The following is a 144,179-nucleotide window of genomic DNA, read 5'->3' as shown; positions in this document are numbered from 1 at the left end:
ATTTCTGCCATCTGATCCAATCTGTCCCCTTGAGATGGAAGATTTGTTAGGATGTTTAAAAACAACCCAAGGATCAAGTCTGCCATGAACAAGAAACTGCTGAAACATCACTGTTTCTGTCCACAGGGAACTAAGTTTTACGCCCCCATGGACTCAGACAGCACCAACAAAGAAATAACACCCTGCTCTAAAATATATATGTGGCCACAATAATAAGACAAATCTTTGCAGGACTTAAGGTGAGAAAACACTGTACCAGCTGTAAAGCTGTAAAGCAAAGGTAGTGACACCATCATGATGTGGTGCTGTTTTGGTCTTTGGAGATCTGGAGCATGGCACAAGGTTAGATGTAATAATGAAGGAGGACTACCTCCAAATCCTTTGCCGTCATCTCAGGTCAACAGAGAGAAGATTGCATTTGGACACTTGTTTCTGTTAGACAATGGTGCTGAAAACATAAGAGTACTTGTTTCGGAAGTCACAAAAGAAGATAACATTATGCTTTTGGAAACCCATGATCTGAACTACACTAAAAATTACAAATTTCATTAGAAAATCAGAGTGACCAAATATTCAGACAGAATTATAGCAGAAGCTTGTTGATTGCTAGAAAAAGCATGAGGCCATATATTAAGGAGGGTGTTTGTATATACTGTATTACAGCTTGTAGTATAATTTTGACTCTGTGTGGACGAGAGAAAATCTGTCATAAAATCAAACTTGTTCCCTCACGTTTTGTTTTAAAACCTCATTACAGTTTAATGTTGTAAAATCTTTCTACTCTGGAAAAAAAAGGTTCAAATAAATCATTCAAAATGAACAGAACAATGATGTCTTTGGGCAATCTACTGTACCTCAGAAGGGCTGGTCAGCATTTGGAGTTATTGACATGGCTTTACATAAGATAAACATGCTTTGTTCCATCAACAGGGAGATGCATTAATATATTTTAAAATGCCTGTTATCAATCAAAGCTGAGGGATTACAATGATTTAGGTTAAGCTTTAATTTCCATATGCGAGACTTGAATACAGTTCCTGTTTGTTATTTTTTGTTTCTTTACCTTGTGCTGAAGAGAGATGTGCTTCTGAAGGACATTAGGAGGCCGTGCTTTTAGCTGTGCATTAAACATACAGTTGTTGGTGGTGTGTGGTTGTTGCTCAGCTATAGGGGGGAAATGCGGGCAGGAGTTCAGGGAAGATTGATTGGAACTTGGTTTCTAATCAGTGTCTCTATCTTTATGTTCGGTTTTGTCCCGGGGGCTTAGAGTACAACACATCTGGAGCTGTTTCAGGACTCATCTGCTCGGACAGTCATCTTGTGGGTCACGGGTCTGTCTGGTAATAGTGAAAACATTAATCATTGTATTTCTGCATTGCAAACATGTTATGGGTCTGCTGTGCTAAAGGAAAAATCCTTGAAGTTGGTGAAGCTTGCCTGAAACTGGTGCCTGAACATTCACCTTAAGGCAGATGCTGCAACAACCAGACATAGTTACAACATTTTTCACCAATAACTGCTCATCAACTCACAACATGATGGTTATTCACATTAAAAACTGTCTGGTTATTAATCTGCTAACAGTAATAACAGGTCTTTTTGATTCATTTGCAGTTTTTTAACAAATCTAGTAATTTATCTGAACTATACTTTATATTTAATATTGTTATTAAAAATTAAAAATGCATATGTGTACAAATCTGAAAACAGTATTAAAGAAATATTCATCATTTATAAAGATTCAGTGTTCAATTCCTTTAACTTCTAGTCCATCTGGAAATGTGCCGACATATGTCTTTTTTTATATCTTGATGTTGTTGGGCATTTTCTAATCAAAGTGGGAGAGAAATCAACTCATTAATAAGAGAAAGACCGGACTTTGTCTTTATAAGTTTATTCACAGGCATTTCAGCGTTTGAAGACTGTCAATGAGCTTAGTCAGTGAAGCAGAGCCACAAACAGAAGTCACACACAGTATTTATACCAGAATGAGGGTGTTCTCTCAACTTGAAAAAGTTTAGAAATATGGCCCCTAGACCCCACCCCGGGTCAGAGGTAACCAGGTTATTTATGAGAGCACACATCTACCACAACAATGCACAGAAATTTGACTCAAATAGGCATCTCTTCTTCATGGCAACAGCCGAGAAGAAGACCAAGAAAATAATGTTGCTTGCATAAAAAAAGAAGGTGCCTTTGACCCAGGACCTTTCTTTGGTCACTGAACAGTCGTTCTCCTCTGATTATTCCATTCATAGTAGTGTTCCAGGACTGCCAGTTTAGCTACCTATGAAAACTCCAGGTAAATTGCCAGTGGTCTAAACCATAGGAGTGGGACTTACTCTCTAACATCTATACTTCTGCAGTTTTATTGCCATTTTAAAAGAAGTGGAGTAACAAAAAAAGTTATCGGAATCTAATGTCAGTTAAATTTTGGGGGTTTACTTTTTCTTGATGCTCTTTAAACAACCAATTGTTTGCATTTATATTGTCCAGTGAAATATATGGCTTGAGTGCCAGAATCCAGTGAGAATTAATCACTGAAAGATTGACAGTAAATATTGAATAGTTGTGTTTGTTTTCTCTTGCTTACAGCAAAAGTATTCCCATCCACTGTACTTTTCCACATTTTCCCGTTATGCCTCCATTTCTTAATCATGCACATACAGTTAAAATAAAAATACCCTACAGCGAAGTTTGTGATTCTAACAAGACAAAATGTGAAGAAATCATGGGGTATGAAAGCATCAAAATTTGTTTTTCAGATTCAATCAGAAAATATAACAAATGAGAATATTAAATTTGCATTAGAGTCTTTCTGTGTACTGATTTTCCCCTTGAGAATCTTGAGCTACTAAAATGCCTAACAGAAATGGCACAATTTGAGTCGGTTAATTTCATTTAAGATTTCTTTCTGCTGGAAAGCGTTTCTCTAAGTCATGGCCATCTAATTTCTTGGAATAATGTGAGGAAATGTCATCCAGCTCTCTCATTTTTAAAGTTACAAATAGATTAATCAAACAGACTACAGGACATGTCAATCTTAATACCTCTGGCAAAGCCTGATGTGTGAATTAATTTTGAGTAAATTGGGAAAAAAATGTTTTATTGACTGAGTGAAGAATTTCCCCTTTATAGTCATTGCAACTGGCTAATGAGGGCAAGAAATCTTTTTATCCTTCTTGATCTGATTCTCCTGTTAGGTATGATATTTTCCCTTCTATTCATAGCACATATCTGTCAAGCTCTCAGTGTGAAGGCTTCTTTTCTTTAGAGCTGCTCATTGATCATTGCTAAGACTGTGTGCATTGCATGCCTCTGTAACTCTGATGTTCATCTTTCCTGAATTTTCATGGATACAGTCTTGATCCTCATCAACAGAATTTTGCCAGTTTTAAATAAAATTAAAGCTGCAAGCAGCATTGGGAGGCCTTTGGAGCCGAGTGCTGCTTGGTTTGTGTCGCGACCACGGGAGTCGTTCACCGCCGCCGCCGCCGCCGCCACACCTCCAGCAAGCCCTCCACTTGATTGCACACATCACCACTAGTTTTGCGCTGGTGAGAAGTGTTCAAAATTTGGCCAAAATCCGACCTTTCTAATGAAAGCTGTGGTCACATTCTGTTTAGTGGTGAAGGATTAATTAAGACTTCCTGTTGTGTTTTGAAAATGTTATCTAAAATTTAATTCTTTGGCGAGTAGACAATGTTTGAGGTCTAGCCACGTCTAGCCACGCCTCCTAGACATGCTCAAAAATCACGGTTTTGATAACTTTTAATCCTCCGCACTTTAAGGGAATACTGGCCAAATTGGATGCCAATAACTCAAAATCCCTGGGAGGAGTTCGTTAAATTCGACATGTATGAAATGTCCAAAATTGTCATTTGACCCAAAATGTCAATACATTGACACAATACACCCAAGGGTTTTATTTTCTTGTTTTGGAGGGTTCTATCTGTGTACCAAATTTCAAATCTTTACGATATACCAGTTAGCCTGTTTTAGCTTAGAGGGAGCTGTTGAGCCATTTGATATACTAGGGGGACAATTTTGTGCAAAGTTGGTGAGTTTTCGTATATGTCTAAGCCTCCAAAAAGTCACTTTATTTTTGAGAATAATAAGAAACATTCGAATTACAATATGCCTTCCCAGCTCTTTGCTGCTTGAACCTCAATTCAATACAGAAATGTGGGCATACTCTGAAATATGTGCTTGTATTGTATAGTATATGCACTCAATGCTATGTCAGGATTTATTTTGCTTGAATTCCCATATTAATGCAGTGTGGCATGGTGGCAATCAGTCTCTGGCTCTTATCTGACACACTTTTTCTTTCCAATCAACTTTCCACAAATAGGCTTGGATGTAGTACACCTGTCAACATCCAGCTTCAGTAACAGTGACCCTTATTAAACTATTTTTAATTACTCGTAGGTAATGTCATTGTAAAAAGTTAAGTAATTCTGCAATTCTGAATTCTTTTGGAGAAGCTGAACTTTGGGCTTTCATTAGATGTAAGCCATAATCATTAAAATGGCCAGAAATAAACTTGTACTTTCAAGTATCTTAGGGTCTTGTTCATGAGTGATTGGAGAGTGGAGCAGGAGATCGACAGACGGATCGATCTCGACAGCTGCCACGATACCGGGGACGCTGTGCTGGTCCGTTGTGGTGATGAGAGAGCTGAGCCAAAAATGGAAGCTCGCAATTTACCATTCGGTTAACATTCCTACCCTCACCTATGGCAATGAACTTTGGGTCATGATCGAAAGAATGAGATCCCGGATACAAGCGGCTCAAACGAGCTTCCTCCGTAGGGTGGCCGGGCACTCCCTTAGAGATACGGTGAGGCTCGGAGGGGCTTGGAGTAGAGCCGCTGCTCCTCCACATCAAAAAGAGCTAGTTGAGGTGGCTCGGGTATCTATACTGGATGCCTCCTAGACGCGTCCCTTGGGAGATGTTCCAGGCACGTCCTACTGGGAGGAGGCCCAGGGGACGGCCCAGGACACGCTGGAGGAACTGTGTCTCTCGGCTGGCCTGGGAACACCTTGGGCTCCCCCGGGAGGAGCTGGAGGAGGTGTCTGGGGAGAAGGATATCTGGGCGTCTCTACTGAGTCTGCTGCCCCCGCGACCCAGTCCCGGATAAAGTGGAAGACGACGAGGACAAGAAATAAAGATATAATTATATTGCTGTCTGTAATGAATCTTTACAGTGTATAAGTTTCACTTATGTCCGAGCTACCGCACCCTGTTGGCGGTCAGGCGCCTCGGAGATCCTCCGGTACTTGAACCCCAGAAGCGATCACACACTATATCTAACACTGACTCTTAAAGGAACGACTCTCAAACAGTTTCTAACTTTTAGCTCCTTTAATCTAAATTAAGGCAGAGGAATGATTACAGAGATCAGCGCTGAGGCTCCCGTCTTGGACCGTCGCAGGCTGTTAGAGCATGACGAAGAGCCTCAATAGACGGTCACATGTAGTTTTATATCTATACCGGCTGCTCCACTATCTACCCCAGTGCCCCAGTCACAGGTCATTTATGACAAACCTTGGGCCCTTTATCCTTGTACTGTGTGTCAATGAGCATTCTTATCATATTCTAACAAAAGGGAAACATTAGAACTTATACTTTATTTCACTACGGTATAAATGGGAAAAACAGCTGTGAGTCATATTAATAAAGGTTATTCCTAACAACCCCCCTAATGAGGTGTCATTTAAAGGCACCTCACTAATTTAGACCAGTTAACTCCCTAGGCACTGGGTAGTGGACCACCTGCAACTGGGTACCCACCCCCCGAAACAATCATTCAACCCTGTATGTGTGTGTTAAACCTATATATGACCAGGGAATCTCCTTCCAGATGTCACGTGGTACCCCTGAGCGATATTGCGATATCCCCAAGCATCTTTTGGCAGGTTCAGCTACCTGAAAAGGTTAGTCTTAAAATGGAATATAAAATCATATGTTCATACTGGGCAGATTACGCCCAATGGTAGGTAATTATCAACTACTATTATCATTATCATTAAAGCAGGCCACATAGTGGCTTAATCAAATGAATCCTTGTCAAAAATAATTCATCATAATCAGAAACAATGTACCTGTTTAGCACAATTAGAAACCTTTTCACTTTAAAGCAGCCTCTATTTATTACTTAACACATGTCCTAAAAAAATCAACCTATGGAGAGGTGAACACATAACTAAAAATAACCTGCGAGGTCCTATTTATACTTTCATTCATGACATGTGCTTAACTAATTTCATTTAATCAATCTGTCATTAACTTATATGATACAGCATTCATACCCTTAAATAAAATATTCTGATTCCTTTAATATCAACTTTATTCATTAAGTCACAGAAATCACTGTAAAGGATATCGGGTCAGACAACGGCCCCCCTTTTCACTTATGGGTTATCCTCTGTCAATCCAGTGAGCCTGATCACTGCCCCCTCTTTTTTACACCCTTGATTTGAGGGGCCCGACCCCTTAAACATCGGCATCTGACAGGCGGTTGTCACTCTCGGACCCCTGAGTCCATGAAGCCCATGGTTGTAGTCATGCACTTAAGGATGAGAGCCTAAAGGGTGTCATCCTCTTGTATCAGTTTATCTTTGACTATGTGTTGCATCTTTTGTGATATCAACAGTTATTCTGTGTAACCTGTTGAAGTGAGCGGTGCGGCAGATAAGCAACAAAGGCAGATATATTTAATTAAAGCAGAAAAGAGATAATTAGAAAAGGCCACAGAATCATACATCCATAACAATTCCCCTGTTGAGGTGGGAAAAATCCGCCTCACATCAATCAATGTGTCTGGTGCATATGGACCTAAGCTAGAATATGGGAGGCAGTTCCTTCCGTCCGTCACGTAACTCCGACCCCCCAAACGGAGTGCCATCTCTCCAGCAACTGCCTGCAGCCCTCAGTGTGTGCTCCCCCTCTGTTTCCCATAGGACAGACCTGTGATTTGTATCTGAAATTTAAATGATTAAAACATCGCAAATAGATAATAATGCCCTGTTGAAAAATTTAAAACAACAAAAATAATAAAAAGCTAGAAGCACAGCGGAAATGAGCAGCACAATGTGTATCAGTATATTGTAGATCCTGAATCGTAAACCCTGTTCAGTTATCTATTGCAGTCGTCTGGTCCTCCTCCTAGCACAGTATCATAATTTCTCCAGCACTTTGGTTTGGTTCCATGAGATCCACATCATCACTTGTGCTTAAATATTCAGTGGACAACATCAGTGTGCTCTGGCACCACATCCATTTGATATTCTGGTAATCTCAAACCTCCTGTATCACTGGAACCAATTGCACGATCAATACCCCTGAGGATGAGAGCTCGAATACACGTTGCACAACAACATACATAAACTGCGATCACCACAACAGTCAATGAAGTGAATATACTCACCAGTAGGTTTCCCCATTTTCTAAACCACGTCTCAAACATTTTTGTGAATTGTTCATTGATTTCTGAGTGCAATTTTAATTCAATGGATAATTATTGCAATTCTTTTAGGGCCTTTGTTAGAGATCCATCAAGTGCTGTAATTGTTGAGAATAAAATAACAATAAACCTCTCCACAAACACCACACAACCTTCTTTTGCTAGGATCATATCCACAGCAATTCTAATTTGAAAAGAAATAATTTCAACATCCTGTTTACACAGCCTTCAGCTGTCTCTCCTGTTTTGCCGTGGTGTCATTTTAAAGATTAGAATCGGTTCTAACAGGAAGCAGTTTGTATTCTAGCAGACATAACAAATTCAAAAACACATTTTCTGAAACGTTCCCTCTGACGAAGTGGGCCAGTCGGTGTCAGGACATCCTGGATGGAGAGGAAAACCAGGGCACAGCTTTCCTGTCCAGTCAATCGCAATTATTATTCATTATTAAAGCAATTATTCCCCATAAATCAGTTCTGTTCAGCAGCAAGTAAAGGTTCAAGGCTTTGTATCAAGTTAATTTACAATCTAAGTTGCAAACAAAATCATCCATAAATAACTCAGAAGCACATAGGAAGTTATCATTTCTATTCAGGAAGTTATTTGAACTGATTAAATAGTTGAACACTCCTTTAACCCTTCATGCAAATTATTTCACAATTTTCCACATTCACAGAAGTAAACTTTTTTTTATTTTTTTTTCATTATTCACATAGTTTTACTTTAGAAATCCTTCTCACCTGTGATTTTTGATTTTGTGACCTTATTTCAAATTTACCAGGACATACTCTTTCAAGCTTTAACTCAACAAATATAATTTTTATTGTTTAATCTTCATCACGTTCCCTCTGTTGCAGTAACCCAGCCCACTCAAAATTTATGAAACAGGTTCCACATAATTGTATTTTGTTAGTTGAAATCAAAAAGATGAGTTAATCTTACCTTATGACGTTACGGATACTGGAATAAATTAATTTAGTTTCACAAGCACATTTATGATGTGTTAGCTGGAAATGAAATGTTAAGTCAAAAGATATCCAATCGAACCTATTCGTATGTTCTTCCTCAGGTGCTTTCTGATTTCTCTGAGGTTTCCTTCGGAGGACGTCTCTCCCTTCCTGCTATATGATCTGCTTACCATAGTTTTGCCCTCATCCAGAGTTTGTTTCTCCCGTTGGTTTTTTGGTTAGAGCCTCCTGTGTGTTATGAGACAAAAACTTTACAGCAGATTAGAATCGTTGAACATGTCAGTTGCTCTCTCTGTGAATCCAGACTGGGTTCACACACCGACTGAAGAGAGGAGGTGAAAGGTCAGAGTTTGATTCTTCCTGCCAGCAGCTGAGGGAGAATTAAACCCATGAGCTCAGTGGGTGATGATCTGATGTAAAACATCACCAAGGGCAGTGCATCCAGCCACTTCATTTTTGTATCAGCACAAACTTTAGCCAAATGTTCTTTGATTGTGTGATCATCTCTCTAGCCGACCTGGTGAAAGTGTAAAGCACATCTCTACATCCTTTCACTCTGTTGTCAGTACCCATTAAATTAATAACAGTTTCCTTTAGGGCTTGTTGGGAACAGGAAATGCTCCAATACCTGTTTTCATGAAAATCTTATATGTAGATAATATAACAGAGTCATCTTCTCACCTTTAACCAAAAATCATATTTATATTGTAACCCAGTTAGTTACTACTTTATTGTCCGTTAACTAGTAGCCAATGTTAGATTTGTTCAAACCGTTATTTTCCATAAACATTTTAAAATCCTCCCCAGAACAAAGTATTTATATCATTTACCATGAAGGTGTCCAGTGTTTTGGACAACCTACTTTTCAAATGCATTGATAATTTGATTATATCTACCTAAATTAGACCTTTGGGGTCCTTCCCTGTAACCTCTACCCCCAATACTAGATAAAATTAATTAGCATATTCTGTACAACCTTAATCATACCATTATTTAGTTATTTATTCCTGTTAAATATGTGATCACTATAACCAGTCATTTTTTCCCAATATATCCATTTCCATTTTTCCATCCTATGATTATTATTTATTTTTGTTTTCTCTGAAGTCTAAAGGTTAGTCAGACAAACATTGAAACAGAAATTTAGACAAACACTTAAGACACACAACACATGCCAGCTTCAGCATCCCCTCTTAAGGAAGTTTGGGCAGCCAAATCGTTTACCATCAAATTTTTCAACCAGACACCTATGGCAGAATGACAGGTTCTATTTGGTTCTGTTCCCATCCCAAAGAGAATTTAGATCCAATTTCACCTCACGAAAATTCATGAGAAATTTAAGTTTTCACACTCTGAAACTAAAACCCAGAAAATTGTTTCAACTTGCGAGCATCTGAACACATATATGGAATACCAACATTAGAGAAAAACTAATGAAAAACAAAACTTGGTGCGCTCTAAAACGTTCATTAGTTGTCCGAACACAACTATGAATCAAAACCCAAAACAAAAATGAGCTCACAGAAACTATAACATAGCATTTGATCCATGAACCTTTCAGTCATGTGGCCCACATCATTCATCATTCATACCTTGGGCCTTCATTCATTCCTGTCACACTCTTCTCAACCACACGTTTTCAACCCTCAAACACAATCTTTAGATTCCTATTGTTCCTGAACCCCAGAGATCTTATGTTCTAAGTAATAATGTGTCAATGGACCCATTTGTCAGGCTGGTCCCAGCCACCTTTTCAGGCCTTCTTCACCGAGGAGAAAAATAAATGTTTAGGGTTATCTCTCACATCATCAGGCAATATAGTGGGACGACTCTTCATCAACCGTCCCAGAGAAATCATAAGTATTGTGACCAGCAATGACTGAAAATAAACAGTTTGATCATACAGCCATCCCAATACAACAAATCAACACAAACAAGAAATCACAAACTTGGGTAGTGAAAACAACATTTTTCTTTCTTTTGCCATCTTCATTTCACAACACATAATCATATGTTTGGTTCCACACAGTGGCGATTGCTCTGAGACTGCAAGGGAAGCTCAGCTTCCCCTAAAATGTCAAAAAATAAGTGATCAAATATATACTGTTGTGTGTACATGTCATTGACTATGGGCTACAACGCGCTCAAGTTTTGTTCAGAATCAGCTTCTCACCACTGGTTACGACACGGCTTTCCTCTCACTCATTCCCGCAGCTTCACAGGGCTTTAAACAGTGAGTTCAATAGCGACGCAAAAATGCTGGGCTTTGTCCCGCCCATTGGACGCTCAGCATCTCTGGGGGTCTATGGGGCAGTGGGCTGGCCTGGACGCTCAGCTTCTGCATGATGATTGGATGAACAGTGAAATGAGCAAATCAGCGATCCTGAAATTGAGCTTCCCCTCCTTGAAAGACCAGCATCCGCCACTGGTTCCACAGTAATTCACTCAGTGGGACAACCTGGTAAAACGTCTGCTTTGACATTTGAATGCATAACCATAACAAATTGAGTTAGTTGGTCTCCAAACATTTATGTGAATAAGTATTGAGTAACTGAAAAATACTGTGTCTTTTCAGGCACGTTTACATAGACACCCTTTACATGGCTTGGTCTACTAATCTGTCTCTGAATGAGCAGAAGCAAGTGTGTTTGCTCAGGTACGCACTGAGGCACTAACCATTTAACTTCTTCTGATTCGCATCAGATTCACCCTGTACAAAATCAACAAGAATAATCAAAATTCTAATTCCTTTTCATGTTTTATTATCCTATTTATGAACAGGAATGAAAGATGTTTTTCTTTTACTCAGGAATAGGAAATAATGTCTTTAGTCAAACAGAACTTAACACAGTGGATTTTGTATAAATATCTGAAACATGTTAAACAAAAAGGTTCTCATTATGTGCACCAGATGTTAGATGCCTGTGTAATTTATTCTTCACCAGAAATCGAATAAATTTTATAGAATGATTTTAAATTTTTTTTATTTTATTTTATTTTTTAAATAGAGGCCTTTTTTTTCAAAGTAGATAAACAAGAAATAGGGTGGATAGAAGGGGAAGACATGCAGCATTGGTCTCTGGGTCAGGATTCGAACCCAGGACACCATGTCACACACCACCCCTTATGAAAAAAACTGTCATATTGCTTTAATGGATTTGACCCACATGCAGAAAGCAATTCAGGAGACAGAGTTTTACGGTAAAGTGTTTATTTACAGTGCAGTGACGTGGGCAGGGAAACTGGAACTGGGAAATCAACTGTAAAAACAAACAGGCTGGTAAGCAGGGAATACTCAGGGTCAAAACTAAAGAATAATAATTCAGCCTTACTGGGTAGAAGGAAGGATCCGCCAGAGGGTGAGGAGCGGAGAGACCAAATAGTTGTTTACCCGTGAGACAGATGAAGGTGGATAATAGAGTGCCAGGATGATAAGATGATCCAGGGTTTTTCAGAAGTAGGTGCAGTGGAAGGAGGAGGGTGGACAGGGTTCTTGAATGGTATCCAAGGAGCGAAGAATTCAGGAGGCTGCCAACCAGTGAGGTCCAAGAGGTTTGAGTCTTTGTTCATGGAGCTAGATAGCTTCTTTCCAGAAGTGGTAAATCCAGGCAGAGATTCATACAAAAAGACAAGGTCAGGTTCTGGTAATCCTGCAAGGTAACAAATACAAATTACGAAGAGTCAAGGCAAGGAACAAGACAAGGTAATGTGGCTTGAACTGTACCACTAATGGACAACACTCTGGCAGTGAGTTGCTGGCAGCCTCCTCCTAATATACTCCTCACCAGATAATCAAGGGAATGATGAACACCTGTCACTTCTCCTCCAGGTTCCACGCCATCTAGGGGCTAAGCACAGTAAAAGCACCAAACAAACAGACAAAGCACATATCCTGACAAAAACATTAAATTTTGATTTTATTGTTGATTATTATTTGAATTATTTTTGTCCATATCCATATTTCTAATTATGTTACATAAATATTTTCCAACATATTCCTATTTGTTATTGTGGATTTAAAAATGAAATTTTTCTAATAACATTCATTATGTAAATGTGCATTTCTTGCATTTCTCTGAAAGTGTAGACTCTGTCCTTGGGTAGGAAAAATATCTCTACCTGTATCTGTATTTTACAAAATAAGCTACAAAGGTACAAAAAACTAGTCCATGCATTTGTTACTTCAAGGCTGGACTATTGTAATTCTTTACTATCAGGATGTCCACAAAATGCAGTTAAAAGCCTTCAGCTGATTCAAAATGCTGCAGCAAGAATTCTGATGAAAATTAAAAAGAGAGATCATATTTCTCCTATTTTAGCTTCCCTTCATTGGCTCCCTGTTAAATCCAGAATAGAATTTAAAATTCTCCTCCTCACATATAAAGCCCTTAATGATCTAGCTCCATCATACATCAGAGATCTCATTGTTCCATATGTTCCTAACAGAGCACTTTGTTCTCAGACTGCAGGTTTACTGGTGGTTCCTAGAGTCTCTAGAAGTAGAATGGGAGGCAGATCCTTTAGTTATCGAGCTCCTCTCCTGTGGAACCAGCTGCCAGTTTTAGTTCATGAGGCACACACCCTGTCTACTTTTAAGGCTAGGCTTAAAACTTTCCTTTTTGATAAACCTTATAGTTAGAGTGGCTTAGGCTATCTTCCGCCTTCCTCCCTCCCTGTTGGATGGAGTAAGGGGGAGTCAGGTTTGGACTAAACCAGCTCAGTTATGGTTGAGGTGCAAACACACCCTCCATTTCTGCTACCTGTATGACCCCTTCTCTTTTCCAATGGTTATAATCAGTCTGACAGAGAGAGGTATCCCAATCCTTGTGGTTTTTAGTATAACAATGGCCATCAGTGGGCTCTAGATAGACAAACTTTATCAGTTTATTATTTTACTTTGTGCCCCTACACGTGGCCCGTTCTGAGGTGGCCAGGCTCTGGCACTCGGTGGTTTGGTCTGGCCTCCCCAGCGGCCCTGTGCCATTCCAGACCCTTTGTGGGGTGCCTTGAGACAACATTGTTGTCTCAAGGCACCCCACCAGTAGTTAATCCAAGGTATCAACTTGTTGCATGCAATACTGATTGAAGTGTTTTATGCTGAGCTGTGTTTTGATTTGCTGTGCAAGGGCTACTGAATCGTGCGTAGTTAATGTTTTGTCCAGCTGATCCCAAATCAGCCAGGAATTAGAAGTTGGACTTTAAACGTTTTTCATTCAAAGCAACTGTGGTCTGGGCCTTGACCGACCACTCTTTTGTTCTAGTTTTATTACTGGAGTTTTTCCACTGAGTTCCCACCTCAGAGGTTTATGACTCTTTGTTCGAGATTTGGGGCAATCAGCTGGTTTTGGCTAAAGGGGCGTGGCCTCACCGTTTATCAGCTGATTGCTGCAATTGAGACATCAACACCCCAGGAGGACTTCTCTTTCCATTTAACCCAAATTACACATTTTGTCCATAAAACTGTTGGTTTGATCTTCATAGACACTAAATGCGCATATATTTTTCTTTTATTATTATTGTTAGCTAGTCATTTTTGTGTAGAATAGTGCTTGTTAGTTAGGTGAATATTTTTGGACCAAAATAATGGTATATCAGGATTATTTGGCTTCAATAAATCTTCATATATATAATTAAGAGAAGCGTTTGTGTTTATTTCGTGCAAGAGTGATTTATCTGTCAAAACAAGGTCGAAGATCCTCCACCTTCGGTGAAGTGGTTGAATAAACAGTGACAGTTTGTGGTTTTGGTTAATAGTTTGTAAATATTAAAGAGCTTTGAGCCCATAATCACAACACCAGAGGACATCTCTGATTTCTATTCGTAAGTAATGATTTTTGGTTAAGAAATAAAAAAAAGTTTTTACAAATTGTGATTTTAAATTATAATTCTTGATAAATATAAATCAATGAATAATCATAATTCTTACAACCATAAAAGACACAAAAAACCTAAAATGTAGTTCCTCACACAAATAGAGTCTCTGCAGATGTGTAATATGATGATACATTAATTAGGTTTGATGGATGTTGGTACCACAGCCATGGTTACAATGTGAAAGGCCAGTACAGATTTTTCTGGAACTTTCAAAATAAATTGCATTAACCTACTTCTGGCACAGCCAGGCAACGGGGTAACTGCGGACTTCCTGTGACGTCACTGTCCAAATAAAAGCACTGCTCTTGCTACATCCTGTCTCTTCCACGCCGGTGACGACCGGGACAGGAGAGACAGCGCGCTAATGCCTTTTCGTTTTTGTTTGTGAAACTCTGCAATCTTAGTGCTAGCAGGCTATCTGCAGCACACGTGCTCAGTTTTGTGTTCTGTGTTTGTATGTTTTGAAAGTTAAGAAAAACTTTATTTAAAGGGTGATTTTAAACGCAGAAGATTGATCATAACGCGCCGTCCATGTTTTCAATCCAGTAAATAATATTTCACTAAGCATTATTTTGCTAGACTTGATAACTAAGTAACACAATTAAGCCCCATTTCTCCAGAAAGATTTGGCTCTTTTCCAAAATATTTCCTTGAATATTTTACCACTTCCTTAATAATATTTATTTGAATATTATTTTAATAAGTAAAGGCAGGTAATGAGACACCGTTGAGAATTAGTCATAAAGAAGGTTGGTTTTATTCAGCAGATCATTCTTTAAAACAGTATTTTATTAAAATAATATTTTATCTGATCTTGCATTGTGAATGGTTGTCTAAACGTTTGCTGATTATTGCCTAAGTTGGTTCCAAGACTAACTTAACTTCACTTCCAGATTCTTCAAGATAATCCTTGGTTCTCAAACATAAACATTGCATGGTAATGTTGCATCACTCTTTTTGGTCATGGTTTTCAACCATCTTTGAACAACTTGTTTATATTGTACATAGCCCATTAGTCTTCCTTATTCTTTAATTCTGCTTGGTAGTTAGTTGGATTGTCACTCTTTTCAATTTTGTCCTAATACCACCACCTTACTGGGCTGGTAATCACAGGACAACCCTTAACAGACCGAAATATTACTTTATGAAATATTAAGATATTAATATAAAATATTGAATAATATATTCAAATTCATAGTCACAGCATGGATAATGTCCTGTCCCTGTCTGAGAGCCTTCAGACTTATTAGTTCATCACACTGTGGAGCATCAAATTAAGCCCAACTTTGTGCAGGATGGCAGAGGCCAAAATTATGTTGCACACTTTCTCCAGCTGATCCAAGTCAACCCAGTGCAGGGCTCTCTCCACACTGGTCCATGCCTAACTGCACGCTTCCCAGATCTACAGCGGAAATGTTCCGCTGTCCAAAAAGTACTATAGATGTTCAGTCCATTAAGATGTTTACCTGTTTGGAAGACAAATAGACTCAATATTTACTGATCACTAAGAAATCTGTGTGATCTAAGAAAACCTTGCTCCTATGGGCAAAGATGAGAGTTGTGTTTAAATCTCCTTGCAAGCTGGTCATGATCTTGTGGTAAGTCTATAAAATATTCTGCACAAATGATCAGTAGTTCGTCATACACACAGTCCAGAAATATAACAGCAACCCTTCTAAGAAATTCTGAGCTCCCATTTTAGAAGCTACACCTAAAATTTAATTGATGAAGAAAAATCATTACTCAAATACAGTATAGCTTGCAATAAACATACTCTCTTGTGTGCTACTAAACATTATTTTCACCTAGTAAGGTCTGTGAAATGTCCAACCTAGCTTGATTTCTCATACCGCACTGCAAGTCCAATGTAAACTTGCACATACAATGTAAAACCTGTGGGGTTTGTGCATATTCTATGCTCAAGTCAAAACTAAGAAATCCCAAAATGAGCGTGAAAATCATCCATTTTGTCCCTGCACATTCGTTTGAAACGTGAGGCCGTCTGAGTCTGGTTTGTTCCAAAACCCCAAATCCAGCATGTTTATCTTTAAAAAACGGTCTAACAGACTTTTTTGTTGAAATATGGTATTAGACTGTCTTAAAACCTGAAAGAAAATCACCAAGTTAAGCCTGGGCAACGTTGCCATTGGAATGTTTAAAATGAATGTTGAACAGCATGATAGTTTTACCCTCCACCTTTCTCTTAGGCCAGTATGCAAATTTCAAAGGGTCCAGTGTCTTTTCAGTTTCTCTTGAGCTCTCAGCCCTGACTAGAATTACCAGAAATGTAATTATAACTAATGTTAAAGAAACTGAACTAAAATAATTTAAGGTTTTAGCGCAGATAGACTTCCAGACAAATACAGTAGCAGCTTCTTTCTAAAATCTGGGAGGATGTTGAAACAGTAGAAACTTGTTAAAGTTAGAATGCAGGACTCAGTTCATACACACAGGACGTTTGTGAACAACCATAACTTTTATTTTTATGTGATTTTTTTTTTCTATGAAAGACTTAAAAAATACAAGTGTCTAGAAGGCACTAAGCTGTTAACCAGTCTTCTCCTCTGTTTTTAAACTGCCAAATTTCCATATTACCAGTAAGTAACAAGTTGGTTTTGCCCTGCTGAGAGATAATGTAACTCTAATTAACTGAAACAGTACATTAAGAAACCACTTAGAGTGCAATGCAATTTCCAGAACAATAATTTCACAGGATTGTTTGAATAACATAACATATCCCATCTGTACTTTTGATTGGGTGACATGGGTGAGTGCTTGATGCAAGGCAGAATGGAAGATCAGCTCCTGTTGAGACAAAGTTGTCCTCCGGGATAAAGACACGGGGAAGCAGTAATTAGAAACAATTTCTGCACAACACACCTTAAAATGTCAAGGACATCTGTGTGAATTAGCTATATTAAATTTTTCTTTCCATGTCTTCGAGCCATCCAAGCAATAAATGACACGGGAACACAGCCTGTCAAGACTAATTTGGGATTTACAGCCATACCGATGGTTTGTAAGACTCTTTCACTTATAAAATGTCTAGTTCTCAAATGGAATAATAGTTATACCAATATTCATCCACTGGATTTAAGTATATTTCTCAGGATTAAGACTTATTGAGAATCAACACAAAATCACCACTTTAAAGATTATAAGAATAATTAACCAGAACTTAGAAAAAATAATTACATGTATTATTAATCAGCCAATATTTACTCACTAATGATTATATAAGGAACGAGAAACACACCAATAACATAAAATCACTGGCAAAGAAAGACGAGCAACACTAATTAATCTACAAACTACTACTGAATCGTAATATTTTATGACTAGGTAATAAATGTTTAAGCCTAAAATTTATCAAAGTTTGTCAGTCTCTCAAAAGCCTAGCAATGTATTCTGTTTCTATTCTCTGATATTAAACTAAGGAGAGAGGGGGAAAGGGTACAAGTTGTATCATGATTACCTCAACCATCTGGATCTTGGTATATGGGCAATTCTGAACCCCCTTCAACTCTCGGGTTGGCTGATAGGGAAATTTTGGCACAAACAACTTTTTGGAAGAACCAGAAGGTCACTCTGAGGAAAGTGGTAGGGCAGTCGGTACTGGCATAGGCCCGATGGCTGACCAGTTCACATTTTTGGATCAAAAAAATATTTACCAGTCCTCCCTGACCAGACAAGCTTCCTTTTTGGATTCTAAAGTTGGGTTTGAGCTGTGAAAAGGCACCCCTAGGGTAGGAGTCATTACAAGGTGCTGATCAACCAATCAGAAATGGGCAATGGGCAATTTAAAGAGACCAATTAACCTTAGAATCATATTCTTTGACTGTGTGAGGAGGCTGGAGTAACCGGAGAGAACTCACATGTGCGTGCACATGGAGAACATGCATACTCCATGCAGAAAGACCCCAGGCTGAGATTCAAACCCAGGAGGTTCTTGCTGCAGAGATAATGTTATATAGCCGATGAAAGTACTTTCTATTATTTTTTACCAATCTGTCAATTTAGGCATTATAACTATGTTATGTATGTGGCTGTTTTCCAATTTCAACCATTTAGAAATGTAATCATTCTGCAAAATAAAAGACACGTTTAGGTTCAAAGTTTGACATTTACAGTTGTTTCTGGTTTATTATAATGCTTTCTGATTTCCACATGAAACAAATTTGCATTATCAATGTTAACTGATTTCATTATGTTCATAAGACACCTAAAGAGGTGATAAATAACATGACCATGACAACATAACAAGGTCATATGCTTCTCTTATTTTGTAGATCCTATGCCATCAACTGCATCAATAAGAATTTGTTTTGACTAGACATATGATTCTACCAGCATATTTGAAAGCAACCTGGCCAAAGCAGTCAATGCAGGTTAAACTAGTTCACATCTAAGGAAGGCAGACCTTGCTACACCAGCAGCTCCAACAATGAATAAATAAAAGTACATAAACAAACACAATATGGTTACCACATTGTGCTACAATACAAATATGTGAAAAAGCAGATAAAGCTATCTATTGATCCCAAAATCTATACTGCAGAAATTCTCCATCTGAATGCAGCAAACATTAACATAACTGGGTCATCTAATTAAACTATGAAAAAGCTTAATGTGGTTAAGTGACTTGGGAATATAGTAAGGATGTGATTCAACTTTTAACCAGTCAATCTCAACTCACAGGAGCTATAATCAATAAGTTATATTCCATAGATTTAAAAAAAATATATTTCCCACCAGGGGCAAAATGCAAAAACAACATGTTTGCACAAAAGTAATGCCTATAATTTTTTCTGCACACAAACTGTGTTTAAACAGGCAGAATGTGGGAAGATGATATGTGTGCCTCAGTCTTTAAACCATCTGGAATTACATACTGAAACTGTAGATCGAAACAAACAGGGGACAGATTTAAGCAAGACTAACTTAATAGTTCTCAAAAGATGTAGCCTATTTTCAAAAATGTTGTCGGTTTGCACAAAAAGAACACAATTCTATAGAAAACATGGCTTTCTGACAAAACATCATTGGGTTATTAAACATGAACTCTTAAAGGCCGTTTAGCTACCCTGTTATAGTTAACTATAAATAATTTGTGTCCAAATTGGGCAAACCAGGACATGACATGAGTGCTGATTTGAGTCTTGACCTTTTGTTTTGATTAAAACTCATCTGTGGATGACATCAAATTATATGTATTACCCCAAGTGAGCTGTGTCTAAAATCATGGGGAAAACAAAATTATTGGATTGTAATTTTGAAACACATTGTGGACAAAGAAAGGAAGAGACCACAGAACATGCAATTCACAGCTAAAAATGTTTAAAACAAAAATGGAGAAATAAGTCAGGGTTTGTGAACAAACTGAACAATTTATGTAAATAATATGTGATTTATGTACATAAAACTCCAAGATGGATCATCAGTGGCACCAAGACAAAACAAAACAGTGTTTTTTAGAAGAACAAAGTGGTTTTGGACTTTTATCAAAGATAAGATATTTAGTCAGAAATTACCAATCTGATTTAGAAAAACAAATTATGTTGAAGCTTTTTTGGTGCAGATCCAATGACATGGATAATGACAATCACACTTAAGCAGCCACTGATGTCCCTGAAGATCGGGAGAGATGTCAGTTGTTGCCTCAAGTTGAAATTTCAGGATTTTGACATTTTGTAAACTTTATTTATTTATCAATAGGGATACACATGATTGTAGTGCATCTTAATAGAAACAAAGAGCATTAAAACTTTTCTCCACAATACAAAAATTAACTCAATGGCATGGTCAGCAAACGCTCTGCAGCTCAGAAATGAATCTTGGTGATTAAAGACACAATACATGATAAGGCTGTGGTCTCTTCTGCAGATCTGATTGTCTTATGATAAATAAGTAAGTCAGAATGTGACTAAGAGTCTTTTTTAACAGAAAAATAAAATATTTAAGTTGCAATGAACACTCCAGGAACTTCCTGTGATTTTATTTTATCTTGGTTCATAATTACACAAGGTAGCATGGTGTGCAGTGGTAATAGCTACTGCCTGACAGCTAAAAAGGTCCCTAATTTGAATTTTAGCTGCACAACACATTTGAATTTGGTTTTTCATAATATCTGCACAAAAAGGTTCATTACTGCAGAAGTGATGAGTGTAAATTTGCCATAGGGGTAACTTCTAAACTTCTATATGCTTGGCTGTCTGTCGTGTTGTTTTTGTTGATATGGGCCTGTGACCTGTCTACAGTAAAGCAAATTTCTTCTCCATTTTTGACCCTGAGGAAAGGAGGTAAATGAAATGGATATATAAGAGGATAATAATTTTTCTACATGATGAATGATTTAGAATCTTTTCGTCCTGCATCACTTCAAAAATGACTCAGTAATAACTGACATTTCATTCTTTTTATCAATATACATTTACAAAATCAGGAAGTTAAGGTTGATTGATAAAATATTGAAATAAAATAAAATAGAATCTTCACTGACAGCAAAGTGTACCCAAGTGTACCAACTTTGTCACTGCAAGTGACAAAGTTGGTACATAAAGCTGATTCTGACTCTAAAATTGTATTTGTTAAATTTATTTATTTCGTTTTTGACAATAGGGGGTCAGACATTCCTGAGATAAAGGAATTAAAAATTAAGACAAATGTGCAGTAACATCAGACCAACCATGCTTATAGCAATGATGCACAGTTGCAGAGAAATACAAAACTGTTTACAAATTAATGAATAAGAAAAGAACAATAATCGAACATGAAAATGATTATTCCAGTAAAATATTTTAAATACTTTTTCATTTCCAGTAAAGTACTGTTAGACTTGATCCAAGTTTGTGGACAAAAAGCACAGTATCTAATGATTTTCTGTGTATAAGGTTGTCCCAAGTCTTTGTGCTTTTAGCTTAAAAGTACTGAAGACTCTGGATACAAACATTAAAGAATGTTTCTTAGTACATCATTGAAAGCTAAGAGCCATGAACAACAGCACAGCAGAACAACAGGACAAAACCAAAAAAAGCTTTTCAAACAATAGGAACAACCAGGGCAAATTTCTGAATGCAGTATGTATAGACCCCTCCATATTTATTGGTACCTCTGGTCAAAACTTTAAAAAAGTTCATATTTTATTGGAGGAGCATAATCTTACACTAAAAAAATTTGTTTGCACAAAAACCTGTTAGTCTGAGATGGTGTACAGACTGGTTTCTTGAGAGGGGGAACCGAACTGGTCTGACCCCGGTCGCAGTCGAACAAACGAGTTTTTTGTTTTTTAGGTGGATCTGGATGCAGTTGGGTATTATTGAACTGATCAGTGACCCAATTGCAAGTGTGTTTTTTCGACAGCCGATGAAAGAAAGAGACTGGGACACAATATCAACTGCAAACCGACTTAAAAAAAAAAAAAAAAAGCCTGCCTCGATGGGTCCCTGAGCAAGACCCTTAGCCCTTGTATGCTCCCCAGGCATGGCACAATGGCAGCCCACTGCTCCCTAAGGGATGGGTTAAAGGCAGAGGATAATTTCTCCAAAGTCTTAATTTATTTATTTATTTATTTAACCAACATTATGAAAATAAAAGCAAAACAGCACTGAGCATAATATCAACCATCACATAACTAAATACAACTGGTGATAAAAAATAACAACAACAGAAATATCGTTGGTCTCAAATACTGTAAATAATAAAGGGCCTTATTAAAATAAATAGTTTCCATATTAGGGCTGCAGAGTGGTGCAGTTGGTAGCACCGTTGCCTTGCAGCAAGAAGGTCTGGGGTTTGACTCTTGGCTGGGGGAGTCCATGCAAACTCCATGGACTTTCTGCATGGAGTTTGCAGTAAGGTCCAAAAACATGACTTAGGTTAATTGGTCTCTCTAAATTGCCCTTAGGTGTGAATGAGTGTGTGCATGGTTGTGTGTCCTGTATGTTTCTGTGTTGCCCTGCAATGGATTGGTAACCTGTCCAGGGTGTACCCTGCCTCTTGCCCATAGACTACTAGAGATAGGCACCAGCTTCCCGTAATCCTGTATGAAATAAGCAGTATAGAAGATGAATGCATGAACCATATTACAAACAAAGGTAATTGGACTTAATTTAACAAAGTGACATTTCTACATTACAGCCAAGATTGACATTCATTCTAAAACCCACAAACAAGCACAGATACACTTTCTTTTCAACATGAATCAGAATCAGAATCAGAATCAGCTTTATTGCCAAGTTTGTACATACAAACAAGGAATTTGCCTCCGTTACACTTTGCTCTTTTGTTCTGTTTTTGCATTACAGGATATACAAATTTACAATTTACAATGTACAATATACACATATCTAATACAAAAGGTGCATTTGGAACATCTGTATGCTGTTGTTTTGTACTTTATTGAATGTTCATCAGAGAAACAGCCTGGGGGAAGAAACTGTCTCTGTGGCGGCTGGTTTTAGTAAACAGTGCTCTGTAGCGGCGGCCTGAAGGTAAAGCTCTGAACAGTTTATGTGCAGGGTGTGTGGGGTCTGCAGAGATTTTGGCAGCTCTTTTCTTGACCCTAGACCTGTATAAGTCCTGGATGGAGGGAAGGTCAGCTCTGATTATTCTCTCTGCATTCCTGATTATTCATTGCAGTCTGGACCTGTCCTGTTTTGTGGATGAGCCAAACCACACTGAGATGGATGAAGACAGGACAGATTGAATGATGGCAGTGTTGAAGATGACCAGTAGCTCTTGTGGAAAGTTGAACTTCTTGAGTTGCCTCAGGAAGTACAGTCTCTGCTGGGCCTTCTTTTGAACAGTGTCTATGTGTGAAGACCATCTTAGGTCCTCAAAGATGGTGGTTCCTAAGAACCTGAAGTGGTCCACAGCCGGCACGTTGTTGTTGAGGATGGTGAGGGGGGTTTATGGGGGTGGTGTTCTCCAAAGGTCCACCACCATTTCCACAGTCTTGAGTGGGTTCAGTTCAAGGTAGTTCTGACCGCACCAGTGTACCAGCCGATCCACCTGCTGTCTGTATGCAGACTCATCACCGTCCTGGATCAGTCCAGTGACAGCGGTGTCGTCTGCAAACTTCAGGAGTTTCACGGACGAGTCCGATGAGGTGCAGTCATTTGTGTACAGAGAGAAGAGGAGTGGGGATAGAACACACCCCTGGGGGGCACCAGTACGTATTGATCTGGATCGGGAGAAGATGCTCCCCAGTCTCACCTGCTGCTGTCGGTCTATCAGGAAGCTGTTGATCCACTGACAGGTGAAGGCTGGAACGTTGAGCTGTGTGAGCTTCTGGTGGAGGATGTCTTCTGGTGGTATGATGGTGTTGAAGGCCGAGCTGAAGTCTACAAACAGGATCCTGGCGTACGTCCCTGGACGGTCGAGGTGTTGCAGGATGAAGTGTAGACCTAAGTTAACAGCATCAACAAAGAATAAAGTCAACCTTATCCAAATAATATTCTCTTGCTGGTTAAACCTTTGTTTCAACCTATGGGGGGAGGGAAATATAGCTCGTCAGATTTCTGAGAATATCTTCTATCACTGCCCCCTGCTGTTTTTTTTGTTCCCTCAGCAGGATCTGATCCCCTTGTTAGTTGTGAAACAAAATCCAGTTTGTTAGTGTGAACACCAAATCTTTTCAAAATCTGTGATGACCATGAAAGTCGCTTAGTGTGTTCTCTGCTTTATGGCTGCCAATCAGTGCATATACAGTGCATTTAAATATCTGGTTTCAACTCTATCTGAACAAAGAAAAGAAAGAATAGGGGCAGGAAATTTACTAGCATCCCTGCCAATAAAATTGGGACCTTGCCAGTTTGAATTTTACTCTGGTGACCCAGAAACAAAAACATAAAAAGACATCTGTGAGGTGTGTCAGTGTTTGGTCAGCTTGAAATCTGTTTATTCTTCTAATACATTAGCAGAATCATAATCTAGCTCCAGTTATAGTTGGTTCTATTCCTTGTAGCTAATTTGACAAGACATGCCCAATCAGACATACTAACAAGGCTGCCGTAATTGGAAGAGCTTTCACCTGTTTGCCCAGTTGAGTGTGGTGATGCATAAACAAGCAGCACCTTGTATATTTCATGTGCACTGAGAGAAACAATCTTTGCATATTTGTCATTTTTTTAGCATTTGCTGGTAAACTCAGAAGTCCTGAAAGTGGCAATGGAACAGCACATTCGGTTTGTGGTGAAATCAAAGTGTTAAGATACAGTGAACACTATTGCTCCTGTTACACAGCCACAGCTCACAGTCTGGCTTGTCTCAAAAGCATCTTTCTTTGACTGTCTGTATTCCCCTTCATCACCTGCTTTTAAAAAGATGGAACAACAAATATGGAAGCTATCACCTCTTGTCAGTGACAGAGACAAAATACCCTTATTGTAGAGGTTTTATGTAATATCTCGCAATAACAAACCTGGAGCATCAAATGAAAGAAAGGGATAATGCCTCATTTACTACACAAATGAAAAAAAGATATCTTTAAACAATATGGTTGGGAGTTGTTTTATCAATCAATTTCAAAACATGCTCCATCTTCTTGTAAGATTTAGACTTTTTTTTGTTTGTTTTTTACCATGCCTCTCAGTTATTTGAGGCAGTGTTGTTAGATTTAGAGTGACTGCATTATGAAAAAAAACAAATCCACTCAGGTGTATTTGGATGTAGACAGTTTTACAGGGACAAGAGGTACTAACAAAACTTTTGAAAACCATGTAAGTTTCCTCTGCTGTAAATGCTGTACATTTGGTAAGTCAGAAATCTTAGCAATATTATAACCTTGTTTTTATAATTGGTGCAAGATGCATATCCAGTTTGGGTATAATCATCTGTTTCTCACAATTTTTCTGAGCGTCCTGTGGTTTTTGATTGTAAGGAGTTGAAGACAGCAATTTTAAATTGCTCTATTTTGAAAAAAAAAGTCCATCTTTTTTTTTTAAAACATCAATAAATTGCTATGCCATACACTATCATTATGTTTGTTATGTGGAATATGACCACTGTCTGAACTCAAAGAGAATTTTACATGTTTCACTGCAAGTGACAACCAGTCAAACATGACTAGATAAAACTACAAAATAAAATAGACGGCAAAAAATGACACCGCAAAGGATGGTTGCCAATTTTTGGGACATTAATGTATCTAAAGAAGTAATTTTCCATTGCATATTTTAACGCACATAATGAAACCATCTAGTTGAAATTAGTTTCTATAAGCCCTCTGTTGTTCCAGGTGCAAAATCCCCCAGTGAAATAAAAGTTAACCCACCACACAGTATAGTTGTTAAAAAAAAGGAAAGAGGAAAATCCAATAGAATAATGGTACCAAAAGTGTTTGCTTTTCTCAACAGATAATCAAGAAATTCTGTCTTCTGCTGTGCTGCCATATTTGTACACATTTAATCCCAATGTTCCTGTCTTTTTAATCCCTCTGCCATCCACTACTGTAGCAACTCTTATGTGTTTATTGTGTCTTGAAAAGATAATTAATACTAAAAATGTATTCCTGCAGTGTTTAATCAAGACAATATGTCTAAGAAAGTATTTGCCATCAGGAAACAAGACATAAAACCAAAGCAAACATACCACCCATATGATATATCATTAGTTCCCGTTGTTAGGGGAATTTCTGTAAAAATTAAGTTTAGGGTGTCCTACATCCTTAAAGTAAATAGGTAATTACATTCTCTGCAGTAGATAACTATTCAAACCTTTTCACCCTGGTAGAAATGAGGTTATTTTGCTTTCTGATTTACTTGAAAGTTGAAATTTCAAAGTTCCACTTAGTAAAAAGTCATTTGGAATGCCCCTGAAGTTGGAATCAACAGACCAACCCAGACTTTAAATCCAATCTTGCTTTAGAGCAATGTTCCAGTCACCCACAGCATCTCAAAGAGATTAAGATCTGGGCTTTGTCTTAGGTGAGGACTTTCCATTTCTTAATTTTCTATTTTGGGTCAATGTGTCAATGTCATGTTGCAGAACAAAGTTTGTTACAGTCAAATCAAGTCAAGTTTATTTATATAGCCCTTTTCAGCAACAAGGCACTCAAGGCGCTGTACACACAGAAAAACATTACAATGATACAGAAAATCAAACAGAGGTAATTTAAAATAAATAATAAAAATAAAATAAAGTGAATAGAATGACTGCACGGTGGCGCAGTTGGTAGCATTGTTGCCTTGCAGCAAAAAGGTCCTGGGTTCAATTCCTGACCGGGGGTCTTTCTGCATGGAGTTTGCATGTTCTCCCCGTGCATGTGTGGGTTCTCACCAGGTACTCCGGCTTCCTCCCACAGTCCAAAGACATGCCTGTCAGGTTAATTGGTCACTCTAAATTGCCCTTAGGTGTATGAATGAGTGTGTGCATGGTTGTTTGTGTGTTGCCCTGCGATGGACTGGCAACCTGTTCAGGGTGTACCCTGCCTCTCGCCCATAGACTGCTGGAGATAGGCACCAGCTCCCACTATGGAATAAGCGGTAGAAAATGACTGACTGAATAGAATGATGGATAAGAAAATGAAAGGAAAATTGGACTGAAAATGTAACTAATAATGTTTAGATGGCACAGTCAAAGGCCACTCTAAACAAATAGGTTTTTAATCTTTATTTAAAGCAAGTTAGGGTTTTGGCGCTTTTACAGTTTTCTGGGAGTTTATTCCAGATTAGTGGAGCATAAGAACTAAAAGCTGCTTCTCCATGTTTGGTTCTGGTTCTGGGTATGCAGAGTAGATTTGAGCCAGAAGACCTGAGAGGTCAGGGTGGTTGATACACTGACAACAAGTCTGTATTGTATTTTGGTGCTAAGCCATTCAGTGATTTATAGACTAAGAGAAGTATTTTAAAGTCTATTCTCTGAGCTACAGGGAGCCAGTGTAGGGACTTTAGAACCAGGGTGATGTGCGCCACTTTCTTGGTTCTGGTGAGGACGCGGGCAGCAGTGTTCTGGATCAACTGCAGCTGTCTGATCGACTTTTTAGGCAGATCTGTGAAGACACCATTGCAGTAATCAATTCTACTAAAGATGAACACATGAATTAGTTTTTCAAGGTCCTGCTGAGACATTAGTCCTTTAATCCTAGAGATGTTCTTTAGGTGATAGAAGGCCAACCTTGTTACTGTCTTTATGTGCCTCTGAAGGTTCATGTCTGAGTCCATCACTACACCCAGGTTTCTAGCCAGATTGGTGGTTTCTAGCTGTATTAACTGAAGCTGTGTGCTAACTTTTAAACGCTCTTCCTTTGGTCCAAAGATTATTACTTCAGTTTTGTTTTGATTCAGCTGAAGAAAATGTTGTCCCATCCATGCATTGATTTCTTCTAAGCATTTACCCAGCACTTGAATGGGTTCATAGTCACCTGGTGACATTGTAATGTATAGCTGTGTGTCGTCTGCATAGTTATGATAACTATTTTGTTGTTTATTAAAATCTGAGTTAGGGGGAGCATGTAGATATTGAATAGAAGGGGCCCTAAGATGGACCCTTGGGGAACGCCACATGTGATTTTTGTGGTCTCTGATGTAAAGTTACCTACTGACACAAAAAAGTCCCTGTCCTTTAAGCAGGATTTAAACCAACTGAGTGCTGTACCAGAAAGGCCAACCTAGTTTTCCAGGCGCTCTGATAAAATGGAGTGATTAACAGTGTCGAATGCTGCACTAAGGTCCAATAATACCAGCACTGTGTTTCTTCCACAGTCTGCATTTATACGGATGTCATTGAACACCTTGACAAGAGCAGTCTCTGTACTGTGGTGAGCACGGAAGCCTGACTGGAAAACATCGAAGCGGTTGGTCGTTGTTAGGACGTTGTTTAACTGTTGAAACACATCTTTTTCAATAATCTTACTGATGAAGGGGAGGTTTGATATAGGCCTGTAGTTCTGTAGTAGCAGCTGGTCCAAGCTGCTCTTTTTCAATAGAGGTTTGATAATAGCTGTTTTCAGGGCGTCGGGGAAAACACCTGACAAAAGGGACGGGTTCATTACTTGTGTTAAATCAGATGTTATTACAGGCAAAGCTTTCTTAAGGAAAGCTGTGGGTAAAAGATCGAGACAGCAGGAAGAAGAGCTTAGTTGCTGTACGATTTCTTCAAAGTTTTTGTAGTTTATTTGGTGAAATTGGAAATTTTGTCAAAATCAGTTCTAGTTGAAGACAACTTTGGTAAGAGCTCCTTTAATGTTATCAGAGTCCAGTAAAGCAAAAAGCAGGCTCAGTGGGGATATGGGAGAGTTCTGTGCGGTCTGGGTCGGGGTCTGGCGTGAAGGGGGTTTACCGGGGATGTCGGTCTGGGTCTGGGTTTTGGGGGAGGGGGGTATAATGGGGGGGTCCTCCTCTCCTGTGGATTTTGACAGGGAGACCTTTTGTGATGACCTCTATTTCTCAGCCAACTGGCCGATTGTTTCTGCTGGAGCTGTTGGAGGCAGCGGGGAGGCATTGTTGTTGATACTCCATGTTCTCTGCTGAAGGTCGAAGCTGCAGGTGGATTATTTACTGAATATAGAAGAGATTAGATGTGAGACGTCTGACTCCTGTCTTGTTCAAACAGAAACCATCTTGCTTGAAGAGTTTTCTTTTTCCCAAAAAATCAGAATCAGAATCAGAATCAGAAAAGCTTTATTGCCAAGTACGTTTTTGGACATACAAGGAATTTGTTTTGGCGTAGTCGGTGCAATACAATACAAATTAAACAGTATAAACATATCTACAATATAATATAAATATATGTGCACAGTTTTAAGTAAGTGAGAGTAAATGTAGAGCAATATTAATTAGCAATATTTAATAAAATATTAAAGTTGTCGATGAAGTTCACAGATGTGGTAGCACATGTTTTTTTTCTCATCTCCACAGAAAGTTACAGCTTTGATTTTTTTCTACAGATCTCACGTTTTCCTAAAACATGCTTCAAAATACTATAGAATTCATTATGGATTTTATGATGGTGAGCTGGTAAGGTCCTGCTGTAGCAAAGCATCCCCAAATCTTGACACTTCCAGCTCATTGTTTTACAGTTGGTATGAGGCTATTTTCCTTAAAGGCCTTATTTGTTTTATACCAAACATGACCTCTGTTATGGTGTCTGAAAAACTTCCACTTTAAACTCAACTGTACAAAGAATGTTATTCCAGAAGTCCTGGTCGTTTTCTACTTTGTCTCTAGCAAACTTTAGTCTGGCCTTAATGTTTGTCTGAGAACTAAGTTTTAATGGTTTTGGAGACTTCTATTAGCATCTTGCTGTCTGCTTTCAGAGTAAACTTTGCTAATCATCAAGATCTGGGCAGTTGTTTTGACAATCTTTAACTTCTGCACAGTATAATTATCAATTTCATTTTTAGAGACCTTATTAAATCCCTTACCAGACTCACTTGCTGCCATACTCTTCTTTCTGATGTCCTCAGACATCTCTTTCGATCCTACCATGGCGGTCACACTTACTTCAACAGTCAGGTGGACACCAAACCACATGTCTGAGTTTTAAATTGGCAAACCTTGTTAAAAATAAATGTAGGGGTGTCATCATTGGTTCCTTAAAAACAGCATTTATTTAAATACTTTTTACAAAAAAGTTTCAAAAGCATTTTTTCTTCAGCTTTATTTGTTTAATATAATATTTTTTTTCATTGTTCTTAAAATTTAGATTAAATAGCCATGTGTCAAAAAAGGGTTCTTTCACAGGGTGTCCTAATTTTTGGCTTCCTAATCTATTGCCAGTTTGGCAAATTGGCAAACTTTAGAAATGACCGTGACATTATGACATTGAAAATATATGCAAAGAAATTATGTTCACAACTGAATTCACCATCTTTTCAATAATTTAATAATTCTTGCACAATGTTGATTTTCATCCTCCTTTGAACAAGATGAATATTAATAGGTTTTGCTGTCATCCACCTTCGAGAAGTGTAAAAAATCTCGAACAGCAGCACCCAGGTTTTAATAAGTACAGAGAAAAGAGAGTACATTACACCTGTCCTTAAATCACTGCTCCTGCCTGGCTTCAAGCAAGCACCAGAATTAGCACTCTAGTTCTCACTTAGCAAGAGAAAGCTATAAAAATATATCACAGTGCTTTCAGCTTGTAATTTCTGCAGTCCAAAGTGACAGTGAAGGGGAGCTGTAAAAGTCGTGCTATTGATCGGGAACACCAGGAGAACTTGAAGATAAAACTGCATTTCAGTACAAAAGAGAAAAAAGCAGAGAGCAAATTTAACAAATTCAGAGACAAGATGCAACGTTCTGCTATGTAGAACTGATGCCTTAATAAGGATATGCATATTACGAATGATCTCTTTTTCATTTCAATTCAGTTTAATTTATATAGTGCCAATTTACAACACATGTCGTCTCAAGGCACTTTACAAAGTCAATTCAATCGAATCATACAGATTTCAAGTTAGGTACATACATTCAAATTAATCCTAACTACCAAACAATGCAGTCGGATTCAGTTTATTATTCAAATTGGTTAAGAGTTTTTCCATCTAAGGAAACCCAGCAGACTGCATTGAGTCAGTGACTTGCAGCATTCACTCCTCCTAGATGAGCGTGTAGAGACAGTGGACAGTCGCTTGCATTTATTTTGCAGCAATCCCTCATACTGATCATGCATGTAATGACAGTGGAAAGGAAAACTCCCTTTTAACAGGAAGAAACCTCCAGGAAAACCAGAACCAGGGTCATTGTGAGCGGCCATCTGCCATGACCGACTGGGGATTTGAGAGAGCAGAGCAGAGACAACAAAAGATCACAGAAGCACTAATCCAGTAGTGCTTTCTATAGGAAAGAAAAGTGAAACATTAATGGTTATAGCTACTTTAGTGGCTTCATTTAGGCAAGAAAGACAGCTAAGCAGATGATCTCTGATTCAGTTTTCAAGTCTAGAGGATGAAAGAGCACATTTAGTTAGTCACAGTAGAAGGTCAGCCAGTAGCTATGTCTAGGAGAGAGACAGGGTTAAACATTGGAAGACAGGGCCAAGTGGATAATCTCCGGGGAGGTGTCACAGCTAAACACAGAGCCAGGTCAGATGAAGCTTCTAGAAAGAGAAAAAATACAGAGAGAACAGAGAGTTAAAAGCTGAAATAACTGCAAGTAACGCAAAATTAGCAGAGTAAAATGTAGCAGAGAAAGTGAAAGTGGTCATTATGTCCTCCAGCAGCCTAAGCCTATAGCAGCATAACTATAGAGATAGCTCAGGATAACGTAAGCCACTCTAACTATAAGCTTTATCAAAAAGGAAAGTTTTAAGCCTAGCCTTAAAAGTAGACAGGGTGTCTGCCTCACGGACTAAAACTGAATAACTAAATGATCTGCCTCCCATTCTACTTCTAGAGACTCTAGGAACCACTAGTAAACCTGCAGTCTGAGAACAAAGTGCTCTGTTAGGAACATAACGAACAATCAGATCTCTGATGTATGATGGAGTTAAATCATTAAGGGCTTTATATGTGAGGAGGAGAATTTTAAATTCTATTCTGGATTTAACAGGGAGCCAATGTAGGGAAGCTAAAATAGGAGCAATATGATCTATTTTTTTAATTTTCATCAGAACTCTTGCTGCAGCATTTTGAATCAGCTGAAGGCTTTTAACTGCATTTTGTGGACATCCTTATAGTAACGAATTACAAAAGTCCAGCCTTGAAGTAACAAATGCATGGACTAGTTTTTCAGCATCACTCCTGGATAGGATATTTCTAATTCTGGCAACATTCTGGAGGTTAAAGATGGAAAAAACATGTCCTGGTCAAAAATAACACAATGGTTTTTTACTTTCTTACCAGAGGTCCATTTGCATGTAAATAGGTTTTAGGTCATTATTGTGCAGATAAACGATTCATTTATAGTTTTCTGTCAGGTCACCAGATGTTCGATTAAAATGTTCTCGTATTTCAGAACTGATGATGCCATGCTCTCCCATGACCTTTGATACAGAAAAGGGCCCACACCATCATAGGTACTCCACCATGCTCAACAGTGGAAATTAGGTTGCTTTTCCACATATTCACACCCCACTGGAAGTAATTCTTGCCATTGAGCTCAATTTTAGGCTCATTTGACTAAAACCACTCGGTTTAAGTTTAAGTTTAAATAGAACCTAACGAACTCTACATGCTAATATTTGTGGTCCAACAGAAAATGTTTTTCCTCAGCATGCCTCCCAAACAACCAGGTTGCATGTAAATAATGTCTAAGGGTTTTTATGGAGTCTTGCCCTCATTATCCTGCTCATTGTGTGTCTCAGAATGTACACAGTAGCATTTATGTTAACATATTTTATTTGCATGTTATATTACAGCACATTAAACACAAACCTCTAGTTTTGAAGCAAAATGTGGCAAAACAAATATATAATTTGTTCTCCACTTCAGTTATTATTACAGTTTTATTATAAAAACTTTTTTGAAGGTTGAAAAAAAAACAAGTAATTATATGTAGACATTAAAACGCTAATTATTAAGCTTGGTCCCTCCTGTGAACTCTGTCATTCCATACAAAACAACCAGTTTTGTCAAGGCCTTTTATGTTTCCTACAGTCTGCCTTGCTCACCAGAGCCAGAACTGCAGAAACAGGCAAAAAGAAAGCTGAGGGCTCCATGCAAACCCAACAGTTGCATGCTGCCTCTGCCTTCCAGAATCACAATCATTGTTGTGCACTCCTGGGAGACTCGTTAAAACCATTCTGGAGATGTTAACTTTCATTCCATTTGCAAGTTATCAGTGCGGTTTGTCAGAGCCAAAATGTTGTGATGTAGCTTTGGTGTTCCCAGGAGGGCTCATGTCAAAATACTCGTCCTGTATTTCTTGCTCTGCTTCAACTAAATTTGGCTCCTGTACCTCCTGCAGTGGCCTGATAGACCCAGATGACAATCACGGTGCATCGGAATAATCAGCAGAAACTCTTGAATAAGCAGTGTGAGCCTGAATGCCTGAGATGTTAATAAACTCTGCTCTCTGAGATGCCTTAAAAGCTTTATCCTCTGGATATGGAACTGCAGACAAGCTCTTACGCAGTAAATAGCAACCCTTGAGTCGATTACTCTTTATCAAACTAGGCCATCCGTCTCCTCGCGCCTAGTCTTTTGTACACAGCTATCAGACCTGGGCCACTGAAGAGGGAAAAGGACAGGCCAGGAGAAAGTAATGATGTTTGTGATGAGACTCAGTGTTGACTTAAGTGTAGCTGCTAGATCCCTGGACTCTCACAGTCAGGCCATTACATACTCCCTGCATTTCCACATAGAAAGGCAGAGGGGCTTGTAGGGAATGAAGATGCTCTTATTTTAGACTGTGGTGACCAAAAGATCATACAGTGATGTGTGCACAACTTCTAGCAGCAATAAATCCTCCCCCCTAAGAGCTCTGGTGTCCACCACTAGAATTGACTAGTTGTATTATTTGATTTATGACTTTTTCTCTGAATATATATTTTACCAAAAATACCAACATTCTTGTATGCTATAAAAATGCCAAACAGCTATACCATTACCAATGACCTGGTAAAGTACATTTGTAACACTGTAATGTTTCATTCAAACTGTCTGAAGATCATATTTTAAAACATTCTGAATCTCCCCAATGAGGGGAGGTTCAAAGGGTAAAATAAAATTACAATATACAGTGTTATCAGAATCGAGCAGAAAATGGAGAAGACAAGGAACATTGGTGAAACTTCCCAGAAGCTCATAGATTACTCATCCAGGAGGTCACAAAAGAGACCTGACCACCTAAAGCATTGCAGGCCTCATTTGCTTTAGTGAAGATTGGTGGTTATGACCCAACAATTTAAGAGGGTGGGCACAATGGCATCCATTGGAGAATGTAAAGGCAAAGCTCACAGCTGACCTTAAAAAACACAAAGGCTTGTCTCACATTTGCCAAAAACCATCGTGAAGACTTTTGGGAAAATATTTTGTGGACTGACTGAATGACAGGACAAAAAAATTTGTTTTTGGAAGGTGTATGTTTAGTTACAAATGGTGTAAAACTAACAGCATTAAAAAAAAAAAACATACCTACAGTCAAGTATGGTGGTGGTAGTGTGATGGTCTGGGGCTGCTTTTGCCCATTCATCCTGACAGAACTGGTGTTGCTAAATCAGGTTTGACGTCTACTTTTCCGGAACAAACCTTTTCAGCTCTGCTTACAAATGAAATATGGGATTGTCATTAGGGTTTTGAGATGGCACATCCAAGACATTAACTTTGTTCTCCTTAAACCAATTTGTCACCAATAAGATGCTGCTACAATAATTCCACATAATGGTCTTTACTCATGAAATGCAGCATTATGTGGAATGTACCAAGCTGACCGGCAGTTAAACAAAGAGAGAATATGCTGTTGGCACCTCATCCTTCACAGCTGAGGTTTGCCAGCTTTACTTTTTATCTTCCAAATGTAACAATGGTCAATCTGGCAGAATACTTCCTTCATCCTTGCTGAGTTGTCTTTCAGGCCATTTTACTGTGAATAATGACACTCAAAAGTCTAAGATGTTAATAAAAATACATGAAATGTGCGAAAACCAATGACCAGTTCAGTTGTCAAAAATCTTAATTTTCTGATAAATGTTTTTTGTTTTTTTTTAATCAGACTCTAAATGGTTCTGTGGCAGCTGCAAGGCTTTTTGAAGTTTTGTTTTGCACAGAAGCGCTCACAGTTGGAGAGAATGATTGAAAACTGAAAGAAACTCAGAGCTGTTTTTCAGGTTAGGTTAAAGAGGGTCTGAAGTGGAGGGGGGCTGAAGTCTTTACCTGTGAACTAAAGGTTGACCAAGCAAGTAAAGAAAACAAGTCTGGAGCAAAATAGCAATAATTTATAAGAGACCTACATCAAGTTGTAAGTTTGTAAGACTCACCAGCTGCATTCCAGAATGGTGGCTCACAACAAAAACACTGATGTGGCAAACAAGCATCTATATTGTGTCTTGTGCAAATTAAAAACACGTGCCTGTATAAAATCAGTTTACACAGGGCCAGATCATTCAACAGCATTAGGTTTGTTGTTTTTTCAAATTTACTGGCAACTGATTCATTGCATAAATTAAGTAGCACACAGTGTGCAAATATTTGCAACTACAGGCACGTTTACCAGTAAAAGCCAGTAAATATTAATCATTTGCTAGCAATTTGCTTTCTCAGCTGAATTCTCAAGAGTAATATTAAAAATGAAAAGGAAATGATTCCGATTTATACCCTTTAGGATGCTTTGATTAACCTTTTTGTGTCATTAGTGACTTTGATTCAACTAATGATTCAGATTCTATTCAGTAGCTCCAGAATGAATTATTATATTATCCTGCAAAGGTATTCATACCCCTTGAACCTTTTCTCGTTTTGTTGCATTACAACCACTCCAAATGTTACAAAACAATATCTCATGCTTTGAACATCTCATGGAGCACATTTAAGCCCTTGAAATCTGCTGCAAACCTGCCATGACATTGAAGTCCAACTAACTGACATGGATGGCATGGGGAGCATTTATCAGAGAAGCTGCCAAGAGGCCCATGGTAATTGTGGAGGAGCTTCCGAGATCAACAGCTCAGGTGGGAGAATATGCTGAAAGGACTACTATTACTCATGCACTCCACAAATGTTATTGTTATGGGCCAGTGGAGATTAACTGTTGCAATAAAGTAATAAAAAGAAGTCTATCTTCAGTGTGCTATAAAACATGTGGGGCACAGACAAATACGTTCAAGAAAGTGCTCTGGTCAAATGAGACCAAATCATGCAGAATGAGACCTACAAGCAACATGCTGTTTGTGTGTTTGGGGTGGAAACAAGCAAGCTGGTCAGAGGTGATGGAAAGATAGTTGGAGGCAAATCCAATGCAATCATGAAAGAAAACATTTTAGGTGCTGCATGAGACTAAGGTCTCAAGCGAGAGCTCCAATGTACAGACGATCTCTATCCATTCTGACCTGGCTTGAGCTATATTCTGAAGATGTACAGCTGAAACATCAGTTAAAGAAAATTCAAGAAAATTTATGGTTACAATTGGTTGGTTGATCACATAAAATCCCAATGAAACAAATTTTAGTTTGTGGCTGTAACGTGATAAATTGCTATACGAATAATGTTAAACGGTATTGCAAAAATGTTTTATCTCAACTTTCTTTACAAGGTCAATAGGTCAAATACTGTATATAACAAATTATACTGAATCCAATTCGGTTCAGATTCAGTTCAACTCAAACCAATTTATTCCAGTACAATCCAATCCTACAGTCAGATTCAGAACCAGTGACATACAGTCCAATGTTGTCCTAATTGTTATGAAATACAATCAAACCCAGTTCATTACATAATTAAAACTGCTAAGAAGTTATCTAAGAAAGGAAATCCATAACTGTCAAATGATTATATGCAGGTAATCTTATATTGACATAGTTTGGAAAGTTTTGCCTCATTTTTTTCTGACTGTGTCTGTCCTGTAAATATACTTTCAAAAAACCAAATGAGGAAATGTTTGTTTGAGCACAAACGTTAACTTGACCTGAGGGATGACCTCATTTAAGAATATTTTATAAAACTTTACACTATAAAACTTTTCGGCTGTTGGACAATAATTTATATTCCAGCTATACTTTAACTAAGTCAGCCAACAGGATAATGATGCAGTTCTTACATAAGACTATATAAGTCTTTAACACAAAAGCACTCAGATGACCATGATGTTGTGTTTGGATCACAATTCTGCAGAAAAACGGAAATGACAATTCATACTTGTTTTTTCTAAAGGACCACTAGAGTTTTACTTGAAATGTCTTGGTATATCAAAGAGTTCATGATACCATGCGTTATACCAAGGTTCACCAGGACTTGGGGTCCTGAGAGAACATGTTTGTTTGTGCACCACATATTTTGAGAGAGAAAGGTCCACTGCAGCACAGATTCAATTCAATTCAAAGATACTTTATTGATCCCCGAGGGGAAATTATCCTTAACTATCCTTAAAATGGGCATGAGCTGCTTTTACATTTTTTGCTTCATGACAGACATACCTTGGATGTTTGTTGCCGAAAATGTAGTCCTATCGGCCCAAAGCACAGAGGTTCAACAAAAGCCACAGTAGCATTTTGCCAATTTCACACATTCCCAGTTGGAATGGGAGGACTGAAAAAAAAAATGCTCTCAAACAACTAGCTGGCAAGCAGATAGAGTTAAGGAAATGTGTTCACCACAAAAAGCCACTCCTTGCTGCAGCTGTCTAATAGTCATCTTTGGAGATTTTGTTTAACTTCATTTTGTTTTTGAAGATTTTGGCTAAAAGAAATGGGCCACTGTGTAACGTCATGTTTACATCCAAAGAACCCAAATGGGATGAACTTGAAAAAAGGTATTCAATAAAAAAAAAATGATCTCACATATTTTAGTTTGAGATTATACCACTGCAATAAACAATACATTTACAAATGTTTACCAGGAGTCCAAAAACATTGTGACCAGTATTGTTTGTGCCGCCTGCCTCTAGAAGACCGAACAAGTATAGATGTTGGAATTCACCCCGCAGCATCAATAACAGCGTTTTTTGGTATTCTTGAGTTGAACAGCTGTTTGCCGTCACAGAGGTGCTCAGCTGTCCGTGACTGCAACCAGACAGGACGGCTGCTCTGCTGTAGGATGTTCACTAACGACTGAAGTTGAGGACAAACTGGCAGTATTTAGCGAGCAAACATGTTGAGGCTCATTTCCATATTTCACCTGGCTGATAAACCCAGTGTTTGCCTGATTCTTCTATAAAAAATAAAAATAAAAACAGCGGAACAGGAAAAAAAAAAAAAGAAAAAAACATTGTGCCTGCCACACGACACTGCTTAAAATGCAAAGCAAAATGCTCTCACTTGAAACTTGCCTGTTACAAAAAACAGAGCTCCTTTTGTGCTTGGCACATCACCGCACGATTGAGTAGGAGTGAGGTAGGGCAGGTTTTTTTTTATTATTTTTTTTTTTTTTTAGTAGTTGTTCAAAACTGAGTAATTAACACAAGTCTCTCTTTTCACATTCAAACAAACCATTGGCCTCTCCCTCCCTGTTCTCTGACAGCATTATTCAGATGAGGTCTGCATTGCAGTCACAGTCATGTTTACTGACCAAAGCCGCAGTGTGAAATTCAGAATAATTGCTCTACACAACTCCACTGGCATTCCCTTACACGTTTTGCCGCTGTGTTCACTTCAACCAGAAAGTCCAGCTGACTGAAATACGCCTGTCTCTGTTCGTCTATCATTAACCAGTTTTTATGTCATTAAAAGAAAAAAAAAAAAAAAAAGGAAATATACATTCATTAGCTCATTGATATAGTAAAGGGACATATAAGGTCGGGGTATCGAGGAAACATAATTTGCATGACGTCCACACCAATTTTTTGCACTGCAATTTGAAGGTAGATCTACTGAAGGTTACACCCTGGAATATCCAGCAGATGTAAGTGCTGAAAATGGCAAATAAGAAGAACAAGCAGATATGTCGGGACACTGCTCGGACACCTCATTATAGCACCGCATTCCTCATTGTGCAGAAAGGAGACCACGGTGTGTGGCTGAGCAGGAAGGCAGCACACAGAACAGTCCCATTATGATTAGAACTGTGCAGGGCTGTTTGGGTTGGTAGTGATGGCAATGGGGAGGAGGCAATTATTCCTGCATGCCCTCACAGAAATCTCATAAGCAGTCATGTTTCTCCAGCCGGCATGTGACTCTCCCAAATTGTTTCACGTTCTGTAGAGCAACTAAATAAAAGCGACAGGAAAACAATTCCTCCTGAGACAGAGAGGAAGAGAAAATACTTGTGTTGTATACTTTGTAGTTCTGTCGAATACTATAGTTGGATTTCTTTAAAATGGCATTTTCTGTTCCGAGTTTGATTCTAAAAACTCTGGCATGTCTTAATGGGGAAGGAAAAATCTCTTAAGGGTTTACTGCCATCTGTTGGTACCGAGCAAAACTGATTATCAGCTGATAGTGCTTAGCTGTGTAGAATGATCCTTCTATGTATTTACATGTATATATACACCAAACTGGACAGGTAAATACACTTTCTGACTTCGTGAATGTATTTTTATTGATTTCTGTGTTGATATCATTTCAAAATATCTCGCTCTCATTTTTGCACTAATGACTGCACCCTAATGACGATTCTAAGTGGGGTAATAGTGAAAAAAAAGTGAGATTGCTGTTTGCACCTCTGGTTATGAATGTCAAGCAGCTTTCCCTGATTGGTTGATTAAGAGACCCGAGAAGAAATCAACCAGTAGAAACAGAACATTTAGGGTAAAAGAAACAAAAGATGCATTACTTGAATTTCTGTACATGCAACTATTTCAAAAGATTGCTTATCATTTTTTCTATGACTATGCATTGTACAATGCCTTCCAAAAGTATTCACACCCCTGTAACCTTTTTTTTTTTTTTTTAGCATATTTTGTTACATCACAATAAAATGATAACGTAGTCATTTAAAACCTTATCTGATAAACCAACACAAAATACAACTCAAAAGAAATTTTCCACAAAAAGCTGCGTGGTAGGAAACTAACACACCATCTCCATTGTAAAATGTGGTGGCAGCATCATGCTGTGGGGACACTTGTCTTTAGCCGGGACAGAGACCAAGGAACACAAAAGAATTTAATTCTGCCGTGATTTGGGCAGCCGTGGTTTTATGTTTTTTGGATACAATCCAGGTTAGCACCCGAACATCCCTTTCAGACAGCTTCCTCTTGCATCCACAGTTAATCCTGTTGGATGTGGTTCGTCCTTCTTGGTGGTATGCTGACATTACCCTGGATACCGTGATTCTTGATACATCACAAAGACTTGCTGTCTTGGTCACAGATGCGCCTGCAAGACGTGCACCAACAATTTGTCCTCTTTTGAACTCTGGTATGTCACCCATAATGTTGTGTGCATTTCAATATTTTGAGCAAAACTGTGCTCTTACCCTGCTAATTGAACCTTCACACTCTGCTCTTACTGGTGCAATGTGCAATCAATGAAGACTGGCTACCAGGCTGGTCCAATTTAGCCATGAAACCTCCCACACTAAAATGACAGGTGTTTCAGTTTCATTGTCCAACCCCTGTATTAGTCGCTCACAAACATGGAAGTGGGAAGAAGAAGGCTAATGTTGAAAGGAAGCCACAAAAAGCTCCATTTGCAAGTCAAGTAGAGGACGTAGCAAACGTGGAAGTATATATTATTGTCAAATTAGACCAAAACTTAACATTATTGGCCTACATGGAGCAGAAACCTTAACCCTGAACACATTTCCACAATCGGAAATGGTGGCTCCAGCATCATGCTGCGGGGATGATTTTCTTCAGCATGGGAAGGAAAAGCCTTTGAGAGGAAGATGGATTGAGCCCAATACAGGTCAGTCATAGAAGAAACCATTTTAGAGGCAGCAAAAGACTTGACTTGGAAGGAGATTCATTTTTAAACAGGGCACCTTTTTCAGACATTAGTTATGAAAAGCTGGTGGAGAAATACCCCCCAAAGACTTGGAGCTATAACTGCAGTAAAATGTAATGTAAATACATTTTTGAGGTTATAACTTGATCAAATTTTAACGGTTCAAGGTTTTCAAAATTCTTTTGCACTGTAACACAGCTTTTATCATGTATAAATATAAACAGCAGTCCAGACGATTGTTTCTTTTTATTTATTATATGATAAAAGAGAAAACCCCTACAAAACTCACATAAGCTTTTCTAAAAAAAAGAAGAAAAAAAAAAACATTTTGTGGGGCAACTCTACCACCATAAACATGATTGTGTAAAATGGCAGAGGCCCATTGCCAATAAAGGAGGCGGAATCTAAAAACCGGCAGTAAATTCAAACGTTGTCATGTCACTGGCAGAGATCTAAAATGAGGTCAGAAAACAGTTTGTCTTTTACACATCACTCCATAGCATGGCTACACAGATGGACCTCTGGCAAATAAGAGCTCCTAAGCTAAATACAGCAGCTGTCAAATCTCGCATCAAACTGGCTAATTTAGAAGGAAACTGCCTTAAAAAATGTAAATTATAGTTTTTATCAATTCAGCTTAGCCTGAACAACAAGTAATGATTTATAGAGGAGGCAGGTCCAAAGAATGTTAAAGCCCTTCTATGACAATTGAACAAGATATGCAGAGGTAGAGAATAAAAAAAAGAGAAAAGAACATTAAGGGATTTCTATAAAAAAAAAAAAAAAAAAAAAGAAGTTGTTGGGACAGCATCCCATGTAAAGTTAAATGGTGAAATTGTTGAACTGAAATTATGCATTAAATTTGCCATTTGACATCCTCAGTCAGCCTCTTCTTCCTCTGACTCGGACTCTGAAATGAATAAAATGACGTTTAGTGTTCTCGAACATCGATGCACACTAAATAATAATATAAATTAGCAGCAGCTTAGCTGAAGAGAGAGAGCGAGCGACCCACCTTCCTCTGCGTGCTTGAGCCATTCGACAAACGTTTTCATCTGTTCCAGGAAAAAGCCTTTTCCTTTGGGCTGATGGGCTTCGGTGTACCACTTCAGAATTGCCTCTTCACTCAAGACATCCGCTTGAAATAAAAATAAAGAAACAACGAACATTTATTTAAGCTGATTCCAGGAGCACAGATGTGTCCCCAGGTGCTTGGTGGGGGGGGAATCTTCACCAGGGCTGCTGATGACATCAATCAAGACCAACTTTCTGGCTATAATCTCTGGCCATCTGGCACCATTCATACATGCCTTCACAGCTTCCCACCACAAAACAAAGTCCGTTTCCATGCGAAAAGGCAAACATGGAAACAGGAGCCTTATGGGCGTAATTAACTCACCTTTGTAGAGCAGAACAACGATTTTCTGGAAGGCCTTCATAAAGTGGATGTTGTCATAGCAGTATTCCTGGATCTTTAGCAGAAGAGTGAGTTCAGAGAATCCCTGGGAGGTAAAAGCCTTCAGCAGCGGGCTGTATTGCTGAGAATGTGACACATTTTTAGAGATAAGATTACTGTTGTAATAAGCAATGAAATTCTGATGGTTTTGATGAACAGGGGGTGGATTTGGGATACTCCTCTGATTTCTAAAATTTTTTCTAATTTGCTGGCATCTTGCAAAAGTATTCATACCTAAACACAAGTAGTGTATACTAGTATATGTGAAGGAAACTGATGCATGGTTTGCATTTTTTAGCAAATATATCAAAAACCTGATAAATGTGAAGTGTGTTTGTTTTCAGCCCCAGTAAGTCGATACTTGGCAGAACCAACTTTTGTCTTTCTAATGTGAATATGCTTTAATCTGAATCATTGTAGCTCTGGCCATATTTTTAGGCTTGTTGTCTTGCTAGAAGGTGAACTTCCAGCCCAGTCTCAACTCATTAACAACCTCTAACAGGTTTTCTTTCAGCACTGCCTTGTATTTAGCTCCCTGTCTCTCTCTGTTAAAGAAAAACATCCCCGCAGCATGATGCTACCACCATGTGTCACCATGGGGATGTTGTGTTTAGGATGATATGCAGTGTTAAGTTTTTCTCCCACACATAGCATTTTGTATGTAGGCCAAAAATGTCAATTTTGTTATCTGAGAGATTTTATCTTAAGATCGCTGTCTTTCACATTATTCCCTAAATTGCTTGTAGCAAACTTCAAATAAGACTCCTAATGGCTTTCTTTCACGAATTGCTTTCTTTTTGCCACTCTTTCACCAGTGATTGCTGTCCCGTCTACAGATTCTCCTAGCTAATGTGTGGATCTCTACAGCTCCTCCACAGCCTCTTGGCTGCTTCACTGATCAGCTCTCCTTGCACTGCCTGTCAGTTTAAGTGGATGCCCATGTCTCAGCAGCTTTGTGGTTGTGCTATACTCTATTATCTGAAGGTGAATTGAACAGAGCACAATGAGATGATCTAGTTATAGGATATATTTTTAGAATCTAACTCTGCTTTAAAATTCTCCACTACTTTATCCCCGACCTGTTTGGTGTGCTCCTTGGTCTTCATTATGCTGTTTGTTCATTATTTCATCAACTTACAATAGTGTTAATTTAATAATTAGGAGACTTGTTGGTATTGTATTGTGTAGTGATTAGTAACCAGGGTACTGAATGTCTATCTCATAAAATCCCAATTACCTATATTCAAATTTATAGATATAATGCAAAACATGTTAAGGAGTATGGATACTTTCGCAAGGCACTGTAAATGCTCTCTCCTAAGCAATAAACCTACAACTGCATGGATCTGGCTGCATCTTCCAGTTTAATTAGGTAGTCAAATTTCTTTTTCGACTTCCATCTACTGTCACAGGCTAAAGAGAGAAAACAGACCATTACAAATACTTAACAGACGTGTCACCTTCAAGTGTTTAATGGCTTGTTCTGCAACCAGCTCTTCCTTCTTGTTCCACTCCACAGAGCTCATCACGCTGGACCAAATCATTCCGACCATGGTCTGCTCCGAGATGTTGCTCTTCTTCATTTCCTCTCGGGTGTACGTGATAATCTGCAGAAAAAATTAATGACAATGCAGACAAACCAGAGCCAGCGTGTGCAGAATCTTGCTGCTAATCAAATCGTCCGGATATGTTAGGCATTAGACCCGTCACAGAAGCGTGCAGGTGGTGACAATATTGTTAAGGCTGAATGGATCGCAGAAACTTTTCATCGATTCACTGCATCCATTTCGCAGCCACTCCACAAGACAATGGCAAGCAGAGGTCAAGAAGTAAGCAATCTTCAGAGCTGCTCTCAGTGGGGTGCTACATAAAAAGAGCTCAGTGTCAGAAAAGCGGGAAAACTAAGTGGACTTACATCCTTGAGGGTGTCCCCTCGTGACATCAGATCTTCAATCTCTTTCTGTAGCTCCTTGCGTGTACCTATAGACTGCTGGTTTTTGGCGAAGTCTGAAAGCTCCTTCAGCCCTGCATCGTTGAAGTACTTAGAAAAGTGCTCACTGCTGCGTTTGTTGGCTGGAAACAGTTCCTGAAAGGAGTCAAAGGAGGACTTTTTTTTTGTCCATTAACTACAGTTAACTGCTGAATGTTACAATAGTTACCAAACCTTTAAACTAATAAATGTATGTGATTTCATTTAAGAGCCCACACACTTTTCAGACCCAATTCTGTGGTAATAATTTTGTATTAAATGTGTCATTTCTCACCAACAGCCTGTTGTCCATGCCAACCTTCCGAAGACTGCCAGCGACTGAGTTTATGTCCTTCTCGGAAAGCCAGGATTTAAAGAGTTTCACAGCAAAGCAGGCTGAAACACCTGAACAAATGAATGATAATGTGAGTCAGCTGCTGCGAACAGATCTGCCAGGATTAAGTTAGGCCTCTGTAATACATCGGTAAACCCAAGTGTGCAGTTTTTAATTGGAATAAGACCATCAAGCAGATGGAGATGGATATGGCCGGGTTACATCTATATAATATGATTTCAACAAACAGGATTTCAACACCTTTACATTTATGAAAATGTGAAGCAGATGACTATTCAGTCTGTCTATTTAAAGTTCCAAGCTTCAAGGGTAAAGAGATGGATATAATGGGTGGGGCTCGATTAGCTGGGGCTATTCATCAGCTGCAGTCTTTGTGTGGCCACCTTTTTTTGTTTTACTGCCAGCAAAAGACAAACAACCAAGTCAAAGCCAGGAAACCCTCACAACACCATCTGCATCGTTTAGTAACCAATTAATAATCCAAAGATGTAATGGTAACCTAGATTTACACCAAGGATAAGACAGTTCATTTTTTGGTTTTTTTTTCTTGCTAATAACCTCAGCCTGTAGACATATGTGGTCTATAACTGTTATTTGAAAATTGAGCTGTTTGTTGTCATTAAGAAATGTAGGCTTTTCTTTTTTGCTGCTCCAGAGAGAAAGCTATTTTAACACTTCAAATGTCAAATCGAGATACACAGAGATATAATCTCTCTACTGAGAATGGCCATTTAATACCTAATCAGTGAGAGGTCCGTAAACTCACCATATCTTACAAGTCACTCTAATAACAACAGTTTGGTGCAGATGTTGTTACAGTGGGAAGAGGGCGCAAAATTAACCATTTTCAAAATTTGTGAATTTTTTTAAATAAAGTCAAAAATACCAGCAAAGCCATAAGAAACTTCTAAAAAGAAGGGTATGTTGGCTGGTTAATCAAACTGCCACAACAGGGAGTTCAGATATCGGCAAATAATAGGAAGCTGAACCTGTTATGGCAATGTTGCTTTGTCTTTTTACGAGTCCAAGTCTTTCTGTCATTGAACATCCAGGATTTGGACATTTCTCAAGCCTTATGGGCATCTCACAGCGAAGGCAAAGGTCTCTCTCTACAGGGAAAACTCCCAGGGACTGCAGTTAAAAATGCACAAAAAAAACTAAATGAACCATGCAAATCGCTAATGTAAGATGCAAAAGACGGCTTAAAGTGTTAACTCTATAATCATTTTGATGTTTTGAAAAACGAGAAATTCTGTTTAACACTCGTCTACCTTTCTCTCACTGTGTGATCGTGCCTCTGATGCTAATATTAATCATTAATGATGGATCACCACAGGAAGGCGTCTTAGTACTCCTGTGCAGTTACGATAAATTGATTAAATATTTAACTAATAAAACATGTTTTTTTCTCAAATATTATGTTAAGACACTGCTTCTTTGAATGGTGTTGCAGATTTTTTTTTAGATATCTTTCAAATATGCTACACCTTGATATTTTAAGAAGTACAAATAAGTTTGGGAGGTATCTTCTGTCTTTTAAAGGAGCAAAGGAGATATTCTGTAATTCTTTTTAGTTAGGTTAATTTTAACAGATACCGCTGCCCCACAACCGACAGAATTTGACTGAATTTGCGATTTCCAATAGTTACAGCGCAATGACTGCTTTGTAACTATTGGCAGTTTTTGAAATAAAAATTTTTTGTTTTATTATAAAATGTTATTACATTTTTATTAATATTACTTTCAATTAATCAAGAAACTAGAAAAAGTAGTAGAGAAAGTTGTTCATCTATAGCTCTTAAAGAGAAACTTCAGTTGACAAATACCGTATTTTCCGCACTATAAGGCGCACTTAAAAACCTTTAATTTTTTCAAAAAATGGCAGTGCGCCTTGTAATCCGGAGCGCCTTATATATGCATCAATTGGTTAATTGGTTGATCCATACTGGTTGTACACGGCGCTCTGTCAAAATGTTTCAGTACGACTGGTAAACTACAAAGCCGCACCGCTTGCAGCATTACGGCTAACGTAGTCAGGGGCGTCGCCGAAGTAATAGCGGTAAACACCTGTACTGTTCTTACTCCTAGTCCAACACCACTTGTGTGTGTATAACGTTTGAATGTACTGTTGCAGGAATTGCCTGAACTATATGTGATTAGAAGCTCAGTGTGTGGGGTGTATGTTTCGTGTGTGTGTATGGAAGATGTTGACATTACTCCTCCGGACAGAGGTGGCGCTGTGTGCTGCCGTAGCTGAGAATCAAGAGTGAAGGAGTGACGTCGGTATTATTGTTTGTGTGGGGTGGGTAGAGACGGCGACCGGAGCAGCGGTGTATGAGTCTGTAAGCCTTGTGTTTTTACGTGCTGCAAAGTCATTAAAAAGAACCCCGAATCTCGTCAACAACTCAGTGTTTTGATGCTGTTTCTTCATGCTCAACTCAGCAACGTATGAGTGAGGGAGTTAACCCCGAGGAAACTAGTAACTTCGGCCCTGGAGAAAGCGTCTCCCCTGTGTCATCAGACTACGGTCAGGGGACAGAAACAGAAAAGGTTAACATTACTAACGTTTCATTTAGTGCATCAAACTGTTTCTTTTACGTTTTTACTGAATCAGGGAAAAGTTCCCTTTCACGTTTTAACTAACGTTTGATTTCAACTTCAACTTCATAGACTCCAATGCATTCCTAACGTGCGGTTGGCTCTATTCAATAGAATTCTATGTAGAGGAGACCTTACCATGAGAGTGAATGGAGTTATCAGAACGCTGGTTTGTAGTGTATTAATAAAGTTTGACTGACTGACTTATCTGACTGTTTTGTTGACATTCTCTTTAGCACAGCTCCATCTAGTGGATGCATAACGCAACCCCAGTCAAACGTTTGACTGCAGTAGCTTCTATTCTATGCGCCTTATAATCCGGTGCGCCCTATATATGAAAAAAGTTCTAAAATAGGCCATTCATTGAAGGTGCGCTTTATAATCCGGTGCGCCTTATAGTGCGGAAAATACAGTAATCCAAATATAATGGACCAAAAATCTATGATCGTTTAATCTCTCATATCGATACATCTTCAGTTTCCATTTGCTCAGCTACTCAAGGACAGCCTGATGTATTCCAGCCACAATGCGTATTTGTGCGCATATTTGGCAACAGGTTTTCAGAAGCAACAGCTATTTGACCCGAAATGTTTGACTGAAAGACTTAACATCGCCTTAGTTCTGAAGGTCCAAAAAAACAAACCAAAAAACAAAAGCTTAAAACATAAATACAGCAATGAAAGTCCACTGATTACTTGATTCAGGCAAGTAATAGGAGCAAAACAAACTTCCATCCCATTACAGTAAGATAGGACATTACTTTCAAAGGAAACATGAAAACATGCATAAGACATCAACTGCCTTGGCTGTTGGGTCCTTTGGCCCATTTTAAATACAAAAAACAAAACAAAAAACATGTGACTTAAAAATTATTTTAAAAATCTGATATTTTAATGAGTGATGAATTAATCTGGCTTTCCTTGTTGATACAGATTTCCAGTTTACTTTGAGGTCTGACCAGACTCTTCTGATTTCTTTTCCTATGGTCTAAAATAAACGAAGAAAAAATGTGTGCAGATGATTGATAACGGTAGTAGTTTTGAATCCAACACATATGAGCCTAATCTCCATCTAACTCCATCATTTTTCAGCGTTTTACCAGCAGAAAACCAATTCTAAATAATTGCCAACCTGTGATATTAAACGTTAAACTGGTAAATCAACCTTTGTCCCAGTGAAATAAATCTTCCTGAGAAATTCAGGCTTGTGCCTGTGTAGAAAAGAATCTAGAAAGAAAAAAGAACAGATTTACTTGTAAAAACAAACGAGTGAAGCTCTACTATAACACAAAGAAAATCTGACTGCTTGGTGAACAATCTTTTCACAAAAACAAAGGAGACAACTGAATAAAGCAGTGCTGAAAGTTTTCACACAGTGTGTGACTGTAAAGATGAATGTGTACATTTTGTATGCACTCTAAGCCTCACGATGACAACTTAGTCCAAAAACTAACTGTCAGATCAGAGGGCAAATGGATTTGTTGCCTTAAACTTAGCTGATGTTTTTAAAGATCACTTTGCTTTCAAACTGGTGCTGCATGAATAAACCAGAACTAACACAACGAAGTGCTTTATTCATACTTAACAAGTTAACAAGTGTAACTAAATCCAATGTAAAAGCAAAACCAGAGCAGAAGGGGTAAAGCAGGGGGTGTGGTCAGGAGGATGAGGGAGAGTGGCAGTTAGCTTAATTTGACATATTGAAACCTGGAGAGTGAGCAGAGCGACGCTGGTAGTTTCGGCACAGATAGATCTTTTGAGGTGGATTATTCTGAGCCCGAAGACGGTGCTTCCGAGGCAGTGGAGGACAGAATGTGTCTGAGGTGGTTTATACCCGAACACTGGGCTGTGACTTAGACAATAATCAAGCTGTACGTATGAACCAATAGGAAAATTCAACTGCAGTAGCCACCGTTCAACCCAAAGAGGGCAGCACTAAGACGGTTTTTGGACAAATATTGAATAAATAAACAAGTTTACATAAAATGTCAAAATTGCACAGTAACATAAAGAGAGCACCCTTAAGGTCCAATTTATACAGTTTATCTGCAAAAAAAAGTTGATTTGGGGTTACGTTACTCTTTAAATAGTTACATTTTGCTTTTAATATAACAAACTAGAGCCCACTTAAACTGCATGGGAACTCTCGTCACCATCCTTCAAAATCGACTTACGGTCAGATGACCTGCAACAAAAAACCAAAACCATCTAATCTCTGACTGGATAGTTACATTTGTGATTTGGCTTTCACTGTCCAATCAGTGTAAAAAAATATTAAAATTAAACTCTTTGGGGGAAATCTGAGCACTGTATGCGGCACACTATTCTGCACTTCTATTTCTTCATGTACTTACAGAAAATCACTAATCTCACATTTATATTTAATCATGCATACATCCTCCTTTACACAAACACAGACCTCAGTTTCTCATGTAGGATTTATTTCACGTGGTGATAAATCTTGATTTGCAACAACAAACTCCAGAATAATTTGCAGAGATTAATTTCCAAGCTAAACAGCTCGCCGACTCTAATTGGTGCCCACAGGAAATAAACGATAAGCACCAGTGAAAAATTAAACGGGTTACCTTCTTTGACCACGTTTTCGTTGAAGAGGCTGCTGAGAATGGAGGCAGAGATATTACCATTGGCCAGCAGAATTCCCGTGAGCATGGCCAGTTTGTTGCGTTCAGACTCTGTGAAGCCCTTGAGAAAAAGCAGCAGCTGCCAAACAGGAAGCACATGGTATTTAATTCTGTTGAATGAACTGAATTAAACATTGTTGTTTTAGTCCTTTAAATTTAGTAATAAAATAAAATGATGGTAAGGCAAGTAAAGATTTCTGTAACATAGAAGAGACCTTTTTGATTTCCTCCTCAAATCCCTTTTCCAAGTATTTGTAACGCCTGATGAGCTTGTTGAAGACCTACAAATACAAAATATGTATGACTGGCAATTTTTACTTACATTTACATCACATTGATCTTTCACGTACTTTGAGATTTTATTTGGGGCAAAAATTGGATAATTCACCTGCGCGTATGCCTGCATGGTCTCCATGTCCTCTTGTGCTTTGAAGACACAGAATTCTGTGCAGATCATGTCTTCAGACAGAGTACCACCTGGGGCTAAAAACAGAAATTAGTCATTCATTCATCTGCCATCTAAAAGTATTGGGCAATTTCTCTCTGATCTAGACTTACTGTTAATCCTGTCTCACATATTCAGTTATCCAGGTTAGTATCATTCAGACTGTTGGTCACTGACTGGGTAGGGTGTGTCATCAATAGTCACAGCATATAATAATAACTAATATCTTCAACCCTTAAATTGCTGTTTGCTGGGCTAGTTTATGATCACTATAGCAAGCTAGCCTTAGCTTACCCACACAAGTCCTCCAGCTTGTACCTTTCGGTTTGATACCGCTCCATGGCTTCCCTCTCTTCTCTTCCCTAACCCTATCCAGAGTTCTTTGCCTTGCTGCCTGCAGCCTCCTCTGGCTCTTCTTTCACTCCGAGTCTGAAAACAGCCATAGACTGAGCAGCAGTCAAGGCTGAGGTTGTGTTTGTGTTACTTTTTCAGACTGTGGGGCCACCTTGCTACTGAGGATACTGCCCACTTTGAGATGGTATTCAGTCGTAATGGAAAACAAACCAAACCGTGTAGAGCCAACCCAAATCGAGTAGAGTAGAGCAGGTACAAATGGAAAAAGGGCAATACTGAGTCTTTGTGAAAGCAGTCTCAAAGGCAAAGGTGCAAACAAATACTAAAAAATACCCTACAGACAGCATTCACAGATCAGGAGTTACTGGTTGTTTGACTCTCAAGCAAAAACACCCAAGTATGAGTCCGGTACCAACCAATGGTGTTTGAGGGTCACTGATCTTACTTACTTTCCCTTTTCTGCCAGCTATATATTTTTATGTGGCCAATATGTTTTTTTTCCAGCAGTAGATATTTTTTCTGGACTTAGAAAATTGTAAAGTGTTGATCCTATGTGCTAGTAACATGTTTGAACAAGTTGGTTGAAAGAGGCAGGCTGAAGGATCAGGTTCATTCTCCTACTCTGCTTTTTGCAGATCTGGTGGTGGAGGCATTTCAGGGGACTCACAACCATGGATCCACATCAGACACAGCTTTGAAAGGAGGAGCACCAGTGTTGGTGCTCTTTGCTCTAAGGCTCCGCTGTCATTTGGCACCAAGACTGATGGCCTGCTGATGGCTTGACCAAGTATAAAGTTCTAATAGATTTTTGTAAGGCCTCTCACCCAGCATTCCTCCGGCCACCAGGATGTCGAACAGAGACTCAGCATATCGTCTGTAGTCGAGCTTGGCACCAGAGCTATCGAGGAATTTCGCAACAGCGTCCAGATCAGAACCACTTTGATTTAGACCTTGCACAATGCTTTCCTGAAATTGGGACGGGTCAAACCTCTCTTTTTCATCTGTGGAAAAAACCCAGAAATGTTCTTGAGTAATATGAAGCCAACCACTTATGACCAGTTGGTAAATTATACAAATATCCTCTAATGACCCTTTAAAAGATGATTTGGTTGTTGTTGTTAAGCAGTGAAATGGCAATGTAGAATTAACACCTGGGATTTTTCACTTGTATCAGAGTGTTCTGAGTGTCCTGGCAGCTATTCCCAAAATAAGTTTTTTTTAAAAATCTTTTTAAGCAGTTCCTTCAATTATTTAGTTTGTATGCATCATTTTTGAATTAAATGGCTATGATTAATTGCATCAATACACCTACTCTGACTTAACTTTAGAAATATTCGTCACAAATTAGCAACAAGCTTGCTGTGGGTTAAAAATGACAATGTTGGCATATTAAATACTTTTAAAACTTTTTAAAATTCTGTGCTGTCTACATGGGGCAAGTACTGCTTTAAAGTTGTTTTCTTCCCTTTTCACAGACTAAGTCATTTACATAATGACTTAGTTTTGTTACATGGCAACTTATTTCCAATATTAGCCACTTTTACCCAAACAATGCTAGCCTAAGCGAGACTATTCCTGGTTGGGTTATATCGCACCATCACCATTCTGTACTAAAAGCAGCTTCGATCATTTTGCACTCGGCTTTTTACAGCATGAAAAGGAGACTTCTGTCACAAGGCATTTTATATAAACAATGCAATAATTACCTGTCTTGGGGACATTTTGTACCAGGTACGACAACCAGTGATTTAAGGCTATTTCCTATAATCTACTCAGTTTACCACAAGATGATGGATTTGACTCTGATAAATTACATAAATCAGTAATTATAATCAGATTATTATTAATCCTGAATCGTTTTAAGTCCTAAAAAAAAAAAAAAAAAAAAAACATTTATGGGATCTGCCTTAGTAACTCAAACCGCAAACAAACAATCAGACAAAAACTGAAGTTTTTGGGGCAAATGAAAGATGAAGGAAGTCATCTAAACATAATTTAATGTAAAAAATTTAGTTTTATCTTTAGCTATTTCTCCAGACTCAATTTTCTTAATTCCATAATTTGCAGAATTGCAAAAATGATTAAATCAAATCCCTCAAGTCAGGACATGCTAAGGAGCCCTACATTTAAATAATACAATATTTAAAGACATACGAATAAGATCAGCATCAATAGCACACATCAAATAACATGCATTAAATTTGTTTTCAACACACCAAAAATACATGAACAAATAAAAGCTATAATGTTGTGGTGTGAACCGTAATGCTTACCTCTTTTTCTAGTTTTGAAACGCTGGCCTGTTAGCGTCGGCTTCTGTTGCCTTTGATTATTCATAAAAGACACTCTGGAAAACAAGAAGCCAGGCAAGACTCAGCGATAACACACATTTTTACGTTGTAGCGAAAGAACAATAATGTGATTTACTTAAGGACGGGCATTAGTCGCAGTCACGTTTGTTAATTTGCAACTTGAAGAACTAGAGTTTATAAACCTTGACAACTAGGCGTAAATCACTAATATAAGCCATCATCAACAGTGTCGCATTTGTTTTCCGTTACTAACAACAAAAAACATGAACCTAGCATTACCACTAAATAAAAAAGTGAATCCTTTAAGTACAAATGTCTAGCTTAAAATTGACAAAATACGGATCAACGCCTGACAAAACAACAAGGCCGAAACAAATAAGTTGACGTTAATGCTCAGATTTAGAAATATCTGAGGCAGCTAGCTAAACTACACCGAGCGTTTAGCTAACATTGATTTTCGTGGGGTATATTGACGTCACTATTAAACTTACAACAACTGCTCGGTTAAATGACGAGAAAACAACGGAAAAACTTACCGAAATCCCTTTTTGGATCACAAAACAGTCAGTCGAAAAAATGTGGTGCTACTGGACTCAAGCTCAATAAGGTATAAGGAAGAGGAAACGGTATACGTCAGCGCGCATGCGCATTCGTACTACCCGTCCCCACACAGAGAAAAAAACAAACCTGCGAGGATTTAAACTTTGCTAATTTCCAGTTCTTAAAGATGTGTGATCAGATGTACTTTCAGCCTTCTCTAACAACATGGATATACACTTTCTGTGAATAACCTGCAAAACATGAATACACGAAGAAAGAAAAGTCCAGCAAAATGTAACACGCGCTTCAGTCCTGCGTATTGAACACATAAAACCGAGCCAGTCATTAAACAGTTCATCAGCATGTCGTTGCGATGTAAAATTAAGACACAGGAGGGGGATAGTGTGCTGCCGGGAGGATGATGAATATGCCCATGTGGGTTCAAGGGAAACTTTAATGGTGCAGTAAAACTCGCCTCGTAAATTTAAGCATTCAGACATTTTCCTTTAACATCTTCAGTGATTGAATCCAGTCTAGGCAAACATGCTTGCCAAATATAAACCGAGCTCCAAATACAACCAGCATTCATTTTTTTTTTCTTTGTCTCACATCTTCATTTCACCTAACCACTTTAGCCTGTTTTAATCTGTGTTCTACAAAAAAAACACATATGACACAATATGTGACATGCAGTGTCATTGTGAAATGTTTGCAGTGATCGATGGGGTGCCATTGGGACAGAATGTAACAACTGCCTTTGTCGCAGACATCGATTTTCTGTACCAATAAAGTATGATCTCTGTGTTGTTTCTCATTCTTTACAGTTTATTTCATTATGTTTGTATTTTTTGCTGATTTAAATAAAAATTTACTTTCAACATTTGCAAAGAGAGTTAGTCAGCTTTAGTGCCTTAAATGTACCATTGGTGGCTACACTTGGGACAAATATGCACCTTTCATTTATCAAATTCAATAAATCATATTCAGTAAATTAGAACATGTGTTCTGATCAGGCTGATGTGTCAGATTAAAAGTACCATTTGAACATAAGAACCTTTAAGCAGATATTAAACATACTTTTCATTAAGCCCAGAATTTTGTATTAAAAATGTTTTAGATTTAATATTCTAATCTTAAATGCACTTTCTTTGGCTGTCAGCGGAAACATTATGATAATTAACAGAAAAAGACTTTAACACATCTGTTTGTGTGTTATTAATCTATGTAATGTATTTCGTTGAGTTACTAAAATAAAGGAAGTTTTCAATAATATTCTAATTTATTAAATCTGACTAGTCTTCTGCATAGTTGAGAAAAAGCAAACATTTTTCCGACAGAGCATGAACGCATCACACACCAACCTCTCCCCCCAACCTTCCCGCACAGGAGGCGATTAAGGGACTCTGGACAAACCCAGAGACGCCGCTCCAGCCACTCCCTGCGCCCGGCAGTTTGTGAGCTTTCAAATCCATCCGGAGCTCCGGTCAAAGTGCTGAGATCCGGATGAGAAAGCTGCTTTCAGCCTCATCTCATCCAGCATAGCCGACATAAGTTCGAGCCCAAACAGCCGGGATAGGCTTCGGGAGTCCACTCCAGAGTTGGAGAAGCACCCCGGGATCATAGTTTTGTCCGCGGACTGGATTCGGGACGAGGACGAGCAACTCTTCAAAGACAAATAGAGGTGAGTTGGATAAACTCTGCTGCTTGGTAGAGTGAGAGTTTTTATGTTTTAAATGTCAGTTTAACTTATTTGGTACAGGTTAATTATTATCACAAGTCCTCAGAAGTTAACTTTCTAATGTGATTGGATTGTCTTCCTCCAATCAATCTCATTCATTTCTTCTCTTTTTTTTTTTTTTTTTTTTTTTTTGCAGTGGAGGGGGATTGGGGGGGGGGGTTCTCCTTTTTCTTTCTTTACTTCTTCTTTATAAGCCAGCGTTTTAACTTAAAGCAATGAATGTGAATGTTATGTTTGAGTTGCTTTTTTGCTCCAGAGTAAAAGTCGTGCAGCAGTTATGTTCACTGTCGCTAATTGCCAACATCTGTGAGCAAAAGCAATTTGAGGCGAGTCCAATCGCTGCAGGACAGCAACAGAGTTAAGTCTACTTTACCAGCTGTCGCATAAATTCACTTTTTAACTGCACAAAGTAGCGCTGGAATAGAAGTTTGCTGGATATAGGAGGTTTGATGATTCATGCAGAAAAAAAAAAAAAAAAAAAGTTCAGTTCTTCACGTTATGTGCACTATAATGTGTAGGCGGACACTGAATATGGAGGTTGCGTTGTAAATGATGAGCTGATTAGCCGTGTGTTTACAGATTTAAAGGTACCAACCAGTGTTATTTATTTTTTGTTCACTAACAAATGTAGACTGACAACAAAACCCAGCAGCCTAGCGACGTCTGGATGTCTGCTGCAGAGTTTCAGGACATTTGTTTGGAAAAGTTTTAAAAAGGCAGGGCGAAAGAGGAATCCTCCCTATTTGCATTGATGACATCACAACAGGCACAAAAATTGAACGCATAATCTGGCATTAGTAGCTAAAGAATAAGGTTGATGATCGACCTTTGACACATTTGGAAATAGAATCTGATAAGAGGTACACAAATTAAGCTTTTTCTGGCCAATACCAATTTCTGGTTTTGTTTGATGTCTGATCTGCTGATTTATTATTTTTAACTTGTAAGAGAGAGAAAATAGCTGTAACTCTTTTGATAGCTTACAATCTATCAGAAAATAAAGTAAATGCCAGGTTATCCTTATTTATAAATCCAAGCATGTTTCCTTAACCTTCAACATTTATTTTTAATAAGCCCAAAAATGTCATTATTATACATGCTTGGTTGATACATTTATTAACCAAAATTTGTTCCTCCCAATTTAGATTGTTTTTTTTAATGAATAGGAAATCACCTGTCCTCCCAAAGCCCATCAACAGAAAACTGGCAGGTTCTGTCCTGTGGCCGGTCGAGTGGGTCATCGTTAATTAGAGTTCTTTAACCATTTGTCCCAGTCCCTTTTCACAAACTACTTCAATGTGTCTTGATCTTGCCTTTTTTTCCCCCTTTTTAAATCCATGCAGTATTCAAATATTTTGCTGAAGTAAACACGTTTCGAAGGAATAATCTGATTTAAAAAGATGCAAAAAAACCCAAAAACAAATGGATGTCCACAAAAGAACTCAAACTGGTTGCATTATGTAATGTCGGTAGAGATGTGCGTGGGATCTTGTCTTTTGGGTTGTTTTTTTTGTTTTTTTTTATCCGGTGTGAGACATGTTTTACAACAAAACAAACTGGAAACATTAGACTAAAAAGTTTTACTAAAAAGACAAAGTGACCACAATATGCTTTTGCCTAAGTGACAAGCTGCATCTAAAAAAGTTAGTTTAATTTTACAGAATGGTTTGGCTGGTAGCTTTAAGAGCTTCTGAAAGTGTGTTTTGGAATAAATTGCTGATCAGCATGAATAAAACCTTTCTTCTGTTTGAGGGAAATCTTCAAACTTTTGCCCATGATGGGTTGACCTGTGGGATCCAGAGTTGTTAGTCATAGTGAAACACTGATGCCCTATGAGAGGAACAACTATGGCAGCTGTGGTGGGAACATAATGGCAAAAAAATATTTGCATACTTTAAATTTTAATTATCCCCATTACACCGTGGTTAGGAAAGCATCTTTACATTCAGTGTTGTTTTTTCCAAGCATGGGGTGTCTCTTGTTCTGGTGGCTTTGAAATCACAAAGGATTAATGAAGACCTTTAAGAAAATTACTTTCTTTTTCTTCCCCTTTGTGGTTTTCCACAGCTATATCCCGCCTCTTCTTGCAGGCTTTGCCGTGGGGAAACCAGATGGGAACTTTATTACACGCGCTGATCAAACAAACATTGATGTTGTGTGACTGATAAAGGTAGTGAGCTATCAGAGCTGTTGAGAGGAGAGGGGGGAGGTAACAATCATTTAGCTCAGCTGGAAGAGAGGCAGCTTGTGGGAGTGGTAGCTAGTAGTTCCACGCTGTGGGAGCTTTTCAGGCTGCGTGCAGAGAGCTGCCACGGTATTTTCCACTGTGCCAAAAACCTCATCAGGAACACTGGGGGGTGACATGCTGTGGTCTGGAGCAGGTTGTATAGAGGATCAAAGTCCCTCCACCAATGCCTTGGTGATAAATAGTGTTTGCACTTGTCAGCCTGTGTAGTGGGCCGTGTGGCTTGTTAGGCCTGAGTCAACAGAAGGAAAGCCACTCTGAAGCCAAAAGGAATCAGTAGTCCTCTCAGTGATCCTAGGTCAGCAACCTTTCCTTTCTATGACACATCAGCATCTAACTTATTTTTCTCTTCTGATTTTTAAATTTAAAAAAGGATGCACATGTTTTCTGAGTTAACAGTCTTGGAGGGCTGTTCACTGTGCAGCGCAACTCTGGATGCCTTCCACCAATTCAGCTTAACTGCTTATATTTCACCTCCTTTTCATCCCCTGGGAGCCGCAGTCCGAATACTGTACACTCATTTTTTCCTCTCTCTCTCTGCTTCGTCAGGTCCAACACAGCTGTTTTTTCAATTCACTTCTATAAGGGTTAGCCAGACTAAGTGTGCCTCTTATGCAGAGGGCACTTGACTGCACAAACCCACCCTTGTTCTTTTTTTGCATTCATTTTGTGGCTTTGGTTAGGAAGTAAGAGATTTGACAACATTGTTTTCTGCAGTTTTACTTCGTAATAACAGCCAAATAGATTTATCCACTGGGATGCAAATTGTACCTCCTTGTAAGTCACTCGTGCCTGTAAATATGCCTGGACCGACGAAAATATTAACTTTAGGTATATCTTATTAAATAACGTGTTGCCATAAGCATGTTGTGAACTCTGAAGGCTTGACTTGTGTTTTTCTAATCTGCCCAGATGTTGCATCCAATGGTCAAAATGCAGAGGTTTCTGCTGCTTTGACGGCCATGATATAGATTCAAACAAATTTGTCTGCAACCTTGGTAAAGATTATTTAAAAAAAAAAAAACAACAAAGTAAATTGTCCCTTTTTTGTGCAGCATAGTCTCAAAAGGAACAAATCAAACCCTTGGTTTGATTAAACTTATAGGGGGGCACAGATTTGGAAAATGAGGTTAATAAAGTATCTAGTTTCACAATTATAGTTAAGCCCAAAATTATTCACACCACTGGAAGGTTTAGGTTTAAATGAATCTTTTAATCTCACCAACATGTTTCTTGAAGTAATATTAATGTTTTTGGAGTGGCCCAGTTAGAGTCTCGACTTGAATCCAATAGAGTATATGTGGAGGGTGCAAAAGATTAGGGTAATGGAAAGTGGCCTTTCAATCTCACAGACTTGTATACCGTGTTTTCTTCAGCTCATGCCATAGGTTTTCAAGTAGTAAAAGGTCTGGGGACTGTGTTGGCCACAAAATGAGGTTGCTTTTTGAGTCTGGAGTATTTCTGTTGATTTTTGCCAAATATTTCCCTTACATTTTAGATTGTCCTTTTGAAAGACCCAGGGAAAACATATTTTCAGTTTTCTGGCAGAGGTCATCAGACTTTTTATTCAAAATATGTTGGTATTTTGGAGTTTATGATGCAATGCACTCTAACAAGCTTCTCAGAGCCTTTGGACGAGAAATTGATCCTCCACCGTTTTTAGTAATGGACATGAGGTACTTTTCCCGATATTCCTCCTGTCTTCCACAGATCCACCTTTAATGTGTCTTTAGCTGAAAAGCTCAATGTTGTTCTCATCTGACTAAAGCACACACTTCCAGTTAAACTACTAGTAGAGTTTGGGAAACCTGTGTTTACATTTGTGATGATAGGACTGCAATCTACTTCAACAAAGTCAGGCACCCACTGTTACAGAGGGCTCCAGTACAGTGAAGTCCTGCTGAGAAAAGCTAATTAGGATCCTTGCAGACCACACCAGCTGCAAGATGTCAGACAATCTTTTTGCAAGACGGCAATGCTGCAGGATTGACTAGTTTCTGTCATTACTCTAGCATCAAATGGTTGTTATGGAGACTTTGTATTACCAAGATGTAACTCTTTGCTGCAATGAGATTTGAGATTTTTTTCTTATGTAACAAAAATAGTCCAAATATAGATCTGTGTCCAGCCTAATGGATAGTGAATAAACAAAATGTTCCTCTGTGTCATGTCATATGTTTGCCGCGGAGAAACGGGAAGTTGTGGATTACTAATAAGAAGTTCCGAGAAACTCTGATCAACTTAAAAATATACATTACAAACAGAAGAATACTTAAGTTACATCAGCATTTTTATGTGTCTCTACATGTAAAAGTGTGAACTTCAAAGCATTGTTAAAATCATTCATAGACTGACTCTTAACTGGTCTGCTGAACAAGGACTGTGTGATTTGTTTTGGTAAAGTTCTTTGATAACAGCCTGCTAACATACTACTTCTCGCCCTGATAACCGGAGTGTTAAACTGGAATCGAGAAATCAGTTTAGGGTACTTCAGATGGGGTGGATCTTGTTGGAGTGGTCGGTTCTGTTCTGAGAGGCAGACTTGGGGCCAAACTATAGTATCATCTTAAACCAGGACGTCATCTTTAAGGCAGAAGGGTGTTTTACATTCAGCTTTCACATGTGATTGCTCCTTACCATTTGTGAATGCCTGGCGGGTTCATTTAGTTTATCTTGATTGGCATCTATGATCTATTGTTTTGCAACTCTGCTAGTCGGAACATGGTGAACTGTTTTGCAAATGAAGAACAGCTTGTTTGGGTTACAGACTTATGTTTAACCTGCCTGGATGGTTTTGCGGTATGTAAACATACTGACAAATGTGATGTCTTATATTTGCAATAGTTTAGACTCAGAACGACAGTTCAAGAAATTTGGGAAGCAAAATGTTTTATTTTAATATATATATATATATATATATATATATATATATATATCACTTTTTTTATTTTTTATTGGATGTCTTGGATTATTAAACTATTTTTCAGAATCCCTTTATTGTCTTTGTACAAAAAGCACAATGAATAATATCTGACAAAAGAACCTTAGTAAATGCCAAATGAAACTTTCAAATGATATTTGATTTATTAATGGAATAAAGTTACCCAAGGTAATCTGGTCCTATATGAACAAGATGGCTACCATAAAAGGCAACAACGGCCATCAAGCCTTGGCGATAAATAGCAATGTCAGACTTGGACTAAGCTGCTAAAAATCCTTCCTTAAACTGATTTTTTGATTGGTCTTTCTACGTAATCAAAGTGTACGGTCACAAACTGATGGTCGGGCATTCATCTTCATCAAAGATTTTTTTACGGGAGAGCAGAATTCATGGTTACATAAATTACAGGATGTCTCAAAAGTCTTGGATTATCAAGGTGTTTTTTTTTTTTTTTTTTTGGTAAATGTAAGATGGTCTCTTGTGTTCTTTTGGTCAATGTGGTTTTGGCCTTAGAAATTTCCCACGGATTCCATTTTTGTCCAGTCTGTCATACAGTTGAGTCATTAACATTGACCTTAGCTGCATCACTTTAGATTATGTCCTTGGTTCTTTTGTGACCACCTGCATGTGTCGTCACTCCTGGGAAGGTTCACAATTGTTTTTTTTTACAATTCGTAAATAATTGCTGTCACTGTGGCCCACTGGATTTCTGATGCCCGAAATTGGTTCTTTAACTATTTTCAGTCTGATAGAATTTTGTGATTTTTGTGTCATCTGTTCTTGAATCTTTTTTTAGATTGGAGCATGTTCGCTGCTTTTGGAATTTTCAGACCTACTTCATGTTGTCAGACCAGTTCTTTTTTAAGTGGTTTACTACTATTCTACTGGTCTGGTAGTAATGGGGGCTGGATGTGGTTGTCGTTCGTTACAGCTGTTTCATGAATTGACGAGGGGAGCATTTATATTTTCACATTGGGCTAGGTTAGTTTGGATGGCTTTTTTCAATATTAAATGAAATCATTAGAAAACTTGAGCAAATATAAAATAAGTGTCATGTGAATATTAAAATGTGATTAATCTGATACATGACTATAAAAAAATAATCTAAGGGGAAAAATACTTTTTTTCATAAAATGTCACACACGTTTCTGCATGAGTTATCATCTTACGCTTGCCAAATAACATACATTTTATTTTACCTTCAGGACAATTTTAGAAGGCAGACACATAATGCAGTGTTGAAAGCAAATTCTAAAAAAGTTCTTCCAGTTGCGTCTGAGTGCACCTGAACGTGGGAGTGCCTGTCATTTGGTGTCCCAGCCTCGCCTCTGTTTCATAAAACCTCTGCCCTGCCGTGCCCTTTGGCATAACCACATGTGCTGTTGCTGCTCTGTTAAACAGGGCTTTAATCTCCACCACTGGCAGCTGCAGGGATGTTGTGACTCTTCTGCTGTGTGATGAGGCCATGCTGATCTCCAGTAAATTTCCAGAATAATGCCCTCTGATTAATAGATTTTAATATTACTGGTTTCCCTGCGGACTGCACCAGATTCTCAAACAACATAAGGTAGCGTCACGGAAACTGTCCCTCATTATGTCTCACCTGTGCTTCCTTAAGCTGCCTTAGCCCAGACTGCAGGCTTGATTTGTTGATCAAACAAGAAAATACGGTTTACTTTTCACCTTTAAGCTGCTTGATTTTTATTGAGCACATGCATCCTAACAAACATGAGCTGCTGCACTAACTTATATTTTTAGTTAATTTGCGTTTAGTGGTGTGTTTTGCATGCGAGTGCTTGCACGGCTGTTGACCTTGTTGTTTTGATTTTATCCTTGTTAAAGGACAAACAACACATGTGGCCACATGCTAGACGCTGTTAATAATGCATGTACATTTAGTGGTGTTTTTATTCATGTTTTTTTTTTTTCCTCATAGCTTGATCTGGCTTTGAAATCTAGGTCAGAAGCATGTCTCTCAATATTACTGTGGCATGTATTGAAATCCCAGGTTCAGTCCGACCATTATCAGCCGTCATATGATAAAGCCCCACTTGTGCTTTTATTCCCTTGTTCAGCAACTTAGCTTCTCTAAAAATGGAGCTCTAATCTGTGGGAAGTATGGATTGGGTTATAATTTAGATCCTCTTGCATAGGATCAGAAGTGACCCAGCACCAGCAGGTATTGGTTGGATGAATAATAGACGGTTTTAGGAGTTGGAGTAATATTAATAATTGAGTACAAACAGGTCATGTGGGGAGTCTCTTTGAAACAATGTACGTTTTTGCAATTACACGTTCCCATCGCTCGCGCAAGCGTTGCTAACTACAGACATTTCTTTCACCAGATGGTTGCCACAGTTCGATTATGTGAGAAAAGTTTCCTAGCTGTACATAATGGCTCCTTTTTAAATGCATGAGGTCAGACTTTAATGTGCCAAAATTAAATGATGTGTAAATTACAACCATCTGCTGCACCGCACCGGGCAGGGTTTGGAGAACGTATTCAAATAAGTTGACATACATATATGGAGTCAAAAGGCTGTTTGACCCAAAGGCTTGCTGAATCAATTTAAATTTCAGATTAATGGCAGCAAAAACTATGTGGATGCATTTGATGCTTCCCTCTTATTACAGCAAGTGATGCAGGAATTACAACCCTGATCAGAAGTTTACATACACTCATACACTCATGAGGTTGAATGCTATTAATTTAGGTCTTTTTTTAGGGTCAAATATCATATATGATCATATAAAAACAAACTGCTAGTGTTTTTTTTATTAAACTAAAAGGTGCACAAGTTTCATTATACACACAAATTTATAGATGGGCCTCCTAATATTTGGTTAAATGTCCTTAAACAGTTTTGGGAGAAACTAAACACTTGTATTGCCATTCATAAGTGTGTGGCATAATTCTGCCTGGATATTTGACTGTTTTGGCAGAATTCATATAGTTCACTTAAATCGATTGATTTTCTGGCGTGGCTTTCTGTCTTATGTAGGCCAATAAATCTTGCATTTAGTTGAAATACAAAGCTTTATGCTACCTTGCATATCTATTGCAAATTAATTATGAGATGTTTGAGATTATTGTCCTGTTAGAATACCCAGTTTTGTTTTAAGTTGAAGACTTTGGAGACTATCCTCTCCATTATATAAGCAGTAAAACGGACCCACAGCCTGATGCTTTTGAGGCCTACTGTTATTTAAATTCAATCTTTTTATCATCTGATCTTTATTTTTCTCCATAAGACATTCAGTCCTCCATGTTTACCGCAAATTTAATTTGTGTTGATTTTGCAGTAGTGATATTTTTTTTAGCCCTTAACCCCTCAGTTCATGGCAATATAAAACTTGTTTTACTGTGGACATTGATATAAGGGAACAAGCAGTTCGTGACATGCTTGAGTCTCAGTGGTTCCTGGATTGTTAAATATTTTCTAAACCATTTAATTTTGTCTGAGGCTGACACAAGTGGGTATTCTAACAGGACAATGACAAACCCTCAAAACAAAAATAGATAAAGCAGGCCACCATTAAGCTTTTGGAAATCCCTGACCTTAGCCCTATTATGAATTCAGAAACAGTGCATGACAGCTAGGCTTGAGCAAGGAAATAAGCCATTTTAAGTGATCTCAAAATTGTCTGCCAAAAAAGCGCTTAGATTTCTTGCCAGAAGCTTGCTCAAGGCTATACATCAGGATGGGGTTTAGGATGAAACTTGCTAAGGGACATTAATACAAATAGGTGTATGTATATTAATTAGAGCCCATATGTATAATTATAACCATATGAATTAGAAGCTGTTTTCTTGTATGATCATTCCACCAGGGAAAGAACCGTTCAAATTAATAATTTCAAAGCCCAGAATTAATAACATCCGTCCTCATTTCTCTTTACCCAACCATAAAGATTCCTTTAAAAATATTAGAATATTAGTGGACTTCCTTTCCATTATTTGAGAAAAAAACCTTGATAAAAAAATTGGTGGTGTTGGTCTTGACCTGTTGAGATTGTATAGGTCGTCTTCATCATCTGCCTGTATCTCAGCAGTGGCATAATCCGCTGAATTAAATCATGGCTGTAAGGGTTATCTCTCATTCACGCTCTTTGGACGCAGCCCAAGATTTAGCAGCAGGGAGCGACTTTTATTAATGGGATTGTGTCTATGGCTGCCCGAAGGCCTCTTCTGAATCTGGGCTAGTGGGTTATAGTTGCAGGGGGATGAAGGCTTTCCAAGATGCAGACAGATGTAGTGTGTTTTGGGTAGGCATAGACCATGTGCATTGGAGACATCTACACATATTGTTTTTCCCCAGGTCAGTGAGTGGCTTTAGCATCTGTTTTCACTTAAGGGGGAGTTGGCCATGTCCCTTAACACCCGTTTTACCAGAAACTAGACTGGACACTTTCATTTTTGTGAAGCTGTGCAGCACAATGTTTTCAGAAATATTCACACCTTTCATTCTTTCACTTTTTTTTTTGTAATGTTATAGCTTCAGATGTCAATGTTATAAGAGCAAACACAAAGTAGTGCATAATTGTGAGGTGAAAGGAAAAGGATGTATGATTTTTATTTTTTATTTGCTAATTAAGCTGAAGTGTGGTATGTATGTTAATTTCAGCTCTTCTTACAGCTCAATAAAATCCAGATGTAGCCTAACTGGTAAAGAAATCTCCCTGTGTGTAAAGTAGTCTCATGTAAATACAGCTGTATTTTCAAGGCCTCGGAAGTTTGTTAGAAAACATTCGTGAACAAACAGCATCATGAAGAGGAACAAAGCAAAGATGGGGAAAAAGCTGTGTGTGTGTTTTGAAGTTTGAAGCAGGTTCAGGTTATAAAATAATATCCCACGCTTTGAACATCTTGCAGAGCACTGTTCAATCTATCATTTGCAAATGGAAAGAGTGTGTTTTGGGCTGCACACCCATCAAGTTAGTTTAGCCTATGACAGCTCTGGAGGAGCGGCAGAGAGCCATAGCTCAGCTAGCAGATTCTGTTGACAGAACAACTATTAGTCATCAAGCCCACAGATTTGACCTTTATGGAAACGCGGCAAGAAGAAAGTCATTGTTGAAAGAAAGCTATTTGAAGCCTTGTTTAGTCTGCCACAGCCCATGTAGAGGAAATGGCAAACGTGAAAGAAGGTGCTCTTGTCTGATGGCACCAAAAGGCAACTTTTTGGCCCACCTTCGAATGCTTTCTGGTTTAAAAACACCATCCCCACAATGTAACGTGGTGGTGGTAGGATGATGCTACGGGGATGCTTTTCTTGACCAGGGACTGGGAAGATTGTTGGATAGAACTAAATACAGTACAGTTGCACACATGTGGGCTAGATACTAGTTTGAAAAGTTTTAAAGGCAGTTGGTTGTACTGGCTTATATTTGGGGTTGTCAGGGGGTTGAATACAAATGTATGCCACTCTTTTCAAAATATTGAAAGGGATTTATAATATTTCTACTTCACAATTATGCACTACTGTATGTTGGTCTATCACAAAATTCTGTGAAATACAGTACAGACCAAAAGTTTGGACACACCTTCTCATTCAAAGAGTTTTCTTTATTTTCATGACTATGAATATTGTAGCTTCACACTGAAGGCATCAAAACTATGAATTAACACATATGGAATCATATACTAGACAAAAAAGTGTGAAACAACTGAAAATATGTCTTATATTCTAGATTCTTCAAAGTAGCCACTTTTGCTTTGATTACTGCTCCGCACACTCTTGGCATTCTGCTGATGAGCTTCAAGAGGTAGTCACCTGAAATGGTTTTCCAACAGTCTTGAAGGAGTTCCCAGAGATGCTTAGCACTTGTTGGCCCTTTTGCCTTCACTCTGCAGTCCAGCTCACCCCAAACCATCTCGATTTGGTTCATGTCTGGTGACTGTGGAGGCCAGGTCATCTGGCGCAGCACCCCATCACTTCTTCTTGGTCAAATAGCCCTTACACAGCATGGAGGTGTGTTTGGGGTCATTGTCCTGTTGAAAAATAAATGATGGTCTAACTAAACGCAAACCGGATGGAATAGCATGCCGCTGCAAGATGCTGTGGTAGCCATGCTGGTTCAGTATGCCTTCAATTTTGAATAAATCCCCAACAGTGTCACCAGCAAAGCACCCCCACTCGGATGAACTTATCGTCCGCAGCAGAGGTGACTCTTGGTCTTCCTTTCCTGGGGCGGTCCTCATGTGAGCCAGTTTCTTTGTAGCGCTTGTTGGTTTTTGCGACTGCACTTGGGGACACTTTCAAAGTTTTCCCAATTGTTCGGACTGACTGACCTTTATTTCTTAAAGTAATGATGGCCACTCATTTTTCTTTACTTAGCTGCTTTTTTCTTGCCATAATACAAATTCTACCAGTCTATTCTGTAGGACTATCAGCTGTGTACTGTATCCACCTCCTGCACAACACAACTGATGGTCCGAACCCCATTTATAAGGCTTGAAATCCCACTTATTAACCTGGACAGGGCACACCTGTGAAGTGAAAACCATTTCAGGTGACTACCTCTTGAAGCTCATCAACAGAATGCCAAGAGTGTGCGGAGCAGTAATCAAAGCAAAAGGTGGCTACTTTGAAGAACCTAGAATATAAGACATATTTTCAGTTGTTTCACACTTATTTGTTCAGTATATAATTTCATGTGTGTTAATTCATAGTTTTGATGCCTTCAGTGTGAAGCTACAATATTCAGTCATGAAAATAAAGAAAACTATTTGAATGAGAAGGTGTGTCCAAAGTTTTGGTCTGTACTGTACATTGAAGTTTGTTATTGTAATGTAACAAATGTGAAAGTTCAAGTGGTATCAATACTTTTGCAAGTTACTGTAGAATAATATAAAGCACCTCTGTATTAACAGACTTGCAGGTGCCAATGCAAGTTAGGACAAACATTATCTGAAGCACTGAAAGTCATTAAACAAATAAGTAGCAAGTAAATTTACATGTACTGTGGTAACTATTAAAAATGGAGTCAAAATGGTACTGTGTTTACTGTAAATGCAAAAGTCTCTTAAAAACAAAACTAATTTGACTAGAACATTAGCAACATCATTATGAAGCTGCACAAAGACAACATCATGACATCAGAGCAGCTGATGCTGTTCCATCCCTCCAGAGACTCATTGACTAACTTGAAAGAAATTGGCTTTCTTTAAAAAGTGCAGGGCAGGCAACCAAGCAGCTGGAAGACATGAGCATCACTGGGAATGTTTTGGCACCATGCTGTCAGGGCTAACACATTGCACTATATAGCTTGTGGGAACAAAGTGGCCAATTTCTGACAAATGAGCAAAGATCAACCCCCATCCCCCACTCAGATTCTTCAGAATCGAGATCAAGCTGTTGGTGTCGCTGAAGTCTTTTAAAATGTCCTGCATGTCAATGAATCCAAACAATTTGTACTGCTCTTTCTCAACTTGCTCAGCTACACTTTTTAAAGAGTTTTCCCTTCATGCTGAGTGAGCAAGCAGTTTTGGAAATTGACTGCTGAGTACAACTAAGAGCTGGACAACTTTTTTTATGGGCCAATAACACTGTACACAGCAGAAGGCAGGGGAAACGGTGAAGTAGAAGTCTTCACAGGGCATCTAAGTTTTTATTTCTTTTTTTTTTTTGGAGCGTCATGTTTCTAAACTTCTGCTGTAACATGACGGGTAAGAGTAGTATACACCTTGAGTCATGTGAGGGTTTTGTCTTTTTGTTCTGTCGGTTTACCCCTTTTTTTAAATTTATTTTTCCCCCCGTCCGTTTCCCTCTGCCACACGAAACATCTCGACTTGGTAATATTGGTGAGCATAATTTTGTCTGCTTGTAAGTAACATGCAACTAATAGTGAGTAGAGAGAATTCAAGTCCATTGGCAGCTGTTGAATGAATGACGGATGAATTGGTGGATGAATGGAGAGATATATTGACTTGGTGTAAACCTGTTTTAGTTTCTGGCTGTGTGGAGACAGAAGATCACTATATAACCTCACTATATAGCCTCATCCACTTGGATTATGGGCACGGTCTGTTGCCACAGCAGGCATTATGTTTTTTCGCACAGCAAAGCCGTACTTCAAGGCACTGAGTATAAGTGGGGCCCCTCTTATTATATCCAGCCCTTTAGCAATGGGATTACAGTTCAAAATGGAGATGGGCGGCAGCACAGGGCCCAAAACTGCCAGCTCCAGCACAGTCTTTGTCATGGTTCACCCCAGCCCAGATCCTTTCACAGGCCCAAAATAAATCGCTGCAACAAATGAGCAGAATTAAAGAGAGGAGAAAGATGTGCAATAGTTGTTCTTTTTTTTTTTTTTTTTTTTTTTTACTCTTTTCTGTAAATTTAGAAAAGGACATTTTAAGGGAGAAAGTTACAACTTTACATGTCACAATGACAACTGGTTTATTAATCAATAAATAGGCTTCAGTCAACCTATGCCAAGTCCCATAAATCGATGTAAAATGCTTTTTATTTAAACATTTCGGATATACCTACCCCTCATAAATATACTTTCCTAAACGTCTGGATTTTGTACGGGACTTGGCATGCACCAACATTGTTTTAGAACAATTGTTAGTCATTTTTTGCAGAAAAAGCTCTCGGATATACACATAAAAATATTTGCAAGGTCATTTTGGGTGTTGATACTGGGCTTTAAAACATATTTACGGCACAATGAAAACCATTTTAAAGATTAGCTTATATCAGTTTTGTTGCAAATCTCTGCTTTTTATAAAGATTTACCCTGCTGATATTGATGATTGATTTTTATATTTTTTTATTTTTTTTAACCAGATTCTGAATTATTTTGTTGAGCAAGTATACGGAAAGATGTAAGAGCATTAAAGTATTTACATCTAGCTTATCTACCATTAGCAGCCATGAGCAGTTGTAAACTGGGGCTGTACCAGTATTTTAAAACAAATACAAAATGATTATGCAATTGACACTTTTCAAATTGTCTTCAGCATTTTCTATAACCAGTTGGTGCAGTTAGCATTACTAAAATGCTAGTCTCTAATTACAACAGTATGTAGATCCTGTCTTTTTATCACTGAGAAAGACTGCTTTCATTTCAATGTCCAATATGATCCATGACAGAGGTTTGTGTTCAGCCTTCCTGTGATCTGCTGAAAGTCTTGCTCTCTTACATGTTGATCATAGTTTTCTTTAAAAAAAACTTCTTACATCTGTGCGTCATCTGACTTCATTTTTTAAAGCTTCATTTATATTAAAACTGATAAATTTGAGTCCTATTCCTTTAGAAACAACTTGCTTCACGAGAGACGAAGGAGAGCTTTGAGTATGTAGGGTGTGTCCGCTGAGGTGGAAAAGATGGTACTTTCGAGTTTCCAGGTTGAGGTTAAGTTGAAAAATAATCACCAGCTGAGAGACGTCTGTGTCCCTAGAAATCATAGATTCATAGATGGATGTTTAAAAGCAGAGAGCTTCGTGTGTTTGCACATGTTTCATGTGTGTAGGCACAGTTCAATCTTCCAAGCACTGCTCTATATTTGTGCTAGTAAGACAAAACTTCATTGGATACATTTTCTTTAAAATAATAAAGAATATATAACTTTTAACATTTACTTCATATTTTTCTTCAGGAGGGGACACCTGCAGCCAAGATGGAGGTGAAGACATCACTTTTAGACAACATGATTGGGGTTGGTGATATGGTCCTCCTAGAGCCCCTGTCTGAAGATTCATTTCTGGACAACCTGAAGAACCGCTTTGACCACAATGAGATCTATGTAAGTAGGCATCTTAGTGTTTTTTGGTTTCATTAACAGTGTGAATTCTCTCAAAGTAAAAAGCAAAAAGAAAATACTTCAGAAAAGAAAAATACATCCTTCTAGTATGTTGCTTTTCCTTTTGCTGACCTGAAATGGTCATGGTTGAAGAAGTAGTCCAGATACATAAACCACACTAATGAGGTTTGCGATTTCCAGCAGATCCATGGAATGGGAGCCATCATGAAACATTCTAACCTTGGTAGCAGCAAATGGCTGCCAATGTGGCTGGCATTTTATTTCTGGAAGAAACGAGGTCTAGATCTGTTATCTCAGCCTCAGGCAGTTGGTTTTGGACTTTGTACAGTGGCACTTCATTATTCTTCGTTCTGCAGGTTGACTAGTCCAGACATCTGCCAAGACGATTACACTTCTATGCCTGCTGTTGGCTCAAAAGGCTAAAACCATCTCATTGTTTTTTTGACAATATTTTAAGAAGAACGTTCAGTATACTTTCAGTATAATCTTTTATTATTTCAGGCTATTAGGATGCTTTTTTATCTGGTCGTGATGCTCTAATTGGTGGGAGTCAGTCATTCTTCTTCTTTATATGCACTTTTTTTAAAGGTTTTTTTTCCATTGAAATCCAAATATACCTTGAGTTACCTCATATATCAGCACAGACTGCAACTTAAGTGAAACTAAAGACATTACATTGCAAAACTATAAGGAAAGCTATTTGGTAGCCTAAACTGTACCTCAAAATTAATGTTCAGGGAAAGTAATAAAGCCTATATTTATCCAATAAATCTGTGGTTTACAAGGTTTTCCTTTTGAAAATGGTTTTTCTACATATGGGATCATCATACCTTACAAATAGCCCCATCGCCCATCATATCACATGACTTTGTCTTCCAGAGGGACGGCACAGTATTTGTCCACTTTGTGAAAACTACTAAGTTGATTATATAAAGATTGTGTCTTTTTAGAAACTTAAAGGAACAGTCACCCAGTTAAATCCAGAACTTTCTTCTAGTCTCAGACATAAGTGAATGTTCTTAAATTGGCACCTTTTTGCTTTGTGTCAGTTAAAAGAATTGGATTGATTCTGAGGTTTTGTTAACATTGAATTTTACAGCTTCTATTGTCTAATTATGTTGGACTAAGACATGTTCATGGATTTGCAAACATCATCATCTTTTCCCCAGAAAAGAACCAAGTTGTAATGTAACTAACCAATGTTTTATAGCCGAGCAACTAACTGCCAACGGGCACTTTGGATGAATAGCCTAATGAGCTCCCCAAGCACTGTAGACGTTCAAGGGAATCAAAAGTACAATGAATTATCTAGAAACACAAAACAGCATATCTTTACACTTTAAAGGAACCCTAGAGATTGTTGAGGCAGAGAGAAACGTTGTATAAGGTGGCAGGGGATGCCTTTAATGTCACTTTGCAATGAGTGACATGTGCGTAGATTTTAGGCTTGATGTCAAAGTTACTGCAGTTTCCTTTTTAAATTTCAAGGAGGTAAAGTAAACTGCTTTTGAGATGCATGCAAAAGATCTCTATTTAAATTTATTTTTGGCAAAATTCTGATTTATAGACGGCCAACTAGAAAGTCATCTTGTTGAACTAGGACGTTCTTTTTGTCTTGACACAGCGAACTTGATGTGATTTGCTTGTTTTTGTTGTGGCTCTACATTGTTAAGCAAGCAGTGACATCTCTGAAATATCAAATTTGTTTGTTGTGCCTTGCGTACACACACCTTTTCATTTGCCACTTTGGTTTATGCATTGCCTTGCAAAAGTATTCACACCACTGAAACACTTGAAGGAATAAAAATTTTCATTAATCTGAAAAATGTGGCATGCAAGTGTGTTCAGCCCCTGTTGAGTCACTTTTCTGCATAACCATCTTTCATCACGATTACAGCTGCAAGTCGAGAGGATTTAAGGTATATCTCCACCATATTTGCTCATTTATAGACTAAACGTAAGCTATTTTCAAAAGAAGAATGGGCAAAAAGTTGAGACAGGATAGATAAGTGTCTGAACTGCAACTTTCAAGTGTCCTCAGATTCTAAATTTGATTTCAGTTTGGATTTGACTGGGCAGTTCATATACATAAATGTTCTTTGATCTAAACAATTTGATTGCAGCCCTGGCTTTATGTTTAGAATCCTTGCTTTGCAGGAAGGTGAACCTGTGCATCCAGCCTCAAGTTGTTTGCAGCCTTGAACAGGTTTTCAGTATTGCCCTGTATTTAGCCCTATACATCTACCCATCATTATAGCTTCCTCTGATTAAGCTTCTCTTTCCTTGATTAAGAAAAGCATCCCCAGAGCTTGATTCAGCCACCATTTATCATAATCAGAATAGTGTGTTTGGTGATGTGATTTGTTTCTTTTCGACATGCACACCAAAAAGTTCAATTTTGGTCTGATTTGACCAGTGTACTTTCTTCTGTATTTTTCCTTGGTGTGTTCCTTGGTCTTCATGATGCTGTTTAGGTGCTAATGTTCTTCACAGGGCTTCCCAGAACAGCTGTATCCATACTGAGATTAAATCACACATGGGTTGCCTCAAGTAATGTTGCTTATTAGATGATTTTTACTTGATAACTATGCACCCCTTTGAGTTGGTCTGCTATATTAGAATCACAACAAAATGCATTACAGTCGGTTGTAGCAATGCAAAGTTAGAAAAGATTCAGGTGGTACTGATACTTTTGCAAAACACCGTAGCAAAATTATAGATGTTTAGGTGCTTAAAAATGTACAAATAGGATGTGGAGTTAATGAATAAAGCCCTTTTGTTTCAGTAATTGTAGCCTAAAATGCCATCTCATATTTGTTCAATTGTTTTAATTTTAATGCTAATCAAACTAAATTTAGAAATAATTAAAACACTGAAACCTCAGGTCACTCTTGTTTCAAGAGTCAAATAAGCACCAAAAGTCTGTGTGTTGCATGTTTTAAGTTATACATGTCATTCAGGGAAAGTTATTGTTGTTCTTGTGATGAGCCTCCCCAAGCTATAAGCACTTCAGCGTTTCTGTTATTTTCCTTTCTTTTTGCTTCTGGTCAAGAAAGCCTCTCATTAACATGTCCTACTTTTATTGACATTGCACAGAGCCTTTTCCTCTTGTACGCATCCTCCGCACTTTTAAAGACCTCATGCTGCCTCTGGTGTGCTGTTCAACAAGAGGCTGTGGGAGGCTGTGGTGTTGCCACAGGGAAGGCCATGCTCCACTCATGTCAGAGTGGCTTATGCAACAGCCATTACCACGGAGAGCAACGAGAATGTTTCAGGTTGATGCTTGAAAGTGCTATTGGAGCATCGTTTTGTGCGTAGGAGGATGATGAAGATGATAGCTGGTTGCATTGCATTTTAGATGGACCTGACAAGTGTTATTTGTTTTGTACCTGTTTGGATGTTACATAAAGGTGTGTTCTGTTATGTAAAATTAAACTAGAGAAAACATTGACTTGGGGAATATTAAAACTGCCCACATGATGGACATCTTGGAGTTTAATGATGTTTTACTGCTTCTTGGGAGATAAATGGGAAAGGGCTTAAACTTGAGTAACCTGGAGGATATTGATCTTTGTTGATGTGTAGGAAAATGTACCCAGAAGTAGTTGGATAAAAATCTGTAGATGGTTTATAACCCCAAAAATCATATTTTAGCTTTAATGCCATAGAAGATGGCCAGGTAGGTTGAAAATTAGAAAATTATGACAGACTTTATCTTTAAAACATAAATTTAGCTACACGTAACCAATCACTTGATTTTTGGGGCCAATTTGTGCTCTCAGGTTTAGGTAGAAGCTTTATCTGCATACGTCTGTTTACTTTAGTTACTTATTCAGACCTGATCGTACAGAAAACATAGCAGTAGTAAACCATATCTAAATCTCAGCATGTTTTAAATGAAACATGAACTTCTAAAATGGGTTCCCACTATGTGAAAAACAAGTAATGGAAATACAACTTGCAAAGTGCTCACTGACTGAATTACATTTTGAGACTGTAGGTATGTAAAACCATTTGGTGTCTTCCTTGGTATGCTATTTGCATGTAGCTGCTGACTCTGAGTATTTACTTAACATTTACTTAGCACCTGTGTGTGTTTGTGTGTGTGTACTGCCCAGTGGCGATTTCTCAAACTTTTAAGTTTTCAAAGTACACGAAACTCTTCCTCAGTTTCTCTTTAGGTATTGCATGCTCCAACAGCAGACTCACTGCCTTCTCAACATCATTTTTCAAATACACTAGAAAAAATGTTAGAAGCTCCTTGGTTAGCCTGAGCAAAGCTGAAAATGCACCCTGTAGTCAAAGTATCCGTTTGCCTTGATTTTTCTCCCCAGACATACATTGGCAGTGTGGTGATCTCCCTGAACCCTTACAGGTCCCTGCCAATCTACACGCCAGACAAAGTGGAGGAGTATCGCAACAGGAACTTCTATGAACTTAGTCCCCACATGTAAGTTGACCCTCTTTTTTTTCTCTATAAAGTCACCAATTTTGGATATTGGGAGTGCAGCTAACGATTATTTTAGTATTTGGTTTTACGATTATTCTAACGATTAATGGAATAATCTGATTTTAAAAAATGGCACATTTTAATGTCTTTCTTTTTTTTTTTGCAATGGAATTGCATGTATTTAGTCTACATTTAAACATTTATAGCAAAGGATGCATCTGCAGCTAAAAGAATAAGTTCTAACACTAAAATGTCAAAAGCTCAGCCTTAACATCAGGACAATGCTAGCTGTCTCTGAAGTGAAAATGGTCAGAAACATGTATAAAGTTTGACTTTTACAGAGATTTTTTTTTTTTTACATCAGAAAGCATATTTTTATCCTGCGGGTGGAGCAATCTGTTGCTGCAGCAAATGTTTGCTGTTCAAGTGTTGCAGCATAAAAGATGTGCGATTATAGAATGCCAATGCAGCTTTGCAGTAAACACACTGCCCTGTGCTTTTTCTATTAAGTTTAAAGTGATCACTTTTGACACATTTCTGTCATTTTCTTTGTGCTTCTTTTTGCCCCTTGCTCTATTTTGCTATAGCTGATAACTGCACTTAGCATCCACGTATCAGCAGCATAGACCATCATTGGCGGAAGTGAGTGAGTTGTGCAACTCAAATAATTGCCTGGCAGGCTGTTTCAGCCCTAGTGGATATGTCTCCTGTCATGTAACTGAGATTAATTTGACAAGGATGTTTAAGGCTTTAGAACTTTGATAATAACTAGGAGCTGCCCATTAAGGAGATTGCGTAATGCAAACCTTTGCTTAGGATCATCACTGTAACCAGTATGGTTGAGTTTTGGAGAGTCTGAGATCAGAAGAACATTGTCTCTTATTTAGTCACAAAGTGCTTTTGCTGGCCATCCAGTGCTGTGCATGCCATCTGTTCATTGGCAACAGTTACCCAGAATTGCTGCTGGTCAGCCAAGACAAAACAAAGCCCAGCTCGTCAATTAGCTTGTCATAGCTCTAGGCGGCTGCAAATCCCCTCAGAGACATGGGCTGGAAGAGCAAATGCACCTTTGTACTAAAACACAGATACTGCCTCCAGTCAAAAACAAGCTGCTTGGCTTTACTTTGCAGTGATCCACACTATGACAGTTCAGTTTCGATCCTTTTTATTTTTGTTTTTGGCTCATTTCTTTTAAACTGTCCTAGCAGTTTGTCTCCTTTCCTTCACAGAGGTGAATTAAAAAGCTCTTTCCCTAGTTTCGATTTTCCTAATCTTCTGCCTATATGCACATGAACCTTTGTGCACAGAATCTATTTGGCAGTTGATGTTGTGATTATGAATATATTATTTAATTTTAATACTTTAATATTTTATTAAATAATATGTTGGTCTGTTAAGGGTTGTCCTGTGAATACCACCCCAATAAGGCGGTGGCATTAGTACAAAATCGAAAGGAATGAGCCAAGCTCTGACATTATTGAACAGCAAAACTCTGTACACACGCAGAATGAATTCACACAATTTCTTAAAATACAAGAATTTATTAACAAAAATAAGTCAACTCAAAGTCAAACATATTTCAATCAACAAACTCTTGCTATGCTAAAACAATCCAACTAAACTACCAAACAAAATGAAAGTGTAAGGAAGACTATTGGGCTATATACAATATAAACAAGTTGATCAAAGATGGTTGAAAACCATGACTGAAAGAGTGATGCAACATTACCATGCAATGTTGTTTATGTTTGAGAACCAAGGATTATCTTGAAGAATCTGGAAAATGAAGTTGTTAGTCTTGGAATCAACTTAGGCAATAATTGCTATACCTTCAAACAACCATTCACAATGCAAGATCAGATAAGACATTATTTTAATAAAATAATATTATAAAAGAATGATTTGCTGAATAAAACAAACTTTCTGGATGGCCAATTCTCAACAGTATTTAATAAGCTGCCTTTTATTTATTAAAATATTTAAAGAAACAGTATTAAGGAAATAGTAAAATAATATTTAAGGAAATATTATTTCCTAGATTGAAAACTAACCACCTTTTTGGGTAAATGATCTTTAGTAGGCAAGCATGTGTTCTTGGCTGTTAGCGGTTGGAGCTAACACAAGAAACGTATAGCTTATCATCAAAATCATCAAAATCAAACATACCTTTTTAAAATACCATTAATAAAAGGGTTAAAATGCGTAAGCGTGGACAGCGTGTTATGGCCGCTCCTCTGTTTAAAATCACCCTTTAAATAAAGTTTGTCTTAACTAAAAAAAAAAACAAACAGAACACACAAACTGAGCACATGTGCTGAACAGTTAATCTGCTAGCACTAAGATGGCTGAGTTTCAACACAAACAAAACCAAACGTCATAAAATGAAAGATGTTTAGATTATTTCATTCTAAACTACTTCTCTCTGCCCAACACTACCTCTTACGTGAACCGTGCTGAGGAAAAGTTGTCCGGGGCGACAAAGTTGAAGAAAGCATCCACAGTGAACAAAGGGTTAGCTCCGTAGCTGTGGGGAGGGGCGACTCGTTCTGTTGGCCGGCCGAACTGCAGGTTACAGCTGTAACCACGGTGATGCGTACCCGTTGTCCTTTCTTCATACTGGGAAAAATGCTCCACTCGGCGTTGTAGAGACAGGGTCTCTGCTGGGATCTCTCTGGAACACAGATTGCTTCAGTCAACCTCGGAGAGAAATGTCAAGCAACGCTTGTACCTTAATTACCCTGTTCATGAATGAATACTAGATACACAAACAGCAATTTATTCCTACTTAACTTAGTGCATATGATCGCGTGATCGTATGACACTCTTGGATCCAGTTTGAAGAGTCATGTCTGTTTGGCCGCAAAGAAACATTAGCACGCTGTGTCCCTCCGTCCAGTTCACTGGGGACCTGCGTGGAAGAGGTCAGTTTGTTGCAAAAGCAGGGTTTTTATTCGAACAGTGACGTCACGGGAAGTCCGCTGTTATTCCCTGTTCCTGGCGGTGCTGGAAGTAGGTTAATGCAATTTTATTTAGAAAGTTCCAGAAAAGTTCTTACTGGCCTTTCATGTTGTACCCATGGCTGGGGTCCCAACATTGATCATTTTAGGAACAAAAGACCTATTGTGCATGTTGTTGTAGGGAAATTGATTTCCATAAGAATAATTTATTTCTATAGTGTCAGAGTGACCCTGTCCCACCTGCACTGTCAGGGATTTTAAAAATAAAGGCCCTTTAAGACTTTATTTTTATTTATATTTTTTTAAATAATCCCTCCATTTGTTGGCAGATGTGTGCCTCTTCACAACACCGCCCTTGTTTGGACGGCACTGAAGTCATTCAAGTAATCATATTTCCAGGTTAGAGAAGTGTTTAGGGGATAGCAACTTCACTGGAGTCAAACAGGGCTGGTGCTTTTAGTTCAAACTCTGTGATCAGACTCGTTCAATTGTCCCTTGATTGGCTCCAATTCATTGGCTGGGCAAATATCTGTAAAGCAGAATTTGTAATTTCCTACTGACTATATGCAGCAAAACTATAGGGGCATACCTTGATACATAAATCGTAACTGGCATGTTAGATCTCAAAGCAAATTGGAAATTGAAAACAGAAAAAGCTTGATTGATGCACGTCTGTAAGATGGTGGAAATCTGCTCAGTTTCTGCATATCAAGGGAATCAATAATATATTGACTTTGATTTTTAGCCTTTAGATTAGTTTAAATTTTTTTTTGTGTGTGTGTGTAATTGTCATTTGATCGTACTTGATCTTTCAAGGTGTTTTAACATGCAACATAAACTGGTCTTTGGGTAAGGCTATTTGGATCCAGTGTTGAACATTCATGTTGACCATTTGATCCCTTAGTGTTGTTGAATTATCCATTTATCTAACTTTGAGCAGATCTTCTAATTACCTTTTGTAAAAAGATCCCAGGATTCAAGTTCAGCTGTTTTAGTCCTTCATGATCCCTATTTGTTGTGATGAAGTTTCATTTAGTTTTTGTAAATGCAGGTGAATAGCTGTGATTTGGAAAAAAACTGGATTTAATTTGAATACATTTTAATTGGTTGTATTCAAAGAAGAGTGGTTATTGTTTCACAAATACAAGCCACACACTTCAGTAAGCCAGTGTAGAAATACAGGTCCTTCTCAAAATATTAGCATATTGTGATAAAGTTCATTATTTACCATAATGTCATGATGAAAATTTAACATTCATATATTTTAGATTCATTGCACACTAACTGAAATATTTCAGGTCTTTAATTGTCTTAATACGGATGATTTTGGCATACAGCTCATGAAAACCCAAAATTCCTATCTCACAAAATTAGCATATCATTAAAAGGGTCTCTAAACGAGCTATGAACCTAATCATCTGAATCAACGAGTTAACTCTAAACACCTGCAAAAGATTCCTGAGGCCTTTAAAACTCCCAGCCTGGTTCATCACTCAAAACCCCAATCATGGGTAAGACTGCCGACCTGACTGCTGTCCAGAAGGCCACTATTGACACCCTCAAGCAAGAGGGTAAGACACAGAAAGAAATTTCTGAACGAATAGGCTGTTCCCAGAGTGCTGTATCAAGGCACCTCAGTGGGAAGTCTGTGGGAAGGAAAAAGTGTGGCAGAAAACGCTGCACAACGAGAAGAGGTGACCGGACCCTGAGGAAGATTGTGGAGAAGGGCCGATTCCAGACCTTGGGGGACCTGCGGAAGCAGTGGACTGAGTCTGGAGTAGAAACATCCAGAGCCACCGTGCACAGGCGTGTGCAGGAAATGGGCTACAGGTGCCGCATTCCCCAGACCTGGGCTACAGAGAAGCAGCACTGGACTGTTGCTCAGTGGTCCAAAGTACTTTTTTCGGATGAAAGCAAATTCTGCATGTCATTCGGAAATCAAGGTGCCAGAGTCTGGAGGAAGACTGGGGAGAAGGAAATGCCAAAATGCCAGAAGTCCAGTGTCAAGTACCCACAGTCAGTGATGGTCTGGGGTGCCGTGTCAGCTGCTGGTGTTGGTCCACTGTGTTTTATCAAGGGCAGGGTCAATGCAGCTAGCTATCAGGAGATTTTGGAGCACTTCATGCTTCCTTCTGCTGAAAAGCTTTATGGAGATGAAGATTTCATTTTTCAGCACGACCTGGCACCTGCTCACAGTGCCAAAACCACTGGTAAATGGTTTACTGACCATGGTATCACTGTGCTCAATTGGCCTGCCAACTCTCCTGACCTGAACCCCATAGAGAATCTGTGGGATATTGTGAAGAGAACGTTGAGAGACTGAAGACCCAACACTCTGGATGAGCTAAAGGCCGCTATCGAAGCATCCTGGGCCTCCATAAGACCTCAGCAGTGCCACAGGCTGATTGCCTCCATGCCACGCCACATTGAATCAGTCATTCTGCAAAAGGATTCCCGACCAAGTATTGAGTGCATAACTGTACATGATTATTTGAAGGTTGACGTTTTTCGTATTAAAAACACTTTTCTTTTATTGGTCGGATGAAATATGCTAATTTTGTGAGATAGGAATTTTGGGTTTTCATGAGCTGTATGCCAAAATCATCCGTATTAAGACAATAAAAGACCTGAAATATTTCAGTTAGTGTGCAATGAATCTAAAATATATGAATGTTAAATTTTCATCATGACATTATGGAAAATAATGAACTTTATCACGATATGCTAATATTTTGAGAAGGACCTGTATTTATAATTATAAAGGTTAGTTCCGTATTGGCCCGACCAAGTTGTGCTTGCTGCTATATATATATTAGACAAGCATTTAGGTTTTAGCTGGTTTCTGCTACTGAGAAAGCAACATAACCATGAACATTATTGGACTTCTGACACTGTTGGTTCAGTCCAGTATTCATTCAATCCTGAAAATATGCATAATTTCTCCAAATCAAACAAGCTCCTGTTTTTTTTTTATGATCCTGTATTTTGCATGGCTGAGCTTCAACTGACTCAGGGGGGCATATTACCTCAGAGAGTGGGAAAATAAGTCTTCAGGTCTGCGCTCAAGGAAAGCTAGAAATCTGTATTGGCCCTGGTGCATCATTCCCTAAACAGGTTTCAACATATGCTCAATGACAATCTGGAAAAACATATATATTTACTGTATAAAATATAGAAAGACAAGGCTCCTGATGAGTTTAAAACTTGGCTTCAGTTCATTGGCATTTTCAGAGCTACAGGAAAAGATTCCAAACAAACTGATCCTTAATGAAATCACATCACATATAAGCACCATTTGCAACAGCTACACTTGCAAAAGACCACAATTCAGAAAGTCAAGTCTAATTTTTTTAAAACTTTCTACCAGATTACATGTTGATTTAAAGCATTTGTCAATCTGTATTTCCAAATATCTGTAGTTACAAACCCAAAGAAATTAATAAATTAAATAGGTTTTTACTTTAAGAACTGACACCTAATTCCATGCTTGGTACGCACAGCTCTGGCCACTGATAAGTCAAGTTGCATAAGATTGAAAAATGTTTTTGCTTTATCTAGAGGCTATAATTGACAGGTAGGTCCTGCTGAGTGAGAGAATAACCTTTTGAAACCCAATATTGAACAGTTCACAGTAACTACAGATTTGCATTCCTTGACTATTTAAAACTTTTGTTTTGCATATTTCTGGAAATATTTGCTAATAAATCATAAAGGTGAGCAATCTCCTCCTCACAGAAATGTTAAATGATATAGATATTAAGTCTGTCAGATTCAAAGAAGTGCAGTAATGGACTGTTTTATCTACATACTTTTAGTAAAATGTCCCGCAGGTATTCTGTAATAAAACAGAAAAAGTCCAGTTGGCTAGCTGTTTACTCTTGCAAGAGTGCAATCTTTTTAAGTAAAGTATAATTTTTTGGCTTTCATTTTACCTTGGATCTGTGGTGCAGAAAGTACAAGTTTGAATGCATTGGACAGACATCAAGCCTCTAGGTCCCTTCACTTTGTGTTCTGCCTGATGAATTGTTTTCTCACTTTCTATATATGCAAATTGAAGGTTATGGTACAAGGCAAAATATCTTAATCTAGTGAAAAACAATAATGTATAAACTTTTTTCATAAGGTTTTTCTTTTTTAATATAAGATAATGGGGGGGGGGGGAAGTTCAATGGTCCTATAATCTTAAAACAAAACATTTAGAATTGGGGTCTGTAGCACAAAATGACAAAAGGACCTTTCTCCATTTGGTTTACAAGGTAGATGAAAGACTTGAAGGAAAAAAATTGAGTTTAACGCAAAACTAGCTACTGGGAAAGTTTTTGTGCAACTTTCATCTACACCACCAAACTATGATTTTTTTTTTTTTTTAAACACACAATGTCAAAGGTCCCAGAAGGATAAAGGGATCATTAGGATGTCATCGTGACCATAGGATATCCATATTATTTTGCCTGTTTTTTTTGTTTTGTTTCCCTAGTTGAGGTCATTTGCTGATTATCTGAGTAAATGTAATCTTCAGAGTAATCGCTCATCTGTTTCATGCATCAGACTTTGATGAAAAGGTCAGAGCCAATTGAGATTTGATGGATAATTGCACATAATAGTTTACTTGTGGTAGTTTACTGACCTGTGCAATCGCAGACCCTTGAGCATAAATGTTTAAGTAAAAGCAGGCTATTGTTGGTCTTTGGCACATCTAGATAGGATAAGGGTATTTTATGCCATTTTTATATTTTTTACAGGAAACCTGCCCTTGATTTGTGACGTCAGTCTTTCTTTTCCTTGTTTTAATGCAATGTTTCATACTGTTCTAAGAGTACAATCTAAACTGCATGTGCACAAAATCACTTTTGTGATTTTTAGACATGTTTTGTACCATTTAAGAATGCAAAATTACAACAGTGAGCTATACTTTTTACTAAGCCAATGGGGCAAGCCCTTTTTCTATTGACAAGTAAAATAAACTAGAGCTTCACTAAATGAGGAAAGCATGCAGTTATTATAATTTGTTTGTATCATAATTTCTATACCATTTTCTATGGCTTAAACATTACAGCCACTACAATCTTTATCAGGTTGGGGAATCAAGAGCAGTATGTCCATTCAACTGTGACAAAAATATTTACTTGCAGAGCATAAATGAATGCCACTAAAAATGCAATCATCTTTCGAATAGTGCATCCTATGACTGTGGTATTACAGATAATATTTCTGTGGCAATTGCAACTTGATATATTGTGCAGCTCTAAAAGAAATGTTTTGCCCTTTTTAAACCATTTCTTTGTCAGTTCTGATTAACTGTCAAGCCACACCCTTCTACACCATTCTATAGAAGCGACCCTGCATTGACCAGTTCAGCGGCGTGCTCTCTAGCCAGATGAGGCACCTCCATAATTAACTGGCAGGTGCTTTCCTCCATTTCTAAACACGTTTGGTTCATTAGAGATGAACTAATCGGTGACCGTCACAGATGGCTTTCAGCCACCCTTTTATATGTTGCTTGCCAACCAAAACACACTGATTTAGTGGTGTGTGTGTGTGGAGTATGTACCAGCTCTCCCGGGGGAAGGGGGGTGTTCACGTTATCCCAATGTTTAATGAGGTATTGAGACCCTGATGGTCTCAGAACTAAATACTTGGTGGCTCTAGAACAGTGACCACAGAGGGGCATCAGTAGGGTCTAATGGAGCAAAGAGGCACCATTTGCAATGTACTTCAAGGCTTCCAGCTTTCATGCTTGTGGATATGACAGATTATCTGAGAAATTTCTCTGTGGGGGGTTTACGAGTGTTTTGGATGGCAGTATTTTATTCCTCCTTAAAAGCTGAGATAATTCATTCTTGCTGTTTAACAACTATAATTGCCATCCAAAGCAAATGTTTTATTACATAAAATTTTAATTCCATGTTACATAAGTGACAACAAAGTGATTATCAAAATCCCACAACACATGCAACACATGCATGTCCTTGCTTAGGACTATGAAACACTAATCGTTTAAAATCAATTACTGCTGTTACTGCAGTTTCCAGAATGCAACCTCTGGACTTCATCTCCAAGGCAATGTGACTCTGAATTTCGATGTAGGTGTAACCTGACAGACGAGCCTCGGTTCAGACTGAATGCACAGGACCTGGGTGGAAGAAACAACTAGCTAAAGACAATGTTGTCTTTTAAATAAACAACAAAGTATCTGTTTGCAGGGGAACAAATCATATTTTAAAATGGGGGAAATGTGTGTCAAATGGATAAAGCTGTTTTCATAAAAAAAGAAAAAAGGAGGAAATATCAGAAAACAGCATTATGGACAGGTTGTTTCAAAGCCAATACTGAAAACTCAATAAATCCAATCAGGAAATCTGCTTCTAACTGGCTCATTTGATTTATTGACGCATTTTATCTTGTCAGATGTTTGGTTAAATGATACTTTGTGCAATTGGAAGAATGGACTTTGGAGTCATTTTCTACATCATTGCATTGACATTGTGTGCTCTTCCATCACTGTTTGTTGTAAAACTAATCAAATGATGGATGGTTTGGTTAGTGTTAAATTTCTTTTGTTACAGATGCATCCTGCTTTGGTTGCAGATCTATGGTGTTTGACCCATAGAAAGTGTTAGTTGTTCTCTGTGTAACACCTGTCTCATAAGTCTGATTGAAAAGGGTTTTAAAAATTGCACAGAATCTGTATGTAGGTAGAATCGAGTGGGCACTTGTTGAAGGTTCATTTTGACTTAAGTGGGCAGATTCAGCCCTCTGCAGCCTGTGCGTGTTGGTGTTAGTAGCTCTAAACTAGAGAGAGATGATGGCAAAGCTTTTGTTCATTTTTCCATGCACCTTTACAACCCAACAATAAAATGTTAAATAATTGGACCGTGCTATCTTTTATGATCTAGTGACATTTGTCCATCCAGCCTGTGCGTGTGTGGGCAAAGTGCAGTTCTAAAAGAACATGAAAACACATCCCTGCTTTCCTCTGGTTACCAAGCTGTGGTTGGTGTTAAATTTGACAATGCACTTGCTGACTATCTTCCTCTGCAAAGGTGATAGTTTGGTTGTTGTAGTTTTCCAGCTGTTGGCAAATGACATGGAAAATAATATTTCCAGAAGTTATTGCAATGTTATTTTGTTTTTGTTTTTTTTATTTGTTGTTGCTGGTGTTTTATACTGGCTTTCTGTTTGCTCTAAATTTATCTTTCCAATCCACCCTTGGGTAAAACTAGTCTCAAGATAAAATTTTGACACTTCATCTCTCTTTCCCAACACGAAGAAGAAAATCTTAATCAAAGAAAATCTTAATCAAAGCCTAGAATTCAAACCCATGTATACAACTGAAAAATCAGCATCTTTCAGGAGCAGTAAAATAAAACATCACATGTATTCACCAGGGACATTCTGGAACAAAATTGGGTGCTGCCATGGGGCCCTTCTTGTGTCCCAACGCACTAGTTCCTCCCATATTCAGTCAGAGCAGGAGATGTTCACTCCTGGTCCAAAATGTAAAATAGTCACACGTGACATTGACCATTTTTCTGTTGTCTCTTTCTTGTTCATTTAGCTTGCATACAAAAGAAATGTATGCATCTATATTTTACTGCAACTTGTAGGTAACCAAGTCTGGAGCATAAGGTTCAAATCTAAAACAGACTAAATAAAATGAAAATGAAAATTTTTTTTGTAAAGTAACTAGAGTTTCTTTTGGGTCACCTTTGTCCCTCTGAAGCTTGGATAAAGGAATTTACATTTCAAAAGAAGCAAGAAGTTAGTTTTGTTCTAAAGATACTGTATTTGCTGCTGTTTCCACGGTCCTGCATTCCGACATGTTAAAATTACACACCCATGACAGTTATACAAATGGGGTGAAGACATCACTTGGTAAGTTTTAGCGATTTTATTACAGGCAATAGCTACTTTCCCGTGGTGAATATTAATGCTTCAAACTGCTTGGTTATTGTAATATAGCTGTACATAGTTGGCATATTGCGAAGAACTGTCTGGACTGCAATAATTGTTAGCCAAGTATTTAAGCACCATGCTTATAGGGTCTCTAGATCATTAATATATACAGCATTTGGGAGCATTTGTTTAATGCATTTTACTTTCATTTTTTTCAGAAACTTCTTAACACCAGAAAAAGTTGCTAGATTAGTCCTTAGGTTGGTTTTTTTTTTTTTTTTTTTTTTTTTTTTTTTTTGGAGTCACCAAAAAAGTCAAATACTCAGTAAATAAAGTGAAGTTGCTAAGTGGACAACGCTTTGTCCCAAAGTCATCTCTCCTGCACAGTTTTGTTTCTGAAGATCAATCTGTTGTCCAGATGCAGCTTCTTTCAGATGTTTTCATGCAAAGCAGTTTGCAGACGTGCTCTGCTGATGCTACCCTGTTTACTCTATTGATACAACTGACAATTTGGCTTGTAACATTTCAATGAAGTTTCAGTTAATTGTTTGAAAACAAAGTCCTTCTCCTGCTTCTTAAACCTTGTGTTTTGCTAAAATTTCACTCGTTTCATCTGCTCTCTGTCCAAGCACGGTGGGCATAGTCCATCATATGACACATGATGTGAAACCAGTAGTCTCTTTTTGTGAATGCATTGTAAGGGGTTCAAAATTTGGACCAGATGGTGCAGCAGGTATAAAATCCAATTGTACATTAGCGGGTTTTGTGGAGTTTAGTACGGGACAATACAGATTTATCATGCCTTTCTTATAAATACAAGTTGTAGAATGTTTTTGCAAAATTGTAGTTTTTGTGGAGATCTGGTGGTGCTTATATTTTTAAAATGTATAAGTTTTTGGCTTTGTTTTTGCCATTTTGGTAGGTGTAGCCTACCAGCGCCTTCATTCCATTTGCGATGTTAAATACAAGTATTATGGATACCTCAAATATTTTCAGTATGGTCCATCTAGACCCACATGGCTTAACTTGACACTGATTAAACACTGCCTGCCTTATCATTTACTGCTCTGAGGATTAAAAAAAAAAAACTTTTATGGTTTTACTTTTGTCCATAACAGTCCAAGCCCCATTGTAAACCCTCTATTCAGAGTGGGAACAACAAGTACTGAGCTTTTATCTGTGCTCATAAATTGCACAATAAATAACGTCAGGCATACTAAAAGAAACCATAGAATAGAAGCGCTATATACAATGGTGTTCCAATATGAAACCTTATATCATGACTATATTTGGTTTTTACTCCCATTAATTAAAGAGCACACAGCATGAGACTTGCCTTTAGCTTGCTGTCATCTGTACCACAAGTGTACTTTATTTACATTTTAAACTGCTAGTCTTTGTGTGTTGTACTAGGACTGGAGTCAAGATTAATTTAAGTAGCTTGTCTGATTGTAACATTTAAATTTGAAGTTAAAACCTTGCTGGATATATTTTGTGCCTTCTACCAACTGAAATGTCATTCATTTCAGCTTTTTCTTTACTTTTATCATGTCACTGCCATGTACTTTTTCATCTTGTAAAGCACTAATTGTCTTGTTGCTGAAATGTGCTTTACAAAAAAAAAAAAAAATTCTGAAAGAAGAGCAACTAATAGGTTACCATAAAACACAGTAAAATATCGATGCTAATAAATGGTGCTGGTGGCAATAAAAAAAATTGCATGATACTTTTCATTATCACTTGTTTGTTTTGTTTTTTTAAACAGATTTATGTTGCTAAATGTTGGTAGACTGAAATCATTGTATTATGTTCACAAAATATGGCAAAAGAAACTTTTTTTTTAATATATACCAACCACGCCAGAGCCTAAAAAGATCAACATTAGGTTTTATTTTTGTTTTTTATCAATCTAGTTTTAAGAAGATGCCATCACTCACCAAGCTGCCTGAAGGAAACTCATTGAATCTCTGTTGTTTTAGAGGGTCACATGAACACCCCCAGGCCACTTGGAGTTCATGCCTATTGATCTTGTGTTACAGTTGGCTTCAGTGCCTATTACTATGCAGCTCTTTAGTGCATGTGTCTGCCACGATGTTATGCAATGTCCATGCAGAGCAGAGAAAGATCACAATCTGCATGCCTTGCTGTAGGCTATTTGCTCGATCTGCAGTGTTAAACTTTTCCACTGCTTTTGTCCTAATTGTATAAATGTTTTTGGATTTGATTTAACATTGATGAATTTATCTTTAAATGATCCTACCCAATAATTTTAGTCACCAATTTTCGCTAATGTCACCAAATGGTCCAAAGAATGCATGTTCAATACAGTATTTTGAGCAATTATTGTAGCATTGCAGAAGGAGGCACAAAGTCACTCCTGTTACACAACAGCAGTGGCAACAGGCTTCAGATAATTCCCAACATTGTTTTTAAAGCTTTGACCTGCCCACACAATTTATTTTTTTTAAGCAGAGCGTCTTTAAGAGCTACAGTGAACAGTATTAAAATGGTAATTAATACCATTTATACTGACTAATTTGTATGAAAAACAAAAAGTTATAAAAATGTGTGTGCACATGTGACAGCAAAACTTGTCAATTATTTTGTCTTTTTTAATATGCATATTATTCTAATCAAAGGCATGTCTGTATACACCTTTTGTTTCGGGTAGAGAAGTTCTCTGTCTCCAGCCCAGCTTTACAATGTTGCAAAATTTCTTTTTTTTTAATGGCTTTTTGCACCTTTTATCCTTGCAGTGATATTTTCAAACACTGAAATTGATTAACTTTGAGCTTTCTTGCAGTAACAACTTCCATAGATAGATAGATGGATATCTCACACACACATACGTGTCTATTAACTTATTTGGAATAAATATTTGATTTTTGAGTTTTCAACCAGCTTCAGTCGAGCTGTAACTTTATACAATATTCTGTAACAGTTAGAAAGGGTACTAGATATACTTTCTGTACTTTTGGTATAAGTATCCTACTAAAATGGCTGTCTTGCTCTATTTGTTTTTTTTTTTTCTTCTATGGGCTTTACTCTAGATCAACTAATTTGATCTTAATGGCTCTGGTGACTTAGATTAAATCCATTTTACCCAGGCTAATAAAGTTGTGTCAAAGTAAAGTATAACCTATTTAATGAAGAGAAGAGAGTCACGGCCCAGGGCCATTTGAGGATGTTTTGCTACCTTGCACTGCATGCTTATTTCCTGCTTTTCTAAGGATCACACAGGCTGCCTGTGTCGGTGGCTTCCCTCTCTGGTGGAACACTAACTCGGTGTGCACAATCATAAAATTAAAGCTCTGAACCCCCTCAAAGTTGAGGACCTAATGTCTCAAACAACCTTTAGTAAATATTGAATTGATTAGAGATCTCTTGCAGCGCAGCTTTTAATTCTGGAAGTATAATTTATTTTGATGCACCTTTCACAATTCACTTTCTAATTTATCTTGAATGTAAAGCTCTCATTATGATCTGACAGCTTATTTCTTTCTTCTTCTGTGGGTTGATCTTCTGCTTAACACAGTCTTTACAGCAAACCGTTGTGCACAGATGGTCAACATCTGGTAGAACCAGCATATTGTGCGTGTGTGTGTGTGTGTGTGTGTGTGCACATACATCCGTTTGCTTGCCACCCCCTCCTTCCTACACCATTAGGTTGGTCTTTAAGCTGTCTGGTGCCACCATTTGTGTGTGTGTTGTAACAACCACCCCCTCTTCCACCTGGTCATCAGTATCAGGAAGTTGCTTCTTTGGCTGTTCCTTCAAAGCCAGGCAGACTTCCTGAGAGCTCTGGAGAAACCGGGTCTTGCTGAGATCAGAGGCCACCGTTGGCCCCCCTAAATGTGTGACCAAAAACAGAAACTGTATTTGCCAACAAGTACTGTGCTTGGAAAATGATAAAGTTACAGCGTTCAGAGGAGAGTGGCCTACATGTCGGCATGAAGAAGTGCCCCAAAGAAAGATTATCATTGTTTTTAAAGGGTCTGACATCTTCAAGTAGTTGGGTGGGCATCAGTCCAGCCCATAGATTACCGCTTTATTACTGTCTACAAATCATGGTTTTAAAGTGCGCTGAATCTGCCTTCCAGTCACTCCACCCTTCTTAAGATTCAGGTCAAAAACAGCAGGCCCATCATCTTTTCATGTTGCCCCACTTACCAGAGGCTGAGGAGGAAAAGAACTGACTAGACTATTTTCTGCTGCTTACTTCATGCCAGTGTGGCTTTGTGCTCACCCGCTGCCACGTGCAAGTCCAAATTACAGCCTGCAGGCAGATGTGAAGGGGAGGTGCCAAGCTGCATTTACAGTCCAAGGCCTTATCCCTGCCTAACCCCCACCTCCATGCACCCGCGCACACACACTCACATGGTTAAACACTGATCTGGGAGGCCTCTGGGGTGTTGGGTACCTTACTTACTGCTTCCTCAGTCTTTGATGGGGACCTTGGTGTTTCATCATTTTGACTTCCGTTTATAGCAAATTGCTAGTCAGGCTGCCTTCTTTGGTTTTTTTTCATTTTTGTTTTTATTTTACTGGCACTAGTGGCCACATATTTATGGACAGGAAATGGACAGAGAGAAGAGGGGAGGGGGGGACTGCAGCAAAGGTCCCAGGGACAGAAATCAAACCTTCGACTGTATTGAGGGCTTAGTCACTGTCCACGGTGCAGACGCTCTACCTCTTTACCACATGCCACAACTGTTCACAAATAAAGTTCAAAACAGTTTTGTGTAGAAAGTCGTTTTGCTGTTAAATTTATTTCATTTTAGGATCTCAATGAGATGCTTTCTGCTTTGTGTAGTTTTAGGTGTGGCTTGTTTCTTTTGACCCCTATTCACATTGTGATTAGTGATGACTATTCATAAGGCCCTTCTTTTGCAAAGGGACCGCCCTCTCTTTTGACACCACTGGGGCTCATTGGGTAGCCTGCCCCCTCCAATCTTCTGCTGCCCCACATGCTTCATCTGGGGATAATTGCATGATGGCTTGTTCTTTGTCAGGATCAGGTCAGGCAGTAGGAGTATTTTCACAAAGCAGACATCTGCTGTGCTGTCCTTTTTTTAACAGTGACATAATGTCCTATGACAAATCTCGACCCCAGAAACTGATGTTCTGGCATAGAGGTGGGTCAAGGTTTGGGTGGTGATCAGGAATTGTATGGGTGTGGATTAATTGAGAGGGTTTAGCTTGACAGGACAAAAAATGCATCACAGTTGTAGAAATGGTAATAAATTTTACAGTGGTAAATACCAATGACCCATTCACAACATTGGTTCACTCCTGATTTCAGATCTAAATATACATTTGTATAATCCAATAAACATATAAAATGTTTCTCTAATGTATTTCTGGTAAATTTAGTTTTGTTGTATCCATTTATTTGTAGTTTTAGCTGTTTATCAATAAGCCCCCTTTTTGTACTGTACATTTGCTAAATTGCTTGTATAGATCTCCATTGTGGATAGGCATTGGCCAGCATGATATTCTCACAGTATAACCCTCAGCAACTGTTATACCATTTCAATATTTACACAAAATCTGAAACAAATTTAAAAAATGACCCAATATCTGCAGCATTTTTGTGTTTTATTGCAATATGTCAATTTCATTATGTGAAATGCATATGAATTAATTACACCCAGGCTGATGTTGTCAAGCCTTTTATTTCTGTTGGTAAAAAAAAAAGACATTTAGGGTAAGAATGTTTTTAAACCAGTTTAAAATTATTTTCAAAAGGTACTTTTAATCTGACAAACGAGCCTCATCTGAAAGCATATATATTTATTTAGATGGAAATTTTTCTGGTCAAAGAATATCTTTTTTGCTGTTCTGCTTTATAGAGTAACAGCACTTTGCTAATCGAATATTAGCTGTTTAGTAAGTTAGGCTCTCTGTTTGCACCAGCAGTATGTGGCAAGAGGTGGGAAGGGGCAGCTCTGCTTTACTCTACCCTTTATGCAGCTGCAGCAAACTTGGGTTGCTCTTGCACTTTCTCTAGCATCCTCTTAGCAGTACTTTAATTTGTAGAGACATTATTTCAGTACTGCAAACCAGAATTCTGCTCTTCAGATCTTGCAAATGTAAAAAAAAATGTTGGGCTTCTCCAGTGGTTTAAAAAGTTCCCGCAGCAAAACTTTTAAAAACGTTTCAAGAACCATAACAAGGCCCCCCTCACCTGGCAAAAAGCTTTGAGCTTTATACACGCATGATATGTTAGGGATACGCAGGAATACCTTTCAATGATTAGGAGAAAGAGGATTCATTGGGTTTTCCCACCAAAGCAGCTTTAGTGATAGTTTAGGGCTTTCACCAGAATTGACTCGTTTTATTGAGGCGTAGGAGTTTTCTATTTCAAAGCAAGTCAATATGAAGCCATGTCATTGTGTCACATTGAAAGTCTTCCAATATACTGTTTGTATTCTATTTTTACTGGTAGACCAGAGTAAAGGGGAACTTTAATCTATGGAACAATTTTGATTTCGGACCAGTCTCTGACATTTCCTATTAAAGAATGGTAGTTATAAGCAGCCCTGCAAACATGCTCTATACCTGCTGTTTTAACCAGAACCATCTAGTTATATGGAATGTAACAGTCAGTTAGTTCAGCTGAATTTACTAGGATCCAAAACAATGTGTGACTGTTCAGAACCCTGAGCTTCATTAGCCAGTCTTTGCTCTAACTTTGTATTGGGATCTGGATGACTGTCATCTGGCTGTTCCTCTTTGGCACACTTTCTGGCAATTTTTCAAAGCAGCAATCAATCACTTTGCAAATCAAGGTTCATTGTTAGTTCAGCCTGTAATTATATGCTGGACTAATATGTTTGCCAACATATTCAAACCTTGCCAATTTAGCTACATTAATCTGTTCTATTTTGAGGAACATGCTACATTTCAATATGGAGAAGGTTAATTCTTGATAGCAATATTGCCTTTTAAAAATTTATTGATAGGAACCAGATGCTGTGACATTTTTTATTTTTTTCCCCAAGATCATCCAGTAGTCCTGCATGAAAATCAGCATTTGTACTTGTCCAACATTCCTTCCAGTTCTCATACCTTGTACATTTTCTGCTATATAAATACTTGGTTAATGGCAATGTTAAGACCTGGGAGATTACGAGTGCTCCCACCCTCAAGGCAAGACTATTTTTAAAGCATTCCTCCAAAATTACCTCAAGACTTACTTACCCTGTAACTGTTGTGAAGTTTAAGATGTCTTAACTTGACTATTAAAAATTATGCTCCCTAGAAGATCCCTATAAGGGAATTATATGAACTCTTACTGTATGAGACATATAATACCTGTAGGGGCTGCACGGTGGTACAAGAAGGCCCTGGGTTCGACTCAAATTGCCAAAAATCATGCCAGTGACAGGAAAAGTTTAAGGCTGTTGTAGAGATATTCCTCATGTGATAAGTAAAAATAATTCACAACCAGGCAGCTTTTTTCTATTTATAGTTTGTTGTACTTGAATGAAAATCCAATCTTTTGTAAAACTTTGTCAAAACTTTAGCCTCCTAATTTCTCTAATTCCTACAGTGAACCACGATGCAAACTTACCATAGTTATTGACTTAGTTTTAATGGTGGGTTTGCCCAGGGGTCTTTCTGCAAGGAGTTTGCATGTTCTCCTTGTGCATGCGTGGGTTCTCACCGGATACTCCAGCTTCCTCCCACAGTCCAAAAACATGACTGTTGGGTTAATCGGTCTTTCTAAATTGCCCTTAGGTGTGAATGAGTGTTTGCATGGTTGTTTGTCCTATATGAATCTGTGTTGCCCTGCGATGGACTGGCGAACTGTCCATGGAGTACACTGCCTCACTGTTTCATGAAACAAGTTTGTTTTGAAATTGACAAGGCTAAAGACAAGGCTTTATTTGTTTTCCACTTGAGCCATTGTCTATTGTGGTGCCGTGGTATTCCAGTCGGTGGTGTTGGAGATTATGTTGAAATTTAGATTACTTTATTTGAAACTTCAGTGATCCTGACGATGCAGCCAGTTAAGTAAAAACATGTTTGAATTGCAACTAGGATAGGCCTATCCAGAGCCAGGAAATTACACAAAAATAGAACCTAAATTTAATTAGTTAAAAGCTAAATAAACTCCTGGTTGTCTAAATGGTACAAACTCTGCTTTTGCCTTGTATGTCATGTTATTTTTATTATGTTTTATTATGTTATGTTTGTTTCCACACTGTAAAATCTACTGCATTTACTGCCAGTTATGGTAGCGTGTAAAGAAAACATTGGTAGAGTCCTGAGCTGCCTGTCAATCTTCATATTCAGGGAGGCCTATTAAAATAGTGATCATTATGATGTGGTTCTCATTAATCACACCCTCTGCTTTTTTCCTCATAAGGTATTGTCTGGATTAAGAGAACAAGTGAAATATTGTTTTTTAATTCACTGGGAGTGTTACTGCTTTAATGAATCCCTCTTCTCCATTGTCGAAGTGTCCTGGAATGTGTGACAACAAGCTTTGTTGTATTAAAAGCACTCCCCTTGCATCATTTACTTATCCATCAAGGTTTGTTTGCATTTAGTAATTAATTATGCAAACATCTGCTTGGGTATAAACAAAGAAGGGGAAAACCCACAAGTGTGGATCAACTCTAGTAAAAAGCTTACAATTCTGTTCAGTTCCGATTAAACTGGGCTACGTCCAAACTTCGTGCATTGCCCATCCCTAAATGATCCTTGTTCAAACAGCAGACTTGTTGTACTTTGGTAGTCATGTTTCAGAACAACAGCAGGAAATGGGTAACTGCTTCCAAATCCCAAATATGAACCGGCAGTGTCGCTAAGTAAATCTGCAAGCTGCTCCAGTGTAGCGGATGCCCTGCAGATGCAACCTAATTTTCCAATGAAGCCACATGCTTTTGATTAGAGCAGACTCCATGTGGCCTGGTGCAAAAGTCTTCCTTTACTCTCTACTTATTTTTACACTGCTACTCAAGATTTCCCTCAACACTGGCAAATGTACTGTATAGCTGCAAAGTTAGAATATGGAGATTTACTGATCTTTCTCTCATTTATTTTCCAGCTATGCTTTGGCAGATGAGGCCTACCGCTCACTGAGGGACCAGGACAAGGACCAGTGTATCCTCATCACAGGGGAGAGTGGAGCTGGGAAAACTGGTGAGGATTGATATAGAAATTTGAGCATTAACCGATTTATAAAATGATTTTTAATGTATAGATTTTATGAGTTACACAGTGACAGGGAGAACTGCTGACTTGTCCAGCAGGCTCACAGACACCCCCCACAAAGAGGATAAAGTTAAGTGGAAGGAATTGTTTTTTTTTTGTTTTGTTTTTTTAGAAAAAGTTGTGCAATTGGGTATAATTGCAACCTTGGGAGGAATTTGAAGTTAATTCCATTCAAGAGTTTGGGTGAAATTTACAAGGCTTGGACTGCTGCTGTATTCAATAGCCACCATGTACAGATATATCCAGGTAATTGGCTAAAACTGCTGCATTTCTTGTGAAGAAGGCAAACGTTGTATTTCATTTGTAAATGAAGGTAGCAGAGCCTGGAGGAAGAATGGAGAGGAACATAATTCAAGTTTCTTGAGGTCTTGTTTGAAGTACCCAGTCATTGATGGTTTGGGAAAAATGTCATCTGCTGATGTTGATTGTCTTTTCAGTGGGTTGAAATTTCTGTATTAAAAATCAAATAATTTTTTTCTTAGTTTTATATGACCTTGTTTGAGAGACTAAACTTTGAGATTTCATTGGTGGTCATATAATTTTCAACGCATATATGTTTCACTTTTTTAATTTCTAATATTATAATTTGGGATGTACCTTTTTAGGAAAAGCTACTCAGAATAAATAAAAACTGCCATTAAATCTTATTTCCAACAACCTTTTAGAGGTATTGTTTTCATTTGCATTGCAGGAAAACCTCAGTAAATTCAGCTGCACGATTTCTGTAAAATACATTAACGAGAGCAGTCTGTAGACAAAAGAAAATATTAAATAATGGTGGCTTTTACAGGCAAAGCTGGAAGGAACCTGTTATTTCTAGCTGTTTCATAACCGTGCCCACCTACTTATTAACGCCCACAGCATTTCCACAGCAACCTGTACGTCTGGACACACAAATCTGATCCAAGTGCTCTGAAATGACAATGCAGTCTGTGCTTAAAGATCTGGTTTGAAACACAAATCAGATTTCTGCTACAATTTGAGCATAACTTTAGACTCCAGTATCTGATATCACCGTTCTTTTCAGACTAGGCATGTTTATACCCGAAAGCTGCTGGGGACAATGTTGCCCTGTTGTTGCTGCTGATACCAGTAACACATCTGTTCTGAACAGACAACTCTTCCCTCCACATCTATACTAAGGAGAATAACACCTGATCAAAAACTGTATCATTACAAGTGTCTTTTGTAATACTGTTGCTTCCTAGACGGGTATAACCTTTTGTACTGCTTTGTAGAGCGTGTAATCAAAATTATTTTCTGGAATATCACTATAATATAGTGGTTGTTTATATATAAAAGTCGCATAGAATTTTGGATCAGATTGGCCTATGAGTTGGGACCTAGTTTTGTTTAGATATCATCTAGTTTGCACATGAAACATGACAAATATTCTGACCTGACCATAGATAACGATGTGCATGTGCTGTACAAATTTATCATGCTTTCCGGGTTTATACTGAGGCCTAACATTAAGCTTACACTGCGGTGGCGCAGGTGTAAAGCCCGCGACCCAGGTATGAAGACTACAGTTCTTGACCCAGCTGTCACAGGTTCCAGTCCCGCCCATCCCATTTATTTTCGGTCTTCATACAAAATAATGGCCACTAGTGCCTCAAAAAAAAATAAAACTGACAAAATCCTTACTTGTCAGACAGAAAACATAAACTTAATAAACAGGCATCGAAGCATAAATGGAGCCCCTTCAGGTAAAAGCTATTAAATCCCAGATCCTTTATTGCTGTTTTTGTAAAAGGATTTGCCTTTTTTTTTTTTTTTTTTGGTGCACTTTTACATATCTTAGACATGCATAAAAGGAATGGTATTTCCTGGTGGCTGACTTTTGTTACTTTGCAGGTAGTTGCAATATCCAGTTGGCCACGTACAGATTGTGGGAATGCACTTGTAACATGCAATGCAGGTTTCATTTATTTTTGGCACCCCTGGAAAAGATGTGCAAAAAACCTGAAAATAAATTAATCTTTTGTTGCAGCAGCAGCATAAACTCTCACTGGAAAATCCAACCTTTAATTTTAGTACCTATACTATATTGGACAATGAAACTGAAACACCTGTCCTTTTAGTGTGGGAGGTTTCATGGCTAAATTGGACCGGCCTGGTAGCCAGTCTTCATTGATTGCACATTGCACCAGTAAGAGCAGAGTGTGAAGGTTCAATTATCAGGGTAAGAGCACAGTTTTGCTCAAAATATTGAAATGCACACAACATTATGGGTGACATACCAGAGTTCAAAAGAGGACAAATTGTTGGTGCACGTCTTGCTGGTGCATCTGTGACCAAGACAGCAAGTCTTTGTGATGTATCAAGAGCCACGGTATCCAGGGTAATGTCAGCATACCACCAAGAAGGTGGAACCACATCCAACAGGATTAACTGTGGACGCAAGAGGAAGTTGTCTGAAAGGGATGTTCGGGTGCTAACCTGGATTGTATCCAAAAAACATAAAACCACGGCTGCCCAAATCACGGCAGAATTAAATGTGCACCTCAACTCTCCTGTTTCCACCAGAACTGTCCGTCGGGAGCTCCACAGGGTCAATATACAAAGCCGGGCTGCTATAGCCAAACCTTTGGTCACTCATGCCAATGCCAAACGTCGGTTTCAATGGTGCAAGGAGTGCAAATCTTGGGTTGTGGACAATGTGAAGCGTACCACCCAGACTGTTGCATGCCCAGAGTGAAGCATGGGGGTGGATCAGTGATGGTTTGGGCTGCCATATTATGGCATTCCCTTGGCCCAATACTTGTGCTAGATGGGCGCGTCACTGCCAAGGACTACCGAACCATTCTTGAGGACCATGTGCATCCTTTCAAACATTGTATCCTAAAGGCGGTGCCGTGTATCAGGATGACAATGCACCAATACACACAGCAAGACTGGTGAAAGATTGGTTTGATGAACATGAACGTGAAGTTGAACATCTCCCATGGCCTGCACAGTCACCAGATCTAAATATTATTGAGCCACTTTGGGGTGTTTTGGAGGAGCGAGTCAGGAAACGTTTTCCTCCACCAGTATCACGTAGTGACCTGGCCACTATCCTGCAAGAAGAATGGCTTAAAATCCCTCTGACCACTGTGCAGGACGTGTATATGTCATTCCCAAGACGAATTGACGCTGTATTGGCCGCAAAAGGAGGCCCTACACCATACTAACAAATTATTGTGGTCTAAAACCAGGTGTTTCAGTTTCATTGTCCAAACCCTGTACATTCAGTGTACTCAAATTTTACACGTTTCCAGGAACTTGTAATTGTAACCCATGATGTAGTTACTCTGGGGATATAAATGTAGCCTGGCAGAAGTCACATTGGATGAGGACCCAAGATTTTCTTGCCACCATACACACAGAGGAAGATGGTAATGGAGGTAAAATCTCCAGGGTTTACTGTTGGAGAAATGAAGTGAAGTCTTTGATTTGGGGGCCATAAAGTCTCTGAAGCATCCATCAGATGTGTTCTACATGCCAACTGCTTGTTTGGGCAGAATACCGGAAAAATTTATTTTTGTTCAACATTCACAAACGTAAACATTAACTAGGACGGTGTGTTGTGGATCTTTGTGGAGTCCTTCAACAGTATAATGATTAAAACCTATGGCCAGATGGTTTACCATACACCAAATCAACTTCCTTCCAATGGATAGTGCACTCCTAAGACATACTTTCTAAAGACAACTTGTGGAGTGGGCTAAATAAAGCATGGGATGGGACCCTGGACTCTGAATGATCTCAGGAGACACAAACAAGAATCGTCAAAGATCCTATCTCTATATTGCAAAATGTTATTGGAGAAGACAGAGGGCTTTTCTATTGTCAGAAAGGAGGTTATGCAAGTATTAACAGCAGAGGTGCTACCCATTGTGTCACAGGGAATTTTGTTAAAGATAATTTTTCAACATGGGATTTTAAAATTTGTACATCTTCAACTTAGTTGCCAGAAAATGTAGAGCTTGGATTTTACCACGTAGCTCTCTCTGCAACAGTTCAAAAAGTCCTATGTTTGTGACAAAAAACTATTTTTACATTACAAATTAATCATTAGAATATGTTTTGAAGTGCAGTGTCTTCAACTGTGGAAGCCTAAATCAAGGCAGTATTGAGTACAGTTTGATCAATCTTGTTTTTGATCCACAAACCTTCCTTTAAGCTCTCTCCCTCTCATGTAAATAAAAATTTCTGCTCCAAGGAGTCATCGCTGCAGTCAAGTCAAAGAGATAAATTTGGATATCAGTAATCTCGGCTGCCCTGGGGCTTTACAGTAATAAGGCCATTAAAAGCTACCCCATCGATATGGGTCATTTGCATTCATGTTTGTACTGTTCCCTTGTTTCCCCTACAATCTTTTTATATAGCTTTTATAAAATGAAGAAGCTGTGGCCAACATCAATATTTCCTGTTATATATTAAAACAAAAAATCTAAAGCTTTATTTTATACAAGAAATGACAGCTTAAAGATATGGAATTGCAAAAATATATGCCTAATAAACCGGTCTTTGTTACAAAGTATTGTCTTGATCCTTGCAGTATTTTACCATCTTTCGCCATTTTAAAACTAAAGAGGTAGGTTTTTAGCTTTAACTATCGACAGCATAGAGCACAGAACCCTTTTTGGCAGGTCACAAACATCAGTTCTGGGTCACTGACAATCTCACTGGTACCTCAGATGATTCTGATGCCAACACTCCAATCAGGCATGTTAAAGGCATGTCTCCTCCTGAGCCTCTGCTGCAGACGGAAAGTTACATTTTTGGAGAGTACCTCTGTTAGAATGCCTATTCCCAGACCAATTTCAATCAACAAACTGTGTGAACAATGATCATTGCATCCAGATTGGTTTTCTTGAGGTTTTCTCTGCTTCCCAATGAAATCAGCAGTTTAAATTATATTATGATGAAATTCTGGGCCACAATATAAATTAACAAAAGGGGCTTCTAAAATGGGGTCTCCGCCTTTTACTCATGGGGGCCGAGGGGTGATGTAATGGGAATTTTTATAGGGAATGCTGTAATGAGCCTGCATGGTGCACTTGCTCTTCTGTCATGTCTATGAGAGGCTTTGACCAAGTGCTTCTAATACCTCTGTGTGTATTTCAGAGGCCAGTAAGCTGGTGATGTCATATGTGGCGGCAGTGTGTGGGAAGGGCCAGGAGGTGAATAAGGTCAAGGAACAGCTGCTGCAGTCAAATCCCGTGCTGGAGGGTGAGTAACTGTTTCGAGCTGCATCCCAGTTTGGAGGCTGGACTGACAGTTTGCATGTTGATGGAAACTGTCAACTTTCTGCTCCAGATCATGAAAATATTACAAAATGCACACAAAATTAAAACACACCAGAGAAAAATTGTATTGCAGTTGTATATAATACTCCCTTCAACTCATATTTTGTGACGATACAAACTTTAAAAGATCAACACAGGGTAGAACTTAACTGAGAAGTGCAAAGATATTACATGGGTTTTAATTTGTTTTTGTTTTTTGTTTTTTTACAAATGAAAATCTGAAAATGGTGGTATTTAGCCCATTTTACTAAGATACTTGTGGCAAAAAACTCCCACTACACATAACCCTGAACACATCATTGCTGCAATCCCACAGCATTATGCTGGGATGCTTTTCTTCAATCCAGAGTTAATGGATACATGGATAGCAGTGTTGGCAAGTGGTTGCAGAGTGATGGGCTGTAAATACAAATACACACCACAGTTTGCAGACTTTATATGTGTAAAACATAAAAACACTTTTATCCTTCTATTTGAACTTCAGAATTATGCGTCAGTCTATCACAGAATATCCCAATAGAATACACTAACTTTAGTGTTTGCAACATCAGTTGAATATTTAGGCTAGCATTGAAAGTGCTGTGTGTGGCAGGAAAAAAACAGTGCATATTACCAGGTACACACCAATCTCCACTGTTAAACATGGTGGTGGCAGCATTATACCTGGGGGATGCATTGGATCAAAGGATATTAATGTGTTGGAATGGCACATTCAAAGTCCAGAAATGAATCAAACTAGAAATCCATGAACATTTTTGAACAGAAAGGATCATGAAAGGCAAGGAACACACAAGACCCGTCAGGAAGAAAGTTGTTGAAATACATATTCCAAACTTTAAACATCCCACAGAGAACTGTTCAATCTATTTTTAAAAATGAAACGGTATTGTAAAATTGTAAACCTACCAAGGGATTCATAAGTCATAAGTCTCATTATTATATACATTGAAGTTTGTGGTACCAACTGATGGAATATGAGAGGGCTGAAGATATGAAAACCTTTCCACCCTTTATATATATGTGCAGGACTGTCTGACGGTGTGTTTAATGTACAAATGGTTAAGGGAAAAAATGATTCATAGCCCCTCTACACTGTGTTTCCTGCAGCCCAGTTCTGGTACAGAAATGCCTCTTTCTTTTGTTAATTTGGGGCAGTGGACAGAAAATGTCCATGAAAAATGAAGCTGTAAGGTTGACTCGCAGTGGAAAACTGTGCACATCTGCAAGAGTTTAGCTCCTGCCGATCTAATTGCCCCAACACGGACACACACACACAAAGAGGAAAAAGGAGGGACATGTTTATGCAGCCAAACAACAGATTTATCATGCTTGCTCTCTGTGATGCTCTGCTTCACTTTCTTTATTGGTCTTATTCTTTGTAACCCTCCGTTTTTCACTCCTTGCTCTGATTTCTCTTCAGCTCTTTATCTCACCATCTCCTATTCTGTGTTCTTTGCCCTCTGGCTGCCGTTGTTCCAGACAACCAGCCCACACATTCACACTATCCGAATACTTAAACACACATTATTCAGCCGTTATCAGCAATTAAGCTGTTATGCTAATGCTCTGATATGTGGCACATTAATAGTATTTAAATGTGGAAATGTTGTTCAAATCAATTGAAAACTGCAGCAGAAATTGTTCGCTTGTGACCATGGTATAATGTATTTATTGTTCTCCTTGGAGAGCATCTTGTTTTCTGTTTATTTGTTAGCAGGGCCACATATGGAACCACTTTGAATTGAATGTGGTGTGACATGAAGGTTTAGTCCTCCCTAAGCCTGGAAAGCCCTTGTGCTTTGCTTAATCCACACAGAATTATAGGGCATCGTTAGTACAAATGACTTTGACATTCATGTCTCTTATGATTGACAGCTAATTAGAGGACAATGGACAATGCCCGGGATCAATAATAAAAGCTTTGAAAATATGGAACCAGAACTTAGCTTTTCTTTTAATATTTACACTGCACCATGTTGAGGCTTGTTTTATTTAAATGTTTTATTTTTGTTCACAATTTTACCAAACTACTTTGGCTTTTTCTTTCCCTCTGCAGCATTTGGAAATGCAAAAACTGTACGGAATGACAACTCTTCAAGATTTGTAAGTATCAATGACTTTTTATTTGTTTAGTTTTTGTGTGATTTTGCTGACATTTTTATCCTTGCATCTGCAAATTGTAAGTAGTTTTACTGATTTGTGTAAAATTTTCTCATTTCCCATAATATCTAAGCCTAAGGTGCATCTAAGTAAGTTGGAATATCATCGAAAAGCTTATTTCAGGAAATAAATTTAAAAGGGAAGCCCATAGCACAGTGACATTTCAGGTGTTTATTCCTGTTTCAGTATGACTTATAGCCAATAAGTCACAGCTGTTGAACAAGCTGAAAACTCCAGCTACATTCCAAACCTTGTGAATCTTTCCCAAACTCTTGACTAGGATTTGCTTCATAATTATCTCAAGGCCGGGATTATTACTGCTGCTTAACCACAGTTTTTCCATCCACTCAACTTTCCATTGATATGCATTAAAATGAAGCTACAGCCACCTTCTTTAGGAATGACCTTTTCTGGTTTAAGGCACGTTTCCACAACGGTTACTGAACGTTTCTTTTTTTTTTCTCCGAAACTTCTCAGAATATTTCATTTAGCTAGGTTGTTTTTTTGTGTGCATTTCCATTTGACTTCTGAAAGCCAACCATAGATGTAGATTATGCTGCGTGACTCAGAGCGGTACCTCCTCCTGCATGAGTGCTCCTGGAATCTTGAAATGCAGATCTCTTCCAGAATGCAATTTTAAAAAGTAAAATCAGGGTAAAAATAGGCATTTATCTTAGAAATCTTGATAGCAGAAATGGTTTAAAAGCCACGGACTGCTACTGCAAACTCTGAGACATGTAGCTGGACGGGATTTTCAATGAACTGTGCTGATCCACACCAGTGTTGGGATTAACGGTGGTACAAAACAATGGTGTTAGTCACGTGTTACTTTTTCTGTAACAGACTAATCCAATTATTAATTTTCTCATTTCCATAATAGCGCTATGATGTTTACAATGCAACACGACGCGGTACTACAACTTGATAAGCAGGGTTTAATAAGAGGACAGTCTGCTGCTGTGGAGAGATCTGCTTTTCTCCTGCAGCTGCAGTGAGTGTTTTTTAAAGCTCTTCAAGGAAAAAGCAGGAGGTGGGGCAGAGCAGCACAGATAAATAGTGACATATGTGACGCCGATTGGCTGAGAAGGCATTAGATAGGTGGGTTTTCACCACACACAGTGAACCAACAGCAAGAGGCAAATATGACGGTGGAGGGAGTCTTTTAAATTCAAAGACGGCGTTCGAAAGTTGGAAGTATAGGTAATATTTCACGTTTGCTGAAGTTAAAGGCAAAAATGTGCATGTGATTTGCAAGTAATGTCAGGTTACAAAGAAATTATCCACGTCCGTGACCAGCAATTCCAACCTTATGAAGCACCTCGCATTGTCTCACCCTTCCACAACACGTGTGGTGAACAACCTGAGCCCTGCTGTGGCCATCGCAATCCTACATAGTGCAAACACAAAAGGCTCGATTTACCTGCCTTTTCTGTTTGGTCAGCAACTTGTAATATTTTAGATTTTGAAAAATAACTGAATAGTTACTTTACCTAGTTACTTTGACAGTGCAGTAAGTGAGGTACTAACTCAGTTCCTTTTTGGGATAAGTAACTATAACTAGTTACATTTTTAAAGTAACAGTCCCAACACTGATCTTGATTCCCGAAAAGGAACAAAAAACACAGTTCCTATCAGTGGAAATAAATCCATGAAGTTAAAGCGGAATCTCCCCCACCTTCATTGTTAAACCATGCTGTCTAGGTGTTTCCATGTGTCCTGCTTAGATTTTTCACTGTGTGTGTGCGCGTTCTTAAGGAGCAATTGTGATTTTTACCACAAACCAGTAGTTTAGTCAAGGACCTTTTTTATCATCTGTGCATCCTTGAAACTTTTTATTTTAACCATGTAATCAAGACGCAGCATACCAGCCCACACAATGCACCATTTGTTCACTCAAGAAATTAAATTTGTACCTGTAACATAGACTTAGTACTGGTCTTCAGATTTTGTAGAACAGTGTTCTTACAAAATGTCATTTAACTGTGCATGGAGTTCCTACATATAAAATCTTATTCAAAATAAAAAACAAAGTTAATTTCCTAACCCATTTCTCCATCCACTCAGCATTCTATCCATCCTTCTCTCTGTCCATTAATCAGTTTGTCTATACATCCTTTTGTCAGTGTCCGTTTATCAAAAATGTCAGTTTATCCATTCAACCATGTGTTCATTTATATCTCCATCCAGCTATGTTTGCCTGTCCTCCCATCTATCTGTCCATCCATTTCTTCTGTCCCTTCCATCAGTTTGTCGTCCATACATCCATTTGTCTGTCCTTCCCTCCAACCATCTATTTGTCTTTCCAACTTTCTGTTCCTCCATTTCTACGTCCCTCCAACCATTCGTCGCCAGCTTGTTTATTGAATAATCAGTTTCTTTCTGCATCAAACCTTGTTTGTCAATCCCTTCAACAATTATTCTCTTCATCCTTGCTTTGTTTCTAAAAGCCAGACAGCTGTAGATATATCTGCCATAAATTCGTTGTGAACTTTTGTATTTGCTCAATACAAATCCTGTTCAAAGGTTTGTCATTTAATTCAGTTCTATTTGTGCTTGTATTTACTTTTTTTTTTACCCAACTTTGGCTATAAAGTAAGAAAATTAAGCAAAAAAATTACCTACATTTTTCCGAACAAAATCACATCTTAGGGATAGTACATTAAAATGTTTGATTCGCTCCTTTTATAAATGGACCCAAATCCAGACTAGACATTTCCAGGCAATTGCATTATGACTGACATGGGTGTGTTTTTAGTTTCATTTTCCACAGAAGATATTCCCACAATATCTGCCTCGGTATTTTCAGGGAGATGAACAGTTTTACCTCCCTATCAGATGCTGTCAGTTCAACTTCTGTTCATGTTAATATTTTAACTTAATTGATCACTTATTGTAGCATTTGTAAAGTGCATTTCCTTGTCTTTTAGTACTTCCAGTGAGACTAATTTTGCCTCCTCCCTGCTTGCCTCACAGATGAAGTTAGAAACTGGTTATTCCAGCAAGCACTAACTTGCTTACAAACAAAAGTGCTTGGGCTTGCAGTTGTTAGACATCTCAATGGATTGTACTTGTGATCCGGTTATATTTAGTTGACCTTGGCTCCAGCAGAGACCATAGGCCTCTTTCCTAGCTACCGCTTAATCACAATTCTATCATTTCATCATAAAATTATGAATGAAGCCTTCATTTCATTTTGCTGAGTGCAAAGGGTTTATTGAGTTTGGCTTGAACCTGCTTACCAGCCGTGCCTGGCTTGATCTGGCAACTGAGCTGCTATTAATACACTAGAGGTGAACAGGGGAGGAAAACTCACACAAGACTCTGTTCTAACCTCCAGTTTTAAGGGAGAAGGACTTCAGAATGGCTTGAGTTAGCCCTCCACTTGAAGGAGACTATAGCTGTAACTTGAACAAAAACAAAATCTCATTGTGAACCTAACAAAACTCATGAGGTTGTCTTGTTTTTAAGCATTTCCCAAAGAAAAGATGACAATTAAAGTGGGTGAATAAAAGCTCACATCTAACTGTTCCACTCTGACCCCCAGGGAAAATACATGGATATCGAGTTTGACTTCAAAGGAGATCCGCTAGGTGGAGTCATCAGCAACTGTGAGTACACAAAACGACTCATTTAAATCTGAAAGAAAGAGGTTAATGGAAAATTAAGTAATCCTGAATAAAGATTTTCTACATTTAAACATTTGCGTAATTTAATCTCATAATAGCTACAGTTTTTATGCACAGGCCTCAAAGGTTTGTTTGAGAACACTAGTCTACAAACAGCATAATAAAGACCAAGAAACACAGAAGGCACTACAGAATTAAAGTTATGAAGTTTAAAACAGGATTAAGTTATACAACAATATCACACAGCATCTTCGGCAATTGGTCGAAAATGGAAAAAGTATGGCACAACTGCAAGCCTAAAAAAACATGGTCACCCAGCTAAATTAACAGGCTGGGCATGGACAACGTTGTTGAGAGAAGAAGCCTCTTGAAGAGGCTCATGGTAACTCTGTAGGAGCTGCAGAGATCCACAATTTGTGTGGGATGATGTTGACAAGACTTTGGTCTAACAAAGAACATGGCAAGAAGAAAGTCATTGTTGAAAGAAAGCTATAAGAAGGGCTGTTTAAACTTTTAAGTCAGGTAAGGAACACGGCAGACATGTGGAAGAGTGCTGTGATCAAAATTTAATTATTTTACCTACATGCAGAACACGGAATGGCTCAAAAACTGAATACAAATGAACTATATTCTTTAAAAACTTTAAAACCTTTCAGTTTCCTTCAGCTTCACAATTCTGCAATTATTTGTTAGTCTGTCTCAATATCTCAATATAATACCTGATAGTTTAAGGTCGTAACATGACTCACTGTGGAAAGGTTCAAGGGATATTTATACTCTAGCTGACACTGCAGTATCATAATAACCCTAAAAACGTTCATATTTCGTTGCTCTGAAATATTTTGCAAAGCTTTCAGTCTTCATCGTGGTGACATAACATCATATATAAATTTCAAATGTTCCATTTTTGGATGATTGAAGTCAGACCAAACAAAAGAGCAATGAATCCCATTCCTGGCGTTCTCCCTGACAGCTTATCCTTGCCTATTTTGATTTGATCTCGCCTCTGTTTCTGAAACTTCTGGCGGGGAAAGCCAGCACAGACAAAACGTTGTGAAACTAATGGGAGACACACAAGTGTGCTTCTGTCTCCCCGCCTGCCTGAGTTGGTCTAACACAGGTGGCAGACAGTGGAGAAGACCCGTAGTCATGTGACCTGTTCAGAATTGGCTGGATAAGACTCGACAGATGGGGTGTGAAAGTGAATGCCGGGCTGGATGGATTGCGTTTGTTGGATTTTAATTTATTTCCATCTGAATAAATCTTTGGCTAATTTTTTTTTTTTTCATTTGGAAATTGTCTTTTTTGATGTTGCATCTTCCCCCCGTTTCATAAAATATAGGATTTTGTCCACATTATGTTGACTTGTAAACATGTTAAAGCACCAGTGGGAGTAAGCTGTGAACAGGGCTTGTAATAAATCTAGTTTATGGTGCTTTGCAACAGAAAATGTGCAGCTCTGGCTTCAAAGTGCAATTGCTAGATGACCAGATTTGTTGCTCCCTGCAGATGTAACTGACTTCAGGGGTCCCAGAATAACAGATAGTTTTTGCTGTTTCTTTACTTGTGCTTTTCCATAATGGTGCCAAAAACCCTCTACTGAATGTAAAGATAAAGAAACATGGGCTAGAATATGAGAACTTGCTTTTTGCTGGTCTTCCATCTCACTCTTCCTGTCTTTGATCACAACTCCACATTGCTGCTGCCAACCTCACAGTCATGGGTGTTCTATTATTGATGTGCTCACTCCAAAGTGCCACTTACGTGAATCATGACCTGTGGATGTCGCAGAATCACATTTTAGCCTGCTCCTCGGCTGACCCTGACATCTTCAGCTCACTGTGGGATGGCCTGGTAATTCACCCTTTGCAGAAAATCTGCAGATCCACTGCAAACACGTACTACTTTCCCTTTCTGCACCCACCCACTGCTGTGTTGAGTTTATTCTAAACATTGAAAGTATGGAACATTATTTTCCTCTTATCACTTGATATTTGTCCATGGTTGCAATAGCAAAACTCGGTGTGAAATAAAATCAACTTTCATAAAATAAGGTTATTTATTTAAAAGAAATTCTATCTAAAATTCTTCAACACAGTTGGACTAGACGTGAAGAGGCAGTCAAGCAGGCTGTGGGATCTTTGGCCTCTGCAGGTTGTCTTTAATTGAATCCCTGCTTGCCTAATGCTGTGAGCAGATGAAAGTGCTTGTTTAATCAAGTTCTGTTGCTCTTAGTCAACGGCTCAGGTGAAACAAGCTGATGCTTGAAATTTTTCTGATTTCTTCCTAGCCTCCCCATCCTAAAGAACAGAAATTAATGAACGTTGCCTCCCAACAGCGTTCTTTTGTCTTCAGATTGTTGCCATTTTGTCATGACAAGCACACCTTAAAATGAATTTCATTGAATTTTATGTGACCAACAGAAAACACATTTATAGACCAACCCATACCAGTGCATAATATTGAAGAAGAAAGGAAAACAATGCATTTTTTTACCAACCTAAAAAATTGTGGTGTCCAACCTTTACTCTATTACTCTTGAATAAAATCTAGTTCAAATTTAATCTCAGTATAAATACAATGGCAAACAGAGCATTGGTCAGTAAATAGCACCACGAAAACCAAATAACATCAACAGGTCAGAGATGAAATTATGTAGAAGTTAGTTAAAATGGAATCTAAAGCTTTGAACATCTCGCAAAGCACTGTTGAATCTGTCAGACACGAACTAGACTAGGGTACATTTGGACACCGTCATCTTAAATTGACAGGCCAAGGAAGGAGAGCATTAATCAGACGCAGCCCAGAATGGCAAGGAGAAAGCCATCAGATGTCCAGTTTGCGACAAGCCATGTAGGGGACACAGCAAAAATGTTTTTGACCCACATGCAAAACGTTATTGTGCTGATTAATGATGGTCAGCATCACCCTAATACACAATTCCTAAGGTGAAACATGGTGATGGTGGTGTTGTCATGCTGTGAGGATACTTTTTATTCAGCAGGAACAAAGAAGCTGGTCAAAGTTGAAGGGGAAGATGGATGGAGCAGAATATAGAGTAATCTTGGAAAAAAGCCGTTAGACTGCAGATTTGAGACCAAGGTGGAGGTTAACCTTCAAGCAGCACGGCAACCCTAAACGTTGCAGCCAGAGCTACTATGGAATAGTTTAGATCGTAGCATTTTTATCTTAGAATGGTCCAGTCAAAATCAAGCCTTTAATCCAATTTAGAAATTGTGGCAAAATGCTCTCTATCAAATCTGACTAAGCTTGAGCTATTTATCAAATAATTAGTTTTTACCCCTTTCAGTCTCATGTGAAAAGCTTTTGGAGTCGAACATTACTCCTTAAAGCTGTAATTGCAGTGGAAGATAACTACAAAGCATTGCCTCAGGGGGCTGAAAATGATAAACTGTTCAGATTTCTACAACAGCAAAAAGTATAGAGGTATGAATACTTTTGCTAGGTACTAAAAATATAGGATTGACAAGGAATACCAGTTTGAGTTTCATATAAATACAGGTATTACACTTGAACATATCAGGTTGCTACAGCCCTATGCTTCCAAATAAGACACATCAGGTAGTTGCTCCCGAAAAACGTCCTGTGAAGACTTCTTAGCCTGTGTGTCACAGTTTCCTTTTGATTTCTTTTAGATCTGCTGGAGAAGTCACGAGTGGTGAAACAGCCCAGAGGAGAGAGGAACTTCCACATCTTTTATCAGCTCCTGTCTGGAGCCTCAGATGACACACTCAGTAGGTTTTCTGAAAGGTTGTTAAAGCTGAATGGAACCATGCAAGTATTAATGCAAATGTTATGGACGGAGATGAAATTTAAATGACGGGGTAAAATACCAAAACTAGCTAACTGCAAATTGAGCATTATGCAAAAATAGACGGTAGCTACTTCATTCAGCACATATTCTATTAAAGAAGTTATAGCTTCAAACTATGCACATGGCTCACAAGAATTAATTAACCAAACATCATCAAAATAGGAACTGCTGGAAAAACCAGACTGGCAATTGTTTCTTCCTTTGCCTTGCAGTGATTAACTGTGGGATGGTGAACATGATGAGAAATTTAGTTTGATTCTTTGTAACAATTGTGTAGTTGCTTCTACCTCTGTAAAAAACAAAATCTTGCATAAAAGCATCCTCCAGCAGATCTGCAGCTGCAGGAACACATGGCTTAAACATTAACAACCTGATCTTCCTGCCTAACAAACACTATGCAGAACAAAGCCAGGCAATGAAACTTGTCCTCCCTGTTTGCCTTTCTTTGTACTGAAGGCATTGTTTTATGTCCTGAACAATATAATGGTCATCGACCCCAAGAGTGCTCACATCAGAGCGGCTGGGTTTCGCTGTAGTTAATGCAGCCACTAATGAAATCTGACACGTCCACCCACAAGAGGAATAGATTTCTTTGTTCCTACATAGGGTGGGCTTTTAAGTTTGTAATTCGAACCCGGAGAACAATGCTCACAGCAATAACTCATTTGTGGATGCATTGTGCAAAAGTTCTTTTAGAAGACTGTTGTGTGGAGTTTTTGTAGCATGTTATTTAAAATGGCAATACCTCTTGGCTATGAATCTCCAGGTTTGCATTATAAATTCAATGGACATGACATTTTGATGTGTGTTTGTATAACATGCTCTGCGCTAATGTGGATTCAATCGCAACCGCATTGTTTGTTTTGTCACAGAGAAGCTAAAGCTGGAGCGAGACTTCAGCAAGTACAACTACCTGAGCCTAGACTCGGCCACAGTCAGTGCGCTGGATGATGCAGCCAACTTCAGGACAGTCAGAGTGAGTTCCACATACAAAAACATTTGACCTCAAAATAGTAGATGAATAAATTACACAGTGTAATTTAATTTCAGGTGTTAATTTCTGTTCATTTAGATAATTATGGCTTAGGGCCCAAACTTCGGTTTCTCAGAAAATAGTGTGTAAGTCTAATAAAAGATTTTTGATTCATAGTTGTGAGCCTACTGAAAGAATATGTTAATGTACTGTACAGTATATGTACTCTGTACTTGCCTACAGCTCTACTGAGGTGTTGAGAACCCTGTAGTACTTCCATAAAGCTCAGCAGCTGAGAAAAGCACATGCTCTAAAACTTCCTTGGTTGCACTGGCTTTGGACTTGTGGTGCACAGCAGCAGGCAACCTGGTTACTCAAAGCTTCACTGACTTTGGAACTTCTCACTAAACTTCAAGCAACGTGGACTCTGCACATTTTTAATTTGGCAACTGTAGCCCATGCTCTGAAAACATCTGCATGGTGGCTGTTGAAGCACTGATTCCATCTATCCCGTCATATGCAAGCAATAAAACATTGATTATTTTCAAGAAATGTCAAACTAAACACTAAATTTACTTTATAAACTGCAGGACCTTAAGGATCAAAACTGACACTTTTGGCTATAAACATATTTATGTACAAAACCCATTTCCAGTACTGTCTAAAAGGGCAAATATGTGATGTTAATATGTTAAACATGAGTATAACCAGAAAATAATCCAAATAATGTTCACACCAGTATTTACAACCTCTTTTCTATCTTGTAAAAATGCTTGAGTAATGGTAGTCCCTAGCACTACCACTCTTGGAGGCCATGTATTGTCCTTTTTATTGAATGTTAAAACTTATCTTTATCATTGTTAAACATTTTCTGCTTTTCGATAAAGTATTGAAATTGTTTTATGTCCCAGCACTATTTGAAACTGTTCTGTATGTGTTTTGTACCCTGTCAAGGGACCTCTACTTAAAAAATAATTTAAAGATTTAAAGAAATGGTGCAGCTTGAGTTGAAATCAAAACGAACAGTAGCACACACAGCTCACAAGTAACACCATGGTCTGCTGACTTTGACTATTGAATTTCCTTTTATCTGCGCCATGTTGCGTTAAATATGATTCATGTACAAAGGGCAGAGATTTGTCAGTGCTTATCTCGTGGACAGGATAAACTAAAAGGTATGAGTCACTATTCTTCATGGTGAAAACAGTTCACACCTGCCTCCCACCCATTTATTGCAATAACAGTTAAATCTTTAACTTTATTTTCACTGGATTTACTAAAGCAAAAAAAAAGTAAGGTATGATTTTTCATTTAGCATTAGAGAGAAGTCAATGAAAAGAAAATACAATCTCCTTCCTTGTATTAAAGTATGTCTCTGCACGCACATTCAATTTCCTGTGTGGCTAGTCGTTTCTTCTATTCCTCACTCGTGAGGGGTGGGGGAATACATAGGGATATTGTCTGTCTGCTGCAGTGTAAGAGGTCCTGTCCCAGCATGCTTTTTTTTTATCCTACTACTGTACAAGGCTCATCAGTCTGAATTGTAACAGTCAGCTGTCCTCGTTTCCCCACTTTCCATATCCTGCTTCCCATTGGCTTAAAGCATTCCCAGCACAGCTGCACCTCACTACCGGAAACTCAAAGGGACATTCCCTCTAAACAATCGGCCCCGTCGCTTTATATCCTCCTTTTCAGTTCAAGCAGGCTACACCAATCTTTTGTCAAATATTTAGTTAAATATGTGCTGACCTTTGCATTATCTTTAAAACAGAAGTAGTTGTGATTAGTTGGATGAACAGTGATTTAAAAAGTTTAGACATAATGAAAATAAAAATTTTGGAGAGATCTGATTATCTCACAATTTTACACCTTTTTTCTCTTGTTTGTAGAGTACCACAAGTATGATAAGCTGATTGTAGACGAGGGGCAATAGGTAGTTGGAGCGGACCCAGGCCTATCCATGTCTTATCCTTTTTAATTTTTATCCCATCCACAGAATGCCATGCAGATTGTTGGATTCATGGAAGATGAAATGCAGTCGGTGTTGGAGCTGGTAGCTGCTGTTCTAAAGCTCGGCAACATTGAGTTCAAGCCAGAGTCTCGTTGCAATGGCATGGATGAGAGTCGCATTAAAGACAAAAATGGTAAGTTTGACCCTTTTCAAAAGTTTTTTATATTTTAAGGATGATTTTAGTGTTGTATAGTTGTTAGAGCTAGATTTACCAGTATTTGTAGTTTAGCTGAATTTTCTTTTTCTCTACATTGCAAAAAAATGTTCGCCCTGTTTTTGACCCACAGATGACCTCGTCTTAAGCTACTGTCTCCCTTTTTGGCTGCTTTAGTGTCCTCAGTGATTCTGCTCACCAAATGTCTGTATGATTTCCCTTACAAGAGCTGTGTGTTATCATTCCAGTTTTCTTTTGGCAAATATTTAATTTGCATATTTTTCACATTACAATGGCGCAATCTAAGGCTGCCATTTATTGGTAGTTTGTCAAGTCTTATAAACACATCACTCCAGACTGGACAGCTCATTAAACTGTATTCCTCTAAACCTTTGTTTCTGTCAGTATTGTTCATATTTAGTATACCTACGCCACCGTTTTGTTTCCTTCACGTTTCCTTTTTAGTTTTATTTCAAATTGCAGGATAACCGAAATCACTGCTATAGCATGTCCGACTCCTTGTCCTTGAAGTAATATAATTAAAAGATCTTGTCTTTTTCTTCGTTGTAGATTTAAAAGAAATGTGTGAGCTGTTGGGAATCGAGCAGTCTGTACTGGAGAGGGCCTTTAGCTACCGAACAGTCGAGGCCAAGATGGAGAAAGTTTCCACCACCCTGAATGTGGCCCAGGTCAGAGACAAAGTTTTAACTTAAACTCGAACCAGTTAAAAGCACTCAATCCTGTCATACTTGTGCTGAACCTGTTGTGCGTAAATTCCTGTTCCTTCACAGTCCGCTGAAAAATAAGGGGTAATTTCCTCCCCTTGACTTGCTTTCCCACTGGCTGCCAACTCTGATTCATGTCAATGCCACATGAAAACCTTTACATAATAAATGAACAGTGTTCCTTCTGGAAATTAAAATCTAGGTCATGTTTGAGAGGTTAAGAAGTTTTTGGTCTCATTACATGGAGACGGCAGGCATAGACTTTTAAAGTTGAGATGCAGAACAGATAAAAAGTCATTACTAATAAGGCTGCTAAATTAGACATTTTTGGCCCCCTAAAATGAAATGTTGAAACCCTGGACTTTCATGGAGTCTGCTTTTTTTTGTTTGTTTTGTTGTTTTATTTTATTTTATTTTTCTGCATAACTTTAACTTTATGTGGCATAAAATTCAGCCAGCTTGTGTATTTAAGGTGAATTTTAAATATACACAATTTTTCTTTTTCTCCTCGTTTACTTTATAAACTGAACAATCTGCAATCTTGGTACCTTTTACATGTTTTGTTCTATTTTGTAATTTTTCTAACAAAAAAGACCTAATTTGCTTCAACGGGTACATAAGGGATTAAAATAAATCACGAATCTGTATGGTGAGGACTGGAGTGCATTCTGTTGGGGGGGAAAAAGGAAAATATTTCCCATGCATTATAATTGTATGTCAATCTTATAAAGAACACTTTTTTAGCATGTCCAATGGACACATGTAGAGCAAAAACATGAAGTGACCTCTTTCTTGGAGAACTCCATATTTAGAATATATCCAGCATCCCTTCTTCACTTATTACGATTTGTTTCACAGGCCTACTATGCCAGAGATGCCCTTGCCAAAAATCTCTACAGTCGCCTGTTTAGTTGGCTAGTTACCAGGATTAATGAAAGCATAAAGGTAAGTGAGATATTTTCCTAAAGTAGATTTAGGTTTATGTTCCTTTGCTATGCTGATGTTGTTGTCCTTGCAGGCACAAGCTAAAACTCGTCACAAGGTGATGGGTGTACTGGACATCTATGGCTTTGAAATATTCGAGGTAAGACACATAGCAGATCAAACCGACTGATTATTTCTTCATGAGCCCAAAACGATTGACCACCTAACTCGGAAAATAGTTTTTGCCCCAAGCTCTTTGCCTGCTTTGCTCCTGTGTGGGGCTTATCTGCAACAACTGAGAGCTCATAAAAACACACTTGGATTAGTTCAGCTTTGTTGCTTCTTTGGGTGAAAAAAATGTTTGTGGTAAACACACTGTTCACAGCACATGGAGGGGAAATTCTCATCACTTAAATACATGTTAGAGATGCACAGTTAATTGTATCACACTGTAAATGGTTTCCACCACTGCTGCATGTCAGTGCATGTAAAATATGCAAAACAGTCTGGGATTGAGTTTTAAGTTTTTTTTTTTTTTGTTTTTTTTTTGCTGAATGCATTTTAGTTGCCTACTCTTTATATGTGTATGTGTCTTTTTTTATTATCACTGCCTATTAATTTCACTGACTCTCAAGTCCTTCCCCTCTTCTTAATGTTGTGTTTTGTCTGGGTCATCAGGAAGGAGTAAGTAACACCCACACCAGCCTGCTTGCTGTGCCAGTGTGCATGCTCTGATCCTTTTTAGACTTAATTTAGCATCTTGCTTAATTCCTCGTGGTGTGCAGTGTAGTGTGGCACACAGCTGAAATGATGCTAAAGAAACCTTTCCATCTTTTAAAAAATGGCATACACTTTGTCATTTTAGTCAGTATGCCTGTCTAAAGACAATATACTCTAATGCCACAAGCATTCATTTAAGTAGGCCTAAACTGTACAATTTGTTCTTAGATATTTTGTTGCCTCTAGTTTTCGTCGCTCAAAAGCTGCACTAAACGTTTCTTCTTGTATATCTCTCATTTGTCTGCCTCCATTTCTGGTTTGGAAAGATAACGGTGCATAATATTAGCTAGGCATGTTAATAAGTGTCTAAGTGATTAGTTTAGCTAAGAGCTAATATTTAGGAGCTTTTAAAATGAAAAAGATTATCTTGTTTTCTGTTATATTTAGAAGCAATTTATTTAAATGAATAGTTTTCTGTATTAAAGAAAAGTTTAGTAACACTTGTAAGTTGGAGTCAAAATTTAGGGCTAATACTTAGCATAAAGCTCTATGCTCAACAATACTAAATGCCTGTCCCAACCCTAACCCATGTAACACTTCAATGTTTACTGTGAATTAAACAAACCTGATAAATTATATAAAGATTACACTTTGAAGGGAGGCATTGGATGAAGAAATGTAACCTTTGGCTTCCCTCTTAATGGAAACTTACAGAATTAGACCTAATATGGTAAATATTAGGGCTATGCAGTAGTCATTTTACTTTGTACCTACTTCTGGAACAATTTCAACAACCATCATGAGTTACACCTTTTTTGAAATGTTTAAAGAAGTTTTGAAGATTGTTTGCATTAGTTATTGATGATTAAAAACATTTCAATGTTATATCGATAAATATTGAAGTAGACTAAGAGGGTCAACTTGAGTAATCTTTTATTATCACATAAAAAGTAGGGCCAATGTAGGATTTCATTTGAAATGTATAGATACAGGCTAAGCTGAAAGGAGAGGTTCTAGTTATTCTTATAGTAGTACGTCAACAAAAAAGTACCGGTTTATGTGAACTATGTCACATCGCTATCATCAACCGCAATTCACCCCAAACAAATGGCTAAATGTTTCGCAACAGTACAAGTGTAATGCCTACTCCTTTTAAGATATGGCTTCTAAGTCCAAACATGGTTACTTCCTCAAGTAGCTGGTCATGACCTTTCATCAAATATCAAAGTTGTTCTGAACAGGTTTCTTCTACATATTTCAGCCTAAAATATACTGCGACTCCAGGAGAAAATGTTTTCCTGTATATGTTTGTTTCAGGGGTGACAATGACCTTTTGGTTGTTGGAAGATTGAAATGAATTTTACTAATTCAAAACTGTGTTGCAATGCATCCCATTTCTTGTGAACTAATAAAACTTGTCCTTCACCTTGAGTTCATTCACTGAACCTGCTCTAAAACTAACAACCTTTTTATGCTTAGAAAACAAATATTTAACCAGTGTTCAATAATGCCTCCTGGAAGAAGCATGACTCATTTCTTAGTGGTCATAATTGACCACAGAGTTAATCGGGTGATGAAGAGAGAACAGCCGTTCAATAATTACGGATACAGCCAATGGTTAAGGAAGTCTTCAAAGTCTTACAGGAATTCCCCATGATAAGGATTTATAATAATTGCTGTTGAGATATTCCTGCCTAGGTAGATTAAATATTTGCTAGGTAATTGTTTTTATGGTCAAGAGATTGCAATTCTCCATTCTGAAGCTTCTAATTTGTTAAAACCATTTTTTTATTATATTATGTTGACATTAAAAGTCTTTAATGATGAACAAAAGTGCTGACCAAACAAATTGGATCAGTAATTTGTGATTTATTTTAACTTCCCATTCTAAATTGTCAGGTTTCACATTCTGAATACCTTTTTGGCCAATGGTGTTCCCAATTTCCCCATCAATACTTTATAACAAAAATATATATCTGTGTCTCAGCATTCTGATTATTCTTTTAGAAGATGGAACCATTTTTTGAGAAAACTAATAACAAATTACTGAATTATGCACAAAATTGTATGGGATATGAACACAAAGCATGCTTCTAAAAATGTAATATGTTGTAAAGAAATAAAATAGTAATACAGGGCAAATCACCCTCTTTTATGCCTTCTGATGTGCAGTGCAATGACCAGAAAGCTTCATGAAGCTTTAGATTTTTTTAAACCATACACAAGCACATCAAGTTGGGTTAAACCTACCTTGAAATTATGATCATTTTAACATAACCTGGAGTTAAGATTCTCATCCCTCATGTTTCTCTGCCTGCAGGAAAACAGCTTTGAGCAGTTCATCATCAATTACTGCAACGAAAAGCTGCAGCAGATTTTCATCGAGCTGACCCTTCGTGAGGAGCAGGAGGAGTATGTTAGAGAGGTAAGTTGTGGATTTTACTCGTTGGGTATTGAGTAGTTGGTTGTAAGGTTAAAAACTCCTGGGAGATTTAACTTTCAGCACCTTCCTTTATCCATTTTGTTCCTTTCGCTGTTAGCTGTACATCTACATCTTTAAACGTGTCAGCACTTGTTTTGTTGTGTTGACGGTCCATAATGGCGGGCCCCTGAAGCGTTGCATCTACCTGGTCATTTCACTCAACTATTTAACCCCTCCTGCTGCCTCACTTAAACTTACATTCCTTTTCTTAAAGTGAACACATTTCTGCTTTTTTATCTTTTGTTTTCTGGCCCCATCTCTGACCCACCAACATTTTCACTCTGCGCACTCACAGGGACGGAAATGATCCCTCACTCTGCTGAGAGTAAACACTCCCCGATGTGGACCTTAGGCTCTATTTGTTTTCAGAGCTCTGAGTTTGAGTGCAGCAGCGGTGACCCCACACCCCCCATCCCTACTTGCGCCACCACCAACAATATTCCACTGCTGGCTTGTGTCCAGTGTATTGCATGGGAAAATACCACAGCACTAGGGAAAGAAGAGGGAAGAACTTCCAGTCAGAAATGTGGCTATTCACCCATCAGTTTAAGCCACACCTTCTTTGCTTCCACCCTTGTCAGTCATATGCATTGGTTCATTTCATCGATCTATAAGTAGGTGTTAAGTTGATGCAGAAAAATGTGTTTTCATAGGTCAGTAGCCTTTTTTTGTAAAGGGCAATTTGGAAAGTGTGTTTTCTGTCTTTCATAGAGGCTTTGACCTTTTTGTTTTTGTAAAATGGAAAAGCTGGAGGGTAGACATTCAAGTAACAAGGACAATTATGGATGATGAGACTAATGGAACAACATTATAAAATGCTTACTGGTATTTCAGAAATGTACTAAAGTTAATTAGATATTTTGTTTTTATTTCATTTCCATCAGGCCTGGCAAATGCATACTGCTACAGGCATTTTTTGACCTTTAGTATAAAGTACAATAATGTGTATTTATAGAGTTTTGGATGGGATTGTAAGAGGCATTGAAGATGTATAATCGCAAGGTAATTATTATTTTGTTTTTGTAAAGACTGTGGATCATTTTGTCCTTCTTTTGTACCCCCAACATGTTGTCATTCAGTCTGAAACTGTTTTGTACTTCACAGTTGCACATTAGCTTGTCTATTTGCACTTGAGAAGCTTTGAATTATGAGGATAAATATCTGTAAAATATTCAAATCTCACATTATTAAACTTCCTTTCCACTGTTCCACTGATTGTAGTCATGGTCCCTGTTTGGTCTAGTTGATTTGATGAAAATGACTATATGATTGTAACCACTGATCAGGCCAAAATAACAAGGTTGGGGTCAGAACCCCAGTTGGATCATCGCTTTAAAACCTAGAAAGCCTGGAGTGTTATTTAATTAGCTGTACAATCAACCTGGTGTCAAAAAGATGGAAGAGCCTTTGTCCTTTTTAACCTGTGTGTTTTGTTGCAGGGCATTGAGTGGACGAACATTGAGTATTTCAACAACGCTGTTATCTGTGACCTTATTGAGAATGTAAGTGAGATTCCCATTTCTTGGAGATAATACAAATGTGTGACTGTGACTATATAATTGTTCTGGTATTAAATAAGAAAATAGCCTTGATTAATCATAATTTCAATTGTTTTAGCTGTTCTTGATCTTGAAGTAGTAGTTTCCATGTCAGTAAGCAATTTGTGTCAAACCTTTACATAATTTTTATAAGCTTTGATTGCATCTCTTTTTTTTTCTTTTTTTTTGTTCCAGAACCAAAACGGCATTCTGGCCATGTTGGACGAGGAGTGCCTGAGGCCCGGGACGGTTACTGACGAGACCTTCTTGGACAAACTGAACACCATCTGCGCTCAACACCAGCACTTTGAAAGCCGTCTGAGCAAGAAATCAAAATTCCTCAATGACCACAGCCTGCCACACAATTGCTTCCGCATCCAGCACTACGCTGGCAAGGTACTGATGACCCCCCTTCAGGCCAATACACAAGAATAGATGTTTGCAAAGTTCATAGAAAGACTAATTAAAAGACAATGTAAAATTTTGCAGATTTCTACTTTTGAGTCACAATACATAAAAGTAAATCTTTCCATTTTCTCGTTTCCCCCTAAATCAAGGTGTTGTATCGTGTTGAAGGCTTCGTTGACAAGAACAACGACCTCCTTTACCGGGACTTGTCTCAGGCCATGTACAAGGCCAACCACAGCCTCATCAAACAGCTCTTCCCCGAAGGAAATCCTGCAAAAGTCAACCTTAAACGACCGCCAACTGCTGGATTCCAGTTCAAAGCATCTGTTGGCACACTAATGAGCAATCTGCAAACAAAGAACCCAAACTACATTCGGTATATTCAATCTTCTCAATGATTCAGGTTTATTCTAAAAATATAAAGCATGACTTGTTGCCTGAGGGCTAAAAGCTGAATGTAATTGTCTTCTTCCCAGATGCATCAAGCCTAATGACAAAAAGGCATCCCACATCTTCACTGAATCCCTGGTCTGCCATCAGGTGCGCTACCTAGGCCTGATGGAGAACGTCCGTGTGAGGAGAGCAGGATATGCCTTCCGTCAGACCTACGAGCCCTGCCTCGAGCGTTACAAAATGCTCTGCAAAAACACCTGGCCACACTGGAGAGGGCCTGCCAGGTAAACGGGTGCAGATCTTGAGGACAGAAAAGAAGCGTTGTCCAAAGGTTTCCCAACAAACCCATTTTATAGTGTGTTTGGTGAGAAAATGTGTGCTTGGAACTGGGAAAAGTGCCCAGGTGTCTGAATGTCAGACAGCTTCTAGTGGGAATGTTTGTGACCAGCATGGAGGTTGTTAGCTGCTCCCATGTGTGATTGTAGGATCAGATAATATTTCTAGGATAAACAAGTTTCAGAAGGAGATCAGATTATCAAATGATCCGAATAGTTTTTAATCAACTCATAGTTTAAGTTAAAGATAAACAAGGATTTATATTTCAGAGTTATATAACCTTGTCATTGTGTCCTTTATCATTGTATGCATTAATAAAATAAAACAATTTTGAACTTTGAATACATGAAAAATCATCTTGACATCATCACAGAAACTAGGTGCAGTCTTGTCACATACCAGATGCTCATTGTTTGGTATTCCCACTCTGAACCGCAACATGTCGAGACATTTCGTCCTTATCTGTCTGCTCTATTCCACATCAGCCAGACGTCCCCGTTTCATCCACTTTGCTTTCAGAACCACTGATCCCTATCTGCCCTGCCGCACATTGGGATCTTGTTTTTAAGGTTGTAGTCATCCTCTCCCCTCATATTTTCGTTTTTTTTCAGCTCAGTCTCTCCTTTATCTCTCACCCCAGACCCCACCCCAGACCCCACCCCCACCCCCCCAAGGCACTTTATCCTCAATGCACTTCACTCTGCTGTTTGAGTAAAGACGCACCAATTGGACAACTATGGCTGATTCTAATCTTGCGTTTTTGTACGGCTTTGACCAGCTGGGACAGATTTTTAAACAAGTCCAGTCAGGCTTTAAGAGCTGTAATAGTGTTCAAATATATTTCTTTTCTAGCTGTCTTGCCAGTCATTATTAGAAGACAGGCTTTTAATCATTTAAGACCTTCATAAAATGGCTAGGCAGTTGACATTTTAAATTTAAAATCATCAACCTCAATTTTGGGCCTCAAGTTTGAAATACAACCAGACTATGCCATATAATGTCTTAAAATTATGTTTATTTACATCCTAAATTTGAATGTTATGCTAATTCATTATCTTATATTAATAAGGTCATGAATATTTACTTTTAGAAATGCAATTGCGCCAATCCTCCTTTGTTTGTTTTCTATTTTTTTGTACTTTTATTCTGGTTGAGGAATTTGTGGGTTATTATACTGTGACAAAACTACCAGGCCCCAAATTCGCCCTTCCATTTGAAATGCTTAACAATTCCTGCTGCTGAAACTGTCTTTTTGTGGTTTCAGGGAGTTAAAATCAAAGTGTTTATAGCACATTATTCTTTACCAGCTCCTGTGTTTTGGGAAATGCTGTATTTAAACAGTTTAGACGTCAAAACAGGAAAATCAATAGTTGGCTAAAATCCATCAATCATCAGTAAAATCAAAACACATGGGGTGCAAAAAATATGCCTCTATTAATTTAAATTATTCAAACCTACATCAGGAGCATCTAAATGTTATCTGGCAAACCACTGCCCTGCACAGTGTCCAACGATCCTTTTTGGCAGTGTTCTATTTTCAAGCTTAAACTTCTCTGGAAAAAAATACCCCTGGCTAAAGTCAGGTTGAGCTGTGTTATCAATATGCATTTCAATTGGATGCTTAGTTGTGTGTTAAAGTTGGGATTGGCTTGTGTCGAGTGATGCTCTGCAGTTAGCATAATGTTTGTTTGCCCTAAAAGGGCACTGAAGTCAGGAAACCTTGAACTCACAAGACCAGAGCTGAAAAATTCCACTTGAGTTGATAAGTTATATTAAAGTAACTTGAATTAATACGTTGTGTACTAATTACTCGGTGGCTGTGTTATTAAGTTCATGTGTTTTTTGTAACTTATGTAAGTCTTAAAATGACATCACAATGGTCTTTAATAAAGCTTTAAAGTCTAAAACTGAACTCTCAAACTTGCAGAACCATGTTCAGCCTTGCTGTTAACTGGTGTTAGTTCATCAATTTGACAAACTTCATTATGGGGGGTATAAAGTGAAGTGCTGTGGCAGTTAGCTACTTTTTGTGCACCAAAAGCCTGCTATGAAACAACCAAAGGCGCAAAATGGTGAAGTTGCTAAATGAGCAGCACCCATCAAAGTTCAGCTCTTTGTTGTGGATGCCTGAAGAAACAGCTGACAAGTCTGGAAAATTGTTTTCCTTGAAAAACCTTCTTACAGCTAGCGCCTCCTTAGAATCTTTTTCCACTTTACCTATACTGAAAATAACTGAGTCTTCTTCCTGCACTAACAGCTTCTACACAGAAGTGTTGCAGTTAGCATGGTAGCAGATATGTTATGTTCACTGATCGGATTTGATGTTCTAACCTGCTAATGACCGGTGAGGACCGGTCAAGCTGAAGATTGGTTGATTCTAGTCAACAGCTGAGTTTTCTGTGAATCTTTTTATTTGTCCTAAAAAATAATCTTGCTGGTCAATATGGACACCTGCTGTTTTAAATGTGCTTCTGATGAGTGATTTGATTACTTTTTTACTTTTTAGACAAGGAGTGGAGGCCCTGATGACTGACCTGCAGGTTCCAGCTGAAGAGTTCTCTTATGGCCGCTCAAAGATCTTTATCAGGAACCCAAGAACGGTATAGAACATGCTTTTCTCTTCACTTTTCTCACAGTAAAATGTTTGGAAAACAGGGTGGGCTACACTTGGAGCCCCCCACTTTAGCAAATGGCATGTAACCACCACTCTGAAAACACATGGTTTCACTTAGCGATCTAACATGGGAAATAAGTTGCTCTGCGTTTCCAGGCCTCTCAATTGTTCAAGCCTGCATCATGTGAATGGGCTTCCTTCACTGTTAGCAGTAAGCCCAGGGCTTAAAATAACCTGATCTTTAATTGTTTGCGCCATCTGTTCTGATAAATGTATCTTTTTCACATATTTGTAGCTTTAAAGCCAAATAAAAATAAAGCACTTGGTTATTACTCAAATCAGACGCACCCAACCTAATTATTAGTGTTAGAAGAAAAACAGGGTACCTAGACGTGGGGTGGGGATATCAGACTTTTAATTTTTAGTACAGGGATTCAGTTGGGGTAAACAATCCCACATTCAGAAATGAACAAAATTCTTGGTCACAGCATTATTGGAACAACTGTAGGGGGCCTGAGATGGCCATGGAAGATTGACTTTGTGTTCGGACTATTTTGGAATCGTTATCCTTTTCAAAGATGGAAGGAGGACCCGTTTTCAGTGAAAAAGGTCCACAGCATCACAGATCCTCCACAATACTCAACAGTAACAATGGATGCTGTTCTGCATACTCATCCCTTCTTCCACTCCAGATTTGCGTAGTGTTTTGTTACCTAAAAGCTCAGTCTTCTCAGTCTCACCTGACCAAAGCTCACAATTTCAAGCAAAGTCTCAGTAGGTACAGCAAACGTCATCATTTTATTTTTGATGGTATGTCTGCAAAACATTTGACGTGTAGATGGTTGTTATGAAAACTTTGTCTCATAGATGTCGATATTTGCTGCAGTTCTTTATTTTTGTTAAACCCTCCTTTACAATCACTCTTACTGTGTGTATGATGGTTGTCTATGGTTACTAAAAATAAAACTGACGTCATTTTACCAGCCGAAGGTTGTTTTTGTTTTTTTCCTTAAACGGCTTGCTTTTGACAACACTGCTCAGTGTGTGAAATTCTGCACACTTATTTTCCTTCTCTCTATACAGCTCTTTTTCCTGGAGGAGAAGAGGAAGCAATGCCTGGAGGACCTTGCATCACTCATTCAGAAGATTTACAGGGGCTGGAAGTGTCGCAGCCACTTCCTACTGCTGAAAAAGAGCCAGATAGTGGTGGCGTCATGGTACCGCCGATACGCTGTGAGACTGCTTTCCAAACTGCTGCAGAGTTGCCAATACTTGCAAGCTTTGTTACTCAGATTGTTGCCATTTCCATTTAACAGCAACAAAAGAAATACCAGAAGATCAAGCATTCTACAACAGTGGTGCAGTCCTACATCAGAGGGTGGCAGGTATGAGGCTGCCTGTGAATTTATTTTTATCTGGAGTCATGAATAAATGATGAGTAAAATGTGAAATGTTTGTCTTCCAGGCCCGTAAACTCCTGAGAGAGTTAAAGTATCAGAAGAAATGTGAAGAAGCGGTGACCACCATTTCAGCCTACTGGCATGGCACACAGGTACGGTAAAGGCTCTTAAGAACAGAGGAAAGTAAGAAAGAGCATCATTATGGTTTATTGATATTTCCCTCCAAAACAATGTTCCTCAGCACTCGAGAGTATCACTGTTTTTTCATTTCTGCATATTAGGGTCACAGTTTTTCTAAGATTCTATTCTCTGAGCTTTCTTGGATTATGTTACTGCTGTTTTTCTTCTGTAATTCTGTTTCCTTTGAGGATTGCACATCTGCTCTTTCCTCTGTTTCTTTCAACTTTCCCTTCTCGATTTATCCCTCCTCACATCCTCAACCATTCCTACCGCATCCCACCAGGCTCGGATGGAGCTAAGGCGTCTAAAGCAAGAAGTGCGGAATAAACGCGCTGTGACAGTAATTTGGGCATACTGGCAGGGAACCAAGGTATTTCCACCTAGCTGTAGTGTGTAGCTGTCCCAGCTATCCTGTCACTGTTGTTTACAATGTCCCATTCCATTCTGACTTTGAAAGCACTTAGTTGCAAAGAAACACCGCTGAATGAACATAAACTCAAAAAGCCTCACCTTCATTTCTGTGTTGGTGCTTTGCCAGGTCTTTGCTCATTGGTCTTCAGTTAGATTCATGGCAGAAAAAAAGCTTTAAATCTTTAGGTATTCTGTTTAATATTTTGCTTCTCTGAATATATTGCAATAAGCACTTCCACCTTAAACACTCTACTGCTTTTTCGCTTTTTAAATGTGAAGACCGTACGCCTTTTTTTCCAGATTCTCTATCAAAACATTTGGGTCAGAGTGACTTTCGGTACTGTGATGCATCATCTCTTAACTCCGGCAGTGTCTGGGAACCAAGTAGACCGGCTGCTGTAGCTGAGAAAAAGCAACCTGTTCTCACATTCTTGCTTGATTAAGACACTCAGTGTCACACAGTTTCAGGCTTCCTTTGTTGTATTTTCCTTTCACCAAATGCCAAATAAATATTTTGTAGATGGATAAACTGGATTGCAGTCAAGCCCGTATAGAAACATGGCAATGTAGAGCTGCACAATTTTTATTTATCAGCTTTTTTCTTTTTGCTTCAGAAGGTTTCACTTATGTTTTATTTAAATAAAATACTTAGGTTTACATTTGTAGAAAGAACATTTGAGACTAAGAATGAATGCATGTTCATTTAGAAAGATTGCTGTGCAAAAATAAAATGTATCAAATCAGACTTTATTACAGTTTATAGTTTCCGTTGTGATATACTTGCTGATTGCTAGTGGAGATGCATTAAGTAACTGGGTGATGACTGGAATTGCTTGATTTTTAACTGAATCGGGCCTAATCAGTGATTGGCCGGTCAGGCACTAGATAATCTAATAATTTTCCTGATCAGTGAGCACACTCTACCAGGGGGAAGAATACTAGGTTCCGTTGATGCTCTTCAGTGTAGATGCTGTGACTGAGGTAAGATTTGTGGAAAATTGTAAAAAAATAATAATTTCATTTAGGCTAAAGAGAAAATGATAACAAGGCAGGCGTTCCCAAATTTAACTTGACATTTTGCTGAATGTATAAACCCAAAATATTTCATGTTTCTTTAATATTTATTTTTTTGAATTTACCAGGAAATACCCAAGCCTCACTCTCAGCACATCTTGCAACAGACTTGCAAAAAAGGGAAAATTTAATTTGTAATATCTCATTTAAATTATATTTTTGGATTTGCAAGTTCAACATGAAAAGCATTTCAGATGTTTATTTAATATTTTCAGCCAGCACACATTAAATTGCACATCTGTATCTATGCATTTTGTTATTTGTAATTTATCCTCACACATTCCCCATTTCGGCCCATTTTTGACTTGGCATAGTTCGTTACGAGATTCTCAGTTTGAAAACAGTGGGTAAAAACACCACTATCATGTTAACATTCACAAAATGGTATAATATGATTTAATTGCTTTTTATGTAAAAGAGAAAACTGTTCCTACTGGTGCAGAATTGACCTTGGTTATTGGATTTTTGTTGTCTGTAACATTATTTTTGATATAGATGTATGCGAGAAAAAAAATGGAATAGAATAAAAGACCCACTGAATTGGATTTCAGGCGCTTATTGCACAACAGAAAAATTGAGGGGTTTTTTTCTGCTCTGCTTCTCAGAGTAACATTTTCTTAGTTTGACTGTTCTCATGAAAATAAACAATACATAATTCAACAACCTAAAAATTTAGTTTGTATTTAGGGATCTATGTCGAGATAATTAGGTGTTTGTGTTGGGGCATGAAAACAGAATTTTTCTAATTTAAAATGAATGCCTGCAGCTGCATGGCTTTTCCTTGTAAGTAAAGGACAGCTGTAGAAGGCTTCTTTTGTCCAGCTGACTGGCAGTGCACATCAACAAGTGGATGGAGGTGTACTATGCTACTGTGCTCCACATGACCAGTGAAAACTCAGGTAATTCCAGCATTTTCCCTCTGGCATCCCATTAAAAGGACTTTGAACTGTATATGGCAGTTAGTGTTTTTGAACCTACAACTTTTTAAAACTCCATACTGAAAACTGGTCCATGTCCAGTTCTGACTGCTGGCAGGCCAGTTCAGTTTTCTCTCTTCCTCAGACATTGCGTTATCTAAACATTCCTGGGCAACCATTGAAAAGATGTAATCTTAAGGCTGCACATTTGTCTGAAACCTCATTACCACTGGCATTACAGGGGTTTTTAAATTACCTTTACCAGTACCACTGATGCAGCTCTCAAACCATCACTGACCTTTTGGTGTTGCTGCAGATAAATCTGGATGGTGCTTAACTTGTTTAGTCAATTACATGTGATGTCTATTGACAAATTTAAAAGAAAAAGATGGTCCATGTATGTTAACACATTAAGTGAATAGATTAAATTTAAAATATGTTTGGTTCATACTGCCTACAGATTTAAGAAAAGGAAGGAATGTCTGAACCAGACTTTTAGATGTTGGCGTCTAATTTCTGTTTTACAGTGGGAACTTTTTTCATCAAGTAAATGGTCATACCGCTGGAAGGAGATTAATCACACTGTAGATAATCTGTTAATCCATCTCAACCCTCTCATAGATTTTTGACGTCTTTCACTTTGACCCAATCGTATAAAGGTTTACCAAACATAAGCGGCACTCATCGTTCAAATTTCCCTCCTGAGTGACTGTTATTTGCCAGTGTTTCCTTATTGTTCCCTGTCATACCCGCTCTCCTTGGATAATTACAGTTTTGCCTGCCACTGAAAAAAAAAAAAGTAACGCTCATCTATAACTGCCACCACTTTTCATCAGGCCCGGAGAGAGCTACGTCAGCTAAAGGAGGAGGCGAGGAATAAACATGCCGTGTCGGTCATTTGGGCCGGCTGGCAGGGCACCAAGGTATTTGGGAATGTTGACCTGCCGTGACTTTTTGACTTGTCGCCTCCATCAACCCCACTCCCACCTTTTTATTTAAAGAAAAAAAGTCCTTGACATAGCAGTTGGCTGAAGTCATTCTAAACATTTCTCAGTGATGCAAGGCATTTTGCTCTACATCTCATGGCTTTGTCGGTGCTGAAGTTATAAGTGAGTTCTCCAAATATAACCGCACTCTTTCTGGTAGTGTGACTTTGAACAGGCATACATTACATCCTGGATTCATGGAATTTAGGGTTTGTTTGTTGCAACTTCCCTGTAGGTCCCTGCTTGACAACTGCATGCTGCTTGTGCACTCTGCATGACTTCCTATTACTGTGTAGCTAATGCATGTTCAGTCTTTGCATTGAAGCAGTTCTTAGTCTCTCTTAGATGGATTGCAACCCATCTGGATTGACTCTGCTGTAAGCCACACTACAGTTCCACATGGGTGTCTCAATATCCATCCACCTGATAAACACATCCATATTCAAGTGTAGATGCTGGAGCATTACAGCAATAACTTTGCAGCCTGTCAAAGGTCACAATGAGCTTGTGTGCCGTGTGTGTGCACACACCTTTGAAGCTGCTGCCTTCAAGCAGAACGGTTTTGACCTCTTCTGCTTCATCCTCTCATCTTCCACTGCTCTTTCTTCCTGCCCACACCCAAACAGGCTCGCAGGGAGCTCAGGAGGCTGAAGGAGGAGGCCAGGCGCAAGCATGCTGTCGCTGTGATTTGGGCCTACTGGCAGGGACTGAAGGTACCCACCAGCCCCACGGCGTAGCCATCATCACCCCGTGTGCCATCTGCTCCCTAACACTGTCCCTCATCACCCCTTTTAATCAGTTTTTGTTTTAAGTGCTCAAAGGCAGTCTCTGCTCTCTGTTGCAAATATTTTCCTTTACAAAGATGAGAAAGCGTCTACAGAACTTTCTATATTTATTGGCGCTCCTGATAAAGCTAATCTATTATTCCAGTAGCATAATCTCACACTGAAAAATTTAGATATTCAACTGCTTACTTGAGTGAACTTTTCCTTTTTTGTGCTGTTAACCCTTTATGCAATCCCATTTTGCCAATAGGGAGAACACTATGTATTCTCCAACCTTGCATAATGTTATAGGGAGAGACCTTCGACCTTTCCTCTTTACAGTCTTTGAAGATTAAGGGGGTCCAACTCCGGCCCCCAAGAGTAAATGGGTTGCATGTTTTAGATGCATCTCTGCTACTCCAGAGCTGAATTAATGGATGGGTTAACACCCTCATCTTGTTCTCCCAAGGCCTGGTAATGAAATGTATTTGATTCTGGAACATCTAAAACATTGAAGACCCTCGTTCTTGATTACTGTAGTTGGACAACCCTGCCTCTAGATTATCCAGAGTCTCGGGTTGTTTCCCCAGTTTAAATATGTCCATGGATCAAGGTTGATTTTTAGTGTCCGAACCAATATCCTGCTGTAAGACCAAATCAAAGTACCTATTTTCAGTTCACGAGTGGAAGCTATCATATTCTTATTGAAAATACCCAGGTATTTTGAAGAGTTCATTTGATAATGTGTTCTTTAAAGGTTTTGGAAAAAGAAATTGGGGCCTCAGCGTCATAGATTCTCCATTGTAACTAACGATGTGCATGAGGTGCTTTTTTAAATTGAGATTCTTCTTTTGTGAAACTCCACACTTATTTATGACCTAAACTGCCTATTCTTTGTATGCCCCCCAAACTACTGGTTGACTTGTAGAAGGTTTCGAATGACTATGGAAACTTTTTGACTTCAGGATGGCACTCTTGCTGCAGTTCTCAGTGAGCTTTGGAGATTGGTTTCTTTACATTTTGTATTTCTGTTATCATTCTGCTTATAGTGATAGCAAGATAAGATACTCTCCAAATATTTCTCCAACCTAATGGACAATGGCTTGAAGAATCGGGTCTCTGTGCCATGTCAGTTGCAGGGGTCACCAGTTTATACAAATCAGTCATTTTTACCCTCTGTCCAGCTCAATAAAGTTTGTCTCAAGCCACAAAAGCTACAGGACCCTTCAGAGAATTATATTTATATATATATATATACAGGTTTCCCTAAAAACAAGAAATTATTGATAATTTATTAGTGATGGAAAGATTCCAGAAGCTGATCAAAAAAGTATTTAGAATTTTTTTTAAATGCTTTTTAAAGGGTTGCCATTAGTTGAGGCACGACTGAATAAACCTTGGCGAATTAAAGGTTGGATTATTCTGCATTTTGCAGTGTGAGATTATGCAACAGTTTTACGAAGACTGTGTAGATAGTTTTATTTTAATTTCAAACTTTACTGATATGATTAAAACACCACGCCATGATTATAATCCTCATCAGCTTGTTTTGCCATTGTTTATCAGATTACAGGTGATTTACAACACCCAGTGTAAAAGTTTAACTCCCACTTTATACAAGAGTAAGTGATGAATATACATTTGTCTGTGCTGATGTTTTGAAGCAACAGCGTGCAACAGTTTTTCTACCCATTTCATGTAACATATTTCTGTGTGTTCTGTGTGTTACTGACCCTTAAAGCAGCACAGTTTGTTGCTCCACCACTGTTTGTTCTGCTTATTTTTCACTGTAGCTGTGTCTCTGTTTTGGGTGTTTACCTGTCTATTGTCTTTTTAGCAGTAAAAGCTTTCATGTCATTTACTACATTAATCTTTTTTCCATCATGATAATTGAGCACCAGTAGCCTGGATATCCACCTGTTATAATTCACCTTGTCACATAAAGGCCAATATGAAGGTTGTCATAACTATATCACCTTTTTTAATAATTATTTGAAGCAGGTATTGTATCCGGGATTATTTCTACCAAATTGGATTTGAGACTTGTCTTTGTTGTTTGTAACTAACAAAATGTCTTTCTTTTTTGAGTGTGCAGTTTTTGTTGCCCTCTTTCAATGTTCTGCTTTCCTGTCCCACCGTGCAGCGAGCCGACATTGACTTTGGAATTAATTCACATCTTATCTCTCTTTTTTTTTTTTTTTTTTATTATGCTTGTGTTCTCAAAGGTCCGCCGAGACTACCGAAAGTTCTTCAGGGCAAACGCAGGCAGGAAGATCTATAACTTCACCATCCAGAGGATTGTAAGTATGGTTTACATCTTTAACCTCTGGTGTTCTTGTTCATGTTTTCATGTTAACATTAATGTTGAAACTGAATATTTTCGCGTGTGTGCGGGTTTCTAGATGCAAAAATACTTCCTCGGACTGAAGAGCAAACTGCCCTCCATGTCCCCGATAGACAAGAGCTGGCCTGCCAGGCCTTACTCGTTCCTGGATGGAGTCCACACTGAGCTGCGGAGGATTTTCCATCTCTGGAGGGTTCGTCTGTCACATTCAGCCATGCTTGTTTTAAACTGTCAGAGTGAATGTTGTCTACTGCACAACTGCTTGACAAGTTTGTAGCAGAATAAAGGCAGCATTTCTGATTTTATTTTTGTTTTTTTGTTTTTTTAATAAGAGATGGACAGACAGAGTACAATGAGGAAGATGCACATAAAAACTAGTGTTTCCTGGCAGTTATAATTTATTTTGACTTGTGATGCAAACAGTGCAAGAAATACAGGAGCCGATTCACAGAGGAGAAAAAAGCGGTGTACGCGGAGAAGCTGGAAGCAAGCGAGCTCTTCAAAGACAAAAAGGCCGTCTACCCAAGCAGGTATCTTATATTTGCTACTCTGCAAAGCATGTCCATGATGTCAGTCATCTTAATTCTATGGCAGATTCACTCATTTTATATTTCATGTTATATGAGTATCTTTGACTCTGTCTTTGTGTCTCAGCGTGAGTCAGCCTTTCAAAGGAGACTACCTGGAGATCAGCAAGAACCCGAAATATCAGAAACTCAGCAGCGGCGTTGAAGAGAAGATTCTGCTGGCCGACGTGGTCAACAAGATAAACAGGGCCAATGGAAAGGTAGAAAACCTTGCAGCTTAGATGCAAGTGCTTTGGAAAAGTATTTTCACAATTTGTCACACTGCAATGACAAACTTCAATGTACTTTATTCTGATTTTATGTGATACATAGACACAAATTATTTTACAAAAACAAATGGTGGGCATTTGTATTTAGCATCCCAGAATCAATACCAGACCCACATTTTGCTGCAACTACAGCTTCAAGTGTTTTGGGACATGTCTATCAATCTACAGGCTGAAATATCTGTCCATTCTTCTCTGCAAAGTTTGTTTATAAGACAGATTCTTATTTGGATCTCTGCAACTCCTCCAAAGTGCTCCTCTTGGCTGCTTTTCTAAATTAATCCTTGCCTGGCAGTTTAGGTGGACGACCATGTCTTGGTATAGATTGAACAGGGCTTCATGAGATATTCAAAGCTTTTTTTTTTTAAAAAAAACCTGACCCTGCTTTACGCTGACTTTAACTTCAACTCTGACCCGTCTGGTGTTTTCCTTGGTCTTCAGGATGCTCATGTTATCTAATAAACCTGAGAGACTTTTTATTCTGAGATTAAATTATATACATGGACTAAATTTACTAATTAGGTGACTTCTGAAGACAACATGGATGTGAATTGATTTTTTTTGTAGGGATTTCAGAGCAAAAAGGTTTAAATACAAAGGCATGCCACACTTTTTAGATATCTAGTTGTAAAAAAATACAAACATATTTAATTTAAACAGTTTATCTCAATTACACAAAAACCAAATGAAATACATGGAAGGGTGCAATTGTAATGTAACAGTGTAAAAAAGTTCAAGGGATATAAATAAATTTCAAGTATTTCACCCAGCTGGATAGAAATTTCTAAATGTTTTTAATCTAAACTTTTCTGCTTCCATTTTTAAAATTGCATCATAGAAATACACTTGATAGAAATCTTGTACTTTAGATTGAAATAATGTTGACACACATAAAAATGATGGAATAAAACTGGTGTTTCTTATCATGCTTGCAGGGTTCATCTCGAATCTTTCTGCTAACTAAGAAGAGCGTCATTCTGGCTGACCAGAAAACGGGGCAGGTGAAGGCCAGCGTCCCTCTGCCAGAACTCGCAAGTGTGTCGACAAGCACGCAATGTGATGGCTTCTTTGCTCTCAAACTCAAAGAGGTAAGGAGGCAGTTGTTTTGATATGTAGTTTTTGATTATCTTTAAAAAAAAAATTTGTTTTTTGGTTGGCATCAAATCGTTCAAGATCGCATCATACCTTTGCAAACAAGATGATGGGAAATTGCTGAGTGAATTAAAGATTCAGTGTTGCCTCAACAGGGTTCAGCCTCTGCTGGCAAAGGCGACTTCTTGCTCAGCAGTGATCATCTGATTGAACTAATTACCAAACTGCACCGCATCAGCTCCACGGCTGCAGACAGGGAGAAGCTCAGCGTTGACATCTCAGATGAGTATGCAGAATCTTGGGTTTATTTCCAGGTCATAGCGATGCCTCCATCTTCTTGATGTTTGAAGTTGTTTTTTTTCGTCTCCGGTGTTGCAGGTTTCTGGTGCAGTTCAAGCAGGACAAAGTGTGCGTAAAATTTATCCAAGGCAGTCACAAAAACGGCAACAGCGTGTCCTGCAAACGCAAAAACAACCGCCTGCTGGAGGTGTCCGTACCCCCGTCGCCATAAAATATAGAAGGAGGGTTTGTCGCCTAACTCAAACCCTCTAGGCTTGACAATCGCCACCCCAGTGCCAATCCTGAGCCCAAACACGTGCTGTTGTTTGGCTTGTTGTGTTGTTCCTTACAGATTTACCCTGGCACCGCTATAGCTGAAATAATGGGCCACTAATTTCTTAATTTGTTTGGCAAAGAAAGCCCAAACTAAAGGGTTGCATGCCACAGAGATTTTGTGTAAAAAGGTGTAAAGAGCTGATGCCGGAGCACAACCAACTTTTGTTATACCTGTGGCTGTGTCGTTGCCTCTATGGGAAATTAGCTTTCAGAGAAAATGTCAAAACAACTTAAAGTAGAGCTCCAGCTTCAAACGTTTCAAACTCATCTGCTTTTAAGCTGTTCTGAGTCTGGCAAGAAAGATGGCTTAAAATTTGAGATGGGCTTTGACACTGGATTTGGGCTTAAGTCTGTCACATTTAGTTATTTGACAAACCTGAATACTGCATTTGCTTTAGCCTCTGTCACAAACGGAGGTCCTGACCAGAAAATTACAATGATTGTGTGTTGTTTTCTTGTTTGTTTTTTTTCTTCTTGGATTACAGCACAGTTGGCAGTTGTGTAAAAGTAAAATGTAATTTGCTAAATAATTGTAAAACACTTTGTATTCATTCATACGTGCCATTAAACAGGTGTAAACACAATACTATACGACTGATGATCCTATTTATATTGATGCCAAAAATTAATAAAACAAAAGTTTTTGATTGCACTTCACATCATTTCCTCTGTTTGGTACAGTTGGTAATAAATTACAATCATTATTCAATTTGCTGAGTAATTGTAAACTGTATTCATGTCGAGGGTTATTTGGAGTAGACATTAGGCCAGTTTGAGCCAAACTTGGTTCCAAATAGTTTCCACAAATATTTTTTTTCCTCTTCAAAACCTGACCATTGCAACCAGTGCTAATTTTGTGTGCAATATTGTCTTTATATTTCTGGCAGTTACCTTTCCTGTGCCATAAGATGTACATAGGCTTTCTAGGCTGTAGCTGTGATATGGACACAGACTTTAGATTCCTAATTTTAATGTGCATTGGATGTTGTTTTTGCCTCTACAGCTTTAGTTATTGTAGTGTTTGAACCACGTTGATCTACATTTTACAAGGGAACAGACCAAATGTTTATGGGATAGTTCAGGATTTTTGATGTTGGGTTCCATTAAAAGGTTCTAGATGGTTAATATCATACCTACAGTAAAGTCTTTGCATCTTCATTTAATATAATTCCAGAATAGTTGGAACTGGAGGCTGAACCAAATGGTTAGCTGGTAACCAGAGAGCAACCAAGACCAAAGCATACTTCTACGTCTTAAAAACCTTAGTTGTTTATTCGAACGTTATTTTCCATACCATTAAACCATTTATGTGGATTGTTATTTATCCAGAAACTGAGGATTTACACAGGAGATGGAAGCCGGTGGCGGTGCAACACCAATGATCTTCCTGTGTGAAATGTGTACAGAGCACGCAACATAAAACCCTCCTGGTCAGCGTATGAATTGAAGTGTTAAAATAAATACCATTCACTTACTCCACTAATAATTGAGCTTTTTCCCACTGCTTTCCTCTTGTAACCGACAAACTGATCAGAAACACATTTCATGTTCCATTCTCAGCATGTATTTCCTACATGAAGATCACTGGTGTCACACACCTCTTACCTATGTAGACCGTAGAGATATTCTGCTTCATACAAACCGCTATGATCGTTTTTGTAACCTACTCTTAGCCATGACCGCTTTCAGACAAGCTGTTAGCCTCAGACTCTGGAAGAGTTATTTATTTGTTCCTGGACGCTGAAGCTAACGGTCTGAAATGGGCCTAGACCCAAGCAAACGTCTATCATCCTGAAACCACTACAGTAAAAAAAAAAAAAACATTTAGTCGTTTGTGTTAATGCTACTTATTGAACTTATCAAGTCATATTTGCATTGAGCTGTTAGTTAAATGGAAGCATATGGTTATCTGTCACCAGTAATCTACCTGTGTGGAATGCAGTTAAGAAGCATAACATTAGAGCAGTTTGTTTTACACTGCTTTAACGGTGAATGCTGTACAAGTTCTGCTCTCAGTACCCATTTTGCTCAGGTGTCGTGCCTCATACCACCATATCCTGTTCTCTTGTGTAAATCATCAGCTTTTGGTTTTATAAATTGTATAAAATGGTGTTGGCACAAATCTTTTTTTAAGGTTAAGTCTTAAGATTGTATGAGACTGGTCGAAGTAATCTTGATTTATACTAAATGAAGAAGCTAGATTAGATGTCAACACTTGTATTGAAAACTTCTGTTTCTGTTTTTTTTTTTTTTTTACATGTTCTCAATCATTAGTTGTTCTTTTATACAAAGCAAAGCCAAATTTAAGATAATCAAAAAATGCATTAGAGCTTTATTTTTATGCATGTTGACAAATTTAGATATCCAAATAGATTTTTGTACTTCTGATGAGGGCTTGTCTAGAGAATCATAGCACATTAGTTGATGAACTTTTTTTTAAATTTATTTTGAGACATCATGCAGGGAAGTCGCATGCATGGGGAGGGGTAATTGAACTGACGGATTTTCTTCAACTCTGTTTTGGTGTGGTTTTACATTGTAACATATTTTTCCTTGCCATTTTTTCCCCTCTTGATTTGTATTTCAACAGTGGCTAGAGCTTCAGAATGATATCTGCATTCTCGTGTGCCTAATGTTAAATGGTGTTAAGAGATGGATCATGAAAAAACAATATTTTAGTAGAACGTGTTGTAACATTTGCAAGCATTCTTTTTAAATTAAATAAAGATCAATGATAAATGTTGTCCTGGACTACTGTCTTTTTTTCTGCTTTATTTATATTAAACCTAAATTCATGGATAAGCCACACAGATCGTTGACCTTTGTGCCTAAACCTTTTGTTGCATGCCATGTACCCCACATCCCAACATTATATCACAGACTTTGAATGCTGCCTATCAGTATCATCAGGGGGTCTAGTTTGAAGGCGTTTAGAGCTGAACGACCAAACCTTGCAGTCAAGCAGTTGGCCAGATGTTTTCCATTACATCTGGGGGGGTGGTATCCTGGGGTTAAATTCCGCAACTTTGGGAGAGATGCCGGCAACAGGTCTCGAGGGATCAGCCCTCTGATTGAACAGAGTGGTAAAAATAGCAGACCATTTTGGGCTACCCAGTACCCGGTTCCCACCACTCGGCAGGCTGGGAAAGGAAGGCGGAGTCCCAGCACTCCCAGTAGATATTATTCAACTCTCTGTGGGACTACAAAGGAACTGAACAATGCAGGCTAACCATGTAGAAGGTCTGCAGTTTGCAAATCTGCATCACACTATTTTGAAGAGAAATAAGTTTGCAGACCAAACCATGAAAAAATCTGCTTGTTATAATGTCCCAATGCTAGTATGGCATGGTGTGCTTAGAATAGTCACAATTTTAAACAGTTAATGTTCCTTATTTTTCATAATGGCAAGATTTCCTTTATAAACATCAACCAGTTAAAAAGATAAACACTGTTTCCTTCCATGAGGGGCATCAGAATGAATGTAACACTTGAAGCTAGTTCCCCTAGGTTCTGCTGACATCTTCTGGATTGTTCTCAACATTACAACAGACAGAAAGCTGCAAGGGGAAGAGTTGAAGGAAGAAAGCATGCATTTCTTCTCTTCATTACTCTGGATAAAACCATTTGCATAAGGCAGGATGTGGCATTTTGGTTATGTAACTAATGTAATAAAGCTTTTTTTTTTGAAGATTTTTATGTAAATCCAATATTTTGATTTGTATGGATCAATGAAACTCCAAGTAAACTCAAAATTAAATACTTTTTGACCTGCAACATGCTGTTTGTGGAGAAAAACTAACATCTTTAATCCCTAAGATATGTTAAAGGCTTTAAAAGACTTGAGACTGGAGTGGACTGGGGTGTACTTGTTGGGCTGCTGGCTGGAAAATGTACCTTTTTTTTTGCTCTGACACTGAGAGGAAAAAGTAGTATTCATCAGTTTATTCTGCAGAATCACCATTTAGCCAAACATAACATCTGCATTTCTTTGAACTTTTAGACAAAGGCCCTAATATACTGCAACTGGGAGTCAATATAAGAATGTTTTGTTTGAAGTAATGAGTCTTAAGCAGCTCCTCCTTCCTTTTTTCTTCTGTTTGGCTCATTTTGCTGCTAGCTCAATAGTTCTCATTAGCAGAGATGAAACACGGCATTTGTCTTTAGGATTGGGCCGAAAATTGTTACTTTTTGTACCTTTCATTTTGATATGTAAATGTAGCTGTTTGTGTAGTTAAAATGAAGTCCTACACACCGTAAAACATAATGACATTACCCATGTCTTCTAGCCATTTATAGTAGTTCTACAGTATGATGCCTGTTGGATACGGCTTATTTTTTTTGTAGAACTATGTAACATTAGTCTCTAACAATAACTATCAAGTACATATAAAACAAAGATCTTTCAATTGACTGACACACGTGGTGTTATTATTGGAAAACAGACCCCAGATAATCATTCTCTATGTGCTATAGTAGTTAGCTAATCATGCTGATTCTGCAAAGCTGTAACCATATCTTGATTGATTTTATTTCTGAGTGGGATAGTGGAGGCTCAACACATTGGCTGCCTCCTGCTGATATCATGTGCTTTACATCTTTGTTATGAATAATGTTTCTTGAAATCATACTTTGTAAGGCTTCCTTTTACTGCACTTATAGATGAAATTCATTTAGGCATGTTTCTACCAGCTTTGTACATTTAGAGACTTAGAACTTCTCCATATCTCCTTTACAAAATAGGTCAAGCTCAGTCAGATTTGATGGGGAGCAATAGTAAACAACGGTTTTCAAGTCTTGTAAAAGATTCTCAGCTGGTTCAGGCCTGGACTTTTACTAGGCTGTTGTAACACATAAATAAGCCTAATCTATTTTATTGTAGCTCTGGGTGTATGTTCAGTGTCTCTGCCCTGCCTGAAAGGTCAACCTCCTCTCCAGTCTTAAGTTATTTTCTGCTTTTGACAAGATTTCTTCCATCATGGCTCTGTATATAGCAGAAACAATTTCCCTTTTAACTTTGAGCAGCTTCCTTGTCCCTACTAAAGAACAGTAACCCCACAGCATGATAATGCCACTACCATGTATTGACATGCAGATGCCGTTCAGGATGATGTGCAGTGTTAGTTTTACTACACACATAGCATTTTGTGCATAGGCCATAAAATAAAATGTTGGCCTAATCTCACCAGAATACTGCCTTCCACGCTACTGTGTCCCCTATAGGCCTGTGGCAAACTGCAAACAGGGCTTCTTATGGCTTTCTTCTTGACACTCATGAATCCATAAAGATTATATTTGAAGAATCAGAAGTTCTGCAAGTTTTACCAAATTAAATTCAAGACTTTTTATGACCTTTTCAATTTAAATTTCAAACCTACATGAAATAAGAAAAAGGAAATTAATGTTTAACAACTTAAATTTAACTTACTTGACAAGTAAAGCAAGTTGAACACAAATATGTCTCTTATTTTAACTCTACATTAAACCTCTACAACATTTTCCCCTGAATTTTGAGATTTTTAACTGTAAGAAAACATTAAGGCCATGTACTATGTACTACTGGTCTATCATGTATAATCCTAATAAAAAAGACTAAGGTGTGGGGTTGTACTGTGACAAATTATAAAAAATGCAAAGAGAAAGAATACATTTGATAAGCACTGTAACATATGTATTCACAGGTAAACCTATTGTATGAGGTACAGTTATCAAATTCCTCCTTTTTAGTTAAATCTTAAGAAATGCACAATTAAAAACATATTTACCAAATGGAAGTAGATCGTTTTAGTGTCAGACATAGGCACAGACTTAAGTAGCAAAGACACATTAAATTAGATAAAAGTAAAGGGAAACTGCATGGGATTTTCATAGACCCAGACAGATGGAACTGATAAAGGTTTTGCCCCTGGCTGTGTCAGATAAACCTGGAAAATGGAATCAGGGGTAGGAAGAAATCTGAATAATGAATTCTGCTGGGTGATGAAGAGTATGTGTCCCCGTCCTGCCCTTGTGTCACCAGCACACTCAATGGTTTCAAATGTGTATCCATTATCACATCAATGGACAAGAAGGGTAGGAGGAGGGGAGATACAGATCGAGGGTATTGAGTAAGCTTCTGCGACACCATCTGTGTCGCAGAAGCTTAACATAAGCGAGCATAAGCGAGGAAAGAGCTAATCACTTCAACACAGTATCCCAATATGCATGTTTTTATCTGACCACTAACTTCACTAACAAGTAAAAACATTACATCCAGTTTAAAAAAGGTGCTATTTTTTCAGATTTTAGTAGTTTTAGCTAATTTTACATTACTAATGCTCAGTAGTTGTCAAGTTAGTAGAGGTGTTTATCAAACTGAAAAGAGCCTATGGAAAATAAAGAAAATTTGCCAAATGTACAGCTAGTTAAAATGCAAACAATACAAAGACCTACATGCTAAAGAGGAGTCAAAGGAGTTCATTTTTTTTAAAGATAATCTGTCTCATAGTCTACTGTCAGGACATAGTGACACTGTTAAGAAATATGTAAAAAATAAATATTTTTTTTTTTTACAAAAGTTATCTACTCCAGCTTTGAGGAATACCATAATATTTATTACTGTCCGTAGGTTTGTAAGACTGTGAAAATCTTAGTTAACATGCACAAGAAGAACTGGCAAGTTGAAAATAATCACTAAAGTGACACCTAAAGCTACCCCTCAGTTGCAACTGTAGTTTGCACTTAATGGATGTCTAAAGGAAGGGTCAGGGAGATCTTTCAAATCCATTGAAGCTTCTGTGTTGAAGTTTCCTTGGGATACACACAGAACCCAAAGTTGTCTCTCAGTACTGCAAATCCATGTAAGGTTGTGTGTACTGCTGTGTGCATGCATTTTGAGAGTCCGGTAAAAGTAGAAAAACTCTATATACCTGTATAAGCATAGTCAATATTCCATGTACTAGTATTGAAGGAAAAGCAGGAAGTTGGAAAAGTAGCGATATAAAACACCCACAAGCCATTGCTTCTAAAGTTGTAGAATTTCTTATGCTATTATCATTAGTTTTTTCCAATGCAGAAACAATTAAGGCAAACAATTACCTGTTAGTTGGTGTTGTTGATGAGTTTAATATTAGATATTTGGAGCAACAATGATACATGTCTGTTCACCAGTGGGTTACATGTTGCATGTGCTCAGTAACTGAGAATGCTAAAACAAATAGAAGCATGTATCTGATATGTTAAAAAATAGTGCCAATATTGCCTACAGCTTCTATGGGCAAACTTGTCCATCTTATGCATTTGTTTGCGAAATTTAACCTTCCTGGAGATCTATTCGACTGGTCCTGCTCATCTTTCAAGTCAGTAACCATAACCAGAATACTTTAGTCAATGCTATCCACTCAATAAAATTAAAGAGATTTATGACAACGTCTTAAGGATACTGGAGGCAAAGAAGCCAACTCTTTTAACAGGGTACTTTCCCCTGTGTGGACACTAACACTTTCAAAGCAAGTAAAGTGATAAATCATCACTACCTCTGTCCTTATTGAGCTAGCAAGTGCATATCGGTGTTCAGTCCAATGAGCGAAGGCAACATGTGAACAAGAGCAGCTGTGAAACTGATATGGATTAGCAAATAGCTCCACACACATCATTAGGTGCTCATTTACAGACATTAAATAAGAAGCCAGGTGGAACTGCCAGGCATGTGTGCCTCCATGTAGTAACACTTTTCACCTACACCTCTCTGTGTAACACCTGCAAATGAAGAGCTTGTTTTACTATCAGTGCTTTCATCCTGCCTTTCCTCTTAGCAATATTTTTCTTTTATATATTCAAACCTCATCCCCTGTATAAAGATGTTAGTGGTCAGATTTAAAATAGCCTTTGTTAAAGATTCTGGTGTCCTGAAAAAAGCTAAATAAAACAAAAGAAAAAAGACCTTTTAGTGGCATCATCTAATAGTTTATTAACTGTTTTTATTCCATGTTACTCTAAACCCTTAGTTAGCTCAGACTACAGTCAGTCAGTCAGTGTCTGCAGTTGGTCCACAGAAAGTTGCAGGACAGAGGTTTTAATGCAGAGAAGAAAGAGATATAGAAAAAAAGAGATAAAGAGAAAGAAAGATAAATAAGAGGTATATGAGGGAAGAGGGGAATTCGGGAATGAAAAATAAATGATAATAAATGTAAACATTTAATCATTTACATCAAGCAGTTACAGTTTCCTTACTCAGCTTTTGAAGCCTCTAACAGGTTTTCTTTCAGGATTGTCCTCTGTTTAGCTCCATCCAACTTCCCATAAGGATTGCCACAGCACAATACTGCCACCTCCATGTGTCACTGTAAAAATAATGGGCTCTGAATGATGGCCAGTGTTAGTTTTTTGGCACACATTGCATCTTCCATTGGCCAGAAAGTTAGCTTTTGTCTCTTCAGTATCTATTTCACATGTTTGCTGTGTACTTTTGGCTTGTGGCAAACTGCAAATGGAACCTCTGATAACTTCTTTTAACAACAGCTTTCTTCTTTCCCCTGTTCCATCAAGGCTATATTTGTGGAGCGCACAGCTGTTATCCTGCTTGAATGTTCTTTTGCCTGATTAAAACTCTCCTTGCCTGGCCTGCCAGTTTAAGTGGATTACCAAGTCCTGGTATGTTTGCTGTTGTATCGTACTCTTTTTATTTTCAGATGATGGCTTAAAATGTGCTCTGTGAGATGTTTAATAGTGGGGATATTGTTTTTTTAACCTCAATCTGCTTTAATCTTCTCCACAACATTATCCTTGAGCTGTCTGCAGTCTTCCTCGGTCTTCATGATGCTATTTGTTTAGTGATGTTCTCTAACAAACCCCTGAGGCCTTCGCAGAACAGCTTGATTTATACTGAGATTAAATTACACACTTGTGAACTCTGTTTAGTAATTATGTAACACCTGTAGGCAGAAAGCTGCACTTAATTTATTTAGGGGTATCTGAATACAAATATAGGCCAAGCTTTTCAGGGGGGGATTTGCACTGGAATTCCTGGACACCTTGTTCAGCAAATTCACCCCTTTACATAAGAATACAAATGCAATACATTTGTGTAATACCAACCCCAGACAAAGCAGAACTATAAATATGTCTCCAACATGGAAAGAATGGATGAGTTATCAGTAAAACTACTATCATCCAAATTGCTTTTCAACATATCACCATGCATAGAACAGCAACACTCTAATACCGAAAACAATTTAGCAATAATATCAAAAACCAGCAATTCAGTCTTAAAACTTACAAGCCTTTCCAATCCATTGTTTCATTTAATCTTCTTCTCTGAACAGAAAAATTATATTTCATCACTAAATCAGGTTCAGGAAAGCAATATTGGAATAAAAGAAATAAAGCATAAAGGAGAGCTGACGGGGTTGTGTCAGGTGAGATGGAACCAAACTGATTAAAGAACACAAACATGGATTGGGGGGAGTGTCCACACACCACAAGGCTAATTGAACTGTATCCACAATGAAAAGATGAAGCATTAGTCATATACCTCACATGTGATAAAACGAGAGAAAGAGGAGTGGGGGGAGACAAAATGGAAGAGGAGCAAAAGAAGCAAAACAGATAAAACTGGAGCTCTCGATTTACCTATGTCTATGTTACCTAGGTCTATGTTCCTAGCCTCACCTATGGCCATGAATTTTGGGTCATGACCGAAAGAATGAGATCCCGGATACAAGCGGCTGAAATGAGCTTCCTCCGTAGGGTTGCCGGGCACTCCCTTAGAGATACGGTGAGGCTCGAAGGGGCTCGGAGTAGAGTCGCTGCTCCTCCACATCGAGAGGAGCCAGTTAAGGTGGCTCGGGCATCTATAACGGATGCCTCCTGGACGCCTTCCTCGGGAGGTGTTCCAGGCGTGTCCCACCGGGAGGAGGCCCAAGGGACGGCCCAGGACACGCTGGAGGGACTATGTCTTTCGGCTGGCCTGGGAACGCCTTGGGTTCCCCCCAGAAGAGCTGGAGGAGGTGTCTGGGGAGTCTGCTGCCCCTGCAACCTGGCAGGAAGCCTGCAAGGGCCTATTGTAATTGTAGCCTTTCCTTCTTTCTTTCTTTATTTCGTTGTGTCTTTGCGGGTCGTTGCATCTTTGTGGGGCAATATGGGGACTTTGCCAAGCCCCTAGATGCACACGATTTTACCCAAAACTGTACCCCGTGTAAAATCTTTGTTCTTTAATGTCGTCATTAGTGGGCGTGGCCAAACCTCTTAGCCACGCCTCCAAACGTGAGATAGGCCAAACCGTAAGACGTAGATATCTGAAATTTGGCACACTGGTAGAGCTCCTCAAACCAAGAAAAAAAGTCTCTTGGGGGTATGCCCTAAAACGCACAGGAAGTCAGCCATTTTGGATTAAAGGCTCATTTTTGCTCATTTTTCACTTTTACTCACCTCGAACTTTAATGAACTCCTCCTAGGGATTTTGAGCTATCGGCTTCATATTTGGTCAATATGCAGTTAAGACATGGGGGATCAAAAGTTAACAAAATCGTGAGTTTTCGGCCATGTTTAGTAAAAAAATGCAAAAATGCAATAACTTTCCCAAAGAAACGCCAAATCACACCAAAGCTGGCATGAAGGAAGACCTTTGGGTTCCCGACAATCCTATGGAGTCATATGATGACATCTTGAAAAGCCATGCCCCCTGAGAACAGGAAGTCACCTTTTTTACTGGGAAAGGTCGCTATCTGGCTGTCTACAGTCAATCCA

The 144,179-nt window shown here is 38.4% G+C and overlaps 2 protein-coding genes across 5 annotated transcripts; one reads left to right on the top strand and one right to left on the bottom strand.

Annotated features, from left to right (window-relative positions):
• Positions 1 to 40,963: 40,963 nt before the first annotated feature.
• LOC124871587 (eIF5-mimic protein 2-A-like) lies at positions 40,964 to 53,545 on the bottom strand. Its single transcript, XM_047371010.1, has 12 exons — positions 53,398 to 53,545; positions 52,823 to 52,896; positions 51,374 to 51,550; positions 50,139 to 50,233; positions 49,966 to 50,031; positions 49,694 to 49,829; positions 44,449 to 44,558; positions 44,100 to 44,270; positions 43,645 to 43,791; positions 42,128 to 42,266; positions 41,744 to 41,866; positions 40,964 to 41,638 (listed from the first exon to the last, which is right to left on the bottom strand). Exons 2-12 carry the CDS (start codon positions 52,884 to 52,886, stop codon positions 41,607 to 41,609), a joined length of 1,260 nt encoding a protein of 419 aa, XP_047226966.1. The 5' UTR covers positions 52,887 to 52,896; positions 53,398 to 53,545; the 3' UTR covers positions 40,964 to 41,606.
• A 1,252-nt stretch (positions 53,546 to 54,797) lies between these two features.
• On the top strand, positions 54,798 to 136,201 carry myo1b (myosin IB). 4 transcript variants are annotated; one of them, XM_047370172.1, is made up of 32 exons: positions 54,798 to 55,082; positions 69,933 to 70,079; positions 74,432 to 74,547; positions 94,459 to 94,553; positions 99,741 to 99,845; positions 101,979 to 102,025; positions 105,627 to 105,690; positions 109,365 to 109,463; positions 110,416 to 110,519; positions 112,513 to 112,660; positions 113,252 to 113,370; positions 114,265 to 114,351; positions 114,425 to 114,490; positions 117,371 to 117,475; positions 118,972 to 119,034; positions 119,266 to 119,466; positions 119,628 to 119,854; positions 119,955 to 120,155; positions 122,714 to 122,807; positions 123,905 to 124,054; positions 124,138 to 124,206; positions 124,287 to 124,373; positions 124,685 to 124,771; positions 127,640 to 127,726; positions 128,416 to 128,502; positions 130,779 to 130,853; positions 130,956 to 131,090; positions 131,321 to 131,427; positions 131,552 to 131,684; positions 132,686 to 132,838; positions 132,998 to 133,128; positions 133,221 to 136,201. In XM_047370172.1, the coding sequence occupies exons 2-32, from the start codon at positions 69,954 to 69,956 to the stop codon at positions 133,351 to 133,353; spliced, it is 3,501 nt and encodes a 1,166-aa protein (XP_047226128.1). In that variant the 5' UTR covers positions 54,798 to 55,082; positions 69,933 to 69,953; the 3' UTR covers positions 133,354 to 136,201. The 4 variants fall into 4 exon arrangements, with proteins under 4 accessions (XP_047226128.1, XP_047226129.1, XP_047226130.1 ...); XM_047370173.1 differs by lacking the exon at positions 124,685 to 124,771; XM_047370174.1 differs by lacking the exons at positions 124,685 to 124,771; positions 127,640 to 127,726 and having other exon boundaries at positions 54,799 to 55,082.
• The last annotated feature ends 7,978 nt before the right edge of the window (positions 136,202 to 144,179 follow it).

The sequence above is a fragment of the Girardinichthys multiradiatus genome, chromosome 7 (assembly GCF_021462225.1).
Source record: "Girardinichthys multiradiatus isolate DD_20200921_A chromosome 7, DD_fGirMul_XY1, whole genome shotgun sequence".
In the NCBI taxonomy this organism is placed as follows: Eukaryota; Metazoa; Chordata; class Actinopteri; order Cyprinodontiformes; family Goodeidae; genus Girardinichthys; species Girardinichthys multiradiatus.
Note: the sequence above shows the minus strand (reverse complement) of the source record. Positions and strands in the feature narration are given on the sequence as shown.

Bases quoted from the DNA above. Each gene is read 5' to 3' on its own strand.
- LOC124871587 (XM_047371010.1), bottom strand. From the start codon at position 52,886: ATGAATAATCAAAGGCAACAGAAGCCGACGCTAACAGGCCAGCGTTTC. The intron at 49,830-49,965 runs GTCTCTTCTATG...CCTGTTTGGCAG, and splicing joins TTGAGGAGGAAATCAAAAAG to CTGCTGCTTTTTCTCAAGGG. The intron at 42,267-43,644 runs GTGACACGTCTG...TCACATTCTCAG, and splicing joins AAGCCATTAAACACTTGAAG to CAATACAGCCCGCTGCTGAA.
- myo1b (XM_047370172.1), top strand. From the start codon at position 69,954: ATGGAGGTGAAGACATCACTTTTAGACAACATGATTGGGGTTGGTGAT. The intron at 102,026-105,626 runs GTAAGTATCAAT...TCTGACCCCCAG, and splicing joins ATGACAACTCTTCAAGATTT to GGAAAATACATGGATATCGA. The intron at 124,207-124,286 runs GTATGAGGCTGC...TTTGTCTTCCAG, and splicing joins CCTACATCAGAGGGTGGCAG to GCCCGTAAACTCCTGAGAGA.